A 144179-nucleotide genomic window follows, 5' to 3' on the forward strand; every position below is an offset into this window, starting at 1 on the left:
CAACAAGACACTCAACATTAAATTAGGTTAAAAAAATGTTTTAGCCTTTGTGTCTGAGTGGATGCTTCATTTGACTGTGGGAGTCCGTGTGTGTGTGTGTGTGTGTGTGTGTGTGTGTGTGTGAGTCTGTCCCCGCCCACATTTGCAGCTCCCAATCAGTGTGGTTTTCATTAATCACCACTCCCTCACTGAGAGCCACAGCCCTGCCCCCACAGCGTGTGGGGGCGGGGCTGATGCCTGCATGCCACTGCTGCTCCTCAGCATTCATCGAAGCGAGGGAGTGTCAACAAAAAGCCAGACTGCAGAGTCTAAAATAGTACCCGGTTAAACTGGGCCCTAAAATATAGGGTGGGGTATCTGTGTGTGGTTTATGTCATGTGTGTGTGTGTTTTGGGGGCAGTTTCGCATGCTTATTGCTTGATTTTCGTCCCTTACTTGCCCCCCAACACACACACACACACACACACACACACACACACACACACACACACCTAAATGGAGGTTCAATTTCTTTCCAATTTCCCATGCCAGCTCTCTTTAGTGGATCTGAGCGTGTTTGTGAGACTGTGCCTAAGGACAATGTGGAGCAGTACAAAGAGTCCACATGGGAAGAGCCCTTGCCGCCTCTCCTTACTGTTTCCTGAATGCTAACACAGCCTCATTAGGCTTTGGATAGTAAACCAAACGCCCCCTGTTGCCCCGTGGGGGGAGAGCGGGCTTTCAGATGCTGCGTCAGTCTGGAGTCAGTCTGTCAGTCTGGAGTCAGCCTGGAGTCAGTCCGTCAGTCTGGAGTCAGTTTGTCAGTCTGGAGTCAGTCTGTCAGTCTGGAGTCAGTCTGTCAGTCTGGAGTCAGTTTGTCAGTCTGGAGTCAGTCTGTCAGCCTGGAGTCAGTCTGTCAGTCTGGAGTCAGCCTGGAGTCAGTCTGTCAGTCTGGAGTCAGCCTGGAGTCAGTCTGTCAGTCTGGAGTCAGTCTGTCAGTCTGGAGTCAGTTTGTCAGGCTGGAGTCAGTCTGTCAGTCTGGAGTCAGTCTGTCAGTCTGGAGTCAGTCTGTCAGTCTGGAGTCAGTCTGTCAGTCTGGAGTCAGTTTGTCAGTCTGGAGTCAGTCTGTCAGTCTGGAGTCAGCCTGGAGTCAGTCTGTCAGTCTGGAGTCAGCCTGGAGTCAGTCTGTCAGTCTGGAGTCAGTTTGTCAGTCTGGAGTCAGCCTGGAGTCAGTCTGTCAGTCTGGAGTCAGTCTGTCAGTCTGGAGTCAGCCTGGAGTCAGTCTGGAGTCAGCCTGGAGTCAGTCTGGAGTCAGTCTGTCAGTCTGGAGTCAGTCTGTCACTCTGGAGTCAGTCTGTCACTCTGGAGTCAGCCTGGAGTCAGTCCGTCAGTCTGGAGTCAGTCTGTCAGTTTGGAGTCAGTCTGGAGTCAGTCTGTCAGTCTGGAGTCAGTTTGTCAGTCTGGAGTCAGTTTGTCAGTCTGGAGTCAGTCTGGAGTCAGTCTGTCAGTCTGGAGTCAATTTGTCAGTCTGGAGTCAGTCTGGAGTCAGTTTGTCAGTCTGGAGTCAGTCTGTCACTCTGGAGTCAGTCTGTCAGTCTGGAGTCAGTCTGTCAGTCTGGAGTCAGTCTGTCAGTCTGGAGTCAGTCTGTCAGTCTGGAGTCAGTCTGTCAGTCTGGAGTCAGTCTGTCAGTCTGGAGTCAGTCTGGAGTCAGTTGGTCAGTCTCTAGTCAGTCTGGAGTTAGTCTGTCAGTCGCAACGCACTCGGACCGCCGTAAGTATATATACAGTATATATATATATTTATCGGTAGCGCTGTCGCCTCACAGTTAGAAGGTCCTGAGTTCGATTCTCGCCTGGGACACTGTGAACGCTGTGGTTGTGTTCCCCCCATATCTTCAGTGCCTACTGCCCAGGTGGGGTATCTCGTCGTAAGGGCCTTTCTCTCTGTGTGGAGTTTGCATGTTCTCCCCGTGCTCCCCCAGGGGGTTCCTCCGTATATAACCCCCCCACTAAAAACATGCAGAAGATCAGATCGTCATCGTCATCCGACCAGTGACGACAACATCCGAAGTTGGTCCCCGGGCGCTGGAAAGAAAAAGCGACCACTGCTCCTGGCCTGCCCCTCAGAGGAAAGGACATGCCTGGATGGGTTAAATGCAGAGGACACTTTTCATTCGGGAAATATCACAATTTTGAAAAATTACTTTCAGAGGCTCAGTTGTATCATATGAAACTAGAAGATCTAAGGGAGGCATCGATTGGTACCAGCCATGTCATGCTAGCTTGTCAGGAAGGTAGCTAAAATAACACTCCAAAGTTAGGCGAGGGGGAAAAAAACATTTTCAAATTGGTCCTATTTTTCACAGCCTAATGTTGGCAGGCGTGTGTGTGTCCATTTCAAACCAGTAGCCTTATGTTGTTATTTAGCCTTTCTGATGCTCTTGCATGGTTACATCAGCAAATGTTATTTTATGGGGTCGGCGGGGAGATTTTGGTGTACGCAGTGGAAGTGGTCCCTGGGAAATTTGGTTTGGTACATTGTGGTACTTAGTCGGAAAGGTTTGGGAACCCCTGTACTAGGCCAATTCCCTCTGTTGTCCCAGTCATTGCTCCACCCCCTCTGCAGATCTGGTGAGAGCTGTAGACTAGCACATGCGATCCTCCGACATGTGTGCAGTCGCCACTCGCCAGCTGCTTCTTTTCACCTGACAGCGAGGAGTTTCACTAGCAGGACGTAGCACGTGGGAGTATCACGCTATTCCCCACAGTTCCCATCGAACAGGTGCCTCGAACAACCAGAGGAGGAACTAGTCAGGTAGTCACTCACTAGTGCAACGACCAGGACACACATACCCCTAATCCGGCTTCCCAACCGCCCCCAACCAAGCCGGAGGCAACACGGGGGCTCGAACTTGTGACCCTCGTGTTGGTAGGCGGGGAATCTACCGCTACACTACCTGCACCTCCTACTGTATGGCTTGATATGAATACACAGCCATTCTCTAAGGCAGTGATACTCAACCCGAGGCTCTTGAGCCTATGGGTAGTCCCCCCCCCCCCCCGATTTTTTTATCCCATTTTTATCCCCCATTAGTGCCAATTAAATTTATTTATCCTGGTTGCTACTCCACCCTCTGCCAATCTGGGGAGAGCCGAAACTGGCTCCATGCTTCCTCCGAGACATGGGCAGTTAGCCAGCCGCTTCTTTTCACCTTACAGGGGAAGCTTCACCAGTAGGACATAGCACGTGGGAGGTTCACGCTATTCCAACCAGTTCCCCTCCCACTTAACAGGCGCCCTTAACGACCAGAGGAGGAACCACATTAGCAACCAGGATATTGCATGTTTTTGGTGAAGGGGGTTCCTATATGAAGGAAACCCCCGGGAGGCACGGGGAGAACATGCAAACTCCACACAGAAAGGCCCTTTTGACGACCCCACCCGGGCAGTGGGCACTCGAGGACATGCGGACGGGCACGCATTCCTTCAGCGTTCACATCGTCCCAGGTGGGAATCGAACCCAGGACCTTCGAGCTGTGAGGCGACAGCGCTTAGTTGTGGCTCTTTTTAAGTCCTACTTAAAATAAATAAATACAAATCTAATAATATAATGGGAGGAAAGAGAAATTTTTCTGATTGTGGCTCTTGCAAATATTTTGTTGTTGTTGTCAATGTGGCTTGTGAATAGGGTGAGGTTGCGTACCACTGCTCTAAGGCATTCACTGGGTTGGAGAAGCCAACATACTGAAAAACACTCATCATATTACATACATTTTGGAAGTGAGTGTTCGCACATCATCAGGGGCAAAATCCATACGATACTTGACTGTGCGGTCTGGCCACGGTCCCTACTCATATTGTCTCACCATTAGACACTGGCACAGAACAAAGTACAATTGGTGGATTCCACACCCACTCTTTCAATCCCCACACACGTACACACACACGCAGACACACACACACACGCAGACACACAGCCAAAAGGTAAACAGTGAACCACTTGAAGAAAACTTGTTGTGGTTAACATGTCGGACTCCCAAGCCGAAGGTCGGCGGTTCGTATCCCACCCCTGGACAAGCCCTTAACATGGGTTGCTGCAAGTACCACCTAGACAACGCCGTTACATTGATGCCATGAACCCGGATGCCCAGTGGGTGTGGAGTGAGTTTAAGGGGGTGAGTGTAACCGAGGTGAATCAGATTCCTCGTGAGTCCAGAGTGGTAGCGAGTGGATTGGTTAAACTCAGTCCTCAGTATAAAGGCATGTTAATCAGCTCCGCCAAGGGAGCTAGCTCTCTTGGTGTTACGGTTAACATGTCGGACTCCCAAGCCGAAGGTTGCTGCAAGTACTACCTACACAACGCCGTTACAGAGGCGTGAACCGTTCGAGGCGAAAGCCGAGGACGGTTACTTCCGCGAAGTCCATAATTTTCTGATAATGGACACCTTGAAGTGCATTAACCCGCTTATACCATGGTCACTTGCCAAAGAAAGAAAACAAGACCATTCATTTTCATGCATTTTGCAATCAAAATGTAGTTTTCATAACCTTGAATATGAGTTGAGAACCGGCGAGACAAAATAGTCCCCTCGGTTGCTCAAGATTAGGCTATCATTGGATAAAATGGCCGCTTAGTGCCTGCACCTGGCACAATTCTAGAGTCAAGCTAACTAATAATTTGGCCAATTGTATGTAACAACATACAAAATAAAACGGCAATGTCTAAGAATGCAACACCATGTAACTGGCTCGTTTAAACTCGCATTCCAGGGAATTACGTTAACGTCTGCGGGTCTTATAGACGTAAAAGGCGCGAGGCTGGAGGAGACTGAAAACCATCTGAAGCTTTCAGTATGTTGGAGTCCAGGTATGTTTTGTACAAGGACGTCTCTCAGTGTGTTGCTGCCCATTTCATTGTTTTCTTTTTGTTGATCTCGTCTTTTTCCTCTTTGACTTGATTTGTATCAGTGATAGAGGCAGCGCGCGCTCTCCCAGAGCGCCTGGCTGCTGCTTGCTGCAAGTTGGAAACAGAGGGTTTGACAGTTGACAGCTGAGAGCCCGGCTTCTGTCAGCTGACCAGAACGAAAATCTGATTTCTAAAATAGCCGTTATTTTAATAAACTGAGCACTCGGGGGTAATCTAAATAGTTACTTTGACCGTCTACATTTTTTTCTAAACTTATAAAAGTGCCATATTAAGCGTTAACGGTGGTATAGAGGTCAAACGGCTCTGTCGTGATCCTGGCGCATTGATATGAACGGTGAACAGACCATTTAGCTAGGTGTACATTATCACTGTACATTATCACAAATTAATGGACACCTTGCAGCCAATCAGAATCGAGTATTCACCCAGACCATGGTATAAATGATATTAACTAGTGATTGTCCAAATAAAGGCTAATGTGATTTAACTTTTCCCTATCACACACACGCGCACGCACACGCACACACACACACACACACACACACACACACACACACACACACACACACACACACACACACACACACACACACACGAATGCCGAGGTTGCTCCTGGTTGGCCGGGCCTGGCAGCCGCCAACCTCAGTGTGGCTTCCTGCATCTGAAACCGTACAAAAATAAACCAAGAAGGGAAAGAAAATGGCCCCAGGTCTATTTTTAGATCATCTTCCTTAACTGTGGGTTCCATGGACGTTTGTTAAAACACGGCCTCGTTCTTCCCTCGAGGCGCACAGAGCCAAGGGTGCTGCTGACACCGGCCAACACTGGCTCCGACCGGGACAATACGAGAGGAACAGCGGGGCAGCGGAAGACAAGACTATCACAAAAAAGAGATAGCAAGAGAAGGAAGATGGGGGGGAGGGGGGTGGAGAGAGAGGGGGGGGGGGGGGTGGAGAGAGGGGGGGGGGGGGAGTATAAAAGAAAGGACGATAAACTGGAGGAACGGTGGAATGAGGAGAAGCTACACCAAAAGAGAGGTGAGAAGAAAAGGAGACTGTAAACCGGAGAGGAGATACATGTAGACACGAAACGGAGATGCCACAGTGAATAAAAAGTCCCAGCCACTGTCTGCTATTCTGAGTGTGTGTGTGTGTGTGTGTGTGTGTGTGTGTGTGTGCGTGCATGCGTGCGTGCGTGCGTGCGCCTAGCCCAACAGTCTTCTCTCGCAGTCTTCTATCAGAGGGCTGTGACACACTCCAGTGCTCTGCATCCACTTGCCACTGAGGGGAGATAGATCAGAATCTAATGTGCTCCTGGGTGGGGCCTGACAGGGGGAACACACAGCCACACTGGGGACGTCTGATTGCTGTCAGCCTCCATATGTCCGCACCAGTGGCGGCGTGTGGGCGGGGCAGACAGGGCAATCACCCAGGGCGCTAAATTTGCCCACACCTGTCCTTTGATTTGATCGTAACACGGGTGACACACAGCATAAATACATTGATCGCAATCTACAAATAAAGAGAGAACAGAAATGAAGCTGCCATGCTTGTGGAACATTATATTCCTGTTTTACTGAGACTGACAGCAACACGTCTACTCCCAGTCTACCTCCGGATGAGTCACTTTGAGTATCTTTTAAGTCTGTTTCAGTAAAGTAATGATAAATATTGCATTACGTGAGTTGATTTAACTCATTCTCCACCATTGACGTGATAGTGTACGTCAACCCGTCTTTTCACCGGCATGCGATAGATGGCGCTCTTGGCCACGAAGTGAAGTGGTGCCATATCTCGTTATTCCTCCGCTAGCCAGAGTTATTGCCCAACATAACCAGCGAGTGTTTTCAGCATCGATCTCCCTTCATGGAGGGACCGCTTAAAACACGTCACTCAACGCTGGAGGATATCTTTCACTAGAAGCAGGGTAAACACACACCAATCACTTCTCTCAGTTGGATTAGTAATCCGCTTTGTGAACCCTCACATAGTGTCCATTTCAGCCATCAAATATGCCCCCAGACCTCCATACATGGGAATGAGTTAAGTGACATTAGTCACAACGGGGGAGGATTTACTAAATTGTTTTGAATGTAGCGCAATGGGTTAGTAGTCCACTTAACCAATCAATGGGTTAGTCCACTTAACCAATCAATGGGTTAGTCCACTTAATCAATCAATGGGTTAGTCCACTTAACCAACCAAGGGCGATGTGTGTGTCAAGATACAAGATGTTTGTCACACGGATGTACAAGTACACACGGTGAAATGCTTGAGCTGTGTTATGTTCCGTTACAAGTCATCATCATCGTCGTCATCATCATCGTCATCAACATCGTCATCATTGTCATTCACATTATCCTCGACATTATCATAAGTGTTTCCTGTCATTCTTAAACTGGTACGTTAACATCAGAACATTGTCATCGTTATTGTCATCTGTTTCCTGTGCTTTTCGGGTCTGTACTGTATATTGTGGATGCCCATAAATAATATGTATATGTTATGTTAATTAGTAGTTACAAGTCTTTGTCTATATATTGCGGTTGCCCATAAATAAATCTGTACATGTTATCTTAGCAGCTGGTCATAATGGTGGGGTAGATCTGTTTATTGTTTAGGAGTCTGGTGGCTTGGGGGATGAAGCTATTTCGTCTGCTTGTCCGGGTTTTGGGGGTTCTATATCTCCTACCTAGGTACCTCCTAGGTGAAGGTAAGATGACTTTGCAGTTTATTTTCATGGCCTTTTTGCTGGGCTGTGCTTTTTACATATTTACTGATGTTTTTCTTGGTTGGAAATTGCGTTGGGTTTTGCAATTGGCTGTATGAGTGTGTATGTGTATGAGTATGAGTGTGATGTGGTTAAGGGGACATGCAGGTTGCACTGCATAATAGATAGGGACACAGTTTTTGGCATCTGGCAATGTAATTGTCACAGCATATGGCAATTTGACAAGAAAACATGTCACAAACAAAACAATGAAGTAAAGTGCAAAATTTGATAGATGATCCTATTTTTCTAGTTTTGCATAACTGTGTGTGTGTGTGTGTGTGTGTGTGTGTGTGTGTGTGTGTGGCCCCAGAGATTGCACGTGCACGCGCTGGGTTACGCGGTATAGCTGTGCACCACTGAAGCAGACACCACTGTAGCGTCGACACCGAGCTGTGTACAGAGAAAGCCATTCGCTTCTTTGCCTGATTCAGAAAGAACGTTACACAGGGGAGACTCTCAGCTGAGAAAACAACCAGGTGGAAGGATTGGTCCTTGTAGCCAATTAGGATGATCAATTAGCGAGATGAGGGTACGTGGAGATGAACGAGCGCTGGCAAGAAGAGGCTGTTTGCGCTTGGGCAGGCTGGTGACGTTCACGAAAGAGGGAGGGAGAGACAGAGAGAGAGAGAGAGAGAGAGGAAGAGAGAGAGAGAGAGAGAGGGGTGCGGGAGAAGGAGGGGACAGCACAGAAAGGGGAGCAGTTATTGAAGCGATCCAACACTGGCGAGGACGACCCTTTGACAAGCTGCATGCGTTGCCATGGTTACTGGCTGCCTGCGTGTTGTCGCTTTCTTTCTCGCATTCCCCCCTTTTTTCCCTTTTTTTTTACGAGGTATTGGTGTTCAAGAGGCAAAGTAAGGAGACCAAAGAGAAGGAAGGGGAGAGAGGGGGGAGGAGAGCACAGATGGATGGCAGGAGGACAGACCGATGAAAAGGAATGAGGTGGTAATCAAATGATGGAAGCAGCAGGGCTGAGATGTGGGAGGGTGCCTAGAAGATTATGGATGGAAGGTGGGAGTGATGAAGGACAGAGAGCACAACTGAACTGGGCCGGTGGAGGAGCAAGTGGGAGGAAATGGAGAAGAAACAGGGGATTGTGCCGAAAACGAGGAAGAGGAGCCGAAATGCTGACTGTGGGGGAATGATCTCGGCGTTAACCCCCAGGACCTCCATTACCGTCAGCTAGTCCGACTGACCGCAGTCCAGTCCAGGGCCGACTTAACTTTCCATTTATCTAGATGCTGAGATGGCAGAGTGAGAGGACTTCTACATGGTCTTGTACCAGTGTAGGAATTTAGCCCGGGGAAAGGGCAAAAATGCCCCCAAGAAATCTCAGAATGCCCCTAAAACCATAATCCAGTGGCAAAAATTGCCCCCAAGATATTGATAATTCTGTTTTCACTGAATTCATTTAATTTCCATTTCCATCTCTAACACACACTCAGCACCTGTAAGCTGGTTGCTAGAAGACGACGAAAAAGAACAAACTCAAACAGCGCTGTTGTTAACTTGTTAACACTAATTACTCTTTTTTAAAGTGCCCGAACATTTTGTAAATGCCCCCAGTTTTTAGACAGTGGGGGCAAAATTTGCCCCCAAAATATTTTTTTCAATTTCCTACACTGTGTTGTAGGAGGACCATGTCAACACTACTTTAGTGTCCGTAAGCATGACTCTGGAACGTGAACAGGGCTGCATTAGCCCCCGTTCACACAGCACGCCGAAGCAACGCTCAACCTACGCTGTACCCACAAGTTTAATTTCGGCGTCCTTGTTAACAGGCGAAGCCACGCTCACGCCACGCCGAAGTGATCACTCAGGCCTGACGCCGAATTTCCAAGCGTGACGCTGAAGCCGTGAGGCATGAAGTCAATGGGAGTTGTTGTGGGCGGGTTCAAGGCGCGAGAGTAGGCGCTGAGAGGAAAAGAGAAGGCGTCTTGTGTGAACAGTAAGGCGTACGTTCAGCTTGTGCCTGCTTCAAGTTTCAGTTCTGCTTACGTTCTGCGTCCTGTGTGAACGAGGGCTTACAGGGCAGAATATTATTTGCATGGCATTGTGGAGATGACCCTTTGAATGAACTCACGACCCGCTGCTGTTCACCAACAACTGGGCCAATGACTCTCATGACCACCTTGCAAGTTCTCGTTTCGGACGGACATTAAGAAGCAGACGGCCCTCCCATCAGTGCAGGACGTGGAGCTCATTGAAGACGAGGCATCCTCCCATCAGTGCAGGACGTGGAGCTCATTGAAGACGAGGCATCCTCCCATCAGTGCAGGACGTGGAGCTCATTGAAGACGAGGCATCCTCCCATCAGTGCAGGACGTGGAGCTCATTGAAGACGAGGCATCCTCCCATCAGTGCAGGACGTGGAGCTCATTGAAGACGAGGCATCCTCCCATCAGTGCAGGACGTGGAGCTCATTGAAGACGAGGCATCCTCCCATCAGTGCAGGACGTGGAGCTCATTGAAGACGAGGCATCCTTCCATCAGTGCAGGACGTGGAGCTCATTGAAGACGAGGCATCCTCCCATCAGTGCAGGACGTGGAGCTCATTGAAGACGAGGCATCCGAGGAAAGTCTCCTCTCTTGATGTAAATAATCATCTTAGTGAATTTCCTGGCGTTTAAGCAGAGTGCAAACAGCCAGAGGCATTTCTCTAAGTGCAGCTTAATGTCAATCGCCAGCAGAGAACGATGAAAGGCAAAGGTGCATAGAGGAGCCTTATCCTCTTTGCTTGACATAACTATGTCAGAATAGCATTCAGATTCCCCAGTCCTTATGGAGAGATATACATAAGCTAGATATGAAATGAATTACATGTGGGGGGATATTCACACACTAATGATAGCAGGCCTCAGCAATGGAGTGCTGCCCACCAACGAGTTTCCTTATCAGTGACACTGCTACAGAAAGACAATCAGACAAACTGTGTGTGTGTGTGTGTGTGTGTGTGTGTGTGTGTGTGTGTGTGTGTGTGTGTGTGTGTGTGTGTGTGTGTGTGTGTGTGTGTGTGTGTGTGGGTGTATGTGTGTGGGTGTGTGTGTGTGTGTGTGTGTGTGGGTGTGTGTTCTCATCATGAGTGTCTGTGTGTGCTGCATAGGCCTGAAATAGCCTGAGCTCAGCATTGCTACCTCCTGCAGACAAAGACTAATAAACTCACTCATGTAGCCACTGTTGCTTTCTTTCCATCTCCCCCTGCAGCATGTTCATGTGGTTCACCCCCTCTACCGCCCCCTACAGAGCTGCGGCACGCCCAGTCCTTTTTTGTGCAATAAAATTAAAATAAAATTAAAATACTGAGATTGGAAAACTCCCCAAAACGTGAGACAAATTAAAATGTGCCTTTCACATCTATGTTTACAAGATGACATAAAGGGATACTCCACTTTTTCGGGAGTTCAGCTCATTTGCCACATCGCCCCCACATAACCAAGATGGTTATGTGGGGCACTGTCCGCGCAGTTTACAGTGAGCTACAGTCGTGAATGAGTTAGTATCGCCATAGAATGGGGGGTAATGGTACAGCTGTTAAAAATCTGCCAAAACACACATCTCACTGCGCCAAAAAAAATACATGTTGTGCTTCGGGTACTCACCACACGATGAAATAGTAAACAAAAATGCACATAACCGGTCTTTTTGGAAGGAAAAGAGGGTAGCCGGCACTACTTTCCAAACATGGCCGACGACGTCTTTTCCTTCCAAAAAGACTGATTATGTGCATTTTGGATGAATATTTCATCGTGTGGTGAGCACCCGAAAAAGTGGAGTATCCCTTTAAGGAAAAATGTGATCTCCCGAAGGAGTCAAAGCACACTGCTGATATAGCCTAAATGTTAAAGAAGTGGAAGGTCGCAGCCTTCAACCAGACCAGCTGTGAAAGTGCAATGCTCCCCTCCCAAAATAACTACCATTGTCCTTGAGCAAGGCACCGGGCAGCCTCCAGTGTGTGTCAAAACAATATGAATCTGAAGCAGGACAGAGCCGCGAAAGGAAGTGTGTGGACTGCAAAAGTCTTTCCAAGATAAATTTGAGATAAACATGTTTAGGCAGCCATGTGGCTTTCACTGTTTTTTTTGTTTTTCGCTGCTCCACCCTCTGCCGATCTGGGGAGAGCCCAGACTAGCACCATGCTTCCTCCAACACATGCGCAGTTGCCTATTCAGTTCCCTTCCGCCCCCGAACAGGCGCCCCGGCCTCCCGACCAGAGGAGTGCAGCGACCAGCACACATCCCCTCATTCCGGCTTCCCACCTGCAGACACCAGCCAATCGTGCCTGTATGGACGCCCGAACTAAGCCGGAGGTAACACAGGGGGCACGAACCTGCGACTCTTGTGTCGGTAGGCAGGGAATCTACCGCTGCACTACCCGGACGCCCATGTGGCTTGAGTGATGTGGCCTCCTAGACTTCAGTTAATGAGGACTGCAGCAGTCTGCTCCTTTATGTTCTTGCAAACCGTGGTCTACTGGAACATACTGACACACACACAGAGCAAAGCCAGCAATCAATAAGACAAGCAGCCATTTACACGGAGGAAATATTGGCTCCATCTCTGCCGAGTCCAGCCCAAGGTCTATCTTGCTACATATTGAAAATGGTTATCGATGTGGATGAGAGTGGGCCTCTTTTGGAACGCAATAAAACGGTATCTGAGAGGGAACGTATGCATTGTTGAGGTATCACAACCCCAAAGCAACAATATGCAGTCATCACCTGGTGAGTGTTTGTACAGTTAATGTTAACTCACCAAGCTTGGCTGTGCCCCCGGAGGTTTAGATCGGCTGTGCCCCCGGAGGTTTAGATCGGCTGTGCCCCCCGGAGGTTTAGATCGGCTGTGCCCCCGGAGGTTTAGCTCGGCTGTGCCCCCCGGAGGTTTAGATCGGCTGTGCCCCCGGAGGTTTAGCTCGGCTGTGCCCCCCGGAGGTTTAGCTCGGCTGTGCCCCCCGGAGGTTTCACAGAGCGCCGCTGTCTGTGACCCGCGCACAGCAGTGCACCTTCTTCTCACCACATTGAAATTCACTCAACCCACACAGGCTTGCTCCACCTCATAGAGAAAACGCACACGCACACACATACATTCATAAAAATGCATCTGTGCCTGTCTGCTCTCTCTCCCTCACACGCATGCGCACACACACACACACACGCCCACGCACGCACGCACGCACGCACGCACGCACACACACACACACACACACACACACACACACACACACACACACACACACACACACACACACACACACACACACACACATCCCCTAGGCTCTTCAGTCTGTTGATCAATGTGTTGCTGATGGGCCACTCGTGACCCCTACACCCTGCAGAAGATCATCGATCCCGTTCTCCTGGACAGAATGATTGCCCAATCTATCTGCCAATCAGCCCAAACCCCTATGGGCCAGTTCATCATCAAAATCAGGGGATAGCCAGGAATTAAATACCAGACATGAAATAGGACTGCAAATAGAGTATATATTAGGGGTGGGGGGAAAAATCGATTCACCTAAGTATCGCGATTTTTAATGTCACGATATTTTGGATCGATCTTTTATTCCAGAATCGATAATCGCCAAAAAAAAAAAAAAAAAAAAAAAAAAAAAAAAAAAATTTGGTGCTTGCAGTCAGGCCACTCACTGAACAGCAGGCCAGGCGCCGCCTACTGGTTTACTAGTAGTTTTATTACTTTATTAGTTAGTCTGAAGTAATAATTACACTTCAGGGTTAAAGTGGGTGCATCTCATTGTAAAATTGGACTTCAAACGGCCCAAATCTGGCTTCAAACGGCCCAAATTGGGCTTCAAACGGCCCAAATTTCACACGCGTCGGCCCATACCGGCCTGGCCTGCTTGGTATCTAATGCCCGGCCTGAATTATGATCCCAGTCTGCCCCTGTTTTTAACTATATCGCCCAGCCATACTCATGATATATAATATACAGTCTCTAGTGTATGATTCAACTTTTCCCATGTTCTAATCTAGTGTAAAAAAGCAAACAAACTGAAAAAATAAAAGAAAAAAATAAACAAAAATCGCAATAAATCGTAATATCGAATCGCAATAATCGTAGAATCGCAATACTTAAGAATCGCAATATAAATCGAATCGGCACCAAAGAATCGTGATAGTATCGAATCGGGAGATAAGTGAATCGCCACAGCCCTAGTATATATATATATATACACACTCCTGCACAATCACATCTGTCTTCAGGGAGCTCAAGTGGAATATCTATATATATATTTTTAGTAGACTTTGCCTTCAAATCTAGTTTAATTTTGGAGACCAAAGCTAAATTCAGATTCTGTTGTACTATATATATACATATCTCTCTGGCTAGTGGATTCTGAGACCAGATGTGAAAAGGCACCCCCCCCCCCCCCCCCCACACACACACACACACACACACACTGGCCCACAAGTTTGGCCATGCAACTTAGTGTTTGTTCCAGGCAATAATATTCAATTTCAGACCCCCCAAAAAGAAGGAAAGGTTCAGCGCCGTATAGAAGCTTTTTTTTTCTAGTGGAAAGCCATGCCCATCTGCTAGAGACCCTCAGAAATTAAGCACTAGAATCAGTGGTGTTGTCTATGTGATACGCAGGTATACGCAGTATACACACTGCGAAATGACTCCGATTTGCGTATGCGCACTGGGAAATGCGCTATGATACGTATCGTTTTCAATTTCCATTCATAAAATTCACCCTGTGCGCTCTGTGTGTTACCCTACGTTCACACACAGCACCCAAGCCTTGCCTTTACCCACGCTTTTAAATAGGCGTCCTTTTTAGTCAATGAGCAGAAAGAAAAACGCGACAATATCCGTGGGAAATGGCAAAGTCAACTGAATTTCAAAATAAAATGGTGTTACAGCGTTGAGCAGAGAGAGAGAGAGAGATTGACGGGTGGCTATCACGTGGGGCTTTCTCCCCGTCGGCAAACAAATCTTCAGGAGAGAGAATAGCGACCGAAGAAGCAAGATGAAGCTGATAGCTGAAGCTATTCTGTAAATTTGGGGAGGAACAACAACAACAAAAAATGGGTCGAATCTCCACCCACTTCTGGCCGAAACCACGCCCCCCCCCCGACCGGGGTGTGTGTGTGTGTGTCAGAGTCAGTATACACTCTGAAAAAAGGTAGAGTACACCACTGACTAGAATCTTGATATGTCTAATTCCTGTGACCGAAAGACTGCAAGACTGAGAATATGCCGTGATACCCAGTCATCACCATCGTCTTGAGACGTCTTAAGATGTCTTGGAAAAAAATGTGTGTTAAGACATCTCAAGACATGGTGGGTATGTAAGAGTAAAAACAACTCAAATTACAAAGGAGAAAAAAAGAAGATTCAGAGGCACAGATACACCCCCGCCCTCTCCCACCGCATTTGCACGCACGCACGCACACACACACACACACACACACACACACACACACACACACACACACACAAGCCATTCCTGCCAAAGATCATGCAACATGTGACAGCGCTTAATTGGTTAACCATTATCTCAAATAATTTCTACTATACCACAATCAAGATAATAATACATCAATTTATCACTTTCATTCACCCATCCACACACTCCTGCCTCTCTCCATCCATCCAGGTAAGCCATGGCAGGATGACCCCAGCCCCCCTCCTCCTCCTCCTCCTCCATCATCATGATCTGACCTCACACTCTTGGGGGCCCCCATGATGCTTGTTGGCACCATGTCACCAACCATCTCATGTTGCCCGTGCAAACAGACCCCAGCTATCAATCCTTAGTAACATCGGCTCTCACCCCAGCCTCCTGTCTGCCCCTGGATATATAGACGGAGAGGTGACCAGGAGACTGTAACCATGGAAACCTCTGCCGCGGCTTGCTCGCTCGCTTACCTGCTCTTGTATGAGCTGAAACAGGGAGCTTCTATCCATATACTGGCCAGGGAGTTGAGAGGAGCCGCCGAGGACAAGGGCATAGGGAGGAGCAAGAGAGGGGTGGCGGTGTGGGTAGGGAGGGATTCGGCTGAAGAGGAGGTAGGAGCTGGTGCCGAAAAGGTAGCGTCAGGCCCCTTCGTAGCTGCTGCTTGCGGTGATGGAGAGAGAGAGAGAGAGAGAGAGAGAGAAAAGCCCGGTGAGCCTGATTCCCGGTGGTCCCTGGTTTTCCTTGCTGCTGCTGGTGGTGGCGGCGTCCCCCTGGAGTAATCGGTGCGATGCAGAGTGTGTGCAGGCGGCCCGTGGCTCTGCTGTGTGCCAGTGCAGCGTGGCGCGGCGGGTAAACCCAGCTTCAGCAGACGGCAAGCAGCTCTCATTCACTCTCCTCCTCCTCCTCCTCGCTCTCCTCTATCCCACTGCACTGACTGCTACCTCGCTCTCTCTCTTCGCCTCTACACACACACACACACACACACACACACACACACACACACACACACACACACACACACACACACACACACACACACACACACACACACACACACACACACACACACACACACACACACACACACACACACACACACACACACACACACACACACACACACACACAGCGCCGCCTGCATACCAATGAGGCAAGGGAGGGAGGTGGCCTTTCTCCGCCAATTGGAGCCGGGGAGGGAGTGGCCAGTGGCTGCAGCTCCTCTCCTCACTGCAAGGGAAGCATCTCAAGGAGGGAGCAGGGGATGGGCTCCACTGCGGCTGTGCACTCACTCACTAGTACTGGCACAGACCCCCGACCCCCCCCCCCCCCCCCTCCCCTCTGCACACGTCTGCTCTGTTACCCACAGGCACACATATATTGTAAACACTAAGCATGCTTCTAATATGTAGGCCTACGATGAAAGATGAAATGAGTCATGTAACTTTTCTGCTAATTATCAAGGGTTAGAATAGAGTACAAAGTAGATGAATGAGCCAACAGTAATTAATATCTCAAACGGACAATGTATTAATGCTGCAAATTAAATCAATATTACTGAAGCTCACAGGAAAAACTACAGACTGATCATAAAGCCTTCATATGTCCGTGCTCATTATATGCAGTGCAAGCACACCAGCACATTGTGTGCACTAGTGCAAAATCAGGCACATTCCCAGCCCCACCACACAAGCACACCAGCACATTGTATGCACTAGTGCACAATCAGGTACATTCCCAGCCCCACCACACAAGCACAGCACATTGTGTGTACTAGTGCACAATCAGGCACATTCCCAGCCCCACCACACAAGCACAGCACATTGTATGCACTAGTGCACAATCAGGCACATTCCCAGCCCAACCACACAAGCACACAGATACAACTGAATGAGACTGTTTGGATGGCTCACTGAGCACTCCAAAGCACTCAAATATACGGCACTGCAAAAAGCAGATTGAGAATTCTCCTGTGCACAACAGTTCATTCATTATAAGTAATGCCAGAATAAAGGCCCTTTTATGTTCAATGTGATGAAGAGACCGCCAGGCAGAGACCCAAACGCACGGGTCAGAACACATACGATCGCTGAATAGGAACTTGTTACTGTGCGTGTGGGCGCCAGGTATAGAAGCTGTCCTTTATTATACTGAGATCCCCCTTCAAGGTGGTACATTTTCTTTCTGCGCAAAATCCACAGTGACCCCCCTCCTCTTAAGGACAACGGTGATAGGGTGGGGTGGGGATTTAACTCAATTAAAAAAAAGTGAAATGGCCTTTAATGCTGTGGGGCTGAAGGGAGACAGAGCAGATCCAGCTGTGTGTGACCTGGTGATGTTTTGAGCTGAGAGCTCATGGTTGAAGCAGGGACACTCCCTGGCTGGAATAATACAGGGGACAGCCAGGGACACTCCCTGGCTGTCCCCTGTATTATTCCAGCTCTAGTCTCGCTTGCCAGATGATCTCCCCGCACCGGCTCTGAGCTCCAACAGCCCACCTCAACCTCTGGCTTTGTCCCAGTCTTAGTTTAAACACCACAATTACATCTTCGGCTGCTCGGAATCCTCTCTGGACTTCCCTACAGCTGTGCAGCAGTCTCTGTCAGAGGGGACAATTGTTGTCAAGAAACTCATTCTGCAGAAATGGAAGTCCCCAACTCCACCCTCTTTTCAGTTGTGGTTGGCGGACATGATCTCTGTTATACGAATGGAGAGACTCAGGTCCTTGAGGACCAACTCACCTGGGAGATTTCAAACTATTTGGGACCCGTTTCTGGCCTACCTTGACGAGGTTAGGGGTGATGGGTGATTCGCCCGGCCGGTCTCTCTCCCTTGTGTGGGATCCCACTCATATGTATATTTACAAGCACAACTTATATATATTTACAAGCTGTATGTAACTGGTGGCCCTAGTGTATGTATGTTTTTCCTTTCTTTTCCTGTATCTGAGTTTGTTAATTTTTTTTAGTTTTTCTGTGTTCTAAAAAATGTAAATAGCTAAAAAAAAAAAAAAAACATGTTTGGATTTCCCTTTTCTTATGCAGGCTTGTAAATCCTCATCATTGTCACTGTTAAAAATATCCTGGCCTACTCATTACAAACTTGTGCCTCCCTGGCACCATTCAACACTGCTGGCTATAGGCTAATTGAAGGCTAATTGGTCGATTTAAGTACTAATGATTTGGACTAATAAACCATCTTGAACATGACCTGTCACCTAATGCCCATTTGACACACACACACACACACACACACACACACTCTTGCCAAACAAGCCATCAATAATGACCTTCAAAGTCTATGTAAAGACATAAATTCCTTCTCCATGGTGGAAAGACTGAAGTCACTGCATAGTATTCTTCTTCCAATTGATAATCAATATTAGCAATTCATTTGTTTCCACGGCCCTTTGCTTGTGAGCACGACTGGGTCTAAGCTAAGGGGTTCTTTGCTTGTGAGCACGACTGGGTCTAAGCTAATGGGTTCTTTCCAAGGTCACTGCTGGAGGATTTTCAATAAGTGAGAGGCAGATTGAAAGCACAGGTTTTCAGTCAAACTGAGATCACAGAGTCGACTGTTGCCGTAGTAACCTCCAAAAACTCCTGTCAAGCAATGATAGAGAAGGACCATGAACAAAACAAAACAAAAACCCAAAGCAATAAAAAAAAAGTGGAGACTGCTGAAGATCAAACACCCCTGCCTGCACTGCGGCTGTACTCCCTTACAAAAAGCTAACATCGCTTTGTGACCATATGTTAGTCAGAGAAACGAACAGAAGGGCAAAGTTATGAAAACTGCGCTGGGCCTTATGGATGACAGTTTGTGGTTGATCTAAAAGGCTTGGTTCTGTTTCTTATGGAGGAAAAAGGAAAGCCACACACATTAATAAGCGTGTAATGCATAGTCTCTCAAGCCAGTCTATCTCCTCCACAATCTTCGAATGCTCCAGAGACAATAATCTGTACTTCGGCCCGTTAAAATTTAGCCAAAGAAAAAAAGCCGCCTCAGACCAGAGGAAGTTTGATGATATCCCATCAATCAAGACACATGTAAACAAAACCGAGGCAGGGGATTGGAGAAATATGCGGATGTGCCCGCCTTCAGCGGATGTACCCGCCATACAGTATATCCGTTGGGAACTATTGGACTCTGATTGGACTAATGAGCGGATGTCCCGCCTAAAGGCTCATTAGTCCAATCAGAGCTCATTATTTTCACCGGAGTCTCCCTTTCCGTTTTGACCATGTTTCCCCTACAGGAAGTACAGATGGGGAGGTGGGAGCCAACGCGTCGGTTTTAAGAGACTTTGTAATGCAGATTGAATCACACATCGTTAGGTTAAAATGTGAGAGCAGCTTTGATGGAGCAGAAAGGCCAGTAGAAGCAGGTCAACATCACTCCCAAATATGTCAATAGTATGGGAGCTAGATTGACAGCCTCGCCGCCCTCCACAACAACTCCAATATCACTGTTTCCATTAGATGGCGGACAAGTGACATTATACAGACAGCCGATAGAGCGAGGTGAAATACTGTCCTTACTGCTTGTTGTGTCCCTGGCTGAATGGACTTTCTCTCTCTCTCTCTGGTCTATTCAGCCCCACGGCACGTTCAACACCATACGCCGAAGCAACGCTCAACCTACGCTGAACCCACAAGTTTCATGAGACAGGGATGACACAATCCAGGCACAGGGTGAGACAGGGGAGAGACAATCGAGCCCCGGTGTGTGAGACAGGGGAGAGACAATCCAGGCCCGGAGTGAGACAGGGGAGAGACAATCCAGGCCCAGTGTGAGACAGGGGAGAGACAATCCAGGCCCGGTGTGAGACGGGTGAGACAATCCAGCCCCGGTGTGAGACAGGGGAGAGACAACCCAGCCCCGGTGTGTGAGACAGGGGAGAGACAACCCAGGCCCGGTGTGAGACAGGGGAGAGACAACCCAGGCCCGGTGTGAGACAGGGGAGAGACAATCCAGGCCCGGTGTGAGACAGGGGAGAGACAATCCAGGCCCGGTGTGAGACAGGGGAGAGACAATCCAGGCCCGGTGTGAGACAGGGGAGAGACAATCCAGGCCCGGTGTGAGACAGGGGAGAGACAATCCAGGCCCGGTGTGAGACAGGGGAGAGACAATCCAGGCCCGGTGTGAGACAGGGGAGAGACAATCCAGGCCCGGTGTGAGACAGGGGAGAGACAATCCAGGCCCGGTGTGAGACAGGGGAGAGACAATCCAGGCCCGGTGTGAGACAGGGGAGAGACAATCGAGCCCCGGTGTGAGACAGGGGAGAGACAATCGAGCCCTGGTGTGAGACAGGGGAGAGACAATCGAGCCCCGGTGTGAGACAGGGGAGAGACAATCCAGGCCCGGTGTGAGACAGGGGAGAGACAATCCAGGCCCGGTGTGAGACAGGGGAGAGACAATCCAGGCCCGGTGTCAAGTCAAGTCAAGTCAAGTCAAGTTTATTTATATAGCCCTAATTCACAAGCATGTCTCAGAGGGCTTTACAGAAAGTATGTCTAGCTGATTCTAGCTAACACACAGTAACAAGAATATACAGAATAAAGATAATATTTGAACAATTGATAATATAGAAAATATAGAAATGAAGAGAGAGCAGAGGAGAGAGCAGGAGAAGGGGGAAGAGCAGGGGGAATGTGAGAGAGTGATGGGGTGGGGAGGGAATGGGAGATGTTGGAGGGTATAGGAGGTGGGGAAGGAGCAAGAGGAGAGAGCAGGAGAGGGGAAGGGGGAGGGGTGTGGGGGAGAAGAGAGCAGGGGGAGGGAGGAGGTGGGGAGAGAATATGTGTGAGACAGTGGAGAGACAATCGAGCCCTGGTGTGAGACAGGGGAGAGACAATCCAGCCCCGGTGTGAGACAGGGGAGAGACAATCGAGCCCCGGTGTGAGACAGGGGAGAGACAATCGAGCCCCGGTGTGAGACAGGGGAGAGACAATCCAGCCCCGGTGTGAGACAGGGGAGAGACAATCGAGCCCCGGTGTGAGACAGGGGAGAGACAATCGAGCCCCGGTGTGAGACAGGGGAGAGACAATCCAGCCCCGGTGTGAGACAGGGGAGAGACAATCCAGCCCCGGTGTGAGACAGGGGAGAGACAATCGAGCCCCAGTGTGAGACAGGGGAGAGACAATCCAGCCCCGGTGTGAGACAGGGGAGAGACAATCCAGCCCCGGTGTGAGACAGGGGAGAGAATAACGAGGCCTTTCAGGGAGAGAGGAATGTGCATTAATTAGAGCGCCAGTCTGCACTGGCTTAATGACCTGCAGGTCCATAAGGCAGGTGCTTATTTATCGGCGTCTGTGTGTGAATAGTTATGTTTCTGTCGGTGGGACGGATGTTTACGGCCATTTCAGACACCTTGAAGCGCGTCTTATTTCAGTGTGTCTTCATTATACACTGCCTTTAGCATGAGAGGGAGGTGTACGGCCATTTATGTTCGCACAGCAGGTTCCTATTAATGTGTGGGTGTGGGTGTGTGTGTGTGTGTGTGTGTGTGTGTGTGTGTGTGTGTGCGCGCGCGGGCGCGCGTGTGTGCATGTGTGTGCGTGCGTGTGTGCATGTGTGCGAGTGTAGAGCTTTGTTTATGTGTAGAGTAAGTTCCTCTAACTTTATAGTCTTAAGCCCAGTTCAGATCAATGAGTCGCAACGCAACGAGTTGAAACTTGCAACTGCTTGCAATGCTCCAACTCTGGCTACTAATACTAAAGCCCAGTTCACACCAATGACACTGTTCTAGAACAAAGCTGCAGCGGTCTGAACAGGCCCGTCTCATCTCGACTCCAGCCTATTTTAAAGGTAGCCAGAGTGAGTAGTCTCTCAAGCCAGACTGTCTTCTACATCCTGCGAATGCACCATAAACAGTATGTAGTTCACGCCCACAGAACATGGACAAAGGAAGCTGGGGGGCAGGGGGAGCTTCAGACCAGAGGAAGTTTGAACCGATGCAGGTGATTGGAGGCGGGATATCCACTCGTATTTCTCCAATCACCTGCTGGCAGGACATCCAGGACGTAACTACACATGACATGACCCAGAGGCGTAACTACACATATGCAGGTAATGCAGTTGCATTGGGATGACCCAGAGGCGTAACTACACATATGCAGGTAATGCAGTTGCATTGGGATGACCCAGAGGTGTAATATGCAGGTAATGCAGTTGCATTGGGATGACCTAGAGGCGTAACTACACATATGCAGGTAATGCAGTTGCATTGGGATGACCCAGAGGCCTAACTACACGCATGCAGGTAATGCAGTTGCATTGGGATGACCCAGAGGTGTAATATGCAGGTAATGCAGTTGCATTGGGATGACCCAGAGGTGTAACTACACATATGCAGGTAATGCAGTTGCAATGGGATGACCCAGAGGCCTAACTACACACATGCAGGTAATGCAGTTGCATTGGGATTACCTAGAGGCGTAACTACACATATGCAGGTAATGCAGTTGCATTGGGATGACCCAGAGGTGTAATATGCAGGTAATGCAGTTGCATTGGGATGACCTAGAGGCGTAACTACACATATGCAGGTAATGCAGTTGCATTGGGATGACCCAGAGGCCTAACTACACACATGCAGGTAATGCAGTTGCATTGGGATGACCCAGAGGCGTAACTACACACATGCAGGTAATGCAGTTGCATTGATATGACCCAGAGGTGTAACTACACATATGCAGGTAATGCAGTTGCATTGGGATGACCCAGAGGTGTAACTACACATATGCAGGTAATGCAGTTGCATTGGGATGACCCAGAGGTGTAACTACACATATGCAGGTAATGCAGTTGCACTGGGATGACCCAGAGGTGTAACTACACATATGCAGGTAATGCAGTTGCATTGGGATGACCCAGAGGTGTAACTACACATATGCAGGTAATGCAGTTGCACTGGGATGACCCAGAGGTGTAACTACACATATGCAGGTAATGCAGTTGCATTGGGGTGACCCAGAGGTGTAACTGCACATATGCAGGTAATGCAGTTGCATTGGGATGACCCAGAGGCGTAACTACACATATGCAGGTAATGCAGTTGCATTGGGATGACCCAGAGGCGTAACTACACATATGCAGGTAATGCAGTTTCATACTACTTAAGTAAAGAATGTGTGTATTTTTCCCATCTCTGGTTTTAGTTACTTAGATTCTGTGTATGAAATGTGCTATATAAATACATTACGGTTGATTGATTTCAAAGACGTATGTCAGGTGGACTGGGGACTCTATATTGTATTAATGTGACTGTCTGTGTTAAACCTGAGAGGGACCATGGACCCGCCAAGTGCGTCTCCCTGCCTGATGTTCAATGCATGTTGGGATAGGCTCCTGCAACCCTGAAAAAGACAACAGGAGGTGGGTAGAGAAAATGAATGAATGAGGGAGACACAGGGAGTCTGGTGAACAGGCCAATGCTAAAAAAAAGCACCTGACTGCCACATTGTGAATTGAAGGCGTGATATGATATGGCTGCTGAAGATTATAGGCTATGTAATACAACTAACACTCAATTTGCTGGATCATTGGCCATTGGATTAAGAGAGGAGCAATGGATAGAGGCACTCAGCATCTGTATGCACCAGCCATGGTCTATATACACTTCAGCTTTCTGCCTCCTTTAAAGGTCTAGCTTTCTAAATGGTATCCTAACGTAGATAGATCCTTTGTATGGCCACTGTGGGTTATTTGAGCCAATGTTCTGTCTATGCCCAAAATTATCAAATTTTTGTAACTTTCCTGGACTCTTTAAAACTCTGAAAGTCTGATATGCTGGACTCTATATTTAAAACTCTGTCTGATATGCTGGACTCTATATTTAAAACTCTGTCTGATATCCTGGACCCTATATTTAAAGCTCTATCTGGTATCCTGGACTCTATATTTAAAACTCTGTCGGATATCCTGGGACACGTGGTAGAAACTGACCCAGTGTTGGCTGTATTTGGGGTACCGGGAGAGGTGATCTTAGAATAGAGGACTCACTTCCACTGTGGCAAGGTTTATAAGCAAGCAGATTAATTCTATTGAACTGGGAATATGCACAGCCTCCCAGTTACACTGAAAAAAAGACAGATTCACTTTACAAGGTTCCATTGAGAAATTCGATAAGATTTGATTACTAAGGCTAGGCAATAAACATCCTCTTAACGCTTTACCACAAATATGGTAACTAGGTTATACCTAAAGATGTCAATAATCACCATGTAATAATTTGTTGGATGATAACATGACATCATTACTCTATTCTTCAGTGCCATCTCATGACCTGCTGATTATCTTCAGTCCCTTCGCTCCTCCACCAGTGCAGGTCGCCTCGCCCCTCCTTCGCTACGGGGGCTCAAAAGTCACTCATCCCGATCTCGACTCTTCTCGTCCCTGGCACCTCAATGGTGGAACGAGCTTCCACCTTCGGTCAGGACAGCTGAATCACTGCCGATCTTTCGGAAAAGACTAAAGACACACCTTTTCAGGTTACATCTGGGCCCTTCTTGATCTTTCTCTCTCTTTCTTAAAAAAAAACTACTAACCTAAACTTGTACCACTGTTCCTTCAGAAGTTGTAGTTGTCATAGACTGTGCTCCATAGTTGATTGCTCTACTGCTGACAAAAATGTGTTATTGTAAGTCGCTTTGGATAAAAGCGTCTGCCAAATGACGTAATGTAATGTAATGTGCTGTGTCTCAGAGAGATGACCTGCTGTTTAGTGTTGTGTCTCAGAGAGATGACCTGCTGTTTAGTGTTGTGTCTCAGAGAGATGACCTGCTGTTTCTGCTGTTTAGTGTTGTGTCTCAGAGAGATGACCTGCTGTTTCTGCTGTTTAGTGCTGTCTCAGAGAGATGACCTGCTGTTTAGTGCTGTGTCTCAGAGAGATGACCTGCTGTTTCTGCTGTTTAGTGTTGTGTCTCAGAGAGATGACCTGCTGTTTCTGCTGTTTAGTGCTGTCTCAGAGAGATGACCTGCTGTTTCTGCTGTTTAGTGCTGTGTCTCAGAGAGATGACCTGCTGTTTAGTGCTGTGTCTCAGAGAGATGACCTGCTGTTTCTGCTGTTTAGTGTTGTGTCTCAGAGAGATGACCTGCTGTTTCTGCTGTTTAGTGTTGTGTCTCAGAGAGATGACCTGCTGTTTCTGCTGTTTAGTGCTGTGTCTCAGAGAGATGACCTGCTGTTTAGTGCTGTGTCTCAGAGAGATGACCTGCTGTTTCTGCTGTTTAGTGTTGTGTCTCAGAGAGATGACCTGCTGTTTCTGCTGTTTAGTGCTGTCTCAGAGAGATGACCTGCTGTTTAGTGTTGTGTCTCAGAGAGATGACCTGCTGTTTAGCGCTGTGTCTCAGAGAGATGACCTGCTGTTTCTGCTGTTTAGTGTTGTGTCTCAGAGAGATGACCTGCTGTTTCTGCTGTTTAGTGTTGTGTCTCAGAGAGATGACCTGCTGTTTCTGCTGTTTAGTGCTGTGTCTCAGAGAGATGACCTGCTGTTTAGTGCTGTGTCTCAGAGAGATGACCTGCTGTTTCTGCTGTTTAGTGTTGTGTCTCAGAGAGATGACCTGCTGTTTCTGCTGTTTAGTGCTGTCTCAGAGAGATGACCTGCTGTTTAGTGTTGTGTCTCAGAGAGATGACCTGCTGTTTAGCGCTGTGTCTCAGAGAGATGACCTGCTGTTTAGTGTTGTGTCTCAGAGAGATGACCTGCTGTTTAGTGTTGTGTCTCAGAGAGATGACCTGCTGTTTAGTGCTGTGTCTCAGAGAGATGACCTGCTGTTTAGTGTTGTGTCTCAGAGAGATGACCTGCTGTTTAGTGTTGTGTCTCAGAGAGATGACCTGCTGTTTAGCGCTGTGTCTCAGAGAGATGACCTGCTGTTTAGTGCTGTCTCAGAGAGATGACCTGCTGTTTAGTGCTGTGTCTCAGAGAGATGACCTGCTGTTTAGTGCTGTGTCTCAGAGAGATGACCTGCTGTTTAGTGCTGTGTCTCAGAGAGATGACCTGCTGTTTAGTGCTGTGTCTCAGAGAGATGACCTGCTGTTTAGTGCTGTGTCTCAGAGAGATGACCTGCTGTTTCTGCTGTTTAGTGTTGTGTCTCAGAGAGATTACCTGCTGTTTAGTGCTGTGTCTCAGAGAGATGACCTGCTGTTTAGTGCTGTCTCAGAGAGATGACCTGCTGTTTAGTGCCATGTCTCAGAGAGATTACCTGCTGTTTAGTGCTGTCTCAGAGAGATGACCTGCTGAATGGCAGGCTGCGGTGATTGTGCAGTGGAGGGAATCACCCGTATGATGAAGACAGCAGAAAAAGGAATCAGGTCAGTGACACAGTTTAGACCAAACCGCTCCAGTTAGGAGATCTCATGGGGACATAAAAAGGAAGGCGGGGGGGGGGGGGGGGGGGGGGGGGGGGGGAGTGAGCAGGGCAAGAGAGGAGAGAGAGAGAGAGGGGGGGGGGGAGTGAGCAGGGCAAGAGAGGAGAGAGAGGGGGGGGGTGAGCAGGGCAAGAGAGGAGAGAGAGGGGGGGGGGAGTGAGCAGGGCTAGAGAGGGGGGAGAGAGAAAGGGGGGAGTGAGCAGGGCAAGAGAGGAGAGAGAGAGAGGGGAGTGAGCAGGGAAAGAGAGAAAGGGGGGGGTGAGCAGGGCAAGATGGGGGAGCGAGAGAGAGGGGGGGGAAGTGAGCAGGGCAAGAGAGGAGAGAGAGGGGGAGTGAGCAGGGCGAGAGAGGGGGGGGGGAGTGAGCAGGGCAAGAGGGGGGAGAGAGAGGGGGGAGTGAGCAGGGCAAGAGAGGGGAGAGAGAGGGGGGAGTGAGCAGGGCAAGAGGGGAGAGAGAGAGGGGGGGAGTGAGCAGGGCAAGAGAGGAGAGAGAGAGGGGGGGAGAGAGAGGGGGGAGTGAGCAGGGCAAGAGAGGGGGGGAGAGAGAGGGGGGGAGAGGGAGAGAGAGAGGGGGGAGTGAGCAGGGCAAGAGAGAGAGGGGGGAGTGAGCAGGGCAAGAGAGGAGAGAGAGGGGGGAGTGAGCAGGGCAAGACAGGGGGGGGGGGGGAGAGGCATGATTTCGAATCGCACATAGGTTGCGCAAAAACAGGTGCCAGGAGACCTCTAGCCTACTGTCTCAACCAGGAGACCTCTAGCCTACTGTCTCAACCAGGAGACCTCTAGCCTACTGTCTCAACCAGCACTCGTCCTGACCTACATCTAATCCAGAGGCAAACCACAGGGCAGCTAAAGAGTGTAAACCAGAAACAATGGTCCACTTGAGTTCACCTGAAATAATCACAACTCGTAGTAGCTCCTGTACTCTGATCAGGTTTAGACTAAAATAACATTATTTGGTGTCTTCATTGCCTGCATTTACTGTTCAGTTTCCACTTTTAAAACAATATAATCTAACCAAGCACAATGAATGTATGTTCTCAGTTTCTATAGAGGGCCTGATTTCTTACAATGTGGATTATCTGTGGATGGTAGATACTGTAGATAATAAGATTAGTTACTCATCTCTAGCTGCTGCTGCCATCTATTGGTAAAAAACAGCTCTCACCAAGAGACAAGAAGGGACCCCCAGCAAGTGACCTCTCAGCGTACTGCCGAGTGCCACTGCAGCAGAAACTAGTATGAAATCAAAGCTGTACCAAATAAACATTAATATCTCAAACGTTATACATCACATCACTTATATTTTTGACATTGTTCAAAGTTGTGTTAACTGTCGCAGTTTTAAAATGCATGAATTTAATAAAAGTGCAGCCTGCTAGAGAGTTCCTGGCTCCATAGGTTCCCATTATAAAGGTTAAAAACAAATATATATATATAAAACTTAAACTGATTCGTCAAACTGTACAAAAGATAAATTAAATCTGGATCAAGGTGATAGTCCTAAAAGTCCCTAAAGTTTGAATGGAGCAGTTCGAGTTCAAAGAGGGCATGGTTTCACCATGAACTGCTGTTCAAACGGCAGTTGCACCCAGAAGTAGCTATAGCAAATGTGTTTGCTTACAAACATGCTGATTCGTCCTATAGTCTTTGAGATTCAACAATTATTGTGCATTAAAGTCTAGTGACAGCACAGGAATGAAGGAAACTATTACCAGTCATCCAGGTGACAGAATACAACTGAACAAACGTGGAGGCTGCAAACGTAAAGTTGCTCCCAAGGTTGATGAATTGATTGACATGGATACATGTGATGGTTTGAGCTTTGTGCTAAATGAACCACACAAAACAAACAAACTCACAGAGTAGAGTATGGAGCTCAAACACAACATGTAGGCTATCCACCTTATTTTTGAATGCCCCGCTGTAAAATAATTATGGGTACAAGGTCCGGTTTAACGTGACTTGATTGTTGCAGCTTGCCATTTCCTTTGTTATACTCTTTGGCTGTAGCCTACCCAAATTATAAACCGGAAATATAATTATAAACATTACATTATAAACTTTATAAATATAGTCACATTATAAACAACTAACCAATGCCGGGGGTCCGTATGGAAACAGTGTTACTCGAAATGGTTAAAAGTTATATCAATTTGGTCATTCAGTGGCGTTTTACTGCCATGTAACATAGCTAGCTAGCCGCTAACATTAGCCACAGTAGGCTATTACACATGATGCATTGCGCTCTTAAAGGAATATTTATCGACAAGATTTTTGCCAAGCTGGACCTGATTAGTGATTTGCTCCATTCGCCTGCAGCTTTGAAACATTACAGACGGGTGTCAAGCTGTCAGCAACAAGGCTGGGAGGATCACACCGGAAGAGGCACCCATAGGCACCATGGCAGCTAGAAATAAGGTGGATAGGTGTTAATAAGTTCAAAAAACTTGTGGAAGCAATTTATCATAAACATATTTCTCCATGGGCATCTAGGTAGTGCAGAGGTAGATTCCCTGCCTACCAACATGAGGGTCGCGGGTTTGAGCCCCCCCGTGTTACCTCCGGCTTGGACAGGCGGGAAGCCGGATTAAGGGTATGTGTCCTGGTCACTGCAGTGGCACCTCCTCTGTTCGGTCGGAGGGCCTGTTCGGGGGGGAGGGGAAGTGGGGGGAATAACGTGATCCCACATGCTACATCCAGCCGGTGAAACTCCTCACTGTGAGCTGAAAATAAGCGGCTGGGGACTGCACATGTATCGGAGGAAGCGCTGGTCTACACCTCTCCCCAGATCGGCAGAGGGGTGTAGCAACGACTGGGACAGCAGGGGGAATCTAACCCTGTCCAAAGTGTTGACTTGACTCAAAATGTCACCTTGTGGCCCGAGAGGCAGACAGCACAGCATTGTGTAAAGACACAAACCTACAAGAGCCTCAATTAGAGTCATGTCTGCTGGCTTGAGTGACAGCTCACAGGTGCTCCGAGACTGCATCCAATGAGAAGACTGTCGTGCGTCAGGTGGCTTGACAGCTGACATTGTGGAAATAGTTACCTGCTCTAAATACTGGGGTGAGGGGAGGGGTACAGTGGGGGGTGAGGGAGAGGGGCAGGAAGGGGGGCAAGATATTCACAAAGAGAGTCTTGGTGTGGGGCAAAACTGATGGGCTTCTGTTGGCTGGGGCCCCAGACAGCCATACTCTGTTCATTGTGTGTGTGTGTTGTGTGCGTGTGTGTGTGTGTGTGTGTGTGTGCGTGTGTTGTGTGCGTGCACGTGTGTTGTGCAGCAGTCGGCAGAGCACTTGTCCGCTGGCACCTGCTCACACGTCCAAGTGTTGCCACAAGTTAACTGTCACATCTGAACTGACACATTAGCTCGACAGCATGCACTCCCACCATGGCTGGCCTGAGGACAAATATATTAAAATGCTTATGTCCTGTCCTCACGTTCTATCACCTCAACACAGTATGGGTCCAATCACCGAGACAGAGACAGTGTGACTGTAACAGTCGCAATAAGCAACTCAACTAAACGGTGATCAGCTCAACGCCAAAATTTGCATTTGACAATAGTACATTGGGTTATACTAGATCTCAGTGTTGTAGTCAAGTCGCTATATCGGTGGCGCAGTCGGTCCTGAGTTCGATTCTCGCCTGGGACGCTGTGGGCGCTGGGGTTGTGTTCCCCCCAATATCTTCAGTGCCTACTGCCCAGGTGGGTTATCTCGTCGAAAAGGGCCTTTCTGTGTGGAGTTTGCATGTTCTCCCCGTGCTCCCCAGGGGGTTCCTCCGTACATAACCCCCCCACTAAAAACAAGCAGAAGATCGTCATCGTCATCGTCATCCGACCAGTGACGACAACATCTGAAGTTGGTCCCCGGGCGCTGGAAAGAAAAAGCGACCACTGCTCCTGGCCTGCCCCCCGGAGGAAAGGACAAGCCTGGATGGGTTAAATGCAGAGGACAAATTTCACCGGCCACCGTCAGCATGAGTGTGTGTTTGTGGCCGCATGCATGTGTTGGGTGTGTTCGTGTGACAATAAAAGACGGGCTTGTCCATCTACTAACTGTTTAACTGTCTACTAACTGTTTATATCTCAAGCCGGAGGCGAGTCTCGAGTCCCCAGTGTCAGAGACTGAGTCACCACAGAAGTAGCCTTTATGTTGCATTACTGCCTCCTTCTGGATTTACTAGGCATCTTGCGTGCTACGTGCGCTCGATTCCTAGTCGCACGTCCTGCAGCTCACATTCGCAGCTCGGCCGCTGCGTGGCCTTGCCCGCAGCTTGGCTGCTGTGTGGCCTTGCCTGCCCTATTGGCGGGTGCACAATGTCTCTCCCTCTCCTCTCTCTCCCTCCCCCTCAGTCTCTCTCGTGAGCCTCAAACTGATGACATCATCACTGATGACATCACTGATGACATCCGTGATGTCACTGATGACATCATCACGGATGTCATCTGTGTGCGTGTCTGTCTCTTGTGTGTACAGTATGTGTGTGTGAGTGTGCGCACGCACGGGTGTGTGCTCGGCACAGGTGAATGACGTGCAGCGCACAGGCCTCCTTGAGGCATCCTCCCTGCCCATGGTACGGCATGGTAGGATTGCCTTTTTCCACGGGAGGTTCTGGTGAGATGAAGGAGGTGCCCGGCCTGGAATCACCCCACAGGGCCTTAGACCTCCATGCACCGAAGGTCTCTCAATACTGCGGTGTAGCACTAAACTCTATTGCAGCGGATTGGGCGTGATCAACCCTTCCGCGGGCAACGTTGCAGACAGAGTAGGAAGGCTGATCCGTGAGCGGCTGCTTCTGGGACGCGGGTCGGAGTCGTAATCGGCCTCGGCTGGGTCTACTGGGCGAGGGTGTATGATGTTGAGAGACCCGAAAAACCCCACGACCCCACTTAACATCACTGATGACGCGTCCCAGCGCATGCAGTAGTATGTATATTTGAACCCCATCCACTAACATGGGGAGGCGGGCCTTGTGACCTATACTGGCACCTGCCGCCAGAGCGGCGATCTAACATGCAACGGCTTCACTAAAGGGGACCCGGCCTACACCCCTGGTCGAGAAGCAATGAACCCTTCTGCTTTAGTAGGTGGCTTTGAAATGTTTCTGTGACACTTGTTGACACGTGCGTATCGCTGATTTAGACAGCTTGAAAGCGAGAGTCGCAGGCAAGTCACGGATAAGGGACTCGTGTAGGGTAGACACGATCACATGACGATGACGTCATACCCGGAAGAGTCCGAAAGGGGCTAGTTGGCTGATGGAGTCGTCTATCAGGGGAGGTACTCCTGCCCCTCTCCCTCTGCCTGAAAACGCCCATAATCAACAAAACGCCAGCCTCTTCGTGACTGATAGTACATAGAGGTCACGTGGAGGCTGGGTTTACCCAGGCTACCACCGAAGTGTTGACTCCCCATTACCCTGAGTCCGAGTCCGGAGACCGGAGTTACTGAACATGAACGTGAATCCACATTCAGGTGGAACAAACACGCCTGCCCTTGCAAACAATTGATGAAAGTAATGGTATTAATATAGTCAATATGTTGCGCAAATTATTAGGGCATTTTACAAAAGGAAAAAAGAAGCCTTCATCAATTAACAAGTCTGAGTCCTCGTCTCCAACTTCCCAGTCCGAATGCATGAATGCTCGAGTCCAAGTCCGAGTCATCAGTGCTCAAGTCCAAGTGAAGTCATGAGTCACTCGGACTCGAGTACTACAACACTGCTGGATATATCCACTGAGTAATGTTGATACAGTAGTATCTATGAGCATAGTGATCTTGCACTTCCAGGACTATAGTTTGTAGATTCATTCTTACTATAAATTGCTGTGTGTAACTATTTGAGTCCTTCGACAATGTTGGTTTATTAATATCTTATTTATTTATGTCTGCTGTATATATATATATTTTTTTTTTTGTCCAATTTTTATTATCTATTCATTTACTTTTTTATTTAAGAAGAATAATGGTACTTGAGATGTTTGTAAAATGGCAACCGAGAGAAGGGACTAATTTCCTCTGCATTGTTGAACAAGGGTGAAATATTTCAAGATATCAACTGAATTTTTTTACATAGGCTATCTTATTTATTTGAAATACTGGGATCTTTTGTATTTTGTAACTGAAACTTTTTTAATAATTTTCTAAAGATTTTTTTTTGTTTTGCCTTTGTTCATGTGATTTTCCTTTTTATTTCCACAAACTATTTTGAGACACCTGCAATGAACTGGGAATAATGTGCTGTAGTTAGCTTACCCCAGATACTGGCAGGGCTACAGACAAAATGAAAGCTTGATTTCCATGTGTCGGCAGCAGCAGCAAGATAGGCTACATTATTACACCAATAATAACAAAAATAAATACAACACTATTACCAAGATTACTCCACTAAAACATTCCACACTCTTGGGGAAATAAATAAATAAATAAATAAATAAATAAATAAATAAATAAATAAATAAAAAATAAATAAATAAATAAATAATCAAACAAACATCACAAATATCAATACGAATAATAGTTACACCACTAAAAAATACGTAGGCTATTCTTCGTAAATTGATATTTATAAATGCTATCATGACACCATCAACACCAAGGCACACATAACGCATAATAAAGAAAACAACAAACAAACAATGAGGATCTGCTCATTGTTTGAGGATCACAGCAGGCTAAAGCTGCCATTGTGGGTCAAAATGTTACACTAGTAGTAGGCTGCTATGTTGTAACGATAGGTTGTAACTGTGTAGTAGTAGCCTAACCCCCGGTGGTTTATTGTGGAGGACATCCCTCTGTCGGCGGAGGAAGGGATAGGAGCATACAGTCTATGGTCGGAAGGGAGTGGTCTAATCTACACGCCTCCCGCGTAGTGTTTTGGGTGCTGTTTTTCAGCACCGTTTCCTGGACACGCAACTATAGCCAAAACACGCACGAACGAACGCACGCGCACGCACGCACCTCACTTCGGAATGCTCGGTAGTCAAACGGGACAAAAAAATCATTCTAAAAAATAAAAATGCTATTAAAATAAAAATAAAATCCTAACAGGTCGACGACTGTTTACACATATGCCCGTATAGTCGTCAAACAAGAGGCATGTGAGTGTGTTGTCCATTAGTGCCATACGCGGTGCGCACTCATTCACCCTTTCATTTACGCCCCCCACCCTCCCTCGGTCACTCACTCATTCACCCCTCCTCCTTTACGCACTCACTCCCCCCTCTTGTATTCACCTCCTCATCCTTCCATCCACTCCTCCCTCCCTCACCCTTTCATTCCCTCCGCCCCTTTCACTCATTCACACTCCCCCTCCCTGTTTTACTCACTCACTCACTCATTCACTCCCTCCATTTGACTCAATGTGCTATTTAAAAAAACACATTTTGTTTTGGTTAACTCACTCACTCATCTCCCTCCCTTTTATTCACTCATTCACTCCCTCCCTTGCTCACTCACCCACCAAATAAGTCACCCTCTCACTCACTCGCACGCACACACGCACGCACGCACACACACACACACACACACACACACACACACACACACACACACACACACACACACACACACACACACACAACTCACGAGAGGACAGAGAGGTACCGATAATTAATATGATTTCCCTCACAACATTGCAATTTACAGATTATACACAGGCTACATGACGACATCCAACAAAACGGACAGGTGAAATAGGCCTATAAGGATAGGTAATTATAGCCTATTTGATGAGCAAAGGTACTTCATGACTTCAAAACGCTCAGCACACTGTAGCAGGACCATACACATATACCAGCCTATCTCCCACAAACAGCCTGCCTGACGTTACACCATGGGAATAAAACTGATGGGGACAGGACAGACACCAACTGACCTGAAAAACAGATAGGCTATTTACAGTAGATAACCTAACTAACCAATATCACAAAAGTCGGAAAAAGCCCAGGAGTAGGCTAATCTAAACAGTGATGTGACTTTCATAAAGAAATCAAGATGGCGTTGCTACTGGTGGGGATATATCATATAGCCTATAATAAAAATATAACAATAACAAAGAAAAGATAAATGTAAAGTGTGTTATCTGGGAGATTTGTGTTGCTCTAGAATAAACACCGGACCCCCTCTTGAAAATATAAATATGCATATCAAACTGTCATGGACTCTGGTCTGATGCACCAGCTCCTGAACAAAAGAATGCCACAATGCGTGCTATATTGAAGGAGAGCTTACTTTGGTCCACACTACAGTCACACTTCCAGCTGGGCTCACACCTGGTAAAAGAGCAGCCATCACCCCTCATACATTTGATTAACTATTATCAGAAATCATGATCTTGGATCTGCTGGCAACTTTCCTGACAATGGAGTTCAGTGGCGACTGCCATAGTGACAGCTATAACCATTTCTGTCCAAAAAACACCAAACACAAGAACCCCATCCGCCTCAATACAACCTACACAAATCTATATTATCAACGCAAGCTTCATCCATAACTTAGATACCGTGAAATGTAATTTATAAGAGGTTTAACAGTAAATAATCTCGACCACGTCACTCAAAGTCAATGGCCGGACTGTGTTAGTTGGACAACTGTATCGCTGTATTAAAAGCAAAAACTAAATTCTGCACAGCTCGAACCACGTGCATCCGTTCGAGTATAGATTCAATTTCGATATGCATTTGCAATTTCAGCGATTGGTTCCGTATGTTTGGGTCAATTTATCACGAATTGTACAAAATTGTTCACAGCGCGCATTACTTCTAGCGGGTTTTCCTGGAATAAAAGTTGCTCTCTGGCAGAGCCGACGAGGGATAAGTGTGTCACCGTGAAGCCCAATGTGTCTACTATCAGCCCGGGGTGTTTTGTGGATCAGTACGGCACCGTGGCTTTTATATTTGTCAGAAGTTGGAGGATGAAGAAACACAAACAGGACGGCGCCAGTTCCATGGAGTCTGCTAGATCAGCTGCTGGCAGTTGCTGTTCTCAATCACGTCCGCAGATAGGCTTCATAGGCTCACATGAGCGCCTGTGGAATAAGACTCATCCATATGATCCAGCCTCCTGTGTCAGTACGTGTAGCAAATTACTAACATATTATTTTCTCTATTTTTTTTCCAAGTTTGGCACTGTTTGCAGACTTTCTCGGGAAAAGCCTGTTATTTCTGGACGTGCTTGCGTTGTGACGCTCGGCTGTACCAAGGCAGCCGCGGACAATCTGCACCTATAACAGTTTATTGCTGAACTAACTCGAGAGAAAGTCACTATGGCAGAGACGGCGGCAGCACCAGCCAAAGCCAAAAGGGCAGCCAAGCCCAGGAAATCCGCTGGGCACCCCAAATACTCGGAGATGATCGAGGCGGCCATCAAGAATGACTCCAGCCGGCAGGGAGCGTCCCGTCAGTCCATTCAGAAGTACATCAAGCAGCAGTACAAGGTGGGCGACAACTCGGACGTGCAGATCAAGCTTGCGCTCAAGCGGATGGTGGCCGGGGGGGTCCTGCGCCACACCAAAGGCATCGGCGCGTCCGGCTCCTTCAAACTGGCCAAAGCCGAGGAGTCCAAAAAGTTACCCAAGGCGAAGGCGTCACCTGCCAAAAAGAAGGCAGTAGCGAAAGCCCCGAAACCCAAGAAGGTGGCCAAACCAAAGAAGGTGGCCAAGTCGCCGGCCAAAGCCAAGAAGGCAAAACCTCCAGTGAAGAAAGTGAAAAAGGTCGCGAAAAAGCCGGCGGTAGCAGCGAAGCCCAAAAAGGCAGCACCGAAGAAAGCCAAGGCAGCCAAGCCCAAGACAAAGTCTCCAAAGAAGGCAGCGAAGCCCAAGGCCAAGACAGCGAAAAGGGCAGCGAAAAAGAAGTAAAGGACAATATCAGAGAGACTTGATTACAGAAATTCACTGTAAATACTTTGAGGAAATGTTTTCGTATATGTATTATTTTTGTATGGTCTCATGCGAACTTAAACTATAATGTTTTTACCAGTTGTTCCCCTTCATTGCACTATAGCCTAATGATGCTGTAGAGAATTAAGTTGCGTAATTGTGAGCATTTTTATTTGACATTAATAATACTGTTACCGTTATTCCTGTCTGATCCTTGGATAGCCTGGGCTAAAAAAAAATCATATGTGACTCGAAATTGGAGCATTGATAGTGCACGAGGTCATACTGAAACAAGTGTTTCAATAGTGACCATTGTTGAGCCTTCACAATGTAGGCTATAGACCTGTATAGGCAGTGGACGTCAGCAAGATTTTCCAGAGGCTCCATGCTGTCAATTTGAGCTGCATCTTTGTAGAATTTCTCGTGTTCCAACGATTCATATCAATCCCGCCGTGTTGAATCACTTTTAACAACTGTTTATACTGCAATTCAATAAACCTGTCATCTTCTACTACAAAGTGTGTTTGTTTGGCAACTTTTACGCGCACTTTACGCGTGCGTAAACATGAAGTGTTCAAACCATCTCAGCGAAATGGGAGGTCGTCAGGAGTAATTAATGATTGAGTAAAGTTGAATAGAAAATAATATAAAATTGTTTCCTTTTTATAACACATTTTGTCCACTGCATTATAAAGCGAGTAAAAACTATTTGCGCCTGGATCATAAATGTCGCCGAGAGCCCATATATGGAACACAAAATGTAATTTCCGTACATGGCTGTTAGTGCGATCCCGCTGATATTGTGGGCGCCAGGTGCCATATGCAAAGTAGTGAGCGATTAGAGAGACACCGGGTTATAAAATAACTAGCTAGAAGCATCACTTCATGAATGATAATTGCTTAAACAACTAATTTTAGGGGAATTCAAGGGCTTTATAGACGTGCACATAATTACAAGTTCTGTCTATTCTTTGGGAGTAAAATATGTGCAAGAGCCCTCAGATTCTGCGAAATGGCACCTTTGAAAGCCCTCTTCGCTTGAGCAGGGGTTTTCAAAGTCTGGCTCCCCCCCCCACAGACAAAGCTTGGAAAAAGGAGCCCCGCCTCCCCTCATTCAAATCCTGGATGCCTATGGGATCATGCTTATCTTATTTGATCCCATACACACTCAACAGTCTGATATTGCTGTTATACATAAACAGGTCTGTCTGAAGGCAGTTATTAGTTTCTGACTCTGGGAAAGTGGGAAGAACTGTCAAATTCCCCAAAACGACTGTATCTCTGAACTATCTCTTTAATCAAATCATCACACACATTTAGGTTATATTCTATGATCTTCTTTTAATAAGTAATTTTCACTTCCATTCACTGAGCCTCCCCTGAATCTGCTTGGAGCTCCCCTGAGGAGGCCCGCCTCCCACTTTGAAAACCCCTGGGTAGAGTCTAAGCCTTCCAGGTGGTCTCTAAGCCACACATGATGGGCAAAATGCGGCCACAGGCACCATCTCAATCCGGCCCCCAAGGTCCTCAAAGAAAAACAAAACGACCCCCAAAAACTCAATAAAAGGCAGAATTTTGTTAATACATCTCATCTGCTACAGCCATTGGATTTGTATCACTATTATATCAGGAGATTAACAAAGAAATTACCAATCACAACGGGAGAGAGGGTTAAAAATAGGGAGACTCCCGTGAAAATCAGGAGTGTTGGCAGGTATAATCTCCAATGTGTGGCCCTTCGCTTACTTGATGTAAGTCAGTATGGCCCTCAGGGGAAAAAATGTTGCCCACCCCTGGTCTAAACCAAGTTAGTCTCACGTGACAGCAAGCATCTGCCCTGCTGAGGTGCCCTGGCCTTGACCAAGAGCCCCTGGCTGGCTTTTCTGTGGCCGAGCCTGACCTCTGACATTGTGGAGAGGGGGCAAAAATAAAGTCTCTTCAGGGATCAATTAGAGGATCACAAATTAATTCCCTTGTGTTGTGGGGAGGGGGGCGGGGCAGCAACAGCTTGAATACTGGCACAGAGCTCTTGGTGCGGACATGACTCTCTATAACGAAATTAAGTTGGGCGTGTTGCTTTAAACGCACAATAACCTCAACGCAACAATTGATTCATTTTTCCTGACATTATACTGATTTTAAACACAATTCAAACAAAATGCTGAAAGCTACTTTGCTCAGTGCCTCCAGCCCTACACAGTATTGGACAGTGAGTTCAGTTGTAAGATACACCCAACGCTCACTGTCCTGCCTCCTTTCTCTTACCTGAGGTGCAACACTTCCATCTTGTGGCAGCTTTCAGGAACAGCCTTTCCCTCCTGGTTCCACTTGGCTGAGACTGCAGCGAGACAGAATGCAGTCTAACTGATGAGAGCAAAGATTATATGCGGTTACCTTCTCTACAATCATATAACATCCTTAAACAATACCATCATTAAATTAGCATTGTAACTAGCTTCTTGTTGATCAAGGTAGAGCATGCACTCTTAAAATGTGTAATACCAACAATTAATGTCACAGTCGGTTCTTCTTTTACACCTGTGCAAAAGGATAGTAAGTGGTGTTGCGTCAACAGACTAGTGCAACATTCGCTAAACAAATTATTGCAATTTGCCATCATAGCACAATCTCCACTTCAATTACACTGTAGAATGCATTACCATTGAAAGCAAGTGCCGTTTTGTATTCAGTGAATTTCATAATATACCGCAGTTGCAACATTTACACTCCAATCACACAGGCTTGAGAACACAATTCATCAAAGTGAACGTCACTTCCTGCTTCAGCACTGTACCTGAGATTTAATTCCGCAATTTATTTTCCCATAGACATTTCGTAAAATGCCTATATAAATAGTTTTACTTGGACAAACCAAACGGTTCAGCTATATTTAGAATTGGGAGAGACCATAGATCATTTCACTCGGACCAAAAATTAAAAAAACATTTTCTTTAAACCCGCATTCTTTTTAATTATGTACAGTATAAGCATTTTACAAAATGTCTGTGGGACAATAAATGGCGGATGAACATCTCTGGTACAGTGCTGAAGCAGGAAGTGACGTTCCAATTTGGCTCTCTATAACATTCTTTAAACAGTAATGTCTTATTTGTAACAAGCATTCTGAATGTACCACAAGCTATAAGGAATCTAATGGAACGCGAGTGGTCACTGGTCAGGCCGCTAAATTGCAACAGGTGGAGATAAATGTGGAACACTACTGACAGAACAGAATACAGTCATAACATGTCACTCATCTTAAATCTGATTGATGAAGCAAGAGGGAGGTGGATAAATTCACCCGAGTCCTGCAACATATCAACACAAACCACAGGATCCGCGACATCCTAACACATACAATCTTCTGGCCCAAAATTCACTGGTCTGGTCTGTGTTTTATTTAAGTAAGCATCTAGTTCAGTTCACTTTCAGTCAGCAATAGCCACAGTTTATAAGTCACAGAAGTTGATCCTGTGAAACAGCAGGTCCCCAGCTGAAATAACCAAAGACAGACATGACTGTCCCATGTTGGAAGTAAAGGAATACAAGCGCAGGTGAATGAGATCAAAGGGTCTGCACACAGGCAGGTGTATGAACATAAAAATAGCACAGACCAACAACCATTTTTGGATTTCATTGAAATGAATATATTGATCAATTCCAAATCAATGTCAGAAGGTAAATTCTGGTAAAGCAGAGATCAAATTGGAGCAGATATTTCTTCAGCATTATTGTCATTTTTAAGGTTTGCCCGCCCAGGACAAGGGTTACTGTTGTTTGGATATGAGAAAATATTATTTCTAGTTTTTCTTCTTGCAGATGCAGTATAAAAATCGATGCACCTTTCATCTTTCAAATACAAAAGAGCATTGTTTTCGTCATGCAAGGAAATACATTTCTCCCTGAAAAGCCACCAACACGGCAGATCATCGGGAGACAAACTGCTAAAAACTATATAATCAATCAGATTCTAGCTTCTGAAAATAGATGTAATAATATGCCCTAAGAGGCAAACAACAGACTACAGCTATTCTTTGCTGCAAGATGCTTTGAGTATTTGGCAATTCAGATCTGAACACCTAATGTCATCTGTGGTGGCTTGGTCGAAGGGAAGACAGTCTTGTTTCGCGGAGGAGTTCAGCAAGTTGTTCGGCAGCGACCACTCAAGATGTCTGCTGGGTGGACTTTGCTGTGGGAGTGTGCCCCCAGCTGGTGCTCTCTGAGGCTCGGGCCTGAACAACAATGATGCCCCATCTTTAGTCACTTCCCCAACCAATATGGAATATGGACTGTTAAAAATACTTCATGCTGCCCTTTAGCGGCTGACGAGTCTATGGTTGGGTATGATCCTCCATTTGCAATTTGGCATTTTCCCCCATTTTGCTTAGGAAAGACTGCATATAGAGAAAGAAAGAAAAATCTCCAATCTTATTATGAATACATGATAGATAAATGAGGGGAAAGCAATGGACTTGACACAGTGTCTTCCTGCATTTTAAGTATCCGTTCGGACTTTCAACAGCAGCAGCTCTTCAATCAGCGCACCGAGCACAGAGAGGCTAACACCTGCTTAGCCCGGTTAGACGGTGTTAGCAAGGCAGAGCAAGCTGGGCGGCGCAGAAAGGGGAATATAAGATCACAAGCTTCCAAATTGCCTTCTGATTTGGACCATCAAGTGAGTCAGAGGGTCGGGAGGGATAAGATGAGGAAGTTGAGAAGGATGTGAGATTCTGGAGGGCAGACCGGGAGTAAATGAGGTGACATGATGGAGGCCTTCTAGTGCAGACTGCGGTGGGGCCTGGAGCCGGTCCTGGAGGTTTGGTCTTGAAGGCTGCAGGGGTGGTTCCCCTGGTGGGTCATTTCTGTCTGGCAAAGGCTCTGTAGAGGGCGAAGCCCAGGACTGCGACCACAGCTGAGCCCAAGGCCACTCGCAGCCAGAATGACGTGTTGCTCATGTCTGAGCCATTCAGGTGTCTGGGGAGAGAAGAGAAATCATTAAGGGACGGGCACAAAACAGCAAACAGTCACTACTTTTAGCGCAATCAATGTTTTGTTTCTCCACCCCACCACTTTCAGATTATGGTTTTTCCCCCCAGGTTTTCAAGGATGCCTGAATTGAGCAAAAAGAAAAGAAAATAAGTAGTTGTCAAAGTAGAACTCACGGGTACATTGCTGCCCAGGCGAGCTTGGTGTAGGTGTTCTTGCTGCTTGAGTCGAGGGAGAGACTGGAGAAGGGCAGCGGAGGAGGGAGCCGGTGTTTGTAACAGAACTCGGCCGGGGTCATGCCGTGGAGCTGCTTCACCTCGGGGAGGTCCGCCTTGGAAGCCACCAACACACATGGGATGTTGCTCTCCATGTAGTGTTGCTAAGAAAGGACCCACGATAAAGAATAGAGAAACTCAGCTGAGAGAGAAAGGGAAGAACATCTAGGTTGCGGTTATTGACATGGGATGAGGTCTGCCACTGTGCAAAGTCCAGTGAGGATATCTTTGAAGGGAAGTAAGTGGCTGTGTCATTTAAAGTTAAAGCCCATTTACTTCTGTCTAGGTCTAGTTTACATTTCCTCAAAGCATTTTACGCATGCGCGCGCACACACACAGCATGGTTGTAGCAGGGCAGACTTGTGAAAAAAAAAAAAAATCTGTTGCACAACCCTTGTTTCCTCGGGGTGCACATCTTTTTAATAGACATTTCTCTGTGTCAAACCGAAGTTGAAATGAACTGCTGTCCACTCCCGACTAACTAAAACACCCCCTAAATGAGAAGGCATGAATTTGACAACAAAGTCAACAACCAAAGACAACATTTGTAAAGGGTTATTTCATGGCTCAGACTCTTCTTTCTAGAAGTTGTAGAATGGAATTTAACAATACGTTCTTCTCCCGAACATAACCGGCATCTCTACTGAGCCAAAATGAGAGTAAATGAAGCCAATGTAACTGAAACTTTTATACATCAGTGACTGACAGGAAGCATTGTGTGTAACGTAATGCAGCGCTGATATGGAAATACTCAAGTCTGGCCAAATTAAATGACTATAAAACACAAAGGTTGTCAAAAGCAAATTGAGGCTTTGTGTTTAGCGTGATGGATTATCTCGCTCAGGCAATTCTCAAGTCTGTGGAAGTTGCTTTTTTCATGCTGTGCAAAAACAAATGGCTTCTTCTGAAGACATGCAGCCCTGCCTGATATCTCCAGCTATGCTAACTAAGTGTGTGCACAGTGGCACACAGCACCAGTTACCCACCTTGTATATACTGGCACAGTAGTCAAAGGAGTGTGGGTCACTAGTGTCGTACATGAGACAGGCGACATCACAGGAGGCATCTGATGCCTTCAGGACCTCCGTCTCCACGTCTACCTCATAGAGCTGCAGAGGGAAGAGACGAGCGTGGCGGTGAGGGTTTGGTTGAAACTATGATCCGGGGTCAAAGCAAAGGTCAGGAGTCGAGGTCAGAGTGGGAGCTACTTACGATAAGATGCTTCTCCTGGTTGCTGACTTGGACAGTGTTGATGGTATAGGGGGAGAAGGCACTGCTGGAATTTCCTTTACTCTGGAGAAAACAGAGAAAAATTAGTCACACATCACCGTCATAAAGGTCCTTACACATCGGGAGCGTTTTTTTCGTGCGATTAATTCGCACGTCAATAATATACTATAACAGTTAATGCAACCGTGCATACCAACGGCGAAGTTTCGCTGTGATTGACAGGTGGGTCAAAACTCGCATCGCAATTTCGTGCCGTATATTCGCATTGCTCTTGATGTGTAAGGACCTTTAGTGTTGAGAGTGCAGATCGTTTTTTTTAAGCTCAAGTGAATAGATGTCACTTGGAGCCAAAAAGCCTGATTCTATTTATTTTATTTTATTTATTTTTTTGGATCCCCATTAGTCACTACCAAGGTAGCGACTACTCTTCCTGGGGTCCACATTCTATCTGTAACAGTTTAATACTGCAATGCTTGACATGTTCAGTCCCAGGCTAGCAGATGGTGTCGTACCACAACGCTGCGTCCCACAAAGGCCTGGAGAAAGGCTGTTTTGCCCGTCCCCCGTGGTCCGATCACCTTGCAGAGGAAGACTGACCGCTGGGTCTGGCCCTTCTCCAGGTCCACCTCTTTCTCCCGTGTCACTGCAAACACAAACAAGCGCATACGGACACAACATCAACACAATGCATAAACAGACAGTAACAGAGAGAAAATAACAAAGAAATTTAGCAAAACAAATTCAACCAAGTACTGATTAATAACACTGTAATAAGCACTGTAACCCAATTACATGCTAAAGCCAGCTGGTGGCCAATAGCCAGTCCCCAGGGCTTTTGGCCTCTCACACATTTACAGCAGGGTCAACTAAAGGGTCTCACCTCCGAGGCAAGACAGATTTTATAATAGGGTCAACTAAAGGGTCTCACCTCCGAGGCAAGACAGATTTTGTGTGATTAGTGCCAGTGGGACTTATTACATCACACTTTCTAATCCTGCCCTAGTTGACAGAGATACCGTCCTCAGGCTCACACAGCAAAGATACACAGCGCACGGCAACTAAACATACAAGACATACCTCCTATCAAGCTCTCAGACGGACAATAACTGACAAACATTCACTATGCTAATGTTGACGTTGTTATGGTAAAAAGTTATGGTAACCCCCACAACGCCCGATTCAAAGTCTGCCACGCCCCCCACAACGCCCGATTCAAAGTCTGCCATGCCCCCCACAACACCCGATTCAAAGTCTGCCAGGCCCCCCACAACACCAGATTCAAAGTCTTCCACGCTCCCTACAACGCCCGATTCAAAGTCTGCCACGCCCCCCACAACGCCCGATTCAAAGTCTGCCACGCCCCCAACGCCCGATTCAAAGTTTGCCACGCCCCCCACAACGCCCGATTCAAAGTCTACCACGCCCCCCACAACGCTCGGCTCAAAGTCTGCCACGCCCCCCACAACACCTGATTCAAAGTCTGCCACGCCCCCCACAACGCCAGATTCAAAGTCTGCCATGCCCCCCACAACGCCCGATTCAGTCTGCCACGCCCCCCACAACGCCCGATTCAAAATCTGCCACGCCCCCCACAACGCCCGATTCAGTCTGCCACGCCTCCCACAACGCCCGATTCAAGGTCTACCACGCCCCCCACAACGCCCAATTCAAAATCTGCCACGCCCCCCACAACGCCCGACTCAAAGTCTGCCATGCCCCCCACAACACCCGACTCGAAGTCAGCCACGCCCCCCACAACGCCCGATTCAAAGTCTGCCATTCGCTCACGTGTCACTTCTACCTCAGATGACATACTGTACATGCTAATCTACAGGCCTATAATGGAGCAGATTAGACAGGTACTGTAATCCTCCTACACAAGAGAGTTTAACTGTGACACCGGGATTATTGATTCTAAGGAAGACGTATTATTAGACGTAATATATATATTCCTAGTAATTTCAGGCAGGTGTCAACTGTTACACTACTACTCTGTGAAGAGGTCACCCTTCATGAGTGCCAAAACTGCGTGCATACCAGCTTGCTAGCAAACATGGATAGATGGCTTCAACGCAAACTGTCAGAATTGTTCATCCATTTAATAATCAGTTGTATAAATTTGGCCCAAAAGGGGCATCAAATTTGCATTATATTACATTTTGTCTTGAACAAGTTAATTCTACTATCAATCTTGTGAATGGGATGGGAAAACATTTGTCTAAAGATTGCTTTGACTTTGAACAGATGCTCATACCTCAGTAAGCGCCTTTTGTCTTTTTAATACCAACTTTGGTCAAAATATAAGACGTGACGTGTGATTTCATGTGAAATTCAAGGACTTTTAAGCACCTTGTTTAAAAAAGGGACTATTTTCAACGTATTCCAGGACTTGAATCTTTTTCCCTCAAAATCCAAGCACTTCAAGCACCTTGGCAGAAGCACACACACACACACACACACACACACACACACACACACACACACACACACACACACACACACCTGTGACTGCTGCGGTCTGAGAGTCCTGCTCAGTCAGGATAGGATAGCCTAGGTATCCGAGGTATTCCAGACAGCGGTGGATGTCAAGGTAAGCAGAAAGCCTGCATATGAAGGCATGGACAGAATATGACAGGTGAGCTTTCAGCAGTAAAGACTAAAACACTCAATGGTGCACAAAAAGTGTAAAACCATGGCATGCTTGCAATCACACAGAAACATTAACAATCGACTAAGATACTTGCGTCCATTGACAAAGGTAGCCTCGGTAGGAGATGTAGCCCTCGTCTGTGGTTGGGACAGCCGTGTAGACCTCTGCGCCCCATGGCATGTAGGGAAATGGGCAAAACAGATTCTTAAGCTCTGAGGGGGACAGAGCGGAGTCCTTATCCTGGGAGGGAACACAAGCAACTTCTTCAAAACAAGAACACCCTTCTCTACGGAATAAGTAGCGTCACATTAATTTACGTTAACGTTAATTTGCACCTTCTATTTGCATCGAATATATTTGTATATATTCAGTACAAACTGTCATATTTACTCACTGCTACTCACTTCGTCGTACTTCTCAAACAGCCGCTGGAGGAACTGGTGACCTAAATGGTTGAGCTCTGTGGTGCAGCCCACAGGAACCCGTAGTCTGAGAACATCAAAACAAGGCTTTTGAAGTCGGTGACTTTACGGTTTAAACATACAAGTTGAGACTTTTTATGGAAACCTGAACATTTTATGAATGCTTGTAAGCATGTCTCTAATTCGGCATACACACATACTCCAATAAGAAGCACACATTCCAAATATATTTAAATGTTTCGCCGGTGATTCCCACAGTGCTCTACCCGCAAAATACACAGTGGAGGGCGGTAGTACAGCAGCAGAGCGAACCACTTCCAGACATGAGATTTGACATTCACAAAGTCCTTCTTGGGAGATAATATGTATGCCGAATTGGAGAGTGGCATCTAACAATTCGTAAGGTTTGTAAATTCTGTTCTGGTGGTATTCAATTTAGGGCCACATTTAGTTGCCAGATGAATGGTGTTTGGTGTGGCTGCTACTAGCCTCCGCGATTTGTCGTAATAGACCACAATGCATTGTGCTGGCAAGCGACGCTCAGCCGCGCTTACGTCACGCGCCCCCAGCCCTATTATTCCCAATCCCACATTCTTGTTAATTCCCGTGGAAGGTTTCCACCTCCCAATATTCCCAAAATGTTGCAACCCTACTAATATGTGTGAGTGCAACAGACAGAGCAGTGTCACTAGACATACTGTGGATAAAGGTAGTCATCTGTCAGGTCGAGGGTGTCGTCATAACCAAACTTCCTGAGGATCGTCCATGTGGTTTCATGTCGCCCCCTCTGGATAAATAATGTATTAAGGAACAAGAAACCTGCGAAGAAAAAGAAAAGAGAAAAGAAAAAAGAAAGATAAAGCAGCCAACTATTAGTTAAAGTCGAAGTGAACCGGAACGGAATGCACCAGCGCGAGCGTCGGACACTGAAAACGAATTGAGAGGCGGACCATATACGTGTCGATGATTTGATTTGACAATTCTGAGGACTGGCTTTGGCATTGGCCAATCCTGGTGTGTTCCACCCCCAAATGGAGTGGGATTCAGCCTGTTGTCATGCTACGCGAGTGGGATCCGCAGAGTACCAGGGAGCCAGCTGCTTTGTGCGGAGCGAGTGGACAATCCGATCCATAGGTGCTGCCCGCCCGCCTGGAATCTCCGAGAGACGACCCCTGACAGCCAGGGAGGGTGTCAGGCTCGGAGGCGTGCGCCATTATCGTTATAAATGTAAATAATATTCCTGGAATGCGTGTTTTAACGAGCCAGTTACATTTCTTTGCTTTCTTAGACATTACCGTTTGATTTAGTTTGCATAATTGCTCAAGTTAGTAGTTAGTTTATGGGCTAGAACTCTGCCAGATGACAGGCACTAGGTGCCATTTTCTCCTTCATTTGGAAAAGAAAATTATCCTGAAATGAAGATTTGATTGACAGCTGCATGTCGTGAAATGATTGGTTGAAATGGGGTAGAAATTTGATAGTACTAGGTGACGTCAGCAAACTGTAAATTACTGTTATCAATGAAATCTTGAAAAACGAACTTTTGATGTGAAAAAGTGTGAAAAGCTAAAGAAATTAGATTGTTGTGATTTGTTTTGCATACATTATTAAATAGGTGCACTGCATACCCACGTATTTGAACTAAAAGAAAAGAAAAGTCATTCTTGGGTTCAGCTCGACTTTAAGTGTGGCCTTCCAAAAACAGTTTGAATTAGCATGTTCTTGTGCCTGGCTGAGCTTTACCATTGAGGGTCAGGCCGTTGTCCTGCACTCCATCGCTGGTGTTCTTCCACACTACTGTCTTTACGTCTTCTAAGGCTTGAGGTGCCAGAGGGTTCCCAAAACAACATTTCTACACAAAACAGAGAGATTCTGAATAGAAAACACTCACTCTTTGGTACAATGAACAGCTGAGCAGAGCACATCACATTAGGTAGGGGTTTTCCACTGGTACCTGAAAGCAGTTGAGTTCAGCATCACTGAGGATACGGTCGTTGTCCTGGTCGGAGATGCAGAAGATCCGGCTGAGGGCTCGGACACACGGGGACTTCAGCTGGAGAAGACAAAGAAGGAGCGCTCACGACTCCACCAAGAGCGGGCCGGAACAAACTGAAAGATGAGCTGCCCACAAATGGCCTCATATCTCTAAAAATGTCTGACCTGTTTGTCCTCAGGGTCATACAGAGGGGCGGTGGGGTGAAGAACCGCCTTTTGGGCGTAGTAAAACAACTCCGAAATGTTCTTCAGGTTCTTCGCAGAACACTTGAAAAGGGGAAACGGCAAAAAGAGTTACTTCAGTTTTACAATGATCTTTGCAAACTAATCGGCACGCACAGCGTGGCGCGTGCTGGTAATTATCAGTGTGTAAAAGCAGGCAACCATGTTTGTGTGTCAGAGGGAAGGGTGGAAAGTGTCTGCGAGATAAGCTTCACCTCGACACACGTCTCGATCTCAGAGAACTGGTTCATGATGGGTAGGATGGTTTCCATTGAGCTCCCAGAGCGCAGATCTGACTTGTTTCCCACTAGGATGATGGGAACCCTGATACAACAAATGGGGACAATAGAAAATGACTGAATGAATGAACACATAAGCATGGCACGCAGACGCACACACACATTTAGGTGTTGAAGTCAACACACCTTCATTCACTCCAATCATGCATACCACTTCACTTCGCCTGAGCACCAAGAAACCACTAACCCTTATCCAGGGCGACTCAGTGCAGACTTACAACCTTGCACACAGTGAATATCAACTAGTGCAATAGGTCAACGGCACAGCGCCGAGACAACAGCACAGGCCAGGCAGCACACACCCCACCCACCATAAGATTTTGTGGAATCAACAGCTGATACATACTTGTTCCCCTTCTCGGCTTCTCCATTTACTAAAGGTATCCATTTAGTTTTGATCTGAAAGACAAGGGGCAACTTATGACCAGAGTGTACTTTGTTTAGAGTCTTATCTTGATCGTGTATTGACTAAATGTGGTGTGCTTAGGGTTAGGGTATGAAATTCCTACCTTGTCTATCGTGTCCTCGTTGGTGACATCGTACACTACGCACACCACATTGGCCTGTGTGGTGTGGAGAAAAGGCAGTTGGACTTCACACGAAGCACACAGAGATAACTGACTCCATTCAACCCATTTTAATTCAACACTAGTATGAATTACAGTTCTCTAAACCCTAAAGATACAACAATAGTTCCACTTAAAGATACCTGCAGAACGAAAATAAACTTACTATCACAGAAGGAATGTGAGGAAAGAGATTTATTTGTCCACAGGGAATCCCAAAATTAACTTACAACAAGCATTATTTTACCAGCCAAGTAGGTTTTTTAGATCAAATAAAAACAACTCCAAACCAAAGTGGCTGGTAAGGTAGACAAACTGAACATCTGCATCTAGTTTTAATTGTTCTCAACTTCTCAGCATGTTTCAATGCTCTCACATTGTTTTAAAGTGTAACGTTTATGTAGTAGTGCTGAGTGGTGGGCTATATTAGTGCGGGCTGGTAAGGCTATAGATACCTTGATGATCTCGTCTTTCAGGACTTCATCAGTCTGCTCGGTCTCTGTTGGGGTTATAGAGAAACATAATCAGTCCTGCAAGTCGTGCCATACACACACCAACATGCACTTTGTCTCATCCCAGACACATAGCTACAGCAAACTCACAAACTGTTACACACACATGCGCACACGCACACACACGCACACGCACACGCACACGCACACGCACACGCACACACACACACACACACACACACACACCAACATGCACTTTGTCTCATCCCAGACACATACTGTAGCTACAGCAAACTCACAAACTGTTACACACACATGCGCGCGTGCACGCACACACACACACACACACACCCACATGCACTGTCTGACACATAGCTACAGCAAACTCACAAACTGTTGTGCGCGCGCGCACACACACACACACGCACACACACACACACACACATCCAAGGACTGAATACTGATGGGAGTTGCTGTGTGTTCGCCTTCAGGAGACGTCACCTGAATAGTCCACTATGTGTGTGGGCACCTTCTCTGGGGTGACATCAGCGGGGATGGTGATCTCTTCAGCTCTGAGGGGAACCTGTGGGAGATCCAAAACCAAATGCTGTTTTGAGAAGAATCTTCAATGAACCATTAAAGGATGGCTTTCCCGCGGGGAATATGAATATATATTAAATCTCACGCCCCTAAGGTTTTCGAATCCGTTGAAATTTTTGAAATTGGTTGTTTACAGCCAGAGCTATCAACCATCTCTCACATTATTTCCATGACGCTCTGACGCAAAACGCGTCGGGGCGACAAGTCCAGCCTTGCGGAAGTCGAGCACCTATGAACTACACTACTTGTGGGCCTGTGGGCCATGTGGGCCATGGTCCTGCCTCTAGAGGTCCTCCACGCCCCTTCAGAGGTCTTGAAGAGGTCTTGAACAAAAGGCAGCCATCTTTTTCGACCGCCTAGCCTACGGTAGCTAATATTAGCTTCCCATAGCTCCTTGCAAAGAGACCATATCTCGGGAACGGAAGCACAGACAGACACGGGACTGGCGGCATTGGAAAGCTCGTCAAATTTTACATCTAGTAGTAGGTGCGTTGAAGTAACGAAATCAACGCTGAGCAATGTACCCGTTTTTACACATTTTTACATGAAATAGTTACAACATCAGATGCGCGTAACTCCTTGGAAAATGCCTTAAAATGCATGATTTTTTTTTTTTATGAAGACATCTCCCAACGTATATACTTCGGTTTAAATTTGGTGCAATTTGGAGGCAATTTGATTTTTGATTTTTTCTTCTTCTCATAATGTTTTTATGTCGAAGCCTTCTTCTTCTTCTTCTTTGAGTTTTATTGGCAGTTGGCAAACATACAGTATATGTGCATTACCGCCACCTAATGGAGTTTTATATCAGCCAAATGCCTGAGGGGTGGGCGTGGAATCTAAGGCCACGCGAGCCCAGTGCATTGTGGGAACTGTAGGATTTCGGCTCCCCGCACACGCCCCCCCCCCCCCCCACACACACAGAGTGGATTTTGGTTGATATCTCTGGCTGTAAACAACCAATTTCAAAAATTTCAACGGATTCGAAAACCTTAGGGGCGTGAGATTTAATATATATTCATATTCCCCACGGGAAAGCCATCCTTTAATTAAGACTGGAGCTGCCAGGAACACAAGGTAACGCGTAAAATGTGGGTTACATTTTACTTTTACTCTTACCGGCAGTGCAGATGGAATGGAAGAAATTTGAGTTTAAAAGCAAAATGAATGTCAGTTTTGGTGGAAATCGCTGCAACAATAGTCAGGGCAGGCAGTGTTCTCTGAGAAGTGAACACAGTGATGCTGCAGTGCTGTGCAGACAGACACACTTACATGTTCTGGGAACTCCTCTCCAACCAAAGACATGATGAGTGACGTCTTCCCCACCTTGGCTGTTAGGGCAGACAATATGACAATATGAAGAGGATGAGACAGAGAAAGACTTAAGCAAAGGGCCACTCCAGCTGACAGGGAGAGACAGGCGCCCTCGCCTCAACACAAGCAGACTAAGGTGACCTTTTCTCCAGCTAAACTTCCCTAGGGTTTGGCTTTTGTAGCCTGGGAACCTTCAACCTAATGTCGCGTCACCACTCTCTCTCACATACCGCTTTCAGACAGACACAGTTCTGGTTCTGGCTCTGGCTCCGTTCTGGAGTCTCAGAACGTTGGTGCTTTCTGGCGAACCAGCCCGTGTTCACACCAGTTTAAGCGGAACCAAAGTGGAAGGACATTATTCGGTACTAGTCCTTCAGTTTTTTAAGTTTATTAATTATTTGGTCTGGCGTTCGAGTGAACCCAGCCTTGGCCATCTCTTCCGCAAGTTCAGCATACGACTTGCTCTTTCTTGTACTGCTTTCTATCTTTTCTTGAGATTCGGTAGATGCCCAAATCGCCACTAAACATTTGGTTTCCTCAGGAGACCACTGCAAATTATTTTTCTCCATGTTGTCACTGCCTTCTTCTCCTTCCTGCTCGTTTTCACAGCCTAGAATGAGACACGCCCACTGATGATGTCACGGTTCCCAAGGAAAAACAAACTATTTTTTGGTTCCGCTGAGAACCAACTTTTCAGGTTCCGAACCAATTATTTTTTCGGTCTGAACGTGCCGGCCAGTTCAAATCTGGGTTCTGGAATCGGAACCGGCACGGAGCCCTGCCGGTGTGAAAGCCCTATCTAAGGAGAAGGAGCCTGGTGCCCATTAGTGGCACTGCATGGTCTTCCTCTCTAAGACCCGCCCCCAGTGGTGTGTTTCAGGTGGTGTTTCCGCTTTGTGTACTGCAGTATTTTCGTTCCCCCATAGAAAGATGGTTTTACATGGTGTTAGTTCGTTTCATTTTTGTAGCTAGATAACTCGCATCACATGTATTTACGTTGTATGACGGCCTGTTTTCAGAGCAGAATGGTTTTTTGGAGCACAGGAAATGTGCGCATCCGCCAGATCTGCAACGGCCGTTTACGCTTTTTTACCAGACGACCATGGACTGTAGCTTTTGGCCCCAGAATAAGGGAATCTGACGAATCTGCTAGCTAGCTAGCCCCACTTGTTCCTTGTTGGCTCCTCGACAGCATCACATAACATTACTACTATCCGTGATATGAGGTACCAAGTGGTTCAAATGGTTTCTTACCCGTTTCTGATGTCTTCTTCTCGCAGATTTGAAGATCTTATATTCCTCTTGAATGTCAGAGCAGTTTGTCCGACAGTGTTACATGATATCTCGCGGTGAAACAACCGTTTAAAAGCAGTCTTTCGACAGCTTGTGCCAAATTTACAGCAGTGTGTTTAATGTTACTGTCATGGTGCACCGCTTGCACGCGGCGAGCAAAGAACATTGCAGTCACATGGAGACGACGGCGCAGTGAACAATTCCAGTGCGCCTGGCAAGCAAAACATGTCATGGAATACTCAAACTCCTAAGGTTTCCTGTCAGCACTGGGGCGCCTCTCCGCTCCTAAATTCGGCACAGGCTGTCGAAAGACTGCCTTTAAACGGTTGTTTCACCGCCGAATATCATGTAACACTGCCACACAAAATACTCTGACATCCAAGAGGAATAGAAGATCTTCAAATTGGCGATAAGACGTTAGAAACGAGTAAGAAACCGTTTGAACCACTTGGTATCTCATATCACAGATAGTAATGTTATGTGGCGCTATTGCAATTTGGCGATGCGAACGAGGAACAAATGGGGCTACCAGCTAGCTCATGATTTTGATTGATTGATTGATTGATTGACATCTTTATTGATAATGAAAACATATATACAATACATACATACACATCATTATCAAAAGGATATAAACGCAATAAAGCTAGAAGCTTATTTCCATTGCGGTCCTTAAAGGTGTCCGTGTGGAACATGAAATGGTGAATGAATGTATGGGTGCGTGTGAGTGTGTAAGAAAGAATATAAGTGCATGTTTAAAGTGCACGTGTCAGAGACTGTGGGGGATGCGTGGGTGCGCCCACCACGCTGGGGGAAGGAGAAACATAGGGGAGAGTAAAAATAATAGTACACAATGATGAAACAGTACAACTGGCGCAATGAAACCGTCAGTAAACCCAGGATCTACTGCTCCTGATCCAGCTCTTTACAGAATATTTAAAATAAGAAAGAGAGACACTAGTCTTAATGTTTCATTTGCTGTGGCAACAATGCAATGCAGTGCAATGTGAATGGGTCTGGCGATGTCAGGTTAGTGCGATTCATTCCATTGCAGGGGAACATTTTGCCTGTGTTGACTTTGCCTGACCTCAAAACTACATGCACTGGTTGATTAGGCTTTATTTGATTATGCCCACACACACGCCCTGATATGGAGTCATGTGGTGGTGCTGACATGGCACGAAGCAAACACAATTTTCATCACTGTTTTGTTATTTCAGTTGTATTACGAATAAATGTAATTACAGTACTACATTACTTAGGCTAACGTTATATTAAAGAGCTAATTAGCTAAGTCAAGTGAGTTAGTGAGAACTAACCTAGCAGGTCTGTGCCATCCTCTCTCAAGATGAGCTAACGTAATTGAAGATGTTTCATTCATGTTAGCATGAATGGTTAGCATAATTGAGCTCATAATGCAGGTGCACAACCACAGAGCAAACTGAAGACAATCTGAGGCTGACAGTCTGACATTTATGTCAACACACTGCAGCTGCTAACTAAATACACCGCTGATCTAAATATTATTGTACTTGAAAAATACTTAGAGATTTGACGTTGTAATTATTCTAAAGATAAAAAAGAGACATCCGTTAGAAACCTGTCAGTGATCATGCGTATTTATAGTCAACTGTCAATCTGATGAGGGAACATTTACAAACTAGTGACTCGTTAATAGTAGCTACATCGGCTAGCTACAGGAAGCGATATTTTTCCCAGGATGGCGAAGGCATGACCCGCCCATCTCTGCCTCTGATTGGCTGAGAAAGAGACGCAGGATAACTAAGCGAATGTGATTGGATGAACAACATTTGACGTTAGGCCAATCGGAGGCAGAGAAGGGAGTTTCATGCCTTCGCCTTCCTGGGGAAAAATATCGCCCACACTAACTAATGCTAGCACGTTAGCTTGTAGTTAGCTGCGCCTCTTTGGCATGCGAGTAGGAAAGACTTACGTTCCCCCAGTAACAGTATCCTGACGTCTCGTTTCATATTTCTTCTCTTTTTGCGTAACAGGTAGACACGCTGTGGTCTTCAAACACGATTTAACGTTCATTTGAAAGTCAAATTTCTAACACCAAGTGTGAGCCCCTCCACAACGCTAGCATCCAAGGTGAAACCATATCGTTCCGGTTCACATCACAGACTGGGAAAACTCGCCCTCTGTTGGACAAAACAGCACATTCAATAAAACATTCATTAGGGAAAGTTTGGGCCCCCAGGGGTCAAAGTAGTTTGTGCAAATTATAATTTTTTATTTTAGAGAAAAAAAAAGTAAACTCCAAACAGTAATAGGCAATAATAAGCTACTTTTGATTAAAAAAAAAAAAAAGATTTACAAATCGAGTTTAATGCATTGTTTCTTCTTGCTTTTTATCTATGAATAAAAATACATTTAAATTCTGATATCCTGGATTATAAATGTTATTATAGGCCAGGCTTGAAATGCATTATGCAACACTTTTATTTAATTTTAAATCGTAGGGGGTCCCATGCAGCTGTTTCTAGGGGTCCTACTTGGCCTGAAAAAGGTTGCTATAACATAATTCCAAGACTGTGTGTGTATGTGTCTATTTTGTCCTGGGCATAACTCGAGAACTGTAGGTCAAATCGACTTCAAACTTTGTGGGTGTATTACTGGGATCCTGACTGCTGCTGGCAAGGCTCCCAGTCGATGCTGATGTAGCATGTTTCCAGCTTTGCAGCACCCAGTCAAACGGAGATCAGTTTCAGGGGAGGCTCAGTGAATGGAATTGGGGGGGGCTGGATTTTTACATAAATTATCAAACGGAGATCACATAGATTAACCTAAATATGTGTGATTTGTTTAAAGATAGTTCAGAGATACAGTAGTTTTGTGGAATCTATATTATCCCACTTCCCCAGTCAGAAACTAATAAATGCCTTGAGAAGGAACTTTTTTTAATGTATCGGGTGTAGTCTGAAGTATGTCAAATAGCAATATCAGGCTATCTTGCCACAATTGTTGAGTGTCTATGGGATCAAATAACAATCATGATACCATAGGCATCCAGCAATTGCGCAAGGGGGGCACCTTTTTCCAAGCTTTGTCTGGGGGAGGCCTACAGTCTCAGACTTTGAAAACCTCTGCAGTAAAGCAATCCAAATTCCAATACATTTCTCTCCAAATTCCTCCCCCCATCTGCGTGCGTGCGGCGTGTTATCAGTGAACCAGACACACATCCAGTATACAGAATGTGGCTCTACAGGTGGGGCAGGGGACTGTGCTGGCCAGCCAGGTCTCAGGTCTTTGCTGGTCCTGCCAGCTGGCGAACCATCGACCCAGACAGGAGACACCACATGGGTCTGCAGAAACACTGCTGGCATGAGGCATCATCACAGTCTGATCAGCTTGGTCCCTGCGGGTGCCTGCATACAGCCCCATACAAGTCTCCAAGTCCTGTCCTCTAGGGGGAGTATAGGACTGATTGAGTTCCACCTGAGCTTTGAATGTTTCCAGGAAGAGATCACTGATGGTTTGGTGGATCACAACGTTGGCAGCATTTCTTATGGGAGCGTGGAGTTTGTCCCTCAGCCTGATATCAAAGGGTCTAACAGAAGGGGTGATGCGGTCCACTCTGAGTCAGTATCTGTGTGGCTGAGGCTCGACTCTTGTCACTGTCACGACTGTGCCTCTGTAATGCCACATACACATGATAGGTGGTTACCTTCAACAGCCAAGTGTCAGTAATAATAAGCCTAGCTTCAGGAGGCCAAGTGTCAGTAATAATAAGCCTAGCTTCAGGAGGCCCGCTAGCAAATGTATCTATCCGTCTAAACTCAGTGTTGATGCTCATTGCCACAGTGCCCCAGGCGGATTGGGCGTGCAAGGAATGGTTCTGCAGGGCCCGGCTGATTGGATGGTTAGACCAGTGGAGGCGGGACCAGTAGATGATGAGCAACCAGCTAGCCAAATGGAGGCAAAAGGAGAGGAGGAGAAAGGCTTGCCAGCTGCCACTCACCTGCTGGATATAGCCCAGTTTGTTTTCTGGAGCAGTGATACACATCCCCATGTAGTAAGCCAGAGGCAGTGCAGAGTGGAGCAGCATGGTAATGCTGGTCCTCTTGACGTGGTACTGGATGAAGGCGATATCCTCACTGCCCAGCCAGGACGAAAACAGATTCTGGATTGTTAATCGAATGGAACTCGCTCGGCGTAAACATGAGGCAGAGAGTGAACACTATGTAAGCCAACATGAACGTGACTTCTGGGCTCTCCATTGTACTAGTATGAAACAAGACAGACTAATAACAGCGTGGCCTCCCTGTGCAGTCTTTAGTTGGTCACGTCTTCACTCACTGATGACATCCCTCACTCGAGTATGACTGTATGACATCAGTGATATGTGACCTCATCACTGTCTGACATCTCACTGATTTATGACATCATCCGTGAACTGTATGACACCAACAGTGAATTATGACCTCATCAGTGATTTATGACGTCATCCGTGAACTAGGACATGACATCACAATCCCCCAGAAATACGGAAGCCCGCAGCAGTGCCAAACAATCGTTAATATCTCAAAAACTATACAGCACATCGCTTATATTTTTACGTGAGAGCAGAAGTATCTCAAGAGTGTGATGTATAATATATGCATGTTGTGTTAAAGTTGTGTGAACTGTCGCGGTCTTTTAAAATGTAAACAACATAGCCGGGGCTAGAGTGAGACACTCAAGGCTGGCTCCATAGGGTCGCATTGTCATTTCCCCCCAGTGATGCGGTTTGTTTACCAAAAAGCTGCTGGCTGATCCCTCGTATAGTTGTGACCTGGCCACCAGGCCGAGCCGTCTAGACCTATATGACATCATCTGTGTTGTTGCTGTTTTTCTGAATGAACCAGATCAGAAACAGAACCGATCAGAAAACTTTTTTTTTAAATTAAAACTGATCTCAATTCAGAAAAACAGGGTGATTTTTTTTCTCTCAAGTGAATGCAATAAGCTTCTGTAGGTTTTTCTCATTGTCTATTAGAAGAAATGTTTAACTAATTTTGAGGCAGCTTGATGTTGGAGCAGCCTGCTCTACCTGGATTGTCCCAGAGCCATTCTCCCACCCAATGTTATGAAGATTGGGGATACTCAGAGAACAGATCCACCCTTTGCCATAAACTGCTTTGACAGTCCAAACCTCCAAATTCAGACAGAGCCACTGAATCAGATGCTGAAGCAGGTGGGCGCCAGGCTGCTACTCACCTTGGCAAAAGTGGAAATTGCTTGGTACACAGTGTGTGTGGACTTAACCCATTGATACCTGATGCATTCACTCACCAAAACTTGCACAATGGTGGTTAACTTGCAGCAAGAAAACCTAAAATAAATTCAAAACCATTAGAAATTATTTTTTAACAGAAAACAAAATACCGTAGTCAGTTTAATAAAAATAAAAAATAAAGTGTATTTGAAAGCTTTTGAAACTGCTCACAAGAAACAAAATAACACTTGCGGCATAAACTGTGTAGCAAATGTTACAGGAAGCTTCTTCATAAATTAAATATCCCCACCCCCCAAAAAAAAGTGGGGGGAAAAAAGAGTCTGTGAACCCATGAAATGAGATAAATGTATTAATCAATGCTCTATTAATAGAAAATCAGGCACGTGAGCATGGGGACGAACTGTAGTGCATTTTCAACTTTGTTCAGTCCATATCGAGCATTTTTCAAACACAAACCAACTGTGCTTTTTGGTTTGGAAGATTGTCTAGAGACCCTGCACCTCCCACAGCAAAATCTCGTTGTGAGCCACGGTGAAGAGGAGCTTGCCAGACGGAGAGAAGTGACACGTCTGCAGGGAGTCGCTGTGGTGCAGGAAGTCCTGGAACCGCCCGCTGCTGGACTGGATCAGCTTCAGCACTCGCTCTGAAGAAGAGAACGGGCGCACATCAAACACTCGGATGAGAACCAATCTCATTTGGACTGTCTCTAGAGAAGCTAACTACAAACATGTTCCAAGCTCATTAAAACCTCATTCAAGTTACTCATTTATTGGCTAGCATATACTTTAGATAACTGTTAGCATATACTGTTAGCATATACTTTAGATAACTGTTAGATGTAATGGTAAACAAGGAATAGCAGAATGCACCTTTTGATCCCACAGCTATGAGATGCATGTTGGAGAGGCTGAAGCACGTGGCCCAGTGGGGAAGCGCAATCGTCTTTATTACCTGTAGGGGGCAGAGTGCATACCATTACACAATGCATGTGGACGTGTGCTGTCGCAACAGCAGCTGCTCTGTGTAGGTGTGAATCTTCAAGATTCAAGACTCACTTTAATAGCCACAGTAAGTAATCAGATTACAGGAAAATGAATTTAATACTTTGATACCTTGGAAACAATTTTTCAGAACAATTTATAAAACAACAACTGATTCCTATTCCAGAATATTTCAATTGAAGATATTTTAGAAAATTACTGCTGCTACAAAACAACAAAATATGGGCCCTTTAAGTTGTTTTGTAGCAGCAGTAATTTTCTAAAATATCTTCAATTGAAATATTCTGGAATAGAAATCAGTTGTTGTTTTATAAATTATAAATTATAAACAACAAATTAAGAAATGCATAATATGGCCCCTTTAACAGATTTGGCATTGAGCATATGTGGCAAGCCTGTGGACCACGAATGGAGATAAACAAATCCAGGATCTGCCCCCTTGATCTGGTTTGAATGAACAGACAATGAACAGACAATTTTGAACAGACAATGAACAGACAATTTAAATCGAGCTAAACGATACCACGAAGGTGGTTATCAGCTGGGTCTGTCAATTTAGGATTTCCCTATCCAGCTCTGAGCTCGTGCACATGAAAATGCACATGCACGTGAGCTCGTGCCCACAAAAGGTGTGCTTTGTAACAACTAGCCAATCACAATGCAATATGGACAGCTCCAGATTTTACAGCGCTAGGTACACCTATTTCCTCATTCATTAAAAGTGCACATCAAAAGTGTAATTAGCAGAGCTTTACTGTATGTCAGAATTAAAAATCTGCCTTGCATATTAGCCTGTTACTGAGGACATTAGTCATTTCTTTGAACAGCGGTTTCTGCCTCTACGTATGAGCTTACAGCAGCTTCAATTCACCCTCTCATAAAGTCAATAAAACCTGCATGTCTTTTTACGATTAGAAGTAATGTGCAATCTATTTCAGTCTAAATTTCCAAAATCCATAGGCCTATTTAGACCATAGATTTAGGCTCAATGAATAATAATTATCTCTATCACTCATGATGTGTTTGGTGGCACTGATGGAATAATTCCTATAATACACACAAAAAAAAGAATAAAAAAAAGAAAAGCTGCTGAACTGAATTGGTACGGGCATAGTTCACTTTTCATTGATAAAAAATAATGTATTTTGTGGTCACATATTGGCAGCAGAGTGGCATATTTCATACAGGACTAATGCTGGAGAATATATGAAGATTTCAATGACATCATACAAGCTAAAAGCAACACAGTTACAGCTACAAAATGCAGGAGTAGCCTAGATATGAATTACATCGTGTATGCAACATTTTTACATCGGTGATTTAGTGATATTTCTTCACGCACCGTTGCGCTGCAATTGGCAGGGTCAAACACAGCTACTTGGGAGCAAATAAAAATGAATAAGTATAAAAACATAATGATATTCCGAAGTGGTAAGTAGGCTTAATTTAATTATGTATAAGGGCAAGGCTTCAGTCCTCAATTAATTCAACAGGAGCCAATAATGTTTTTCATTTGAATGCAATCTATTTTTCATATGGGGACCCTATATGAATGGTGACACGCTGTTTCCAGAGAGCTGATTGGTCAGAAGGTGGGTCTTTCATGGATTTTGATCTTATTCTCTGAACTTAACCTGCCCAGGAGCAGGTTAGCCGTGCAGCATAAGTTGCGATGGTGATCTATCTCAGTAAGAAGTGAACTCGTAGCGTCGTAGCACGGCAAACCCAGGGTTAAACCTGAAGTTACCTCGCTAAGCCACTAATCTTGCTTCGTGGGACAGGCCCCGGGTCTGCTGAATAGCCACAGTGTTCGCCTGTCTATTTTGTTGACAAATAACCATATTTTGGGCTCAAAGTCCTAAAAATAAGCTGTTGGTAAATGAATGGTCTGATGAGTGACGTATGATAGACAGTAAATACAATATTTACAGTAGATACTAGCCGTTCGCTAGCTGTTAGCCGTTTAGCTATGTTTGCTAACCGAGTGTTCACCAGGCTCAAAATGCAGCGATAATAACTTTTAACCAGTTCGAGTCATGCTCTTTCCATGAAGCCCATATTGCTTTGATATGTAAAGAGTTTACTGAAGACAAGAGGGCGCTATTCTGCTTCTGTTACAACAGCGCCTGCACTCATTATGTTGCAGTGGAACAAACTATTGCGCTTAAGTTCTTTGGCACCAATGGTGACGTGCGTTGATACAGTGCGTGCCGCGCGCATGGACGTTTTCATGGAACATCAACGGTGAAACAGGTCGTGGAAAAACTGAGTGGAGGGGGGCTTTAATGGCTCACAAGCAAACAAAAAAAGCAGAGCTGCTAAGCTCTGAGCTACGGTACCTGTTTTTTAGCCAGGCTGTAGTAGGACAGCTCTTTCTCCACTCCATAGCCGGTGTAGACCACCAGGCCGGGGTCAGCGGGGCAGAAGGCCGCCAGGCTGGGAGGCGGCCCGTCATCCTCCTTATGCGGCAACACAAACAACCAGATGGTCAAACATTTAATCAAATCAATAATAACAAACTGGATTTCTATTGCACATTTCCAAAAATCCATCTATAGTCATTACCAAGCACTACCAATTAAAACACAGATGGTACCCCAAAATAGGCGGGAGCAGGAAATGTCAGCCAGTCTAGGAGGTCACACTTATCCTTCAACCAATCAGCAGCCCACACGCTGACACGCCTGTCTGCACTGGCAGCCAACCACATCTCGTTTCCTTCCAGTCCAAATTCCTTATACTAGGGAGAAGAATATAAAATAGCATCAGAAGATGAGAAAAAAAACAACAACAAAAAAACGTGAAATGTCACGAGAAACAATGGAAGAATTTGAGAAAGCTGCCTGTGTAAGTTCATTTTTCATCTTCAAACATCCAGGTGATAGTTTAAACAAGTCAGTGTGCAAGTAAATGTCAGCATTTGTTTATTTTTCTATTTGGGGCTTGCAGAAGACAGCAGCACATGCACTGGTATTTCAATTCCCCATTAAAAGTACATTGCGTGGAAAGTGGAAATGCATTTAAAGAGTACATTTACCAAAACATATGTATCCATTATGGAAGAAAGGCATTACCTGAAGTTCATTATTCAGTATCTCTAAAAATATAGCAGATATAAAGCAAAACATTTCGATCTATCTATCGATCTATCTATCTATCTATCTATCTATCTATCTATCTATCTATCTATCTATCTATCTATCTACTGTATCTATCTATCTATATATATGTATATATATACGGTATATATATATATGTATGTATAATATATATATATATATATATATATATAGACTCAAACTGCATGAGAGGAAAAAAAAGAAAAAGACGTTGCAGTCCTGCCCACACTGTCTGATTGACAGGTCGTCTCTGGGAGGTGCGGTGCAGGAACACAACAGCAATGATGGCTTAGCACAAAAGATCATTCTGACCTGCTTGCTCACACACTGGATGCTGGTGATCGGTGCCCCCTTGTGGTCCCGGATGACGCGGACAGTCGCTCCGTTCACCGGGCTGCTGACTGCCACCAGGCCGTTCTGCCCCCCTGAGAGGATCAACCGACCTGCAGGGGGCCACAGCTAGATGAACCTTATCCACTCACCCATCACCATTGACTTCAGCTATACTGTACTCAAGTCAATGCTGACTTGTTTTCTCTCCAGTTGTGCGGGCAACCTCCCTGTGTTATATGGACAAACTTCACCCGTGTTTTAAACTGGCATGAGGGTGAGCAGATAATGACAGAATTTTCATTTTTGGGTGAAATGTTCCTTTAATGACGCCCGAAAGAGGCAGTTGGAAGCTGGGTCGTCCGGTAGAAGGGCGATCCTCCCTCCTATGCAACCCTGCTGCCCCGCCCCTTTGATCATTTAACCATTATTATATGAACTTTCTGAGGGGAAAAAAATCTGCCCTAAAACACTTAAGGAAAAAAAGCACTAGCGATGTAGCTTGCATTACTGGGACGATTTAGTTGTTTGGACGTGTATTTTTTGGGGAGTTTGAGCAGAACATTAAATGTTTTTCAGAGATCTGAAACATCAACAGTAAACACCAGGTTTTGGTGTTGGTCCCTCAGAATCAAAGAGTGTTGGATTCTAATCTAGACCCAAAAATATTCCCCCCATGTTCAACAGTCATACAGGGAGAAATCCATCATAGAAGAGGTAAAGACCAACTTCTCCACTGACAGCAGCCTCAATATACCAGAATGCAATGCAGCCACAAGACATGTTCCATCTTGGGTAAGGGGCTCCGCTGCGATCATAAACACGCCCCAATGTTCACAAATCTGCTGGTTAGATGGCTATATTTAAATGCCCATACCCTTTGATTGAAACCAACAAGTTAATGCCCATTCTTTGGGGGTTGTCAAAAGGCATTCTGGGTAACGTAGGAAATCACTAACTGAAGTAGAAGAGGCATATTGAGGGAAAGTGGGGACACCAAAAAAGTTAACTTAGCACTTAATCACAAAATAACTCCTGGAATGCACAGAACTAGAGCTGCAACGATTAATCGATTAGTCAATCGACAGAAAATTAATCGACAACTATTTTGATAATCAAATCGTTTTGAGTATTAAAAAAAATAATCCCCTGATTAAATGTGCAGATTTTCTGTTATTTGTTTTACTCCTCTGACAGTAAACTGAATATCTTTGGGTTGTGGACAAAACAAGACATTTGAGGGCATCATCTTGGGCTTTGGGAAACACTGATCGTCATTTTTTTTTAACCATTTTCTGACATTTTACAGACCAAACAACTTATCGATTCATCGAGAAAACAGATGAATTGAAAATGAAAATAATCATTAGCAGCCCTACACTGAACACCACAAAGTGATGACAAGTTCAAGTTAGTACAATTACTGTAAAGCGATAGAGAGTTCTCTGGGCAGTTTGAGTGACAGTGCAGTCCTCTCTCACCATTAGCAGAGTACTGGATGGTGGTGACAGCCACAGTGTGGGGGTGCAGCTTCATCTCCATCTCTGAGGAGGCAAGGCAGAAGATCCTCAGCGTCCCGTCGCTGTAGCCTGCTGCCACACAGGCACTGGCCCCTGAGGAGCCGACGACAGGACTCCAGCACACACAGCCACAGCCCTGACCAACAGAGCACAGAAAGAGGATGTATTAAGTCCTGGTGCGCAGCTTCCCTTCCCCCTTTTTCCAGATTTGTATCACATTTTCTCCCCACTTGCACTTGGCTAATGTCCCCTGCTCTCCCGGTTGTTGCTCCACCCCTTCTGTGGATCTGGGGAGAGTAGACTAGCTAACACATAGTTCCTCCGATACATGTGCAGTCGGCAGCAGCCGCTTCTTTTCACCCGACAGCGAGGAGTTTCACCGGCAGGACATAGCAAGTACGTGGGAGGATCACACTATTCCCCCCAGGTTCCGCTCCCCTCCTGAACAGGCGCCCAGACCGACCAGAGGCACTAGTGCAGCGACCAGGACTCATACCCCACTGGCTTCCCACCCGCAGACACGGCCAATTGTGTGTGTAGGAACGTCCAAAAAAACTTGATAAACAAGACGTTAGAGGGGCTTGTCTATAACCGAGAAGTGACCAATTCGATCATCCTTGTTGTTAGAGAAAATATAAGTTCCATGGGCGTTTCCTAATGAATAAGCTAATAGTTGCCTAATAATTGCATACGCATAATTATGCTATGAGTTACCATGACATGACATCTCACACATATAGATTCACCCGTGGCATTGAGGACTTCTCTCTTTTGCTGAAGCCTTGGACAGTGCTTCGAGTTCCATAACAACTGATAACAGTTTCCCTGTCAGACTCAAGCGGATGCACACACATTTCCAAAGTTCATCTCCCCTCCTCTCTGCCTTTCCTCCTCTCTCTGAGTATAAAGCATATGTCAAACTGTCAGTCATCGCTGAATATTGGGACTCTGTATGACATATCAGATGTATACATTGAGATTCAGTCTCTTCTATAACACAGTGTATAGGAGAATGTATGGTTTTTAATATACTTCTATAAGACATCTTTCTGGCTCTTGGTTTCATTTATTTGGTTTATATAAGCTGTTATATATATATATATTATTGCGGATGAGGAGTGGTTAAATTCCCTTCTCTAACACTTGTAGACACAAGAACTAGCTGTCATTCTGGATGACTTTCTGAATGTGAATGTAAATGTAAAAATGAAAGTTCCCCTTGTTCAAATTGGACTAAAGACATTTCAAATACTTCCCTAAAATGACAGATCTGGTGTGTCATCATCTTCACCGGACTGTATTCCCTCACCTGGTTGAGCACCTGGAACTGCACCACCAGCTCGTTGCTGGGGGCCGACCACACCCTCACACTGCCGTCCTCCGCGCAGGTGGCGAAGTGGCTCTCGTCTGGGCTGAACACCACGTCACTCACCTGGACAGCACAGAGGAACAGACAAGGACCACAGGTGAAGCCATGTGTCTCAGAGCAGAACAACATCATGACTGTTTGTGGATCATACCCAGCTTTAGCCCCTGCTAAGGTCCAAAAAGCAATGCAATTTCAAGAGGACATGAAACATGTGATCATATGACTCGAGCTTATTTGCGTTTTACCTCAGACAAAACAGTCAGGACGCTGCTTTTTCAAGTCTGAAATTTAGCTAGATTTGCTTGAAAGATGTATAACATTTCAGCTTTTCACCAACCAGGGCGCTGCTAGATGTAGATGATGTCACTAGGTTGACCATACAGAATCAGAATCAGAATCACTTTTATTGCCACAGTATGCAAGTTACCGTAAATTCCGGACTATAAGCCGCGGCTTTTTCCCCGTTTTTTGGCCCCTGCGGCTTATATAACGGTGCGGCTTATCTATGGATTTTTTCAGCAAAAAAAAAAAAAAAAAACGGAATTCTCTCTTCTTTAGCACTCTTTCTAACTATAAATCCACTTCTGTTTTAATTTCCTCTCTTGCCCTCTTTTCACCACACCGCGGACACTGTGTGCACTGTAAAAAAAAACACAGGTGGTGTTGTGTTATGTTGTTTTGTTGAAATGTTAATAAATGGGAGCTTCCTCAAACAGCCATCTCTTTCCCGACAATCCCCTCTGTGCACGAACCCTTACATATGGTAATTAAACATTAAAACACAATTAAAAAAAAAAAAAAAAAAAAACATTAAAACACCCGCGGCTTATAGTCCGGTGCGGCTTATATATGTAACAAACAGGCAATTTTGCTGCTGCGGCTTATACTCCGGTGCGCCTTATAGTCCGGAATTTACGGTACATACGAGGAATTTGTCTTAGTGTCTGTATGCAGTGTAGCGGTCACATCAATATACAGAGATAAGAAGTAGGAAGATAACTAAAGACAATCGCAAAGTTGCAAGTGCAATCAAATCGAATCAAATCGAGTCAATATATACAATATGTACATGAGTGGTGAAGTGTTCTGTGGATGATAAATATGAATTTACGTTGGATTTACATGAGATTTACAGACTGAGTTAAATAGACGTTAAATAGGCAGTGGATCTACATGAATTTACAGTTAGAGTTAAATAAGAGTTTACATTGAATGTACATGAAATTTACAGGCTAAGTTAAATAGGCATTAATGTGCAGGGAATTTACATGAATTTACAGTCCCAGTTAGACAGGCATTAATTACTGTACAGTACAGTAGTAAGGATTTTGAACGTTTTGATGAAACAAAACAATCAGAATCCAAGTTAGAAACACAACAGCATATGCTGTGAGCCTGTTAGAATTCAAAATCCTGACTACTACCAACACTTAACTAGCCTGTACTCCACTACTGTACCAGCTTTTTTCCTTCTTCCATGTCCAAATCAAGTCACTCCTGCCTTCTGTCTGAATGTCTCTTGTAGATAGACTCCCTCTGCCATCAGACCTCTAACTGGCTCTGAGAAGAGGGACCACATCACTCCTATGCTGGCCTCTCTTCAACAGCGCACACTGTGCTTCAGAACCGATTGTTTTTTTAAAGCTCTAAATGGGTCGGCGCCAAATTATATTATTGATCTTGTACGTTCCCATTAGGCCTCTAGAAAGCTTCAGTGATTGGTTAAGGGGCTCTTGGATGTTCTGTGGTTGAGGATGGAGCTTAAGGGCGATTGAGGTCTGCCCCCTCAATCGCCTTCAAAACTCATCTCAAAACCCATTTCTATTCTTTAGCCTTTGACTCAAGTGTGTGTCTGTGTCGATTTGTGCAGGGATTTTTGTACAGCACTTTGGCGATGATGGCTGTTTTAAAGCCCCTGGAAACCCAATTCCACAATAACCTTCTAATTAACTCCAGTAATTTAGGGGCTCATGTACATAATAGTAAGCATCAAAAACGATTAAAAATTAGTTTCAACCCAAAGTCGAAATATTGTCAATGTCATTTAAGTTTTTGTAAGCTTTCAAATTTGGCTGGGTGGTTAATAACACATTTTTCTGTGGAGTGACAAACTCAAAAGACATATTTATGTTTGGTTTCCAGGGCCTTTAATTAAAGGAGCTTTCAAATGAAACTTGACCATGTGATAAAGTGCACATTAGTACCTTGGTCTTATGTCCGATGACGAGGCGGATGCTGCTGTTGTCCAGCCAGTTGATGTACCACAGTGTGCCGGCTGTGGTGCCCACGATGCCCATATCCATTGGGACATCAAATGCTGCGCTGACCGTCGTTCCGTCCAGCATGATCTCCTGCTCCAGCAGCACCACCTGGGCCCCACTGATGGACACACAGGAGACCAAAGAGAATAGACTAGTAGTCATTACATGGAGACTCAGGATAAGGATAATACCGACTGTAATTTAATCTAGATGATACAAACAGGTCAACATTCCTGATGAGGATGAGAGGATGCCATATTCAACACACCAAAACATATGCGGTTATTCCTCTTGTAGATTGCTGGTATTTTTTTCTCTGACGTGTAGTGAGGTATTTTTTGCACATCACTACACATGTCTGCCAAACCACCAATCAGGCGCAGCAGGGAAAAGCACCACAGAGTGTGCAGTCATGGATGCAATTGTAGATGATTGCCAATCATCTACAATTGTGTTTTGACATGCCCCTTATCGTTAGAGTGGCCATTGACATCCTCCACCTTCAGCATTGGTCTTTAAATATAACTGCTATGAACACTGACACATCAGATGAGATACCTGAAGAAAAGAAGCTATTGCACATATGACACAGGGAAAAGATGTTTACAGAGTATGAGCTGCAGACCTGTCCTCCGTGTTGGAGACCTCTCCCCCAGGCTTCACGCCCTGCACAGCGTCAATCCCCCACAGCCGCAACCAGCGGGTGTTGCCGCCTGTCAACAAACGGTTCCCTCGACACAGCAACACTCCTGCAGCAACAAAAACCACATCTGTCAACAAACCGTTCCCTTGACACAGCAGCACTCCTGCAGCGAGAAAAACCACGCAAGTCAACAAACGGTTCCCTCGACACAGCAACACTCCTGCAGCAACAAAAACCACATCTGTCAACAAACCGTTCCCTTGACACAGCAGCACTCCTGCGGCAAGAAAAACCACGCATGTCAGCAAACGGTTCCCTCGACACAGCAGCACTCCTGCAGCAACAAAAACCACATCTGTCAACAAACCGTTCCCTTGACACAGCAGCACTCCTGCAGCGAGAAAAACCACGCAAGTCAACAAACGGTTCCCTCGACACAGCAGCACTCCTGCAGCAAAAGAAAAACCACGCATGTCAACAAACGGTTCCCTCGACACAGTAGCACTCCTGCAGCAAAAGAAAAACCATGCATGTCAACAAACGGTTCCCTCGACACAGCAGCACTCCTGCAGCAAGAAAAATCATGCATGTCAACAAACGGTTCCCTCGACACAGCAGCACTCCTGCAGCAAAAGAAAAACCACGCATGTCAACAAACGGTTCCCTTGACACAGCAGCACTCCTGCAGCAAAATAAAAACCACGCATGTCAACAAACGGTTCCCTCGACACAGCAGCACTCCTGCAGCAAGAAAAACCACGCATGTCAACAAACGGTTCCCTCGACACAGCACCACTCTTGCAGCAACAAAAACCACATCTGTCAACAAACCGTTCCCTTGACACAGCAGCACTCCTGCAGCAAGAAAAACCACGTCAATCCATTTTCGATTTACAGAAATCCGAGACCAAAATGAACCAAACATACACTCAAAAAGGAAAGGATCTTTTATGCCGTTTTACCAACTGAACTAAAAGCTTTGTGGACCAATAACAAAATAATTCAAAATAAAATATATATTACACAGCTTTGTTGAATACTCAATTCTGATTGGTTAATAATGGCATTCTACGGTCTGTTGTTTCTGTACAACAGACCACTGCTAGGTATAACAGACTGCTGCTATGCATGCCGTTCTGAAAGACTGGAGGAACACATCCAGTCATATTTATTTATTTAGAAGGGAAAATGCATATGAATGAACAGTACAGATGTACATGTAAATATGCCAGATTATAGCCCGAAGGCTAGTTTCCATCTGGAGTCCCTTACTTCAATCTGCAGACAGATGTCCGCTCAATTTAACTGTTCATTTAGCTCATTCGTGACACCGGGCGGCAAAAAAACAACAGCATTCTTTACTAAGTAGCCGTGTAATAAGCGGGATTCGCAGAGAGGTCTTGAATCACCCTGAAGGGGTTCATTTCACGATAATGACCGGCTCGCTCGACATGATCCCTTACTTAATTGACCAAACAGAAAAATGACCAGAATATAGACTCGTTTGTACCAATCTCTCCCTCGTCGGCTTCCCAGGTCATGAAGCAGCGCTGTGTGTTGACGTCCCAGGCACAAACATGCCCCCGATTGGTGGCAGTGAACAGAATGGAGTTGGTGTGGTAGCATAGAGCCGTCAGCTCAACATCGCCAAGCTCCTCTGGTGTATTCACCCTCTGGACCTAAGATGGCGACAGATTGGTTCATGATAATTGTTCAGGCAATCCTACCAACCAAACTTGCCTTGAGGCTCCAGGTAATGATGTTTGCAGTTAGACACGCTCAGAATTGCCATCCAAACAAAGAACTAAGAGATCTGACGTAATTGATAAAAATAAACAATATTTATTTTGTATGCAAAGTAGATTCTGAACAACAATAGCTTGCTGTAGCTAGAAAAAAAAGATCTATAAGCCTTACAAATACGACAGTAAAATGCAGCCAAAAACTGTAAGGTACCTGAGCGTTGATTACCTGCCATGATATAGGGTACCGTAAATGTAAAGGGCAAACCAGGGGGGGAAAGGGCGTAGACCAGGTAAGGCTCCATATTCGATTTCCACAATAATAAGAGTAATAATAATGATAAGAAGAAACCAGTTTACTAAAAGCACAAAGATGTTAACAAACTAAATATCTAATGGGGCAATAAAGATACAATTTTCACCACCGTTTATGAAATGAGGAATTTGGCTCCTAAAATAATGTACCTATGCAAATACAATTAGTAGCAAAGATTGATAAAGTTCCATCGACTGACACCATTGCTACCCTCAAATATGTTTCCCTCAGTGACTGCTAAATGGGGCAATTGAGCCACAATAAATGGAGGCAAAAACATGGTGTAACCAGTGTTTTTTCAGTGCGCCATGCAACACTATTGAGTTCTACTTACATTGTTACCACTGACCTCGAATTCACTACGAAGTGAGTCCTCAAACGACTGATAAGTCCAGTGAGTCAGTGAGTTTGAAGTGGTTGTGTACCTTGAGGTCCACATCCAGGCCATGGGTGTGGATGAGGCAGAAGAAAGCTCCTTGGCTGCCCACACAGGCCAGCTGACTGGCCGCGGAGGGGCTGAAGGCTGCGTCGTGGACTGGCCCGGACACACTCACGCTGGACAGCAGCTGGAAGGTCCTGCTGCTCCACAGCGCCACCTCGGGGTCAGAATAGTCTCCTACAAGATGTTGGGAGGCGTCAGCGGTCAGTGTGAGGCATTCAATGGGGAACAGTATTCTAAAGACATTTGCTGTACTTTAGAGGAGTCCAGTGAATTCTCATGACTGTGTAATGTGCGGAGGTACGTATAAGAAAAGTGGTTGTGAGAATAAACATAACGTAGGCCAATTGTTAGATCCTCATGAACAATTATTCCAGCTTTACTTTACTAACCAACAGAGAGGAAGAAGAGGTCGTCCCTGGAGAAGGCGATGCTCTGCACCGCCCCCCTGTGGTAGGATATGGTATTACGGCAGGTTCCATTCTGGACATCCCATATGCAAATGAGGCTCCTGGTGCCAGTAGTGCCGCCTGCTGCCGATGCCACGGTCTGGGGGGGAGATAACACCATGTCATCAATCTCTATGGTAGTAGCAGTTAAGATTTTAGCGGTTAGGATTTTTGAAGTCAGTTACATCTACCGGTAATCCAAAGTGAGACAGCAAAAACAAGTACCGTAATTACCGTAAATTCCGCACTATAAGCCGCACCGGAGTATAAGCCGCAGCAGCAAAATTGCCTATTTGTTACATATATAAGCCGCACCGGACTATAAGCCGCAGGTGTTTTAATGTTTTTTTTTTTTTTTTAATTGTGTTTTAATGTTTAATTACCATATGTAAGGGTTCATGCACAGAGGGGATTGTCGGGAAAGAGATGGCTGTTTGAGGAAGCTCCCATTTATTAACATTTCAACAAAACAACATAACACAACACCACCTGTGTTTTTTTTTACAGTGCACACAGTGTCCGCGGTGTGGTGAAAAGAGGGCAAGAGAGGAAATTAAAACAGAAGTGGATTTATAGTTAGAAAGAGTGCTAAAAAAGAGAGATTTTTTTTTTTTTTTTTTTTTTTCTTCAAAAAAATCCATAGATAAGCCGCACCGTTATATAAGCCGCAGGGCCAAAAAACGGGGAAAAAGCCGCGGCTTATAGTCCGAAATTTACGGTAAGCACTAATCTCCTAACTTTCGTGCTTATTTCACTTAAAAGTAAAATAAAACCATTTTTGCTAGAAAACATCAGCAGTGCTTTGTGTTGATTCGACAAATTATAGGCATTTTTCTTTTTACCACAGTAGACTGTCTCTCGATGAAAGCCTCCCAACCCAAAGTGGTTTGAAAAATCACCAGAGGGACCCAAGCTCTTAAAAGATTGTACTAAGGTAGTGTATCTTATCCCTTCATTACACTCACTAAACTCTTGGATCTGGAGCTGAGAGAGGTACCTGTGAATCGTTTGTGACTGCCAGAGTAGAGATCTCCTCAGTGTGGCCCAGCAAGTGCCTCTGATGTCCTGTGTGAAGATACTCCACCACCACCACACAGCCACAGGAATACGCATAGAATCCTGCAACAGAATTGAACGTCTGGATAAGCCAAAAGAAACAGATGCTGCCTCTTTTGAGGAACAGCTGAGATCAGAGATTTCACCGTTTCACCGCTGTCTGGAAGGTTATTATAGTTTCAGGTTTGAGTGTTTGACATTTTTAGTTTAGTTTGACTTTTTAGTCATATAATTGTAGTTAGTTTTGTTTCTGATGATGATAACCTTGGTCTGGGCTCCACACCATGTTGCTCCGCCCATTGCCATTGTAGCCAATCACTGCTTTCAGCCTCATGCCCTCCTCTCCTGGCTGGGAAGCCACAGCAGCCTGGATCGCAGAGAAATATTAAGAGTGATCTTTCTAAAAACACACAACAAAAATAATGTATTAACTATAAAATATATCAATCTATATCGTGCTCTTTACCTGATCAAGAGTGGAGGTCTTGAAACGTGGATTAAAGTGCTTGTAACAGTCTGGGCGTATTGGCTTGTTCCCTTTCAACTCAACTAAATGTGCCATGAAAATGAAATGAAACAGAAATATTGTGCAGATGAATCACAAAATCTTCACAAATAGAGATATTATCCATTCTATTAGTGCTGAATGGGGTATTTACCATCATCCACTTGACTGGTGTTTAGTGGGGAGGAGTTGGCCAGCTCTGTGACCTTCAGGAAGGAGATAGCAGTTCTGGAGTCAGGGGAAGAACCAGAACCAGCAGCTGGCAGCGGGATGGGCGGGGACAACTGGGCATCATCACAAAGAGAGAGGGAGCCCAAAGCTGCAGGAGGGAGACAGGACAGAGCAAAATAGAGAGGCAAAGTGAACGTCACTTCCTCCTGCTTCAGCACTGTACCAGAGATTTTCATCCGCCATTTATTTTCCCATAGACATTTCGTAAAATGCGTATAAAAATAGTTTTACTTGGTAAAACGAAACGGTTCAGCTATATTTGGAATCGGGAGAGACCATAGAACATTTCACTTGGACCAAAACAAAAAACATCATAATCAAAAAAATATTTTCTTTAAATCTGCATTTTCTTTTTACATTTTGGTCAGAGTGAAAGGTTATGCGGTCTCTCCTGTTTATATCTGAACAGTTTGGTTTGAACAAGTAAAACTTTTTATAAGCATTTTACGAAATGTCTATGGGAAAATAAATGGCGGATGAAAATCTCTGGTACAGTGCTGAAGCAGGAAGTGACGTTCACTTTGGCTCTCTATATAACTGAGCAAGAAAACAACTTCATCAGTAAGCCCCTGTGTCCAATGGAGACTTCTAATTTCAGCAAGTCGCACTAAACACATTCCTGCTGGAAATGCTGCTCATGGCTCTTATTGTTGCTAAGCAACTACTGAAAACATGTTTGTGGCTTGGCCTTGTTATGAGTTGAAATATTTCCTTTTTGCCGACAGAGGAAAAGAAAGAGAGAGAGACACATGATCGCCTACACACTCCCCAACCGCCAGGAGTTAATTGTGTCAAGCAGTTATTCCATTTCCTTGCATTTTCATATAGATAGCAATGGACGAGGTGTGCTGGTGGATTCAATAAAAGTGGAATAGATATCCTCACCGTCTTGGTCAACCCGGTCTATTGCGCTGATGTCCAGCTGTGGCGGTGGTGAGGAAGGCAGGGGCGCCGTCTTTCGAGGCATCCCATTGGACAGCAGCACTCCACTCACTTCAGCCTCTGGGTGAGCTGTCAGTCACACATGAAAACAAAAGAAGCAGCAAATCATTTATTAGTAATCATTGTATCAGGTAACATTTTTGTCATTCAGACATTACTGCATGAAATCATGTAAGTGAGGTTACCTGATACAGACATTACTGCATGAAATCAATAAAGTGAAGTTACCTGATACAGACATTACTGCATGAAATCAATAAAGTGAAGTTACCTGATTCAGACATTACTGCATGAAATCAATAAAGTGAAGTTACCTGATACAGACATTACTGCATGAAATCAATAAAGTGAAGTTACCTGATACAGACATTACTGCATGAAATCACGTAAGTGAAGTTACCTGATTCAGACATTACTGCATGAAATCAATAAAGTGAAGTTACCTGATTCAGACATTACTGCATGAAATCACGTAAGTGAAGTTACTTGATTCAGACATTACTGCATGAAATCATTAACGTGAAGTTACCTGATTCAGACATTACTGCATGAAATCATTAAAGTGAAGTTACTGTACCTGATACGGACATTACTGCATGAAATCATGTAAGTGAAGTTACGTGATTCAGACATTACTGCATGAAATCATGTAAGTGAAGTTACCTGATTCAGACATTACTGCATGAAATCATGTAAGTGAAGTTACCTGATTCAGACATTACTGCATGAAATCAATGTAAGTGAAGTTACCTGATTCAGACATTACTGCATGAAATCAATCTAAGTGAAGTTACCTGATTCAGACATTACTGCATGAAATCATGTAAGTGAAGTTACCTGATTCAGACATTACTGCATGAAATCAATGTAAGTGAAGTTACCTGATTCAGACATTACTGCATGAAATCATGTAAGTGAAGTTACCTGATTCAGACATTACTGCATGAAATCAATAAAGTGAAGTTACCTGATTCAGATATTATTGCATGAAATCAATAAAGTTACCTGATTTAGGAGGCGAGGCGTAGCTCACTTTGGGTGGTGAGCTGTGAGTGAAGACAAACCAGAGCACACATTAAGCACTGAAAACGAACATGTGTTGCAAGGCGTAACACACAAATCACATCACAAGAATCAAACACACAATCTGGATCAGTACCGGCTGTCACTGTGAGAGTCTGCAGGCTGTGCCAGGAAGTCCCAAAGGAATATGGCGTCTCCCACTGAGACCATGCCCAACTGGTCAGGGGTGAAGCTCACCTGGTGGATGGGCTCGCTGTGGCCTATGAACATCTGGTACAGACAGAGCATATTAAAATTCTACTGACACCGTCCCAGAAAAAAAACATTGCAGCCAGAACACGAATTCCAATACTAAAACTGCCCAAGACGACACACTTTCTGTGAGAAAATTCTTTTCACATCACATTATGTGATGTGAAAAGAAAAGCAACATGACTCATACTGTATGTTGCTTTACATTAAAGAGTGTGAAATTGCTGACTTCACAAGATGTACATTTTTCTATGTATGTTACAATAAACAAGTTCTGTCTCAGAATATCTTGCATTGGGGTCGATCACAGTATTGCCCAGATGCTCACGTGAGCATACTTTGCAAATACACAAGCTAGTGGTATTGACTTTATGGAATACAACCAGTGGAGAATTTGTAATCAATGGTCAAACTAGGGATGTTCATCAATTATCGATAATCGATAATTGATCGTTGAGGAATGAATTCGATCACGTGGATTTTTTCCCGATTATCGTTTTTCTTTTCTTTTTGCGGACTAGGTTTGGGTGGAATTCGTTCCTCCTCGCCCCACTCCATAGAGAGCCCCAGGAACGAGTCCGGAAATCATCGATGCTAACAGCCCTGGTTCTTCACAGTTTTCGCCTATGGGAGTTTTGAATGGGTTTTTGGCGCGATGCTTCTAATAATCTCTCTGGGCAACGCTGGCTTAATCAAACGCGAACCAGTGTTTAGTAATATCATCTTCACACACGAGGACCACTTTTATGAGTTTTGAAGCTTTTATGTGCCGTTAAAAGGGTGGCTAGCTAGCAAACGGCTAAATGAGACTACACTTTTGAGTCGATGGAGATATATACGTCAATAACGTCACCACTCAAAGGACGAACACGGAAATATCTTTCCCTCACCTGGTTCAGCCCCGTTCAGCCCGGGGTAATCAGCGCACACATCAACAACAGTCCAGGTTGAGTGCTGACATGACGTGGAAGCCTATGCGACAGTGTGTAGTTCTGGAATATCTTAGCTCTAGCTTTTTACTTCTAGGGCTCGCATTTACGCTACAAAACTCATGAAAGTGGTCCTCATGTGTGAAGATTATCCCGCTGAACCTTGGTTCGCGTTTGATTAAACTTGCGTTGCCCACAGACATTATTTGAAGCATCGCGCCAAAAACCCATTCAAAAATCCCATAGACAGAAACAGTGAAGAACCAGGAAGTTCGGGACTTCCGCATTCAGCCTACAAAAATACGTCATCCCTGGGGCTCTCTATTGCACAGCCGACTAAGGGTGAGGTGGAGCTTCATATAGTCTCTAGTTTTCTGGCTGGGCGGGGGCCTTTGTGCCAACAAAACTGTTTTAAACATGGGGAATTCACACAGGCATGCGCCGGGGACACAAACAAACGCACCCAGCGGTCTGCAGACCTCAGTGAGGCTGTTATAACTATGACACTTCGTCCACTTCTCTCCTAATTTTCAACAAAGTGTGACTAACGGTACACGTGTTTAAGTGAATTCAAGTCGTTTTATTTGTTTATAACGTTATGAACTATGAAGTAGCCTAGTAGCAGCAGTCAGCATGGACTCAGCTAGCCTTTAGCTGCTAACGCCCACCTGAATCAATTCACACACATCTCGTGGGAGTCGTGGCTAATGATATCCAAGCGTCGGACTGAGAGCAGCTGGATGGAACTCGACCATCAGGACAGATGAGGTTTTTGTCACGAGTTTATAAGCCTGGAAGCCGCGGCCCCGGTGAGCTGAGTCCTACTTTCAAAATGTGAGTACAGTAGCCTAGCTAGCTAGTTAGTGTAAGGCTGTGTGACTATGTACTGTGGTTGTCAACGTTACCGCGGGTTTGACTCTGCTGTCAGCTAAGCTGGAAGACGCCGATTGCCTTACATCATGTAACCTGACATGTTTGTTTACCTGGCCACAGCGCTAGTGTCTGATATTCTTACTACACAGCGGCATCTCCATTATAGCTGGCCGAACGCGCAACGTTATTACCAGACCAGAGTAAAAAAAATATATATATATATTATTATTATTATTACGCTATCGATAATCGATAATTGATCGTTAATTTTCCCGAATTTCAATTATGGAAATTGTTCAAAATGAACATCCCTAGTTCAAACAAGTGTAATTCCAAAAGATACAAATGAATTGTTTGTCTACCTGCGAGTTGACATCCAGCTGCATGTTGTAATCCCACACTTTGACAGCATTGTGTCCAGCTGTCAGCAGGAATCGACTGTCCTCACTCACTGCCAGAGATGAACACTGGTGTTTGTGCACCTTGCATACCTGTTGGGGAGATATGCCTTCAGCAACAAGCACTGCCAACGTAACCTGACGCTGCCAAATGGAGGTGGTGTTGTGAAAACAATATCGCCCCCATCTGGCAGCGTCAGGTTACTGCCAATGTGGAACTCACAAAAAAAGCTGTTTATAGACAAAATAACAATAATATAATAATAACAAAATGCCCACCCGATTTCTCCACATCGGGTGGAGAAAGACAGCAGTTACAACTATGTCTGTAGCATTATTACCTTTTAGAGTGAACTAAACATTCTTCTTTCACTTATTTACAAGTAATCCACTTTCCCAATGCTGACTTCTGCACTGTTCCCTCTTGAATCGGTGACAAACCACAGACATCCACCAAACAGGACTGCTTTTTCACAGAGAGGCACTCAAGAGTTTTCAGTAGTAGTAGTAATATTGGGTGGTGGTACCTCTCGGAGCAGACGGCCTGTCTTGGTGCTAACCCAGAGGATCTTGTTAGCGGACGTGGCGACCAGCAGGTGTCCAGCGGAGGCCGCAGAGAAGCAGACCTTCAAGGCAGAGTCCAGACTGGTGCTCTCCACGTCCAGGATACTCACATCCACACGGAGTAACTAGAGAGGGACAAGGCAACGGGGACACAATGACAAAAGAACAACAACATGGTAAAGCTCAGGCGACTGGAAAATCATTTCAGTGAAGGGCGATAGCTGTCACCACCACCTCCTCATCTTGTAACTACAACTAATACACACCAGAGGGCGCCATGCTGAAAGGTGACAGTGGGTATACCTCTTCCAGAGACCGTGCGTCAGTGATGGTGACAATGTACTCCGAGGGCCCGACAAAAGCCAGACAGCGGCCGTCACTGCTCACTGTGAGAGCATCTGGAGCGCGCTCAGTGCCGCGGGCCACCACATTACCTAGCCAATCAGGGGACAGAGAGAATCAAACAAACAGCAGGGCAGCTCAACGGGCGCTGATATACCAACTTACAGTATGGCTGCAATTCGAATTGTTCAGCAATACCAACGCTGCGGTAATACTGTCGTGGTGGAAAGCCTAGTTGGCTAAAGTCCACTCACTTAAAGTCGAGCTGAACCCAAAAATGACTTTTATTTTCTTTTAGTTCAAATACCTGGGTACTATGCAGTGCACCTATTTAATAATGTATGCAAACAAAATCACAATCTAATTTCTTTAGTTTTTCACACTTTTTCACATCAAAAGTTCATTTTTCAAGATTTCATTGATAACAGTAATGTACAGTTTGCTGACGTCACCTAGTACTATCAAATTTCTACCCCATTTCAACCAATCATATCACGACATGCAGCTGTCAATCAAATCTTCATTTCTGGATAATTTTCTCTTCCAAATGAAGTAGAAAATGGCGCCTAGTGCCTGTCATCTGGCAGAATTCCTATCCCATAAACTAACTACTAACTTGGCCAATTGTTAGAAACATGAACAAAAAACAAAAACTATAATCTCTAAGAATGCAAAGAAATGTAACTGGCTCATTAAAACGCGCATTCCAGGGATATCGTATTTATAGCAGCGATGATGGCGCGCGCATCCGAGAGCTTGGTTGTCAGGGGTCGCACTTCGGAGATTCCAGGCCGACGTGCTGCACTCTCCGCTCGGCAACACGAAGGCAGCTGGCTGCCTGCGGCTCACTGAGCTCCAATCCTCCCGTCAAAAGGCTCTTCCTGAGGGGAGCGCCACAACACACTGAATCCCACTCGATTTGGAGGCGGAACACGCCAGGATTGGCCAAAGCCCAATCCAGTCCCCAGAATTGTCAAATGTATGTTTTTCAGTCTGAAACGGACTCATATGCACGTGATGAACGGGTTCAGTTCGACTTTAACATGGGCTAGCCGTAGCCAGTTAGCAAGTGAAAGTGGGTTTGTGCGTCTGTGTGTGTGTGTGTGAGTGTGTGTGCGTGTGCGTACATACACAGTACTCTGATCACATGGTGATCGTCCTCAGAGGAGTTGTAGAGTGTGAGAGAGCCCAGGGAACCAGCGCTGTACATTAACTCCCCATCTGGAGAGAAAGCAAGGCCCACCACTTCTCCTCTGTGCTGCCTTTAGATAGAGATAAATACACAGACACACAGGGGGAAAAACAGTCATTACTACCATCTGGAGCTGGAAAACTGACAGTTCTGGGTTCAAAAAACAAACACCTCCGCATCGACTAAAGTCGAAAGGACTTTTTTGTCATAAGGTGAAGCCACTCTAAAAGCCTGGGTCCAGACCTTCAAATCCGCCCACTGGTCTCCACAGAGTTGCGTTTTGGCTGCTCTTGAAATGGAATGTAACAAGTTGACAATTCAGTCTGATTAACCCCAAAATGTTTTTATTTGTTCACTTTGAATATGCAAATTAAAATCGCATGCCCTAATGTCTACTCTTCTCCTATAAACATACAGGTTATGTAGCCAGTTCTCCAAAATCGAATTGCATGAATCGAAATTGGGTCATTATGTATTATTCAGGAAAATGGAACATTTTTTTTTATGTTAAATTAAGTCATCAAAGCAAATTCAATAAGGTATACATCAGACCCAGATGCCAGCCCCCTCTCCGTGCCATACACCTTCCAGGTGTTACTGGACGTACTTGTGTTCAGCCAGCAGCTTGGCACTGGAGATGTCGAAGACCCTGACGATGCCGGAGCTGAAGCCGCAGGAGAAGACCTGCTGGCTGGGGTGGAAGGCCACAGAACAGGGGCTGTCCTCTGACATGAAGTCATACAACTGTGCACAGAGACAGACAACAGGTCTAGGTCAGTTTAGTCTCAACGGCAGACCCATGAGAGTTCTTACGCTGATACACTACGTTACTGCATGCTGCAGAGCTCTCTCTGGGTCTGGGACACTTTCCCTCAGAGGGCTGGTTATGGGAGGGAACCGTTCACTTGGCCAGTCATATGCCAGTGATGGCTTCAGGCCTCTCCAATCAGTAACGACTTTGCGATCAGACAATACGGGAGGCGCAGCCCATTTTTCGAACCACTCTCTCATCGGTGCTATGACCTGTCACTCATTCAATTTCAACACGCCTTCAAAACCAGCAGTGGCTGTTAACTGGCACAGACTCACTTATGTAGTATGCGGAGCACAGCGATTCAATGTAATATTTGAGTCTGGGGAGAGACTAAGGTCAGTTATACTGTGTATAATGTCCTCCGACATGAAGACATACAACTGTGCACAGAGACAGACAACAGGTCTCAGGTCAGTTATACTGTATACCTGACAATTGTGAGAAAATAAAATAGAGATAATGGCAGTTTCTTCAATTTGAAGATAGATACTTGAGATGGTCAAATCAGTGCATATGCCTGTAGCACTGAGGAGAATAGTTTACTCCAGTGGTGTAGTCTACCTTTTTTCAGAGGGTATACTGTGACCAAGACACGTGACATGTGTGTTAGAGTAGCGACAGATGCTAAAGCCTGTGGGCTGTAGTATCTGTCTCTAGAGCATCTCTTGAGGTCTCTGAGAGTGAGGTTTGCTCACTGCACAGCACTACATATAGAGAAGTGAAGTGTGGCGATTTCAGTGGTAAAGAGACAACACACACAAAGTAAAATAACGAAAAAATAACATCTTGCTGCATTGAAAACTATCCCAAAAGTTAAAATGATAGGATTGAGACATAATAAGAGGACAATAACAGTTATTGGTTAACCTGATGCAAGGAATCCATATTCCAGATGCGAACGGTGCCATCGCAGGAAGCTGTGGTGAGATGCCGCCGAATGCCGTCCACGCTGAAGCCGAGTACGCTGTCTGTGTGCGAGCGCATCAGCGTGCTGTAGGCCCGGCTGCTCACGTCCAGGTAACCCAGGTTACCAGAGGAGGTGGCTGCCAGAACCTGCAGGCTGTCTGCCGACACCGACACCAGGCTCACTGGGCCCTCGTGTTCTGGAAAACATTCACATTGCATCTTGAGTAATCCATACAGTAGATGGAGGTCTATAAAACCCGGAGCAATATGTTACGGATTTGCAGTTTCTATGGTGGCATAATCCTTTAACGTGCACATAGTGAGCTTGGAATTATAAGGTTCTATTCTGAATGTTACTTCATGCTAAATTGTGTGGCGTCTTTTTTTCTTCTTACAGAACCATTTGGTGGTTAAATATTTAAAGATGGACATGACATCACATCTTTTTTGCAATCTTAGAGGAATTGCTAGAATAGATAGTCAAATTGTGATGTGATCATAGTGATGTGATTCTCTTTTCTTTTTAAAAAAAGGCATTGTAAAAAGTGATCTCCTGAAAACCTAGAAAGATACCATTCATGCACCAAGTCTTGATCTGATCCCTGCTTGTAGTGAGGAAGTGACAGACAGCGTTAGCTCTGTTGTCCCTACCAGCCTCCAGGAAGACGGCAGAGAAATCCAGGGGCCAGAGGCGCAGGAAGCCGTCCTCAGAGCCCGTGGCACAGAATGATGGTGACACACTGATGCTGTTGATGGCAATGCCTGGACCTGAGACACACACAAACACACATACAGAACTCTTCATATGCCTGGACCTGAGACACACACACATCCAGAACTCTTCATATGCCTGGACCTGAGACAAACACACACACACACACACACACACACACACACACACACACACACACACACACACACACACACAGAACTCTTCATATGCCTGGACCTCAGACACACACACACACACATCCAGAACTCTTCATATGCCTGGACCTGAGACACACACACATCCAGAACTCTTCATATGCCTGGACCTGAGACACACACACACACACACATCCAGAACTCTTCATATGCCTGGACCTGAGACACACACACATCCAGAACTCTTCATATGCCTGGACCTGAGACAAACACACACACACACACACACACAGAACTCTTCATATGCCTGGACCTCAGACACACACACACACATCCAGAACTCTTCATATGCCTGGACCTGAGACACACACACATCCAGAACTCTTCATATGCCTGGACCTGAGACACACACACACACACACACACACACACACACACACACACACACACACACACACACACACAGAACTCTTCATATGCCTGGACCTCAGACACACACACACACACACACACACATCCAGAACTCTTCATATGCCTGGACCTGAGACACACACAAACACACACACACATCCAGAATTCTTCATATGCCTGGACCTGAGACACACACACAAACACACACACACACATCCAGAACTCTCCATAGCATCTTTACAACCACATTTCTAGCTTGCTACTTTTCTTGGGTTTAGGTCCAGTCTACTCCATCTCTCCACTAGACCACTAACCAAGACCTTCTTTAGCTCAACCCATTTCAGACGCACCTGTGTTAAAAGTCCACTTCTCCCTGCGGTGTGTGTGTTGTTGCTGTGCAGGCAGCAGCCTCCTGACATTTTTGATAGCCACTCTGCTGTAGTCAATCTCCAGGATATGGCCACTACGACTGCTGGCAAAGCTATGGGGGCAGAGGAATAGACTCACGTTTCTTCCAACAAAGTCAAGCCTGAGGGCTTCAGGATGGGCCAGGATGCACCCTGCAATCGGGTGGATTTGTTGACTCACAGAGTGCGATCGTCAAGCTGCTGCTCGGCAGAGGTGTCCTCTTCGAAGGCCACATCGGTGAAGTCCAGAGAGTGATACTCGCCCAGGTCGACCGGACAGGAGCGCAGGCCTCCGTGCCTCACTCGCCACAGACGGACATTGTCGCGACCGCACGACACCATCCTGAAGTTAGATAGATACGATAAGATACGACAAACACGCACAAACACACAAGTTGTAATAATATACTGGAAATATCGCGCGCTCGCCCCGTCGCCCGTAGCGTGCGTGCCCTCGCCCGTAGCGTGCGTGCCCTCGCCCGTAGCTCGCACGTGTGTTCGCCCGCTCAACTGGCAGTTGGGCGAGTGTGCGCCACGCCGCCAGCATCCTCATTATAGTAGTGAGAGGAATACCATCATAGTGTATATATTCTCGTTATAATTGGAGCAATGATGTGATATTATCAATATAAGATCAGATGGGGTCAATAGAGCCTTTTCACAGCAACCGTTTTGAGGTGGTAAAGCAGGAAGTACAGCAGGTGTAACCAATACCATTAATGATGGTTCCATTCCATTTAGGTTTAGGTGTTCCAGTGCCAGGGCCCTCATTAACGTTGGTGGTTATACCTGCTTTACTGCCTCAAAACGGTTGCTCTGAAAAGGGCCTATAATCCCTGCTGGGAAGCTGACGATAACGATAGTGCCTGTCATGCTAATACAGACCTGCTACTGGCTTGAAGGGAGTTCTTCCTATATTGACCGTTGACAGATTTTTGCAGTTTAAAGACCTTCAAATATACAGCATATATGCAGTGTGAGCAAAATGTGCATTGTTGGCTCTGCACATTATTAAATACATAGAGCAGATGTACAAGAACCATCAACATTTGCCAATTATATTAGATACATTCATACATCAGATCAACGGATGGAAGAATATATGAAGACATGTGTCCAGACGTGCATGTACGTAAACATGCAATATTAGCTATTCAGGTTATCATATCTACACAAAAATCATATGTACACAAAACATACAGATAAAGAGCAAGGGGATGGTACTGTACCTTGTATCATCAAAGAAGGCAACCTTCAGGGTGTGGATGTCCACATCTGTGTGTGCTTTGGCTAAGACGGTCACCTCTCCTCCTTTACTGACATTCAAAGTGCTCCACACCACCACCATCTGTGAAATGTAGAGTTGGGACGAGCAGAGAGACAGAGTCTGCTCACTGAGTCACACGCTACAAATGACAGAGATGAACCTGCAGAACGCAATCAGCAGCTAAAACAACTATACCATAAGTAGCAAAATGTTGAATAAGTAGATCAGCCAAAGAGATGACAGATTGTATTGTTAACAGCATCTTTCATTTGGTTCCATCAATACCATAAATAAATCAATAAAATAAATCAATACCCACGGCTCTCTGATTTCTCGACACATTTTCAATGTGGTTAGAGTCGACTGCTTTAATCCACACACAATGTTAGGAAAATAATAACTCAAATTTCCACTATGAAAATGTGTATTTGCAGTCCTTACCGTTTTACTGTGCCTGTCTTTGCCCACACCACAGAGAACACCGCCGCTGTGTGAGAAGCTGTGAGAGGCAGAGAAGAAAGACCAAAAAAAAGACCAAATCACTGAAGAGGTGCAAGCCAGCAAGGTCAAAACAAAATGAACTGTGTGTGTTTGGTGTGTGTGTGTGTGTGTGTGTGTGTGTGTGTGTGTGTGTGTGTGTGTGTGTGTGTGTGTGTGTGTGTGTGTGCATGTATGTACGTGCGTGCGTGTGCACGTGTGTGTGTGTAGTTGATCACCTCAGAGAAGACAATGAATGAGCGTGAGTCCTGAACATGGCCAGGCAGGTTCCTTTATGGTAGTTCCACACTCGAACTACACTGTGGTTGCCAGTTTGTGCCGAGGCTAGCACAGTGGTGTTGCCATTGAATGCTAGTGCAGACACCTACATGTACAGTGAAAACACACATGATAGTCAATTTGCTGAAATACCAGACATACCTATTTGGGCTGTATTTTAAATAACAAACTTTCCAACTGAAAGATGGCACTAAAAGTGATTACTAAGGTTAATCAAAAAAATCCAATTTCTATTTAGGATTTCTTCTTTTATTAATAAAAACGCTAGCTCGAGCCCTCATCCAGTGCCACTTTGACTACGCTTGCACTTCTTGGTACAGTAACATAACCAAACCAACGAAGACAAAGCTCCAGACCTCCCAAAATAAACTTGTGCGACTCCTGCACAACCTTCACCCTAGGACTCATTTAAGGCCGTTTCTCACTGGTGCGGTGCGGAATGCGTTGCGAAATGCGATGCGATATTTTGTGCGGATTTTCCACATTGCAAACTATACACACAGGTGCGGGTGCGAATTATTCGCATTCCCACGTTAATTTTCCGTCTGCGGAAAAACAGTGAGCAGAGACCACGATGGAGTCAAGCAGTAGTAGTAGCAGTGATGATGACCTGCTCCTCATTTTGCTGAGAAAACAAACGAGAAAGAGGAAAAGAAGGTTCTGGGTTCACCCAATTTTAGAGAGGCGCACAGAACATGGCGAGTTTCATCAGCTGGTCCAGGAGCTGCGCCGGTATCACAGTCGCTTCAGGCAGTATTTCAGAATGGGAGTTGAGCAATTTGAGGCTCTGTTGGGGATGATAGCCCCTCACATAATGAGGAAACACACAGACTACCGCAAACCTATCGACTCTTGCAGTGTGTTTGAGGTGAGCATTTTCATGTAATTTATTTTGTTTACCGTATTTTGCTTTAAAAAAAAATCACGATATACGAGGGATCAGTGTTTGTAAACAAACGACGAAACTGGGGGGGACGTTCACGCTAGGAAGGCAGATAGCCTGTAACGTTACAGTAGGCTATGAACACAAATTTAATCATCACCATGCCAAACAGCAGCGCAGCTCCATACTACAATGTGACGTCAGTTGTAAATAAAGGATTTCATTGGTCAAACGTATCTTGCCGCATCCGAAAATCCGCCGAAGTCAAAGTCCGTGCGGAAAAATAAACCCCCGCACGAATGTTCCGCCTCGGTGTGCAAGGTTCAATTGCAACTCATTAAAACATTTTGTTGCAAATCTCCGTGCCGAATATTCGCGCGAAAATCCGGACCGGTGTGAAACGGCCACACGCCTGGAAAGTGGCCACCCCCGCCTTACAGAACAGGTCACTAGCACTGTTCCACCTGGGCTTTTTCAGCAAGATGCGCATGCAATCATTATAGGCAACCTGAAGTTTATGCATGCTTGCCTTCTTAAACTTTGCCCACAAGGGGGCAGTATAGATAGGGGTACAGTAAGCCCTAAAGAGTGTGATCTTTACATCATCAGAACAGGAGTGGAATTTGACCAACATGTTAGCCTGAATGTATAACACACGCCGCTGTCTATACATATCATCATCACCACCCATATGGTCAGTGATGAAGTGGCCCAGATATTTGGTTTTGTCACAGACACATAGAGCATGCTCAGACAAAAAAAAGACAGGAAAAGCAAGATCCCGGTCCTCTTTCCCGGTCCTCTTTCTTATGAGTTGTTTTTAATTGTTTTTGCCGTTTTAAGTTATTTTAATATTTGTTGGTTTTATGAGTTTTTAGGTGAGGTATATTTGCACTTTATTTAGGATGTCCTGTCTTTGTGCCCAGGTCTAGGTGAGGTATATTTGCACTTTATTTAGGATGTCCTGTCTTTGTGCCCGACCATGCATGTTTTCTCGTGCCGTTTTATGTTTTATCTAAATGGCCACAATGGAAACAAGCCTATGGCTTTATTGTGTTTTTATCCATTTGACCAGCACTTTAGACATTGTTGTACTATGATGCTTCTTTACTTGTTGTTGTCAATAAAGTATTGACAAAAAACTAGGTTACTGCCAATAATCAAGATGGGCAGCTTCATTTGAAGGCAAGGAATTCTTCTGTGCATCGCCACAATATCTTGTTTAGGAGGCGGCCAGAATCTGAGAAGAAAATTAAAAATAAGCACCTGGGTGCAATTTTATGATAAATTGTGCCATCCTACAAATTTGAAGGCATTTTGCTGTGGGGTAAGCACAACACAACACACCACCTTTACTGTATACCTTGTCAGTGTGTCCGATGAAGAATCTCTGCTGGCTGGAGGATATCTTCATAGAGATGATGATAGCGTGACAAGGATACACCACTGCGTCACCAGATTTGGTCCACAAGGCCTAAAGTGAAGAAGATTCAACTGTTAGACTTCGATCAGTCTCCCTGCTATTTTGTTAGGTTACAGCTGTAACTGCATCTCCAGTCGAACATACACATTTGGTGGTGGCTCCTCCAAAGCCGATGATTCGGTTGAGCCTGAGAATGGGGTCTGGAAGCAGCTTCTGTGAAGGCAAAAAAGTAAATGCAAAAATGCTGTGACATAAGCACTTGTACAAATTATGTTTCGAAAACTGTTCTATCTACCTCTGTTCTGATATCCTCTTCAATATTTTATTTTCATTTTTCTATAGAACACAAACAAAACAAAACAAAACAAAACAAAACAGACATGTTCTGATGTCCTCTTACCTGCTGTTTGGTTTCCTTGGTTGACGACAGATGGATAGGGTGTGAAACTGCAGTGCGCACAATCTAGAAACATTAAAAAGAACAACAGTCTGCACAAAGCCTCCACAAGATTGTACATTGTAAAAAATCTGCATTGACTCAAGGAGATACTTGAGCAGCGAGTACAACATTGACACTGAAGAGCAATACTGAACATGGTATGCAAAAAAAGAGTGTAAAGTAGTGTAGAATGGATTGCCGTTATGCTATTAAAGCATAATTTGTAAGCTAACGTGAAAGCCCTCGCCGTGCCTCATCATAGGTAGCACCACCCAGCGAGGTTTAATTTCATTTATTAATTTGTTTATTTAATTGGGACAGTGCACACTGCACATCAATCAACATATCAGCAATACACCTCAATGTAAATGTGGCAGAATTAGCACAGTTGCTAAATTAGAAAATTACATCTGTTTTCGCGCAGCTCCCCCAAAAATGTGATGGAGCGTGGGGTCGACGTGACATGAACAGCTATTTGGCCGGCTTTGGAACGCTGGCTGGCCGGCTCAGAGCTTTACCGTTCCCAGCTGGGAAGCGGATGCCCATAAATGTTAATTATCTTCGCAAATAAGCATGCAAAATTACAAAAATATATATATATATTATCTTTGTTTAATGTAGATGTAAAGGACTGTGGAATTGGCTCGTTACAGCATTTCAGAAAAAAACTACGCTATTTGCAGCCAGGGGCTCTCCCTCCCCGCTCGCTGCTCTGGGAGACAGAGAGCCCACCCCGGGCTGATAGTGGTGTTCGAGGGACCCCCTCAGCTGAGCTGTTGTTGGAGTATGACTGTCTAGCTCCCGTCGACAACGTCCCAACTCAGCACTCATGTTGCAAGTAAATATTGAGCTTAAGTGTGGTTGAGACCGAGTGTGTCTTACAGTATCTGGCATTGAAATGCAAGTAGTGTCAAATCCAGTCAGGAGGACCATACGTCACCTCGTCATCCTCACTTCCCTCCTGGTAGCTGCTGAGGTCATCCTCCGGGTGCACGTACACGTGCACGCCTCCCTCATCAGCACCGCAAGGCGGCCTGGCTGTCAGTGGGTGTGAAGCGGAGCCTCCTGACTGCCATGGGTGTTGGTCATCATCACTGTGGCAAGGCCACTCCTCTTTGGAGGCGTTTCCATTCTGGACAGTGGAGACTACACCCAGCGCGGGTATGGTGGTCGTCAGCGGGGTTCGAGTCCTCGGCAGCTGAGGGCACAGAACGGCAGGTGGGGTGAAACTGACAGAAGCAGAGCAGCATGCAACAGAAAACTCTGTCATCACAGACAAAATCGTGCTGAATGAAATGGCAGAGGCTCCATAAAAGATGTGAAATGTACAAATTAGTTAGCAGTTCTAGGGTAAACATTAGACTTACTGATTTTAGTTCTAGGGTATACATTAGACTTACTGATTTTAGATCTAGGGTAAACATTAGACTTAGTGATTTTAGTTCTCTGGTAAAGATTAGACTAAAGCTGTGTTCACACCGAGATATTTATTTTTCTCTCTGTCGCTCGATTCAACCCTTTGGAATCACTCTGTCACTGTGTTTAAATCGCTCGTCAACAGGCACAAGAATTAACGGACATCTGGGGGCTATAACGTTACGCAACGTCATGATGTTTGTCCACTACGAGCCACCGTAGTTGTTTACAAGCTAAGCCTATCAGCGTGCTCCTAACGCAAGCTCTATACCGGTAGTACAGACTTCACTTCATGTCAGCTGTCAGCCTGTCAATCAGCTGTCAATGCGGTTTGTTGCCACACAATAAAGCAGCGGTTTGTTTCAAGCCAGTGTGATCCTTGACTCACTCTCACACGGCAGCTAATCAGCGTTGAACAGCAAGCGACTGATGCCAGCGAAATTTCTCCCGGGTGTATATACGCTCAATCGCTCGTTTGCATTGACTTTGTATGTAAACTCGATGCCAGCGAAAAACTTTAATAGGTCGGTGTGAACGCACCTTTACTGATTTTAGTTGGTTCTAGCGTAAACATTAGACTTACTGACTTGATTGTTCTGTATTGTTTACCTGATGTTATTATGTTATTGTTTACCTGATGTCATTATGTTATTGTTTACCTGATGTTATTATGTTATTGTTTACCTGATGTTATTATGTTATTGTATGTCATGTTTTTCTAAGACCAGGGACCATGATGGAAACAAGTGTTCACACTTTTCATGTCATCCCTTGGATGTTTGTTATGCCTTATCCAGAATAAAGTCATTCATTCATTCATTCATACTGATTTTAGTTCTAGGGTAACATTAGACTTACTGATTTTAGTTCTAGGGTAAACATGAGACTTACTGATTTTAGTTCTAGGGTAAACATTAGACTTAGTGATTTTAGTTCTAGGGTAACATTAGACTTACTGATTTTAGTTCTAGGGTAAACATTAGACTTACTGATTTTAGTTCTAGAGTAAACATTAGACTTACTGATTTTAGTTCTAGGGTAAACATTAGACTTACTGATTTTAGTTCTCGGGTAACATTAGACTTACTGATTTTGGGGTGGTGATCTGCTGGATGAGGGACACGCGGTCCTTCACTGGTTTGCTGATGTTGACACAGCGAGGCTCCTCTCTCATGGGGATTGTTTGGGTTGGGGGGACACACCCTGGGAAAGAAATAGGATACAATCAGGATTAACTCATTATTATATGAAGTGCTCAGCCTATTTCTGGGGTTTTGTTTAGATTAACTGTTAACTAAATGTCAACATCTATCTTACTTGTACAGGAAAGGATAGCACCCTTAGCAAATGATAGCACATGTCCCACAAGAATGTGCACAGTTTATAGTAGGACATGCTGAGGTTGGGTCAGTAGTGTGTTACTTCACGTACCAGACACAGGGTTAGGATAGTCTTTCTGAATGGAGTCAAATGGTAGCTTTCCTCCTTCTGAGGGAAACCTGTTGGAAAGAGACAATAATGATAACATAACAATAACAATAATAATAATAACAATAATAATTCTAATTGGTATCTGCCTCTTTTATAATGGATATCTGCCTGTATGACTGTTGAACATCGGTGAGTCTAGAAAGAAGCTTGATGTCACAAGTTGCCTATTAGGCCAACTTAGAACTGATTAACTTTCGACACCCACTGGCAAAAAGGGGGCGTGGCAACAGGCCAATCCTTTATTAAAAAGGGAGTGAGTGGGTTCATGCGATTTTGGTCTTTTTTTTTTGTCACGTTTTTGGTTACACTGGGACAATTGTGATGTCACTGATGATGTCATAGACATTGTGGCATCATCACTGATGATGTCATAGACATTGTGGCATCATCACTGATGATGTCATAGACATTGTGGCATCATCACTGATGATGTCATAGACATTTTGACATCATCGTCTATGACATCATCAGTGACATAATCATCTATGACATCATCAGTGATGTCACTCAAGCAATTGTGACATCACTGATGATGTCACAATGTCTATGATGTCAGTGATGATCACAATGTCTATGACATCATCAGTGATGTCACACGAGCCATTGTGATTTTTTTTTTATAAAGGGAGAGGAATTGTGATGTCACTGATGATGTCACAATATCTGGTCACTCGAGCAATTGTGATGTCATCAGTGAGTGATAGCATCAGTGGTGCGAAGTTGAGCAATTGTGCGCTGCACATGCCAATAGGGCAGGCGAGGCCAAAAATGCAAAGTACATCACAGTGTTTTCGGAAGGATTTTTCATTCAGCACCATGCTGATTCTGTTCCCAGGTAAGGTCACCACACCTGATATAATCATAGAGGTCATGCCAGGAGGTTCCCTTGGCTATGGGGAAGGACATGTCCCGGGGCATGGGACCTGTACCCTGAGAGGAGTCCAGGCCCCTCTGCTTGGCTTCACTGAAGGACACTCCTATTGAGAGAGAGAGAGAGAGAGAGAGAGAGAGAGAGGACAGGAGCAGGAGATGAAAATAACTTTCCAGAGGGAAAGAGGGGAAAAAATCAATTCAAAAAGAGCCAATCTTAGCCTAATAAGGAGCATGCACAAAGAGGATCGTATATTCAAAAATGTGAGGACAAGTGTGTGAACTGAGTGCCCTCATGGTACTGACATCCTGAATATGAACTGAGAGTGCCCTCATGGTACTGACATCCTGAATATGAACTGAGTGCCCTCATGGTACTGACATCCTGAATATGAACTGAGTGCCCTCATGGTACTGACATCCTGAATATGAACTGAGTGCCCTCATGGTACTGACATCCTGAATATGGGAACATACCATTTAATTTGACTAATTATAGACTAATTGCTCCTTGATGTGAATTTCATGAATGGAAATGAACATCCTGAATGTCTTTGTTATTTATAGTTATTGAGCGGTCTCAAATTACATGAAAAAATTAATATACGGTACTGTAAAAGGGGGGGTGAGGCCTTTTCTAACTACTGAGAATAAACATTCTGTGAAACATGATCATTTTAGTACATGAGATTCAATTGTTTGTTTTTTGATCATCTGTTAACATGTCAACATCTTTCTTATTGTGCATACAATTATCTCTTTGCCGTACTAATTAGAATTTGGCCAATTGTAGACTAATTGATCCATATGCTAAATTTCCCGAGTGGGAATGGACATCCTGAATGGCTCGTTGCATAATTATTTTCTATTGAAAGATATTGAGTGCTGTCAAATGACATAGGTGGAAAAAAATAAAAGGTTCGCCCTTTTCTAACTGAGATGATACCTTCTGTGAAACAAATCGTTTTTGTTCATGAAGTTGAAATGTTTTCCAAAGAAAAGCAGTCGATTGGTCCTTCACTTATTGAACGGTTTGAATAAACAGGAGGGGTATGATTGACAGGCGCTCCTTAGAGTTCCAATAATGGCACTATATATTATTATGCAATTTCATCATGACATTGAAAAGCCCCGTCTTGTGACACACACACACACACACACACACACACACTATGGCCTTGTTCACAGTTTGGTTGGAGCGAGTCTCACCAGGATCTAGCAGCAGGTCACTGGTGAACATGTTCTTCACCACCATGTTGGCACAGAGCTTGACGCTCTTCAGGTGACCGTAGCAGCGGTTGACGTAGACAGAGAGGATGTACTGCAGGTCTATCATCAGACAGGTCCAACGCACCATAGAGGGGGCTGGCCCCACCAGATCTGCTCCCACAAGCATAGTATCAGAACAGTACTAAGAAATGCATGATTACTTTGATATAAATTCTCATTGACTATCTTTACAACAATCCTATACTCATAAAATAACTTAGGCTCATGAATAACAAGGAGGTGTACTGTACGTTTTAGCATGTCTGGCTGACTTGGAGGTGTACTGTAACAGTGTTTCCCCTAGAAAAATTGTCAGGCCCGGAGGGATGTCGAAACATACCCCGACCGCAACGGTGGGGGCCGTCGCTGGCAGTGGCTACGCTAAACTTTTAGCTAACCAGTTTGCATCTATGTTCGCAATGGCATCCCAAGTATCATCATACTATTATGGGATGCGATGCGAATACTTGTATTATGGGATGTGCGTTTCCCAGGCAATGACACACGTTGACACGTTTTGGAACAGCGCTGCACACTGGCACAATGCTCCTAAAAGCAAAATGCTTATTGTTTTGTATGATTTGGCATCTTCTATTACTGTCAACACTAGTAGTAATAGTATGCCATAAAGGTTTACTGAAATTTTGGGGAGAAAAGTTTTTAAAAAATGGCGGGGGCGCCGTTGGCCTGGCTGGCCCGCCAGGCCTGTAGAATGGTAGGGGGAAACACTGTGTAAGTTTTACCATGTCTGGCTGACTTGGAGGTGTACTGTATGTTTTACCATGTCTGGCTGACTTGGAGGTGTACTGTATGTTTGACTATGTCTGGCTGACTTGGAGGTGAAATGTATGTTTTACCATGTCTGGTGACTTGGAGGTGTACTGTGTTTTACCATGTCTGGCTGACTTGGAGGTGTACTGGATGTTTTACCATGTCTGGTGACTTGGAGGTGTACTGTATGTTTTACCATGTCTGGCTGACTTGGAGGTGTACTGGATGTTTTACCATGTCTGGTGACTTGGAGGTGTACTGTATGTTTTACCATGTCTGGCTGACTTGGCTGTGCTTTCATAGACGGAATCCTTTGCAGCTCCACACAGGAAAGGAAACTGCAGCCACGTAGCCGTGGACTTGAACTCCTTGAACATGTTGGAAAAGGAGACACGGACCACTTGACCCTCCTGCACAGCACAACACAGAAAGAGAAGGTTAAAATGTAGCCTACAATCTAGAAAATGTCTTATTTAAAAAGAAAATAAGATATTTTTTCTAGCTATTATGGCATTCGTAATTATAATAAATTGAACCGTTAAAGTCATTCCCTGACTAAGCCTATTTTAACATCAGCATCGGTCCGATGTTGCAATGTTAATATTGGTTATATAATATATATATTATATATGATATAATATATCGGTATCAGCCAAAATTTTCACATTGAGAGGAAACAATAATGCGATAAATCTATGATTTATGGGATTTTCCAAATGTTTTAGAAATAAAGAAAAGCATACATTTTTCAAATTCACTGTTTACATGTGTTTTTCAGTATGTACAAAATTTGATCATCATAGAACTGTGTTTTAAATACAGATCACATCGACACCAATAAATATCGGTTAATGGCCATAGCAGCAATGTTAAGAGTACCACAGGGATGACGTAATGTATTTTTGTAGGCTTAACCAGAAATCGTCGCCACGTTGGTTCGTCGAGGAAAAAGTCTATGGGGTTTTAGAATGGGGATTTCACTTAAATGCATCAAATGAGTAGCCTGGTAAACCGCCCGTCACGTGAACTCACATTTCATTTGGTTCTCCGTGACGGTCTGGACCCGCACAGGCAGTTAAGATGATTGGTCGAGCCATGCCGGCTCGACGAATCAGCGGCGGCCGTAGGCGGGCTCTGGCTCGTCTGGGCAAGTAGTGGGTACATGGTCTTTGTAGTTCTTTTCACTCATCAGCATGGCTGCCGCCGCGGAAGTGACAGGCAGTCTGAATGAAATTGAATGTAACGTTCCCAATTCTATGTATTAAATTCTAAAAAACGACCCTCAACATTTGGGAAGGCTAAGCCACACAACTAGTTCGTTATAATCTAACTAAATGCTTCGAAGGTGACTTTACGACCGCGAGGACTCAATCAATGAATACCACGGAGATCATCCACAGGCACCTTCCGCGATCTGATTGGTTGAAGTTAACACCCACCAGCGGTGATAGACAGATGGGTCATCCAATCACCTGCCAAGTAGCTTGGACAAAGTGCCCGCCTCCGTCAGCGGGTCTGGTTACTTCAAACCCAGATCGACTGGTTTAGTGAAACCTATGTGGAGCTATACCGTCGATCTGGCAGCGTCAGGTTATCAAATGAGGACTGTGGTTAATAAAAGCTTATGGGAGTGCGAATTTGGGTTCAGCAGGATAATCTTCACAAACGTTAATCACTTTTATGCCTTTTGAAGCGTTTTCTGAAAATCGCATAAAAAAACACATTTACGTTCCAAAAGTCATAAAAGTTATTCACGTTTCTGAAGCTTATCCTGATTAACCCAAATTCGCACTCACATAAACTTTTGTTAACCACAGACCTTATTGTATGAGCGGGGGAGTCTGGTGCAGCGCACAGGTCGTAGACCTGGTGAGACGAGGGAGGAACCCGGCCGGGTGGCAACCCACAGAGCCCGGTCCCTCTACGTACCAGAGCCCTCCCCCTCCCCCGGTCCCAGCAGAGTAGTTCCGGAGCAGCGGATTGAGTGGCCCTGACCACGTGACCACCTTCGACCCTCCCTATAGGGCTGACCGTGGGTAGCTACTGGGACGTAAGTTGGGGCTTGGCCAGCCCCGGCTGGGTCACCTGGGCGAGGGTGTATGATGTTGCGAGACCCGAAACATCCTATGACCCCAGGGTACATCACTGAGGATACGTCCCAGTTATGCATCCATGCGATGTTTTTTTCTTTATTAGTTAGCCTGGCCTAGCCAGTGACTCATAGGAATAGACTATGTGACAACCAGGAAAGACTAGTGACTACTGGAGAGTCAGTTGACAGCCGGAACAGGGACGGCACCCGGGTAGCAGTATCGGTTAGCTCCCCAGCCTGCGTCTTCCGTGAGGAAGAAGCCCAACAACCCACGAGAGGCCTTTTAGGAGGGCCATTCAAGCCGCAAGTGGAGACTGCAGTGCCACCAAGTACTGGTACTGCATGGTGTCCACTAAGATACCATCACCTCGGAATGAGATGTTTGGAGCGGGGGAGTCTGGTGCAGCGCACAGGTCGTAGACCTGGTGAGACGAGGGAGGAACCCGGCCGGGTGGCAACCCACAGAGCCCGGTCCCTCTACGTACCAGAGCCCTCCCCCTCCCCCGGTCCCAGCAGAGTAGTTCCGGAGCAGCGGATTGAGTGGCCCTGACCACGTGACCACCTTCGACCCTCTCTATAGGGCTGACCGTGGGTAGCTACTAGGACGTAAGTTGGGGCTTGGCCAGCCCCGGCTAGGTCACCTGGGCGAGGGTGTATGATGTTGCGAGACCCGAAACATCCTATGACCCCAGGGTACATCACTGAGGATACGTCCCAGTTATGCATCCATGCGATGTTTTTTTCTTTATATGCATTTAAGTGAAATCCGCATGTTAAACCCCATAGACTTTTTCCCTGACAAACACAAGTGCTACTTCCGGACTCATTCCTGCGGGGCTCTATATCGGTTATTATCGGTATATCGGCCAAAATTGTCATATCGGTGACCAATTGCCGATATATTGTGCATCCCTACTAATGAAGTCATGACTAAGAGGATGAGATTAACTTCCTTAAAATAAAAACAATGACATTTCTTCCCAGTGACTGCTGCATAAAGTCAAGTTTTTGACATCAGTTGAGATTGCAGCACAGGAACTATCAAATAGTTTGGACCACAGAGGGAAGCATGCGGGAAAGTCCAATTTGAGCAGGATATCTCAGAGCAATGCTTAAATGCTAATCATCTTAAAGAGCTGTCATTTGAGCCCCATTACTAACCGCTGACACTGAAAGGCTTTAGCATTAGCAACCAGTTGCCCGTTTGAGAATCCCTTTTTAGAATGGAAATGGTTTGGCTGCCTTTCTAACCACTTCAGTTACAGCATGTTTTTCAGTGATATTTTCTGGATGTCTGTACCACACTCTTAACCACTGTGAGAGATTGGATTAATATCCTCTAAAATTTGAATGCCACAGCCAGGATCACTGACGCATTGCGAGAGTTAACCCATCTCACTTCATCATCATCATCACAACCTCAAGATTTCCATTCAGTTTTTGTATTTCAAACATGTTTGGCATGTCAGGGACTGGGCTCAATGGCAGAAGCAGTAACTCAATTAATGACCACTTAACCAACACTGCTGAGAAAAAAAGGGGGGGGGAATGATACCATGCGTTTTATTACACAAACACATGTGCCAGGGTTTATCAAATCAAGTCACATCAGTACCTCTGCAGCAACATCCAGGTGGACCACAAAGTATTTGCCTGGGGTGGGTCTGAAGAGGAGGTAGAAATATCGCCCTGTTAGTCCCAGGGAATGATTACTGCTTTTGGGTATAAGGATGTAGTTGTTGGCTGGAACAGGCCCCCTGACCCGGAACACTGAACACTTCAGTGTCTTGTCCTGTGGGATACACGGAGAGTGGAGATAACGAACGGATGCTCTTTGCCATGAATTTTCTTTGTTTTTTGATTGTTTAAATGCCACAATTTGCACGTTACCGTGTAAGTTGACACATCCCCCTCTTTTCTTGACTTTTTCCAATCTTCAACTCTCACATGTTTGAATATGTTGACATATGGATGCTGCCAAACTGCGAAGATACAGGGTCAGTAACGACGGATTTGCACTGTTGGTAAACAGCTAACGTTACGTTAGCTCTAAACTAGGTCTAACGTCTTTGCTGTATAATGATGCGTCATTAACCAAACAACTTTACGTTAAATGTTACCTCTGGAGGCCATTGCATTGATGACGAATGTTGCATACAGTAAATCCACCTGTTGATGTCTCACTCGTGCACTCACAACGCCAGCAGCTCGTGTTCTAATGTTACTACAAAAGAAAGCTAAGAGATAACGTTAGCTTACTCTGATCGCTATGGAAATGGGAAAGCTCCTTCTCCGTTTCTCAGTGATTAAAATAGTAAACATACTTTGTTTCACATCCTGTCAAATGCCAGGGTATTTCCTCTCGGATACCAAGTAAACAACCGCCTTGCACTGACTTCTGCTGCTGCTTGTATCCTCACAACTCCCGCTCTAGCCACCGCCGTTTCCCCCCCTCCCGACAATACGTCGCCGTCGCTCTTGACGTCAGTACGTACCTCTGGGTAATGAAGTTCATAGACCAGAACTGCAACGCGTCATCGCACTGCACCGCGCCCCTTTTTGGGGGAATGCTGAAATCCTCTTTGACTCAGGCTGAACGGACATGACGACAGTCCAGTCAACCTTAATTTATTCATATATCTCGACCGTTCAGGTTCGGGCAAGGTCGCAAAATAATTAGTAGACATGTTTATCAAACCAAAAAAACACTTGAACCCGAAATTAATGAATTGGTATTTTGTCTATGCTAGCTAAAAACACGGCAAAAATACCATCACAACAACGCTATTCATTCTTTCTATCCCCCAAAAAGGGGCGCGGCCTTGACGCTTTGGATGTGCAGTTCTGGTCTATAGAACAAATGATAGCCTACAGGGAATGGATGAAGATAAATTACCGTTTGAATGACACAAAACAATGTGATTTCCAATACCTTTGTGCTGACTTTAAAAAAAACTTGCCCATATTAGTGAAAATTATATAAAAAAAAACTAAATTGGTCTCATATGTAATTATGTCACATGTTTTGATTGCTAATGTTAAAGGAACACTCCGCCCATTTTCAACCAGCTTTGTATCATTAGAACATCAGTAGTATATCAGAAAACTGTAAACGGTTTTGAAGTCTGTCATTTAATTTTACAGTTATTGAGTGTTAAAATGTGGACCAGTGACATCACTGGTCCACACTAACTCAAATTAATAACTCATTAACTCAAATCAACTCTCAATAACTGTCAAACTAGATGAATGATGAATAGTTTGACAGTTATTGAGAGTTTATTTGAGTTAATGAGTTATTAATTTGAGTTAGTGTGGACCAGTGATGTCACTGGTCCACACTTTAACACTCAATAACTGTCAAATTAAATGACAGAGTTCAAAACCATTTACAGTTTTCTGATATACTACTGATGTTCTAATGATACAAAGCTGGTTGAAAATGGGCGGAGTGTTCCTTTAATGTAGGTGACCCTACTACATTGCACAAATGAGACACACCTCTTTTTATTGGATTTTGGTCCCTTGGAGAAAAAAAACATTTATGGAAAAATCATGATTTTTCTTCAATAGCTCAAAATACAAATACTACTCAAAATACATGTACATACCAGGTATTATTGCTACACTCTACACTGGACAAATAAGACACAAATCTTATTAGATTTTAGTGCCTCTCACATTTTATATTGATATTTATATATTTATTTTTTATTTTTTATTTTTCATTTTTTATGGAAAAAATACTTTTCTTCAATAGTTCCATGTCATGTGACCCAGTGACTCCACCTATTTTTTATTGGATTTTAGTGCCTCTTCTATTTCATGTGACCCAGGGACTTACCCAGGGAATACACCAGGTATTATTGCTACACTGGACAAATAATCTCTTTATTTGATTTTAGTGCCTCATATTTTATAGCTCCATGTCATGTGACCCAGAGTCTCCAAATACATAGATGATATTGCTACACTGGACAGAATGAGACACACCTCTTTTTATTTGATCTCCGTGCCTTATATTTTATATTAATATTTATATGAAAATATTAATATTTTTATGGAAAGATGTTTCATCAAAAGCTCCAATGTCATGTTACCCAGTGACTCCAAATAGCAGCTATTATTGATACCCCCGGGGAGGCACTTCTTCATTGTATTTTGGTGCCTCTTCTATTTTATATTAATATCTATATGGAAAAATGCATATTTCTATGGAAAAAGCATGGTTTTTATTAAATAGCTTCCATGTCATGTGACCCAGGTACTCCAAATACTTAGTAGCAGTAGTGCAGTGCAGGAATGAGTCGGGAAGTAGCGCTTTGAGAATGGGGATTTCTGTTAAATGCATGCACTTTTATGACTTTTGTAGCGTAATTGCATTTTTTTAACAGGATTTTCAGAAAACGTTTAAAGTCATAAAAGTGATTCTCGTTTGTGAAGAGACACAAAATTACCACTCCCATAAACTTGTTAACCACAGACCTTACTACATGCATTTAAGCGAAATTTCCATTCTAAAATCCCATATCCTTTTCCCCCTGAACGAACATGGTGGCTATTTCTGGTTAAGCCGACAAAAATACGTCATCCCTCCTCCCTACACTGGACAGATACTCTTTTTTTAGTGCCTATATCACCTGTGACATCAACACCTCTGATGTCACTCAAACAGTTCTGATGTCATCAGTGATGATGTCATCAGTGACATCACTGATGATGTCACAACATGACACTCAAAGCAGTGCAGGACTAGTTGGTTGCTTACAAAGGACAGGCCGGCTCCCTGGACCACAGCTCCTCAGAGGAGCCTACTCAGCCTACTCTAAGGAGAAGCTGGATGAGAGGATGTCCGTGCCGCTGCAGCGGCTCGATACGTTGCAGCCATGAGTCCTGCCTCATGAAATGGATCAGCATGAGAGGAGCTTGGAGCTGTGAACTCTGCAACTATAAATACCAAGTTATTAGCAGCGGTATCAAGAACCCCCTGCAGTGGCAGTCCATCTCTCTGACCCTGAGAGACAAGGGTGTGGTGCTCATTCTGCTCCTCAAACTCTTACTGATAGTCAACATCAACATCTACAACATCCCCCTACACCACGTCACCTACTGTTGGTTAGTAGTCTTGTTGTTCCTCTATGGGGGTCTGTCATTCTGTATCTTCCACCGGTGGCAGGTGGTCAACCAGAGATGGAAGGTCCTCAACTACGATAAGGCTCGTAACCTGCAGGTGCAGCAGAAGCCGAAGAAGAAGAAGAAGAAGAAGAAGAAGGGACATCCAGCCCTGCTGGAAGCAGAGGCGGTCCTTTCACCAGGCCGATCAGGCAGCCGCCTGGAGCCTCGTCCACTAGAGGGCCTCGCAGACCAGAGCATTTCGTTTTTAGTATCTCCCGAGTCCGTCCCTACCACCGGCCTCCCCCTCCCCCCGCCCCCACAAACACTTCCCCGTTTCTTCTGGACTGGTCAATCCAAACGAATATAAAAAATAAACCTGACTATCATCATTCATGTTGTATCACCCACATTTCACACTCTCACTCACAAAGTAATATGGACGATCTATTTCATTTGATTTCCACCACTTGGGATCGATCGAGTTAGCGTTGTCATTTGCGTGATGAGCAGTCGGTACTGTGACACTGTAACACCACCACTTGCATTATCACGTTCAGTGTGTTTACTTGTCAGTCAGTATCAGAGGCAGAGAGGCTTTATATCAGCAGCATCTAGCTAGCCGCAGTAGAAGTTGTAGAACACAATGAAGCGTTTTCAGAGTGGAGCACAGAAGAAAAAGAGGAAGTTGGAACAGGGGAAGTTTAATGAAAGTTTGACCAAGATGACAAAATTCTTAAAAAAAAAACGCTGACTTGACGGAGGACGAGGAGCAGCGAGCAGCTGCAACGTTAATTGAAGCAGCACCAGGTGAGCGTGAGTTAGCTAACAACAACGCTAGCACTAGCAGCCATGCTAGCTCTAGGCTGCCTCTGCCTGCGTCTGCTGGTGCTGTGGCGGCAGCTAATTATGGAGGGTGGATCGTGCCTAAATCAAATACAATACACACAACTAAATACAATACACACATTGAAATACAATACATATATTGGAAATACAATACATATATTGAAAATACAATACATGTGTAACAATAAATACAATAGCAAAATGCTTAAATACAATACACATATTGAAAATACAATACACATCTCGAAAATCCAACAACTGTATTGTATTTTCGAGATGTGTATTGTATTTTCAATATGTGTATTGCCTTTTCAATATGTGTATTGTATTTCAATGTGTGTATTGTATTGAATTTTGGCATGGGTGATTCATGCCATAATCAAATACAATACACACATTGAAATACAATACACATATCGAAATACAATACACATATCGAAAATACAATACAGTTGTTGGATTTTCGAGATGTGTATTGTATTTCCAATATGTGTATTGTATTTCCAATATGTGTATTGTATTTTCAATATATGTATTGTATTTTCAATATGTGTATTGTATTTTCAATATGTGTATTGCATTTTCAATATGTGTATTGCATTTTCAATATGTGTATTGCATTTTCAATATGTGTATTGCATTTTCAATGTCAGTCAGGAATGTTTCCCGTTTTTTTTAGTTGTGACGTAATCACTCCGTTCCTCCACTCAGCTATGGAGGCTCGAGTGCGTGATTTCTATTCGCACATAGGATAAGCAATAACCACGCCCTGTGGCGCCGGGATTGGCCAGGAGCATTGAAGCTTGGGACTAAAAGCACCTGGGGTTTTTCATCTTTTAAAATGGACCCACTCGAGATCGTCCGCGAAGGTATCCGTGGTCTCCTACTTCAAGTGGAGCAAAACACTGTTTCAGATGATTTTGTGTTGTACCGGGTAGAGTGGCTGTTGGGTCGAATGGGGCAAATCTCTGCTGCTACCGGAGAGGAATTTCCTCAAGCAACGGTGACTGCATTGGAGACCATTAGACAGCAAACTTTTACGCCAAACGCATCAGCACATGAAACAGCGATCACTGCAACTGGCCAACCAGGCCGTCCCAAAATGGACATCCCGGTGAGTGTGATTGAACGCTACCTCGAGTTGGGCATATCAGCAACAGCGGTTGCAGGTGCACTATATGTTTCGTTGAGGACTATCAGGAGAAGAATGGAGCAAAACGATATAAGGTCAGTCAGACTTCCCTAACTGGCTAGCTAGCATTAAAGGGCATGTCCTCTTACCAGGGTGCGTTCAGATTCAGCCAACAGGAGCAAACTATGTTCGTGGCACACACTCTCCATCCCGTTTGCTTCAGTTAGTTCCAAAGTTACTGACGTCTTACACTTAGCAACAGTAGCTCTGAACGCACCCCAGGTGTCATTTGATAACAATAACCTGACCCTGTAACTGAGGCTGTTACAATGGAGCAGAACCATAATGTAGGCCAGCGTTTCTCAACTGGTGGGTCGGGTCGCGGGGCCGTTTTGATTGGGTCGCGGACATTGGCCAAAAAAAAAAAAAAAAAAAAAATCATATTTCATTTGAGTTAAGATTATTGAAACTGGATTAGCCTGACCAGTTTTACTTGTTTAACAAGCTGAAGCATATGCTCTGCCTGTAATTCAAGAGAAGTCTGCCCTTTCATTTCATATTTAATTTTAGTTCAATTCAGATGATTGAAACTGGATTAGCATGGCCCCAGTTTAATTAAAAGTTATGACCAGTTTAACTAAAAAGCATATAGCCTGCCTGTGATTACTTTTTATTTCATATTAGTTAAATTCAGATTATTGAAACTGGATTAGCATGACCAGATTAACTTGTTTTATTATTATTATTATTATTATTATTATTATTATTATTATTATTATTAACTTGTTTAAAAACATATAGGCATGTAATTCAAGATAAGTCTGCCTTTTATTTCATATTTCATACAGTTCAAATAAGACTTTCTGAGCATGACCAGTTTGACTTGTTTAAATTTAAAAACATATAGGCCTGTAATTCAAGTCTGCCTTATTTCAATTGGTTTTTAGGCCTAGTTGCACTTTTTTGTTCATTTGAGGTTTATAACAGTGCATGAAGGCATTGTGTATTAAATTAATGCACTATTTTTTGTGCAATAAATTTGAGTGGTTTAAAAAAAAATCTGAAATTTGGGTCGCGACTTCATGACAAGGAAAATAGTGGGTCCTGAGGCTACACCAGTTGAGAACCAGTGATGTAGGCTACACCTGTGTCAGTCTGGCTCACTCACAGGATGTAAGATGACAGGAAAACACAAAGGGGCACATTTATGAATGTTTCACGATGAACGTATGAATGTAAGATAATACCCCCCCCCCCCCCCTCCCACAATTAGGGTATCTGATTTCTTCTCTGATGTGGAAGATGAGCACCTGGACACCATCATCGCTGATATCCAGCAAATGTTTCCAAACTGTGGATACAAGATGATGAGAGGACATCTTCAAGGGAGAGGCATCAGAGTTCAGAGTATGCAGTCGGATTCAGTTTAGCTATGGACATCCAGTATAGCCTACCTACTCATTTACCACCACTGATGTAAAAACAACATTCTGCAATTTGGTTATTTGGCCATTAGAGTAGCCTGAATAAAGTAACTATTCCACCACAACATCCATTTCATGCATGAATATTTGTGAACTGGGTGATGGGGTGGGTTACATTGTAATAACCCATTGCCTCTTGTGGTAAATTGCTTAAGTAATGATCGCTGTTATTTTATGTTATGATCATAGGTGTCCGAGTCCAACAATCAATGAGACGCATTGACCCAGAGGGCGTATTGGAGCGTACACTACAGCTGAACACAATAAGAAGAAGAGTCTACAGTGTCCCCGCGCCAAACTGCCTGTGGCACATTGATGGGAATCATAAGCTCATCAGGTATCCAAGTTGCACGCAAGAATGAAAAGCACTACATAAATATGCATTATTGCTATGAATCATTATAAGTTGAGAAAAAAACATTCATCAAAGATTTGTCTTAAGAAAATGTCCATGTTTTCTGAAGGTGGCGCATCATCATCCATGGAGGCATAGATGGTTTCAGCAGAATGGTTGTGTTTCTCAGAGCATCCAACAACAACCGTGCTGAGACGGTCTGTTCCCATTTTCTTGAGGCTGTCCATGCACACGGCTTGCCATCCAGGGTTCGCAGCGATAAAGGGGGCGAGAACAGGGACATAGCAAGCTACATGGTGGCCAACAGAGGTACCGACAGACACTCTCACATTGCCGGGAGAAGTGTTCATAACCAGAGGTATTTCTTTCACAAGTAGTCGTATTTCTGTTACAATATTCTACAACACCTTACACCAATTAGAATAGGCTACTTGCACCAGTTCCACCACTTCCTGAAGTTTTGGTGGGCAATGCATCTTTATTTCCTGTGCCATACTGTTGGATGAAGTGATTAGTCAGGTGTCAGTCGCTTTGTATAAAAGCATCTGGTTAATGACTGTAATGCAATGTCATGTAATATTACTAGCATGCCTCCTTGTGATTTACATCATATGTATATTTTACCCCCCAACAGAATAGAGAGACTCTGGAGGGATGTCTTCACCTGTGTGACAGAGCTCTTCCACTCTCTCTTTTGGCACTTGGAGTGTGAAGGACTCTTCCGTCCAGACGATGAGACACACCTCTTTGCTCTTCATTGGGTGTTCCTGCCCAGGATTCAGATGCATCTGGACTTCTTTGTCCAGGGGTGGAACCACCATGGAATCCGGACTGCCCGCAACCAGTCACCCATCCAGCTCTGGCACAGGTTCCGAAACAGCCCAGAATTTCCAGATCTACAACAGGTTTCTATACTTTTACAATCATATACCAAAATACAGTTGTTGTTGTTGTTGTCATTGGATTTTATTGGACACACTAGGTAACAAATGCAAGACCTTTCAACTTAAGTCTTGCTGAAATATGTTGACATTCCTATATTATTCTCATGAGATTGTAATGTGTGCATACACAGCAAAGCTGATATTATGACAAGCTGCAACAATAATGTGTCTAACAAGGGATAATTGAAAATGAACATGGTATGAACTAACTAACATGTCTCTCACGTGGGACATCTAACAAGAGCTCCTCCCACTAAAGGCTCTTATCTCTGGGGGACAGATGCTGGTGCGGATGCTCGAGATACACCATCAGATCTTTCTCCTCCCCTCTCCTCACCTCCTCCCCTGTCATATAGATACCTCTCAAAACCAATAACCCTATTCTTTCTGTTTAACCTGATATTCAGGTGGATGAGAACTACGGCATCGACTGGATTGGACCCAGTGACCCGGGACATGCTTCTGTTATTCAAGTGCATGAGATTCAACTGTCACGCCAACTTACTCAGGCAGAGCTAGAACAGCTTCCTCATCCTGACAACACAGAGAATGATTATGGGGTGCGCTTGTATTTGCGCACAGTGGATGTCTTGACTAGATTGTTATAACATTGCTGAATCGATTCATAACAGTTAAGAGACAAACAATTCCCCAACAATCCATTTTGAAAAACAAGTTATAATAAAAAAAAACTCTTGCGTATACTGTTCAAGTGTGCACATTCTTTTGTTAAAAAAAAAAAAAAAAGAGGCAACAGGCATACAGCTATAAGATTCCGAACCCTGTGTCACAGGTGTTCACAGCAGCTGTAAGATCATCAGAAAAATCCTTGAAGGATGTGTAGTGGCCAGGGACTTTCAGGAGTTCGGTGCAGGTGGCTGAAGTCGGCATCTTGACCCAGGAGCAAATTTTGATGTTGAGGGCTTCAGGCAGGACACACCACCCTACCCAGAACCTGACCAGTTTGGTGAGTTGTTCAGATGTCGCTGCAGGGAAAAAGACACATCAGAATCAGAATCAGAATCAGAAAGACTTTAATGATCCCCGGGGGGAAATTGGGACAAGTTACAGTAGCTCGCTCACAGAACACACATAGCATAAAATAAACAGTAGTAAATGCGATATTAAGCAAAATAAGCAGAAGAACACAACATAGCATAGAATAACAGTAGTAAATGCGATAGAAGCAAAAAATAAGTAGAATGTCTAAGTAAGCAAAATACGTAGAGTAAGTATACATTCCGTGCCAATTATCATTATTGCACCCTGGACTTATATTAAGTTGGCTTGCCCTATACGTTACACGTGGCTCAGCCAGGCACAGTTAACCTATCGGCTGGCTCAGTCTCAGGGAGACTGAGCGTCTCCGAGGTGCTCTTTAAGAGAGGCATTAAATAGACCAATGGCCACAGGCAGGAATGATTTCCTGTGCCTGAATGTACTCCTGTGTTTGACTAGCACGCCGTGGAGTGGGTGCGAGTCATTGCTCATGATGGAGCGTGTCTTAGGAAAGAACTGTTTGCACCCCTATAGAATCCCAGTGGCCAACACTAGATGGCACTGTGAAACCGGCTCTAAAACTTACCTACAATAAACTTGAGGCCAAGGGGGCACATGGATATCTACCTATTTTTGTAAGTCGCTTTGGACGAAAGCATCAGCTAAATAACTGTATTGTATTTAAGCAATAGAGCACGAGATGTCGCGTGTGAGATGATTTAGATCATGCCTAGGGGTTGTTAGCCCCGACGTGCAGCGGAGCGTTAGACCACTAGGCATGATCTAAATCGTCTCACACACAGACATCTCATGCTCTATTGCTTTTCTACAATGGCCAACGCTATTGGAATGAAATAAACACACATAATGTGGGCTAATTCGCTCTCAAACTATCGAAAATGCGGTCACAGAAGTCCTGTGTGCAAAAATCTGTGGTGTAGGATTTAGAGAGACAATGGCCACGTGACGGGTTTCAGCCAATCAGAATCAAGAAGCACCACTTGCCATTGTAGAATGTTTTGTATTGTATGTAGCTTCCAATGTGTATGCAATTGTATGTTTTTAATGTTTGTGAGGGCATCTCTATTTTTTATGTATGCACAACAGTCAAGAATAAATAGCAGTACACATTAATTACCATTCTGAATGTACTCGCGGATGTAACCAGCCATGCGACATTGGCTTTCAATGTCTTCCCCATCGCTGTCATCACTGTCTGGGCCACCAGATGGCCAGACAATTCGCTCTAGAAGCATCTAAGAAAATAAGAGGAAGTTAATCAAAATAAAACTCATGTTTACTTCCAAAACATGGGTAACATGGGACATGTACAGTGCGTGTACTCTTGGACATATACATGTAAGTAGTGACAAGGCCAGGCTATTGACTGGCGTGAGACATCACATGCTCATTGTGAATTGCCAGTATGCACTGTATTGCAAGTTAATACCTCTGGGACCACATTTATGCTTGTTGCTCTTGGGAAAAGGACCTCCACCGTATCTGGTCTCTCCTTCAGAAGCTGAAGAACTCCACTCTCCTTCAGCCCCTTCCTCAAGTGTTTAATCTGCTCTCTTCTCCGGCCAAGGACCTATGACAATAGTCATTAGAAGAATCAATTTCAATGGCCAATAGGCCTACCTTGGTCAAGGCAGGTGTCCCCTCCGATTAACAACAGAAATCCTCAAAACCAAGGGCAATAGAGTCAACACTATTGCTGAAACCTACTGCGTGTATGAGAATCTTCTCAGCCAGCCATTTGCGGTTTTCTGAAGTTAGTTGGGGCAGGTCCCAGTTCAGGCACAGGTCATGGAGTGTTTGTCGCTCCTCATCAGTGAGGCTTCTTTGACTATCAAGCTGTAAATTTCAAAACAAACAAAGCGGCATAAATCATGTTAGAAGGTTACATGTTACAAAATCAGTTAATCTTTTATTTCAATTACCAGCAGGCATTTATCCCAAACTAAATTAATTTGGCCACCATTACAGTATTGTAGTCAAATGATGAGCAAGAATATGCGGATGGGGGAGCTTTTAATAAACATGTAACTCACAGTCTCGACCATTTCTCGCAGGTCCATATCGGGGCAGTCCAGACAGGACAGGAGACTATCATCAAAAAGAGCCAGACTCAATCCAGTCAGCCTGGGACCCCCATGAATGAAGGAGTGCCCCATCATTTTGCCCGCAACCACGAAAAGCCCACTATCCAGAAAAACTTTTGAAGTGGATGGGACCAAATGATCCTCTTGCCCTTCAAACAATAGGGTCTTCCCTGATCCATCTAGAAAGTGGAGTGAAATAAGAAAAAGTTTTATTATCCACACAATATATACAAATATTTTCATGACTAAGGCCCCAACTACACGAGTATGGATATAATTCTAAACGCACATATTCCTGTTCAATTGGGCCTCCCAACCACACTAACATGAGTTTTACCCACATAAACGGATAAATCTTAACCCAGATAAAAAAGTGAAGAAATTGGAAAATATCCGATTGAGTGGATTGGTGTGGTTATGGTTATACGGCTGTTACATGGTGATGGAGTGAATCCGATGACGTGAAAGCGCTGTTCGCACGTGTGCATTAACAAAACAGTCGGTTTGAACTAAGATTACAAGGACTGGGTTTTGTAACGCAGTGAAGGTCAATTATTTTGCGATAATGACCAAGTACCCATACGTTATCCCGCTTTTACATGGCTAACTTACCAACAACAAAGGTTTTCTAAGCAACAAACTTCAAGAGCCAAGAAAAAACGTTTAGGAATCTATTTCCAAGCAACAGAGAAATGTGTTTGGAACGCTCACTAGTAGTGCTGGCCTGAAACAAACCTTCAGTGTTTAGAATGTTCGTCTCACATTGAAAATGAATGGGTTGCCCTTGACAGCGGTCCGATATTGATATTGTTTTCAGCGGTCAGGTTATCGAGAAATAACGGACCTGTAGAACGCGCAATTGACCAATCACAATCAAGTATTTCAGAGTGCCATGTAATAAAAATAAATATCTATATACGTGTAGTCCAGGCCTAAGAATACAATGTGATTTTTATTTATTATGTAAGTGAAAGAGGTACCAAGGCCGATGTTAAATCCAAATTGGAGTTTGGAGATCGTGAGGTCAAAGAAGAATCTCGAGACTCCAATCCCAACAGCGACATCACCTACAAATTGACACACTTATTGTAACTGAAACAAGACATATCGCAAACTAGTAAATTAGATATTTACTAAACTATAAACAAATATAGCTATAAATTACCCATCAGGTGAACCGACAGGTGACTTGCCCACTTCACATTTTGCTGCTTGTAAAAGCCCAAAATAGTTCTCTCTTGGTCTGCAGGACTGTCCTGCAGGTCCAGTCTGACCCTGACGTCCGGGCTGTCTTCAGCACTTTGGACTAGGTGCCTTGTGTACAACAGTGCTGCCCGCTGAATATTCGGCTCCGTTTTCCATTCTGTGAAGAAAAGAAAATGACATTCAAAACCACACAGCTATTCAAAGGTAAAAAGTCATGCTTTGCAACAGTAATGTTAAAGGCTATGGCAAGTCAAAATGAAACAGGAAAATGCATATAATATCCAAGTTTATCCAAGTGTTTTTTTAAGCATCCTCAACCATCTTTGTAAGGGATAATGTATTGGGTACGCGGTCATTATCGTAAAATTTGTAACGCAGCGATAATGACCAAGTACCCATACGTTATCCCTCTTATAACATGGTTAACTTACCAACAACAAAAGTTTTCTAAGCAACAAACTTCAACAGCCAAGTAAAAACGTTTAAGAATCTATTCCCAAGCAACAGAGAAATGCGTTTGGAACACTCACACAAAACTATCTCCTGAAACAAACTTCAGTGTATAGAATATCACATAGTTAGAGAGATTTAGTGGATTTGACTTGCCAGGGCCTTTAAAGCAATCATAGTCTAAAGCAAGACACAACCAATAAAAATAGAGTAACAATAGGAATTCAATTCATCTAGTATTACCAAATGTATTACTGATTAATATAGCAAAGAATGCACCAACTGCACCAGGCTGACCAAATGAAGTGCTTGTGGCATCCCCTGAGGCGGAGGGGTGCATGGTGGCACTGGCATCCCCTGAGATGGAGGGGCGCATGGTGTCATTCCCTGAGGTGGAGCGGCGCATGGTGGCATCCCCTGAGGCAGAGGGGCGCATGGTGGCATCCCCTGAGGCGGAGGGGCGCATGGTGGCATCCCCTGAGGCGGACGGGCGCATGGTGGCATCCCCTGAGGCGGAGGGGCGCATGGTGTCATTCCCTGAGGCGGAGGGGCGCATGTTGTCATTCCCTGAGGCGGAGGGGCGCAGGGTCGGGTCTCCAGAGGTAGAGGTATGCATGGTCAGGTCCCCTGTAGTGGAGTTGTGTCTGGCGGGATCCCCTGTAGTAGAGGTGCGCATGGTGGGGTCCCCAGTGGCAGAAGCACCGGGAGGTACTGGCTTTTCCCTAAAAAATGTTTATACATTTGGTTACAAAATAAATTGTGGTAGAAATGTAACGGGTTACAAAATTATTGCATAATTAAGCAATAACACACAAGAAGCAGTGCTATATCATGAATATTGGCACGGCTGTGATGCCCCCGCAGGCACGAAAGCGAAGCTCGAGAGCCGTAGGCAACACAGCCGTGCCAATATTCATGATATAGCACTGGCTTCGAGTGTGTTATTGCTTTTATACAACAGGTTACACCGTCCGGAAAAAATACAATTCTAGTGTCTTTTATATTGATTTTAGTGAACTTTGTGTAGAGAAATAGTTCCCAAACATGCCTTGTTACTATGGAGTTAGATTGTTGTCGTGGGCCTAACTCTAACGAAACATTGGTGAAGGAAGGTGCCCACTTGAGAACCCCAATGACATGCTGCATACTGCTGTTGGCTAGTGTAGATAACTGGTGATTTGTCCATCTGAGGAATGACTCTGTAGATCTATGACGGTGTAGCCTGATGTCTCCTATGGTGTTGCATCTGATATCACTTGTTTGTTTTAATCTGGATTGGCTTCTAATGTGTTTTACCTTGGATTTTGGCACAAGGGATAGTAACATCTTGTCGTGTGTATTAATGAATGTTGCTATTGTAAAAGTTACATTCTAAAGCCATTGTTTCTACATTCTAAAGCCAGCTGCGCATTGATGTGATTTGACCATTCCAAACCGTACGGTTAGACTGAATATATGAACGGTTTAGAATGCTCTCGACCAATCACAATGCACGGTCGGAACTACCTGTTGTATAATATGAAATAACAAGAATGTCAAACTTACACACAACTGTCGACATGGTTTTGAATGGTGGAGTGTGCAAACGGCTGACCACAGTAGAGACACTCCACCTGGGGTCCAACTGTAATGTTTTCCTTAGGCATCTGGAATTAGACAAACACAACACAGATCAAATCAGATACATGCAACAATAACAGACAATACAGTGAATTGTTGTATCCATACATTTCAATTTGTCCCAATACTACTGCAGGTACTACTGTACATGTCTGAAATAATATGTATCTCACTCATTTAAATAATAAACAGTATGTGATAATAATAAGTGTCCGGCTCTCATGTCAAGCACAAATGCATGGGAATCATTATTATTTTTATAAATCGCTTTGGACAAAAGCGTCAGCTAAGTAAATATGTTATATGTAGTAATAATAATAATAATAATCAGAAAGGAAAAATTCCATAACAGGAATATGTGTTAAGAAAGCTGTGCTTCGCTTCACTTACAGGATCCAGATCTAGATCTCGTTGCAGCGGTCTTATATAAATAGTGGAGACTCCTATTGCCGCCTCTGCTCCATAAAGGAAGAGTGGTGTGTATCCCGTAGTAGGACATGGGATGGCATCCAATTGTTTTGATCTTGTTTGGCCTAGTGTCCTGAGGAGCTGAATTCCTCCACCGCCTTCAAGCTTCGGATAGTTCACCTTTAAGTGTGCAATGAACTCCTGGGCACTGCAAGATTTGTCTGAAAAGTATGAAAGTTACGTTTAGGATGAGTCCAAAAAACAAGTTATGAAATAGCCCCCTTAAGACAAGCTACTAGTTTTTGGCAATGCTTTATTTGAATGGGGTGTACATACAGTAAGAATGAATTACATGACACTGTCATGAACCTGTCCATAACGATAATATGGCACACGATGCAGCTTTATGAATGTGTTTGACTGTCATTAAGTGTCATTATTCAACTTAATTTCTAAATGCTTGATTCTGATTGGCTGGGAGGGGGTCACGAGTGTTGTATTAATCCAGCGTATTGCCCGCACGAAATAGGCAGAGCTGTCTATTCAGGGCCGGTTCTAGAACAAGATGACTAGGGATGCATCCTAGATAGGAAGGGGTGCAGATGCCCGGCCGAAATTTGACATGTTATTTTACTAAAAATAATACATTTTACCATCATTTCAAGTAGAATGATACCACCCAAGCAAGAATATTTCAAGTGTTTCAAGTGCTTTACTGAAATATTTGGACCATATAATGATAATACAATTATCTCAACCTTAAAAGGTTACATATAGGTGCCAAAAAGCCATAAATTCCCATCAAAGAACAAAGAAAAACAACAATTATAATTCAAATTTAAACAGTAAGTGTGCAGCATTTTTTTTTATTTTTTTTTACTTTTCAACTGAGCATGCAGACAATTAAAATAAGGGTGCAATGCTGCTTTTGCACACCCCCCCCCCCCCCCCCATAGAACTGGGCCTGTCTATTGTACATTGTCCCTGCTTTAAAAATAAAAGTCATTCATTCATTCATGTCACGGTTATATGACAGGTTCATGACAGTGTCATGTTAGTCTTATGTACACCCCTTCAAATAGTGTCATTCAGTTTCATGAATGACTATCAATTACCTGGGAACGTTATCCTTTTGTGGCCCAGACCAGCTACCAATAACACCTCCTTCTCGTAGATCGAAGGGACACTGTTGTCCTTCCTACCGCCCAGGCAGCAGAAGTTGTGTGTGTAGGGCAGCAGTTTGGTTTTCTTTGCTGGGACAGCAGGGCTCCTGAATGGCGTTGATCGACGGTGGCTGTAAGGCTGAAACAGCCTGGACACCTCACCTACATCAATATTGAATCAAATAAACATTATGGTGATTAAAATACAATCTCTGTTGTGTCATTTCGGCAAGAATTACTTGTTTTTTATTCAGCAGCAGTAGAGGACATTAATAAAGTGCACGGTCGGTAACCAAGCTCAAATCTGTATTTTGGGTTTCTCTTATAAGGTGACCAGATTTCTGAAATGAAAATCGGGGACATTTCCAGTTCAGCAATCAATATATCATTAAAATATCCAATGCTATAATCTATGAAATACAAAAAATGGACAATCCCAAATCTAGCCTGTTTGGAGCGTTATTTAGCCCCCTTACTGACAAGCTAGAATGACGTGGTTGTGGCCAGGGGATGACTTGGGTCCTCTAGTTTCATATGATATCAGTATATTCACTCTAGCTTTAACAATGAGCCCGCTACAGCCTCTGAAAAACAGTCATGTCAGCCACGGATGAGGAGTAGAAAATCGGGGACATTTTCGGGGACAGCTCCAGCCGGGGACAGGTCACCAAAAACGGGGACTGTCCCTGAAAATCGGGGACATCTGGTCACCTTATCATAGCCTAGCTAGCTAATGTTGTTAGCTAGCTAGCACTATCCTTTCATTCCAACAGCTAGCGTTTACTGTGGATTCACAAAGGGACCGTCACGAGCAGCGAGAGCAGCCGACCGGCTGCCATTCATTCTCAATGCATGCTGGCGTCTTGGCAGCAGCGAGCAGCGCGATGCTAGCTAGCGATCTGAGCTAGCTAACTAGATATTTTCCAGTGGTTTTGACGTTAACCTTACCTTGCACAGCACCACGAACTCTTGATTCCATGGAAGTTGATCCATGTGAGGGTAACGTTACAGACATTGGGGGCACAGGATGAGCTGATGGAGGAGGGGTACTGGGGGGAGGAATTCGATCCATGGCATTAGCTGCCTCCCGCAGCAGATCGGCCACCGTCTTCGTCGACATTTTGCCAGCAAGGTAGCCAAGGTAGCCAACTTAAGCTTAATTTATACTCTTTAGAAAATGTCTCTCGATACATGGTCGCAGAAAGAAGTGTCTGGGTGGCGCACTCGAGCCAGCTGAGTGGAGCGGGAACGGAGTGATTACGTCACAACTAAAAAAACGGGAAACATTCCTGACTGACATTGAAAATGCAATACACATATTGAAAATGCAATACACATATTGAAAATGCAATACACATATTGAAAATGCAATACACACATTGAAAATGCAATACACATATTGAAAATGCAATACACACATTGAAAATGCAATACACATATTGAAAATGCAATACACATATTGAAAATGCAATACACATATTGAAAATGCAATACACATATTGAAAATGCAATACACATATTGAAAATACAATACACATATTGAAAATACAATACATATATTGAAAATACAATACACATATTGGAAATACAATACACATCTCGAAAATCCAACAACTGTATTGTATTTTCGATATGTGTATTGTATTTCGATATGTGTATTGTATTTCAATGTGTGTATTGTATTTGATTATGGCACGAATCACCCATCCTAAAATTCAATACAATACACACATTGAAATACAATACACATATTGAAAAGGCAATACACATATTGAAAATACAATACACATCTCGAAAATACAATACAGTTGTTGGATTTTCGAGATGTGTATTGTATTTTCAATATGTGTATTGTATTTAAGCATTTTGCTATTGTATTTATTGTTACACATGTATTGTATTTTCAATATATGTATTGTATTTCCAATATGTGTATTGTATTTCAATGTGTGTATTGTATTTAGTTGTGTGTATTGTATTTGATTTAGGCACGATCCACCCTCCATAGCTAATGTCACAACGCGCGGGGAGAACGCCTGCCACGCCTCGGAGGATAAAAGTGACAGTGACAGAGCCGAGTCACCCACGGTGACCACCACCGATAATACCGATGATGATGATGATGATGACAGAGGCAGAGAGGACGCGCAGCAGGCGGCTGATGTTACTACGTTAACGTGGGAGTCGGTGTCGGACTTGGACGAGGAGGAGGATGAAAGTGTCAGAGCCTCAGCCACGGATGATGATGACAGTGGTGTCAGTGACACAGAGCAGCAGCAACCCAGTGAGCCCACCACAAATCAGACACTGCTCTCCCTGTGATCTACTGACCTCCTGCCTGGCTGTGAAGCTGTAACCTGCTCAGATCTCCTACTGCCTGTGAAGCTGTGACCTGCTCTCCCTGTGATCTACTGACCTCCTGCCTGGCTGTGAAGCTGTAACCTGCTCAGATCTCCTACAGTAAGTAATAGTTTTGAATTTCAAATGTTTCTAGTTATTCAATGATATATTTTTCAGTGGAAGTCATCTCTCATTGTGTTAAACCTGCCCATGCCTTTTTCTCTCTCTCTTTCAACATAGAATTATGTCAGCATCCAGACCAGACCTCCATGACCATGTGCATGCTCACTCACCTGCTGCCTGGCTGTGACCTGCTCTCACATTATGATCTCCTACTGCCTGTGAAGCTGTGACCTGCTCTCCCTGTGATCTACTGACCTCCTGCCTGGCTGTGAAGCTGTAACCTGCTCAGATCTCCTACTGCCTGTGAGGATGTGACCTGCTCTCCCTGTGATCTACTGACCTGCTGCCTGGCTGTGATTAACAGCTAAACTCCAGCACACACACACACACACACACACACAGTAAGTTAAGGATACAGTTGTACACTAATCTTTTCATCTTATAGACAACACAAGGGTTTACATTGCAAATGTTTCTAGTTATTCAATGAGATATTTTTCAGTGGAAGTCATCTCTCTCCTCCTTAAGTTATTTACTTGTCCCCTTCTCTTCTTCTCTCTTCCAATGTCTCTCTCCAGGTTGTTCCAACATCCCAACATCATACATGATGACCTGACTGCCTGTGGCTGTGATGTGGTGATCATCTGAGTGTGTGGTGTCACTGGTGTGATCTGAGCATGTTTTATTAATTAAAGGCTATATACTTATATTACTATTGCCACATTGTCTTCTTCTAACTGACTGGTTATTCTGGTGACTATTCTGGTCAAGTCTGGTCAATGAAGCATAATCATTATGCATTATGAAGCATGATTATGCCCATTGAATCTGAGGGGGGATGTAACTTCAAACAGCCTCTAAATATGGCAAAAATACGTCCAAAAAAGGTAAAAAAATTTTCCGGCGGCGCCCCTTCGGGGCGCCACCGGAAGGGACCCCGCCGGCGGCGCCCCTTCGGGGCGCCACCGGTAGGGGCCTCCTTCGTGGCTTGGCCTGGAGCCTCCAGATGCCCAGGACCCCCTCTGGCTGGAAGCTGCATGACCCCATGATCAGCCCCTCCACCACCACCACCGCCGTCATCTCGTCGCTGGCTGTCACCGCCAGGGCCGATTTTACCAACGGGCTTACCGGGGCTGAAGCCCCGGGGCCCGGGACATCAAGGTGTGCACTGTAATTTTTGTGTGCACTGTAATAATAACAGCAATAATAAATACTAAATAATAATAATAAAAGTGCTTGTTGTGACATCTCAGTGGCAATGTTTTCTTTCCAATCAGGCTGTTTATGAAAGAACATGATGGCTAAACCTACAGTTTGTGTTTGTAAGTTAGAATGCTGACAGGAGAGCAGGTGGTGACATGAAAGTTAGTGAGAAAAGGAGAAGATACTGAATAATGACATCACAACAGTATAATCCTAATGTTGATTTAAAATGAGATATTCCTTTAAATACGGCTAAAAAAGGTTAAAAAAAAACACTCAAATTTTTTTCATTGGGCGCCGCCGACACTCCCTTCCGCTTGAGGGGGGGGCCCTGCAGAGATGAATAGCCCCAGGGCCCATGAAGTGTAAAATCGGCCCTGGTCACCGCTGCCAGCCCTGCGACTGCGAGGCGTTGTCACCCACAACGATGATGGCAACATTGGCGTCGGAGCCCTGCAACAACACTGGAAACTCACTGCCGCCGCGATGACGGAGCCGAACAACACCAGGAACTCGCTGTCGCCGCAGTGATGGATCAGAAAAACATCGGGAACTCGCTGTCGCTGGTGACGGGGCAGAAACCTAGATAGGCTACTGCCGGACATACAGTACAGCCTGCCCCACCTGCTGGGTCACTGCCAGGTGAATGTTATGTGTTTATATATATATATATATATATATATATATATATATATATATATACCGGTATATATATTAGGGCTGTCAAACGATTAATTTTCTTAATCGCGATTAATCTTGCGATTCACTATAGTTAATCGCGATTAATCACATCTTTCTATCGCATGTTTAAAATGCCATTATTTTGCATTTCAAAGCATTTTTAATTAGATATTAATCATTCTTAACAGTGTGTCGTGATTGGGAATCAAATGAATGCAAATAAATGTACTTTGTGATCTTGAATTTTAGATTTATTTTCAATTCAATAGAAGTGCAATGTAGACAGGAGGTAACAATGTCTGTCTACAAAATGTATCTTGAATAGAAAATAAATGCACAATTGTAAACAGTGCAGTATACGCTCCAGAACCGATATTTCCGGCGGCGGCCCTGTGGAGCAGTCGAAACCCAAAATGAAACAGCCGAAGAAGGCTGTGTCTGTCTGAGCTAAAAACTTTGGCACTTCCATGTGGATAATGGCTCGGTATTGGAAACTGTGTATTGATAACATGGTGACGTCACGGTGATTTGGTCTATTGATAACGTGTGTTTGTACTCATTTTACTTAGGCCTAAATGAGAACTACAACTAGAACATTTATTTTGATCACATTAATCCAATCCTACTCCCACTGCCACTGCCCAGTCAGCCTGGCTCCCAATTCAAGCCAGATCTGACTTTAAGGTGCTCCTGTATAGCATTTTAATTCTTACATGGGCTTGCACCATCATATCTTTCTGACATCATCCCTTATATTCCCCCTCGTGCCCTCCGTTCTCAAGATGCAGATTCTAGATGTTCCTAGAATCAAGAAAAAATCCATTAGCCTTCTCCTGAGCTCCCTATCTCTGGAACAAGCTGCTGAGTCAGGGAAGCTACTTCAGTTGAATTTTTTTTAATCTAGACTCAAAACCTATTTGTTTTCACAGTCATGACATGAGTTAATTAATGAGGTAATACCTTTGCACTGCTGGCTTGGGCTCAACACAGACCTTCCTACCTTCCTGTCTGTCTGTCTGTCTGCTGTTTGTTTGTCGATTGTTTGTCTGTCTGTCTGTCTGTCTGTCTGTCTTAGCTTTCTGTCCTTCTCACTCTCACTACCCTTGATTAAATTTTTTCCTATTAACTTTTGTTACAAAAATGTGACAATCAAGGCCGTTGATTGTCACAGTCAAGAGCGTAGGTTTAATTTGGAAAGTGGTGGGGACATTTGGCAGGGGGTCCGCAGACCCCCTAGTGGGGCCCCAGGGGCAACCCCCCCCCCCCCCCCCCCCTCCCGGAAGAAATGGTGTGTGTGTGTGTGTGTGTGTGTGTGTGTGTTTGCGTGCGTGTGTGCTCTCGTATTACTGTGTTAGCAGGATCCAGTAGATGGCAGCAGGGAGACTATTGAAAGACTATTCAACTGAATCTGGCTGCTACATCATTCTCTGTCAAATGTTTTCATGGCCTTAATCCTGCCACTATTATTGGTTACTGCTTTTATGTTAAATGTTCCACCTATTGTCATTGATTGGATCACCTGGAGGAGATTTGTTTGTTTGTGGCTGCAGTGAACCAGACAAGTCTGAAAATGTGGGTTTGAAGTTTAATTATCAACAAAACTCTTGGCTTGTTTCACATGACAACACTGTATAGGTCATGGAGTCACAGCCACTCCAATCTAGGAACCCATTGGCCACTCAAACGTCTCACACTCTAAAATGCAATTATTTATTATTCCTTATCTATTATTTGTGATGGGGGTGCCAGAGGGAGGATACCAGTTGTCAACTGGGCACATAGAGATCTTCTGGATGTATCCAGTTGTAATGGAACGTAAAGGTTCTGGACTATACGTATTTTTAATTTGGATATATGTTCTGAGTTTTGGTTTGCGCCACTTGTGAGTTGTGATTAGTCAATTTTTCTTGATTGTCAAGAAATAACCTATGTTTAATATAGTGATCACTAGAACGTAAAGTGTTTCTGAAAATAAATTGCTGGTCAGCTTCCCTGAAAACCACATGAATATCATTACACCTTGGATAGTTATGTGCTTTATCCCCGTTAAACACTTGTTTTGCTACTCTACTCTCTGGCATATTAGATAGACGGTTCCACAAACATTTCATCTTTTTGTTTGATCAAACAATTGGCTCCCAACACACGTCCCCTTGAAAAGCCAACACAGGTGCAAATGTATGCATGCCAAAAAGGAGCAGATTGCATGGTTTTGGATAGCATTCACCTTGGAAAATTCCTTCCTTCCCCAAACTCCAGCTGCATAAAACAAAACTGGTGACACACATGCATCATAAAGCTTTGAAAATGTGGCATAACCAAGGTTTTGACAAGTTTTCACATGACTTATTACTGAACCCAGGGCTCTAGCAGCAGTGTCGGCCAACACACATGCCCTCTTCAAACATAAAAATGTTCATCAAAAGTAAATCCAAGATATTTATATGAACTGCTATATGCTAATGACATAGCTCCAACATGAACATCAAAAGTGCTTCTCCTTGTTCCGGATTTCCAGAAATGCACAATTTGAGTTTTTTTTCTTCTTCTCTCTATTAATATAATAATTAATAGTCTACATTTTAAGATGAGTAAAACAATCATAGAACTCAAACTGGGAAGCTGGGTTTCCTCTGAGTCTGCATAATGAACCATTCATCAATCACTCTTGTCCATTACACTGTGACAAGAGGGTGACATCACAGGGTAAAGAGACCAGCCAATAAGAGAAGGCCTGTTCAGGACCCTATAGGTGTCAGGCTTCACCACCAAACATCTGGGTTTAGGTGTAGTTAGACAGGTGCTTTTCTTTTGGTGTTGTTTTGTTCTGCTATTTTACATTCAAGTCTTTGACGAGTGTCTTTTGCTTTTTCCCAGAAAAGGGGGCGGGGACATGTTGCCGGGTCTGATGTATAGTCCACTATTTGTGCAGTAGGGAACGGTTTCAAACAGGGCCATTGTTTCCATTTGGACTAAAATCACAGGATACGTCCCAGTTGCATCCATGCGATGTTTTTTTCTTTATTAGTTAGCCTGGCTTAGCCAGTGACTCATAGGAATAGACTACGTGACAACCAGGAAAGACTAGTGACTACTGGAGAGTCAGTTGACAGCCGGAACAGGGACGGCACCCGGGTCGCAGTATGGGTTAGCTCCCCAGCCTGCGTCTTCCGTGAGGAAGAAGCCCAACAATCCACGAGAGGCCTTTAAGGAGGGGTGGGAGAGGTTAGGTTTTGGGTTAGGGTCTGGGGGAGGTTAGGAAGGGTTCTATGTTCCCCGGTCCCACAAAAACGGGGAACATAGGACCCGGGGAACATAGGTACGCTCCCCAACAAAGCACAAAAACATCTACATACATACATAACACTCTAATCCCCCCTCCACCACAGATCAGTTAACAGAGCTCCCACACATTTTCATGGATACAATTTCTAAACTTTTCATTGACTTTTAATAGTTCATAGATTATAATTAATAGAATTTCCATGTAATGTTATGTGAGGCGGTGACTCTAAATAAATACCAGAAATAAATGCTGATTTTCTTCACACTATAATACTTTCTTGAAATACTGTATTGGGGGTCTTCTGGAGCTGTAGGCCAAAATTATGAAAAATGAAACAAATAAAGGCTAGAAATATTTCACTTTGTGTGTAATGAATCTATAATCTATGAAAGTTTCACTTTTTGAAAGGAATTATGGAAGAAAACTTTCCATGATATTCAAATTTTTGGGAAAGGATCTGTGTGTATATATATATATATATATATATATATACATACTTATAGTGATCAACTGCTTATATTGATCAAAAACCTTGGTCCTGAATTATTCCATGCTGTTATGAATAATTTGCTTATAGTGATCAATACTCCGCTTACAGTGATCATTTTGGGCCTTGTCCCACCTGAGAACAATGGATTTTTTTTTTAAATTACAGTCATTTTATTTATTTATTTATTTACTTACAAACTGCCAGAAATGAGCTTTTGGATAAAAAAAAAATCTACAGAGGTTCTCAAAGTGGGGTCCAGGTACCCCCAGGGGTCCTTGAGGGGCTTCCAGGGGGTACCCAGCAAAAAAAGTAATTCATTTTCAGAAGAATTCCAAAGATAAGTAACACAATGACAGAATGCATGAGTATTTTGGTCATGGGTTTCATACACTTTATATTATAAAACATTGTGACGACCACACATGGGAGGGTAGTCACAAAAGCTAAAAATCATATCAGTTGGGACAAAATATTATCAAATGAGGCTTCGTTGTCTAATTTGTGTCAGTTTAAAGTTTGAGAACCACTGCACTAGACATCAAGTCAAGTGGCTAGGCCATGGATGCACTATCAAGCACATAAGCTATAGACCACTTTGCTTGGTCATTCAAAACCATTCAAAGTCCAACATCCATCCGGTTGTATTTTAATTTGCTCTGGTTTACGACTCAGGCGTGAACTATTCAACAAGGTGAATTTATAAGCTATTGATTTTGATTTCTGGTATTCAAAGAACATTCCAACACAGGTGATTAGAAATGTTTGTCCACTATGTTTTTTAATTCAAAGACTAACCCAAAAATTTGAGAGAACATAAATAAAAAGTAAATGCTGAACGGACAAAACAATTACTACAGAAATTAAATAGGCTACAATAAACTTCTCAAATACAATGTATAATTTTTGGGCATTTGTGTTTTTCATCCATAGGCCTATAGAGCTTTGGAAAATCTTGCTAAGTTCATTTTCGAATGCTGTGAAGGTATTTTTGCCTTTGTGTAGCCTAATAAAAACAGAAATCCATTAAATAGTCTCTTTCAAACAAAAGAGAACAGAACTTAGCCCATCGTTTCAAATTAGAGCTATAGTTTCATAATGCTTATGAATGCAGTTTAATGGATGGAGTATCTTGGCCTATCTGCCCACGGCCAGACGCCCCTCCAGCGCTGATGTGGTACTTAGAGAGGGAAAATTCTTGGCGGCTTGCCGACGGCCTGCCGCTGCTAGCCCTCCAGCGGCATTCCGCCAGAGTGAAGGTAGCGGCGTTCCTCCAGTGGGCCGCCGGATGGCCGCTGAAGGAATGCCACCGCCGCTCGGCCGCTCAAAATGCGACCACGGGCCACCAGCGGCAGCGGCAGATTGCTAGCTGGGTAGTATGGACAAATCGACACAGCTGCTCTTTATATTGGTTTTTTAGTATTTTAGTGTCACTGCATCATGGAAGCTATTGAACTAAAAGAGGAATTTTCCATAAAAATACTAATATAAAATACAAGAATTTCAAAGAAATAAAATACATATTAGAGCTGCATTATGTCAAATGCTACAGAGAAAACATTTGCCGTTATGTTAAATTCCATGGAAGGTTATCCACAGGAAGATTACTGCAACAATTCCATTACACACATGTTATGACTTTTCCTAAACGTTCAAGGACTTTACCCATCTGTGTGGATTATCATGTGTTTCTTCAAGTCTCCTTTCTGACCAAAACCTTTACCAGAGACTGAGCAATTAAATTGTTTATCTCCTGTGTGGATTATCATGTGTCTCTTCAAGTGTTGTTTCTGACCAAAACCTTTACCACAGACTGAGCAATTAAATTGTTTATCTCCTGTGTGGATTATCATGTGTCTCTTCAAGCAGTCTTTACGACCAAAACCTTTACCACAGACTGAGCAATTAAATTGTTTATCTGCTGTGTGGACTAGCATGTGTAACTTCAAGGTTCCTTTATAAGCAAAACCTTTACCACAGACTGAGCAATTAAATTGTTTATCTCCTGTGTGGACTATCATGTGTCTCCCCAAGGTTCCTTTATAACCAAAACCTTTACCACAGACTGAGCAATTAAATTGTTTATCTCCTGTGTGGATTATCATGTGTGTCTTCAAGTTTCCTTCATGACCAAAACCTTTACCACAAAGAGAGCAATTCAATTGTTTATCTGCTGTGTGGACTAGCATGTGTAACTTCAAGGTTATTTTATGACCAAAACCTTTACCACAGACTGAGCAATTAAATTGTTTATCTCCTGTGTGGATTATCATGTGTGTCTTCAAGTTTCCTTCTTGACCAAAACCTTTACCACAGACTGAGCAAATAAATTGTTTATCTCCTGTGTGGACTATCATGTGTGTCTTCAAGGTTCCTTTACGACCAAAACCTTTACCACAAAGAGAGCAATTAAATTGTTTATCTGCTGTGTGGACTAGCATGTGTAACTTCAAGGTTCTTTTATGACCAAAACCTTTACCACAGACTGAGCAATTAAATTGTTTATCTCCTGTGTGGATTATCATGTGTGTCTTCAAGTTTCCTTCATGACCAAAACCTTTACCACAGACTGAGCAAATCAATTGTTTATCTCCTGTGTGGACTATCATGTGTCTTTTCAAGGTTCCTTTATGACCAAAACCTTTACCACAGAGAGAGCAATTAAATTGTTTATCTCCTGTGTGGACTATCATGTGTGTCTTCAAGGTTCCTTTACGACCAAAACCTTTACCACAGAGAGAGCAATTAAATTGTTTATCTGCTGTGTGGACTAGCATGTGTGTCCCCAACTGTTTCTTACGACCAAAACCTTTACCACAGACTGAGCAAATAAATTGTTTATCTCCTGTGTGGACTATCATGTGTCTCTTCAAGTGTGCTTCATTACCAAATCTTTTACCGCAAACTGAGCAGCTGAAGTGTTTCTTCCTTGGAACTTCACTCTTTTTCTGTGAGTCTAAACCTGACTGAGGTTCACTAGTTTCCATGCATTCATCATCATTGTCTTCAGTCTCAGAAGAGTCTGAAGTGTTGTCATCACTAGCTGGTTCTGATACTCCACAGTCCTCTCCATCAACTTCTGTTTTCATCTGTTCAGTTGAGCTGCTGGCTAGAGGCTCTGCCTCTCTCTTCTCCTCAGTTTGGCTTTGATGAAGCTGGAAGGACTGAGGTTTCTCTTCCTCATATTCACTCTTAACAGGGACAACAGAAAATGGGAACTTGGTGATATCATCAGCCTCCTCCGGCCGTTGAAGCTGCTCTCCCCCCTGGCTGATCCAGAGTTCCTCCTGTTCCTCTTTAATGTGTGGAGGCTCTGGGTCCTCCTGTTCCTCTTTAATGTTTGGGGGCTCTGGGTCCTCCTGTTCCTCTTTAATGTTTGGGGGCTCTGGGTCCTCCTGTTCCTCTTTAATGTTTGGGGGCTCTGGGTCCTCCTGTTCCTCTTTAATGTTTGGGGGCTCTGGGTCCTCCTGTTCCTCTTTAATGTTTGGGGGCTCTGGGTCCTCCTGTTCCTCTTTAATGTTTGGGGGCTCTGGGTCCTCCTGTTCCTCTTTAATGTTTGGGGGCTCTGGGTCCTCCTGTTCCTCTTTAATGTGTGGAGGCTCTAGGTCCTCCTGTTCCTCTTTAATATAATGTGGGGGCTCTGGGTCCTCCTGGTGCAGACTGGGGCTCCACTCCTGCTGCTCAGCGGGAACCTCTTCTTTAACCAACAGCTGCTGGAGGTCTGGAGGCAAGGCTTCTCTGTGTAACGGCCACTGCACCCGACACAGCTTCACCACAGCTCTCAGCTTCTGGACTTTAGACATTTTAATGTTCACACAGTGACAGACTGGAACTTTTCCTCCTGAACTGTGACCAACTTTACCTTTCTAAGCTCCAATAAATAGCTTCACAGCTAACGTTAGCTTCACAGCTAAACCATTCATCTGAGTCAATTAAGTCTTCTTCTTCCTCTCAGTTAACGGAGCCCCGCCCCGCTTCCACTTTATATACTCGCGATAATATCACCCGCACATACGAGTCTTCTGTTTGTAAATTACACTTCTGTTCTGACAGTATAACGTGGAAATAATACGCTAGGCTACTGCTAACGTTCCTCTCGTGCATGGGAGCTTCCTTCAAGGGGGTGCCTGAACAATCAGTTCAGGTTTGGCCGTGGGATGACGCGCAAGGGAAGGCGTCGGAGCACAATGGCGGAAATGCCGTCTGAGAGTGATTTGGAGGGAGAATCAAACAATGAAGATTCGAGGTGTCTGGAAAACAAGAGAAAGAGTGTATCGAGTGTATCGAGCGGGTCTGCTCAGAATATTAAGAAAGTGAAAAAAGACGGGTCGGGGCCTTGGGTGGTTGGAATGAAAGCGTGTTCAGGGATTGATGGAGTGTTTAGTAATCCACATGAGGTGGGAAAGTTTCTGAAAGGAAAGTTTGGAGCAGTGAAGTCTGTCAAGATAACGAGAGGTGGGATAGTTATTATTGATTGTGTGTCGAAGGATCAGTTGGTGGAAATTCTAGATTTATGTATGTTCAAATCTAGTAATGTGTTTACTTTCCGACTTGGAACGACGGGTCCAGTGAAGAAAGGAGTGATCAGTGGAGTGCCAGTAGGGGAGAGTGGGGTGAGTTGTGCCAGTGGGGAAGTTGTGCCACCCCTTGTATCTAGAAAACCATAGAAGAAATTGGTCATGTGACCACACATTTTTGAAGAGACATCCATTTTACTCACTCTGCAAAGAAGGGAGGCAGATGGCACAAGAGCTAAGCACATTTAAGTTAAAAAAACTGTTTTTTGCCTCTCAAAGTAATTTTTTTATGATCAAGGTTTATTGATTGTTGTGTCTGAACAATTATAGATAGGGTTGCCAACAGTCCCGTATTAGCCGGGACATCCCGTATTTGGGTCAAAAGAGACGCCACTTGTCCCGTTTTTAAGGGAAGAGGCATATATATTGCGACCTGTCTGTCTGTCCCCCCCCCACCCCGTTGGTCCGACCGTCCCGTATTGCTGGGATGGAATGTTGGCAGCCCTAATTATAGACAAGCTTGAAAACATTTCACGCATGTGTTAGTGTTTTAGTAAGCTACAATATGAGGCTATATTCTTAGCATGATGTTAGCTCCAAACCAGCTATGATACAAGTTTGTTAAAATGGTGGGGATGGGGTGATTTGTGCCAAAAGGCCTGGGTTAAGTTGTGCCAGTGCAGTTGCAGTTGATTTAGTGAAATTTTATTTCATTTTGTTCTTAAATGTTTAAATAGACCTTGTTGAAGAATATTGCAGTATTGGCAAGTGTAGCCTGGCTCTGTGATATTTGATTTTGTTCATTTTGAACATCATTTTTATTTCTGAAAATGTTAAATATGTAGGTCAACTGCTGCTACCGTTTAGCCTTGTTTAACCCTGTTATAGTACACTGGACTTTAGTGTTATCTTTATTTTGTCTTGCTTTGATATAGCATTACAGTATATGAGATGAAAATGTTCTGTTTTACTTCAGTAATCAATGGCACAATTTACCCCAACGTATTCTCTCCAAAGGCACAACTTACCCCGCACCGGGGGCAAGTTGTGCCAAGAGACCACTTTTTTAAGAATAGCCATATTTTTTTAACAGTTTATTTAAGATCCAAAGGGAGTGTTCCCAGTGGTGCACAACATCCTGAAATATATTTACATATTGTAGTTGGAGGCATTACTGTCATGCCCTCACTTTAAAGACACCTCAAGTAAAAAGTGGCACAACTCACCCCACTCTCCCCTACGTGTTGACTGTGATTTATTTGAAGAAGTGGAAGGTGTATTTAAGGCGAAGAGAATGAATCGGTTTAGAGATGGTGTAAGCGAGGAGAGTACCTCAGTGTGTTTGAGTTTTGAAGGTGAAATCCCGGATCGAGTATTTTTGGATTGTGTCAGCTATAGGGTGAGGGAGTATGAGAGGGCTCCTCTCAGGTGCTATTCGTGTCAGGAGTATGGTCATGTTGCTGCAGTGTGCAGAGGACAAAGGAGATGTGGAAGGTGTGGTGGAAAGGAGTGCAGGAGGCAGACATGTAAAGATGAGGCAAAATGTCTGCACTGTGAGGGGAGTCACAACACAGGATCAGCGCAGTGTCCACGTAGAGTTAAGGAGATTGAAGTGAGCAGGATCAGAGAGAAGAAAGGAGTGTCGTATGCTGAGGCTGTTAAGTGCAGGGAGATTGAGAGAAAGGAAAAAGTGGTAGAGCAAAATGAATCGGAGCAGAAGAGTGGAAATGGTGGAATTGAACGAAATATTTGTGTGGACAAGAAAGGATTTTTGACATTCATGGCCATGGTAATTAATTGTGCGGAACAGGTCAAGGGAAAAAAGGAAAAGATTAAGATGATGATGGATACAGCTAGAAGGTTCTTGAATGTTGTTGACATTTCTGGAGAGGAGATCGAGAAGGCGCTGAGGGATGAGTTCCCGCCGACTGAGTCGTAGAATGGACATATATATCGTGAATGGGAGTACTATGGATGGATATATGATGAACAATGTAAATAGATTCCAATATGAAGAAGACATCAAACTTCATCCAGTTGGTGGCGGTAATGCACCTTTAAGTTGGCTGCCAACCGCCATAAAACACTAAAGAAGAAGAAGAAGAAGAAGCTTCCTTCAAGCGTAGATCTTTTGCTTCAACCCACGTCACCAAGACAATACCCAGAATGCCTTGCGGCATCGAAGAAAGCCGAGCAGTCGGGGGGCGCAGAAGACTGAGAAATTGAATACAACAAAACAATCACAGAGAACAGTTAGCACGTGTCAAATCAAACCACATGCACACATACCATGATTCTTCCGTTTGTGTTGTTTGTATATCGCGTGCATCTCCATTCAATCCAATGGACCAGTTTTTTTTACTCTCAAGAGTTCCAGGAAGTAAGGTCCTGGATTAAGCAGCACTGTCGAGTTGCAGAAAAATAGACAGTTTGTGTTGTACTCTGAAAGGGTTTCCCCCCCTTGAATCAAATTGTACATTATCAGCTTTATTTTAGCATGCAAAAGTAGCGCGAGACCCATTCCTGGCTGTTAATTGGCTAATGAGTCTCGCATTTTGGCCCTCCACTGACGCCACTCTAGAGGACACGCGTGAAGCCATTGGAGCCGACCTCCCAGTGGTTAGAGGACCCGCGCATCAGAGACTCTGAAGGAAGAATGACTGATGAGTCTCGCGCTAGCTAGCTGGCCGCTAGCTGCTCCGGTATGCGTAGCGTTTAGGTGATAGCTCAAACTCGATGTACTTCGGTGATATTTTAATTCCGTTTTACACAAGGTGCAAACTACTGTTGACTTGTCCACAGTAGTTAGTTTTTTTTTTAAAGTAAAACGAGCTGTAGGCTATTTCTCATGGTATTTCTCTTCTATGCCTGCACAGACAGGAAACAGCTGCCAACGGCTGGACTACAAGTACCGCCACCAACTGGTATGGAGTGTGGATCAGAATCTATTACTCTATTTAGTATTTATAAAAAAGAAAATTAAAGAAAGAAACAAATAGCCTACATATAGATACATATATACACACCTACAATAATATCCTCATATCCTCTCAATCAAATGTGTTGTTCTAAGATACTGAAATATGAGTCGATAACAGTTATCCCCTGAGCTCTTTTGCAAAATATCCACCAATTCAAAGTTTACTTTTGCCTCCCTGAGGTCCTGTACCAGCTGCCTTCTTTCTGACTCATATTTCTGACAGTGTATCATTACATGTTCAATTGTTTCTCCTTGCCCGCATTCACATCTACCTGTATTATGCTTTCCTATAATGACTAATGAACTGTTTAATCCAGTGTGTCCAAACTTGAGTCTTGATATAATTGTCTCCTCTCTCCTGTTCCTTCCTGCGCTTCTCATCTCCCCCACTTTCATTGGAATCTTATAAAACCACCGTCCCTTCCTCTCTTCCTCCCATTGCTTTTGCCACCTGCCCCTCAACCTCTGCTTGACAATGGCCTTGACTTCTGTCTTGCTGATGGTCACTGCCAAGTCAATGTTTTGATTTTTTGTAGCCTCCTTTGCAATCATGTCTACAATCTCGTTCCCTCTGACCCCAACATGCGCCGGAATCCATACCAAAATAACTGTCAGTCCCATCATCCCAATTCTATATAATGACTGCTGTACCTCAATCAAAATGTCTGGTCTACTGAATGACTGCTCTGTAAACTAGCTAAGGATGAGCTTGAATCTGAACATATAATCGCTCTTAACGGTCTTGTTTCCTCCACCCACTGTACTGCCAACAATATTGCTAACATTTCTGCTGCGTAAACTGATACGCCCTCACTGACCCTTTTCCCTATTCTAACCCTCAATTCTGGAACAAAAACTCCTATCCCTACCTTATTACCTAAACTCTTTGACGCATCTGTATATATCTGAATGTACCCATAATAATTATCTATATGTCTGTATTGTGTGTGCATCACAAATATATTCCCTGTCCTTATTCTTCTTTTCCAAGATTGCAAAATCTACTGTAGCATTCTGTGCAGTGAATATGCCACTGTCTCTGACTTGTCTTATCACTATACTGCCTTATTGCTTGCTGTGTCTCTTGTTGTTTTTGCACTCATATGCCCTGTCACATTTGTACTATGTTGTAAACGGAGTCCTCAGCACAAGAATTTCACACGTGATACTTGTACCATGGAGTGACAATAAAAATCTTGAATCTTGAATCTTGGAAGTATCCAGGGTGCTATTGCTGGCAATGGTACTGTTGGACGCATGTTTAATTGATCTACTTCCAGTTCTATTGCCCTCTGTTCCACTGTCCACCCAAAGATTTTTCCCTCTTTCCTCTCCTTTTCCCAACAGGGTTTTAACGTTTCTTGTGTTGGATGTCCTTGATTGTGACCTTGTAAATTTACCCAGTAACTTACTGCCAACTGTACAGACCCTCTTCTAGACTAAAAAGAAAACAGTTAAAACATGTCAGAGAGTCATGCAACTGATGCTTTGACACAAATGGAATTATTTATTATAAAATGTTGAATAATTAATGTAGAGTAATAATAATTTTTTACAGTGGAGTAATTTCAGAGCCATAGTATGTCTGCCGATAGCATTGCACTTTAAATAAATTACATAATTTCATACAAATACAATACGGTTCTTTCTGTGCTATGATCCTCTCAGTACAAGATCAGCTGTGTTTGCCTGAGTCAGATGTCCACCACGCAGCCTGGAGAGTTGGCCCTGATGGCGTCCGATATGACCTTCGCCCCAGACTCTCCAATGCCATTTCCCTGCAAACTACAGAGCAGGTTACATGAACAAAATCACACATCTACACACTGACACTAGCCTACATCCTGCTCATTAACACACACAAACACACACGCACATACACACACACGCGCGCGCATGTACGCACACACACACACACACAGTCATCATCATGAACTTTGATACAATAAAGTGTTAGTTAGGTATGAGAAGATCCCGACGAGGGACAGAGAACTCACTTCATGTAAGTCAGTTGATGGTTGCCTTTCAAGGCCGTTGCAATGAATATGGCTCCATCCATACCTAGAGAATTCTCCTGCAGACTGTGCACGCACGCACGCGCACGCACACACACACACACACACACACACACACACACACACACACACACACACACACACACACACACACACAAATCGGACATTAGGATTCAACAGACCTTTAATTCTCGAAAACTGTAAATTGTGTTTTCCAGGGTTGAGTAGAGTAGAATGACACGCAGGATTTTTTTAAATTTCAGAATGTCACATAATTCTTTTAATTATAGTCGGTCATTGAGTGCATTGCCTGTTTACTCACTCACTGTGTTCTCACTGTGTTGGACTTTCACTCACTGAGTGCGGTTACACTAACTCTCTACCGGTCCTACTTAGCCTGGTTACACTAACTCTCTACCGGTCCTACTTAGCCTGGTTACACTAACTCTTTACCGGTCCTACTTAGCCTGGTTACACTAACTCTCTACCGGTCCTACTTACCCTGGTTACAACCATCCACTGAGTGAGGTTACACTAACTCTCTACCGGTCCTACTTAGCCTGGTTACACTAACTCTCTACCGGTCCTACTTAGCCTGGTTACACTAACTCTCTACCGGTCCTACTTAGCCTGGTGGTTACAACCATCCGGATCCATCAACTCGCATTCTGGTTCGTTCTGCGATCCTGTCTGGCCTCCAGCAGGGGGCGGCCGTTCTCAGAAAGTGTACGGGGGCAATCAGGGACCTGCCTCATAGTTGACGTCGTAACCAGCCAATCAGGAACCGCCGCTGGCAAAGCAGTAATGGCTGCCTGCATGGCTCGGGCAGTAACGTTGAGTTTACACAGCCATAAGTGCAGTTATTGCAGAAATAGACTCAATAACAATTAAACAAGAACAGGAGGAAGAGACGTTTTCGCTGTTCTTGCGAGTGGATTTGGATTTGACTGGATCTGATGCTGATTGGCTGAAGGACTGGATACTTCCACTGAAATGAGCGTGCACAGCTTGGTGTCCAGATGGAATCGTAGAACGAAACATAATGTGACTTCATGGACCTTGATGTTTTTTTTGGTTTTGGTTTTTCAGATTCCCCCCCCAGAGATCCCTCCTGCCCCCCAGATCCCTCCTCCCCCCCATTTCCCCCCAATTGTACTTGGCCAATTCCCCCCCTGCTGGACCGGTCGCTGCTCCACCCTCTGCCCAGCTGGGGAGAGCCGTAGACTAGCACCATGCTTCCTCCGACACATGCAGAGTTGCCAGCCGCTTCTTTTCACCTGACAGCAGGGAGCTTCACCGGCAGGACGTAGGTCCCTTCCGCCCCAAACAGGCGCCCCAACCAACCAGAGGAGGCGCTATTGCCCTCTCTGCCCTCGTGCCAGCACACTGACCTCCCTCGTGCCAGCACGCTGACCTCCCTCGCTGCTCCACAGCCGGAGTCTACATTCTCCATCTACCCTTCCCTTGCCCTCATCCAGGTCGGTCAGAAATCACTAGATGTACAGTTCTACATCCGTCACAATGTCTATGACAGAAGTCCCGGAATGTCTGAGCATGCTCAGTTGCGCCAATTTTGACCCTGGCGCAAACCCATGTTCTGAGCATGCTCAGTTGCAGCAGTTTTGACTTTTGGACTGGGAACAGACATGGTGACTACCAGTGGCGGACTGCATAATCGGGCACGTCGGGCAAATGCCCGGTGGCCTGGCCTGGCCTGGCCTGCCAAAAAAAAAAAAAAAAAAATTTTTTTTTTTTTTTTTTTGCAGGCCAGGCCACCCACTGAACAGCAGGCCAGGCGCCGCCTACTGGTTTACTAGTGGTTTTATTACTTTATTCAGGTTTAAAGTGGGTGCATCTCATTGTAAAATTGGACTTGGCCCAAATTGGGCTTCAAACGGCCCAAATTGGGCTTCAAACGGCCCAAATCGGGCTTCAAACAGCCCAAATCTGGCTTTAAACGACCCAAATCTGGCTTCAAACGGCCCAAATTGAGCTTCAAACGGCCCAAATTTTCCGCCGCCGCCCTTCGGACGCCGGCACGCATGTCGGCCCGTATCGGCCTGGCCTGCTTGGTATCTAATGCCCGGCCTGAATTATGATCCCAGTCCACCCCTGGTGACTCCGACTGTAGGACACAGATCATAGTAAGATAGCTGTGGGACTCACTTCAAAGATTTGAGGCTTCTGTTGTTTTTCAAGGCATTGGCCAAAGCCTTGGCTCCCTCCATCCCGACAGTGTTTCCACGTAGGCTGAAAAACACAGTGGAAAAAGTGTGCTAACAAGGACACACACACACACACACACACACACACACACACACACACACACACACACACACCTAGGGCGAAAAATGTACCCGCTAAAGGGTGGTGAACTTTTTGTGGACCAACCGACCAACCAAGTTCTACATTCTACATTCATTCAAATGAATGAATGAATGAATGAATGAATACAAACAAATTAAATCAAATAATAATCCACACATCTACAAGACAAATGAGAGTGGACCTTGATACACAGCCTGATGGTTTTCACTGTAGCCATCTAATTAGGGGCTATTTTGCAAAGATTATCCGCCTACTGTATATTAGGCTAGAAAACCACCAGCTCTTTGTGAGCTGAGGACCGGCAGGATTGAGGACCACTGGTTTAAGGTAGGGCAGGGTGGAGTTAACCAGGTTTTGGTTGTTTTATGTGGACCAGTGTCAAATGAGAAAGGGATGGTCTGGCAGAAAAGATCTTGAACAAAGGGATGGTCTGGCAGAAGAGATCTTGAACAAAAGGATGGTCTGGCAGAAGAGATTTTGAACAAAGGGATGGTCTGGCAGAAGAGATCTTGAACAAAGGGATGGTCTGGCAGAAGAGAGATCTTGAACAAAGGGATGGTCTGGCAGAAGAGATCTTGAACAAAGGGATGGTCTGGCAGAAGAGATCTTGAACAAAGGGATGGTCTGGCAGAAGAGATCTTGAACAAAGGGATGGTCTGGCAGAAGAGAGATCTTGAACAAAGGGATGGTCTGGCAGAAGAGATCTTGAACAAAGGGATGGTCTGGCAGAATAGATCTTGAACAAAGGGATGGTCTGGCAGAAGAGATCTTGAACAAAGGGATGGTCTGGCAGAAGAGATCTTGAACAAAGGGATGGTCTGGCAGAAGAGAGATCTTGAACAAAGGGATGGTCTGGCAGAAGAGATCTTGAACAAAAGGATGGTCTGGCAGAAGAGATTTTGAACAAAGGGATGGTCTGGCAGAAGAGATCTTGAACAAAGGGATGGTCTGGCAGAAGAGAGATCTTGAACAAAGGGATGGTCTGGCAGAAGAGATCTTGAACAAAGGGATGGTCTGGCAGAAGAGATCTTGAACAAAGGGATGGTCTGGCAGAAGAGATCTTGAACAAAGGGATGGTCTGGCAGAAGAGATCTTGAACAAAGGGATGGTCTGGCAGAAGAGATCTTGAACAAAGGGATGGTCTGGCAGAAGAGAGATCTTGAACAAAGGGATGGTCTGGCAGAAGAGATCTTGAACAAAGGGATGGTCTGGCAGAAGAGATCTTGAACAAAGGGACGGTCTGGCAGAAGAGATCTTGAACTCACTCTAGTGTCTGGAGGGTTTGGTTGACCATTAGTGCATCTGCCATTGCAACGGCTCCGCTGCTGCCCGCTGAGACTCCCTGCAGACTGGAGAGAGAGAGAGCACACAAACCATAGAACACATATGAAAACATGACATGAATTCATATCGACGCATTTTTGGTCAATCTAGTCATTTGCGTATACAAATTAGATACTAACCATAAAGTACGTAGCGATGCATTGGTTTTCAGGGCTTCAGCGAGAACAATGACACCTTCGTTCCCGATCGTATTCTCCTGTAGACTGCAGTGAGGAGTGGAGACACACACACACACACACACACACACACACACACACACACACACACACACACACACACACACACACACACACACACACGCACACACACAATGACCACACTAAACAACAAAATGTCTGCCTGATTGCAATTTCACAAAGGTGAGAGAGCAGGGGAGGTGTGGTGGGGTCAAAGGTGAGAGAGCAGGGGAGGTGTGGTGGGGTCAAAGGTGAGAGAGCAGGGGAGGTGTGGTGGGGTCAAAGGTGAGAGAGCAGGGGAGGTGTGGTGGGGTCAAAGGTGAGAGAGCAGGGGAGTTGTGGTGGGGGTCAAAGGTGAGAGAAAGGCAGAGAAGTTAAGGGGGAAATGCATGGTGTCATGAAACAATGGGAGACGTTACTCACTCCAACAGCTGCATTGTGGAATTGGAGAGTAACGCGTGGGCCAAAGCTTTGGTGGCAGAAGACTTGATAAAATTCCACTGGAGACTGGTGGAAAAACAGAAGAGATGTACATCAAGTTAGAGAGCAAATCTCTATTTATATGCTGTATGCTGATTTAAAAAAAACTTGTCACAAGCATGAGCGGTAAATGCAGGGAAACACTGGCAGTGAAAGTGTCATGTCCTGTAATGGTGTAGTCTATTTACTGGAGGATGAATCTAATCATCTCCATAAGGGTAGGTGTTATATAGATATGGATATGTCGTCCTTCATTGCAAAAAAAACAATTATGTTGACAAGTCATGGTATTGAGTCTTCATCTTAAAACCTACTTTTCTTCAAATGTGGGGAAAAAAGAGAATGCGGTGAGATCAATTCACTTCTCTTATGAAAAGCAGCTTGTTTTCAGACATCTGCCTTATTTCAAGATAGTGACTGCATTTCAACCCCACCATGTAGAATCAGAATAAGACATCAATATTTTACGTATTTTACGCCTTCACAATAAAAGTCCAACACACACTTCACATAAGTCACTGATGATGTCAAACAGTTCTAGACGGCAGTTCTGATGATGTATGTATATTATGTATGTATGTAATGTATTTACTTTTATTGTGAAGGGATGTGTGAAATGTGTGTTGGGCTTTTATTGTGAAGGGCTGTGTGTGAAGTGTGTGTTGGAATTTTATTGCGAATGGCGTTTTATTGAAAGGCTTTTATTGTGAAGGGCTGTGTGTATCACTCGAGCAAATGGTGATGTCATCAGTGATGTCACTCGAGCAATTCCGATGTCATCAGTGATGTCACTTGAGCAATTGTGATGCTATCAGTGATGTCACTCGAACAATTGTGATGTCATCAGTGATGTCACTCGAACAATTGTGATGTCATCACTCTAGCAATTGTGATGTCATCAGTGATGTCATAAATCCTTCCTGGCTGAGGCTAGATAAGTGGTGGGAGTTGCAAGTTTGACATGGACATCAGCTTGAAGAGGTGCTGAGGTTTTCATACTCAACCTACATCGCAACATTAAACCAACATGCCCGCCAGACCAAGCAAGAAAGCAGTCAGACAGAAGAAAGCACCCAGCAGAGGCATGTGGCGCTTCTACACAGAGGACTTGCAAGCGCCCAAAGTTGGGCCGGTAGCAGTGATGGTGATAAGTGTGCTCTTCATGGCCTCTGTCTTCATGCTGCACGTCATCTCCAGGAAGCTTCAGCCGCTTTTTTAACTCCATGTTGTGACCTCTAACCCAGTGTTTCCCAAAGACTGGGTCGGGAACCAGAGGTGGCTCGCAGGGGATTATATTGGGGTCGCCAAATAAATTTGCTGAATTTCTTCCAGTCTTTTATTTAAAATGTGTATAGTGTTTTACCAAGAGGAAATAAAAACAATGAAAACAGCCTGTTAACTCCATAAATGCATTTATTTGGTCTCATTTGTGTACGTGTATGTTTTCAATAACATGCATAAAACAAAATTATGATTTACCCTACAGTATACAGTATATCTTCAAAATGGCTGGTTTCCCAGAAAAAAGTTTGGACTCCCCTTTAACAGGTACCATAGAAAGCCCCACGGTTAAGCCTATAGCAGCAGCATAATTAGGGGCTGGTGAGCTATAGCCTAGGTAAACCCAGCCCCCACGTGACCTGCTCTCTCAGTTCCCAGTCACTAGCATAGTGACTGAGAGCAGGTCTGAGAGCAGGTCACATGGGGGATGGGTTTACCCAGGCTAGGTGAGCTAGCCCTAACAATAAGCTTGATCAAAGAATCAAAGAGGAAAGTCTTAAGCCTACTCTTAAATGAGAGGGTGTCTGCCTCCCGGATCGACCTGGGAAGATCGAAGAGCCTGGTAGCTGAAGGTTCTGCTTCTACGTTCTACTTTTTGAAATTCTAGGAACGACAAGTAGCCCTGCATTCTGGGAGCGCAGTGCTCTAGTCATCAGTTTTGATCAGTGGATGGTCCAATCTCAATGTCCACTCACAGAGTTTGAGTGAGTTCCCACTACTTAGTAAAGTACATGTAAACGTGTAAGTGTAAATCAGATTATTGCCATTACCTGATTATTATTGGATTACTGTGTGCATGTAAACACACTTCACCTTTTTGAAACAAGTGAAACTACATTGGAAACACGTGAAATTATCTCACTTGAGAAAATTAAAGAAATATGATTTTACATAATAAAAGGGAGAAATGTTTTTGTTCTCTGTTTAAATTTTTGTCTCACTGATGATGTCATAGGTGGCATTGTGACATCACTGAAGAGCAAAATCATATTATGACATCACTGATGATGTCATAGGCATTGACGTAAACTTTAAGGGGCACACACAGCCGAGCTGCGGGGCCGAGTTGCGTATGCGAGCTGCAGGGCCAGCTCAGCGAGCTGCAGGGCAGGTGAGGCCGCGCAGTGGGCGAGCCTAGGAATCGAGCGCACGTAGATGCCTAGTTCTATACAAAATTGCTTTTCAGGATTGGCTTTCTGGCAGTGTGATGATGACCTTAACATGATGCAGTAATTTCTTGATGGGAGCGGTGCCTTCCAGGAAAACAAGACCAACTAACCAATCAGGTCTTCTCAATAACAAGATTAAATATTAATTTGAGATTCAAAACTGTAAGAGTGTTTTCCACTGCTATTAAAAAAAAGAATGGACAGAGATGATCACTGATTGAAAGACTGACTTACCGTAGAGAGGTGAGACCTTGATTAACCTTGATTGCAGCAGCTATAGCTTGAACCCCTTCATCATGCAGCAGGTTGGCGGTGAGACTGGAAGACACACACACACACACACACACACACACACACACACACACACACAGAACGTTTACCAAACACACAGTGTGTTGTGTATCAGATAAGATAAATGTATTTCAATGTGTGTTGATGCTTTTATCATTCTTGAGAAGAGCAACATACAATGGCTTGAATTTAGCAGGGAAGTTAGCCAAGAGTTTTACGTGTTCAAACCAAACGGTACAGATGTATTTAGAAACGGGAGAGATCACATTACATTTCACTCAGACCAAAACATTAAAAAAAAATATGCGGGTTTAAAGAAAATATTTGTTCGATGTTTTTTTTAGTTTTGGTCCAAGTGAGATGTTCTATGGTCTCTCCCGATTCTAAATATAGCTGAACCGTTTGGTTTGACCAAGTAAAAAAAAAATTATAAGGATTTTACGAAATGTCTATGGGAAAATAAATTGCGGAAGAAAATCTCTGGTACAGTGCTGAAGCAGGAAGTGACGTTCACTCTGCCTCCTTATTAACGAGGTAACTCACTCCAGATCCTGGAGAGAGCTGTTTTCATGGAGGGCACGGGCCATGTCCTTTGCCCCCTCCACCCCAATTGAGTTCTCTCTTAGACTGATCGGAGGACAAAGACAGCATGTGGAGAAAAAGAGAACAGCAATTACCTTTCCAACAGCTTCAAGGAGACTTCCAGCTAAGGTGCATGCTGAGAGGCCCAAATATCACTTTATATTATATTTTCATAAATATTTGCGTTGGCTAATAGGAGATCATCCTGAAATTAGAGGAACGTTCTAAAGCTGAAAGGAGCATTTAGGTGTCATACTCACTTCAAGGAGACAATGCCGCGGTTCTGCCTCAGTGCTTTGGTCAACGCCGTCATTCCCCTGTTGCTGATTGAATTATTCTGAAGTCTGCTTACAAAAACATTTAGAAAGTTTAAGCAATTAAATACATGTTTCAGCTGGCTGTTGTGCTCATGTGGAACTACAAAGAAGAAGAAGCTACAATGCACTTCTATTGACAAGATAGTGACTGCAGAGAGAGGAGAGTGTGGTCAAGATACTACTGACTGCAGAGAGAGGAGAGTGTGGTCAAGATAGTGACTGCAGAGAGAGGAGAGTGTGGTCAAGATACTGACTGCAGAGAGAGGAGAGTGTGGTCAAGATACTGACTGCAGAGAGAGGAGAGTGTGGTCAGGATAGTGACTGCAGAGGAGAGTGGTCAATATAGTGACTGCAGAGAGAGGAGAGTGTGGTCAAGATACTACTGACTGCAGAGAGAGGAGAGTGTGGTCAAGATACTGACTGCAGAGAGAGGAGAGTGGTCAAGATAGTGACTGCAGAGAGAAGAGAGTGTGGTCAAGATACTGACTGCAGAGAGAGGAGAGTGTGGTCAAGATACTGACTGCAGAGAGAGGAGAGTGTGGTCAAGATACTGACTGCAGAGAGAGGAGAGTGTGGTCAAGATACTGACTGCAGAGAGAGGAGAGTGTGGTCAAGATACTGACTGCAGAGAGAGGAGAGTGTGGTCAAGATAGTGACTGCAGAGAGGAGAGTGTGGTCAAGATACTGACTGCAGAGAGAGGAGAGTGTGGTCAAGATACTGACTGCAGAGAGAGGAGAGTGGTCAGGATAGTGACTGCAGAGAGAGGAGAGTGTGGTCAAGATAGTGACTGCAGAGAGAGGAGAGTGTGGTCAAGATACTATTGACTGCAGAGAGAGGAGAGTGTGGTCAAGATACTGACTGCAGAGAGAGGAGAGTGGTCAAGATAGTGACTGCAGAGAGAAGAGAGTGTGGTCAAGATACTGACTGCAGAGAGAGGAGAGTGTGGTCAGGATAGTGACTGCAGAGGAGAATGGTCAATATAGTGACTGCAGAGAGAGGAGAGTGTGGTCAAGATACTGACTGCAGAGAGAGGAGAGTGGTCAAGATAGTGACTGCAGAGAGAGGAGAGTGGTCAAGATAGTGACTGCAGAGAGAGGAGAGTGTGGTCAATATACTGACTGCAGAGAGAGGAGAGTGTGGTCAAGATACTGACTGCAGAGAGAGGAGAGTGTGGTCAAGATACTGACTGCAGAGAGGAGAGTGTGGTCAAGATAGTGACTGCAGAGAGAGGAGAGTGTGGTCAAGATACTGACTGCAGAGAGAGGAGAGTGTGGTCAAGATACTGACTGCAGAGAGAGGAGAGTGTGGTCAAGATACTGACTGCAGAGAGAGGAGTGTGTGGTCAAGATACTGACTGCAGAGAGAGGAGAGTGTGGTCAAGATACTGACTGCAGAGAGAGGAGAGTGTGGTCAAGATAGTGACTGCAGAGAGAGGAGAGTGTGGTCAAGATACTGACTGCAGAGAGAGGAGAGTGTGGTCAAGATAGTGACTGCAGAGAGAGGAGTGTGTGGTCAAGATACTGACTGCAGAGAGAGGAGAGTGTGGTTGACAGTCAGAGCCTCGGCCAAAGCGACTGTTCCTTTGTCCCCGAGCTGATTACTACAAAGGCTGCAGACGAGAAAAGAAGACAATATAAGCTCATTAGTTTGGTAAAACGGCACATGGTTGTCAATTACAGATTTTTTACCAAGACCAAGGACATTTATTGAGATGTTTTTAAGATGGAGCCTTTGGAGTACACAGATTGCACCAAGAAATTGCAAGAATTTGATAGGTTCCTTAAACCAGTGGTCTTCAATAGGGGGGTCCGGGGCCCCCAGGGGGTCCGCAGAGGTACTGCAGCGGGTCCGCCAATTTTTGCCAAAGTAGTTTGTGAAATGTTTGAAATTTTATTTTAGACTACAAATAATTATATTGAGTAAACTCCAAGCATTCATAGGCAATAATAAGATACTTTTTGCAAAAATATTTACAAAGTGACTCTGATGTAGCAATATACGAAATCCTCGATTTTTGCCAGGCAGCTAGCTGCCGGGCCGGCCTGCATCTGGCTATGTCTGGAGGAAGGAAGCTGACTAACAACCCTCAGCAAGTATTTGAAATGCTCAATCGGATACGTGCTCAGGTTTGTTTTTCAAGGCAAGGCGAGTTTTGAGTTTATTTGTAATAGCACATTTCATACACAAAAGTTTGCATTATTTTACGAGCTCGGCTATGTGTGTGTGTGTGTTTTCCATTAACAACACTGTCAATATCAATAGGGTGAATTGATATATTGTTTATTTACATCAGTTCTGTGAGAGTCCGGTTTGTCTTCAGTGCCTCAGCAATCCTTTTGGCCCCATCCGCTCCAATGGAATTCTTCTGTACGCTGAATCATCAAATGCACACAAGGAAAGAACACAATAGAGAGCCAAAGTGAACGTCACTTCCTGCGTCAGCACTGTACCAGAGATTTTCATCCGCCATTTATTTCCCCATAGACATTTCGCAAAATGGTTATAAAAATAGTTTTACTTGTTCAAACCCAATGGTTCAGATGTATTTAGAAACAGGAGAGATCACAGGACATTTCACTCTGACCAAAACGTTAAAAAAAACCCTGCAGATTTAAAGAAAATATTTTTTCTATGTTGCTGTTGCTGTTGCTATGCTTTTGGAGAAACTGCGCCCTCTGGGTGCAATAGTATCGGTATTGATATCACCGTTCAAATCAACAAAACACAGCGGCAGAAAGCTCTATGTACATGTTGTGACATCGGGTACTCACCACGTGATGAAATAATAATCCATAGTTACGTGAAATGTCATTTTTGTAGCAAATCCACACCAAGTTACTTCCTTGTTTTCATGAACACAACGCTTCCGCTGTACAGCGCATGCGCGCATCTTGCCTCCGGGACGCAGGCACCAAACTGCTTAGTCCCAGGAGAGGCCTTTGGAGGGCAGTGTGTGACCAATAGAGGTGACATTCTCCCTGTTACAAGTCAATGTACAGGACCATCTTCAATGACTAAAAAGCTGTTATATTAAGGTGAGAAAGTTACTGATTGGGGCTTTAAGTTTTGGTCCGAGTGAAATGTTCTATGGTCTCTCCCGATTTTAAATATATCTGAACTGTTTGGTTTGACCAAAGTAAAACTATTTTTATACACATTTTACGAAATGTCTATGGGAAAATAAATGGTGGATGAAAACCTCTGGTACAGTGCTGAAGCAGGAAGTGACGTTCACGTTTGCCTCTCTATGATTCCTCCCTCTAACCCTGAATACACATGTACCCATCAGTCTGCACATACAACAAACACAAGCCCAAGGCACACACAGTTTGTGGTTGGTCGACTAGACTACTCACTTCAGAGAGGCAAGCTTGCGGTTTGATTGCAGCACCTCAGCCAGCGCTCGAGCACCTTCTTCCTCAATGGAGTTATTCTGGAAGCTGTGGCGTGGTGAGAGAACATGATCATACACAACGCTAAGTTGCTACTACTCTGGCATTTGCAGGGCAATTGAATGTATAGAGCCTGTAATGTTGCTCCTGCGATAGCCCGATCCACTCACTTGATTGAAACCACGGTTTGGTTCATTTTGAGGGCTTCTGCCAGGAACCTAGCTCCTTTAGGGCCAATGCTGTTGTTACGGAGACTAAAACACAAATATCTGGTTACATGATGCACAGTTGCATTGCTTAAATCTACACAAGACATCATTTTTTAGGTAAAAGTATGAAGATCTTTGCAGCCTGAATCACAGAGGAGTGGGGCTGAAAAGCGTCAAGAGAAAGCTGGACTCATATTAGATTAGACTCATATTTTCCTCAATTAAACTACACCTCTCGCTGCCTAGTGTATAAGCAGTTTACTTGAATACCAATTCAAATCACTAACATGAGTGTTACTATCCAATGTAGTTTCAAGTAATTGGTTCTGAAACATATCATGTAACATTTATATCTTTCCTGACTATGAATACCAGCAAACTAACTTTAACTTCAGCACTGAATACTATTATTCTGCTGTCACTGCAAATAAAAAACATTTCGATACAATGTTGTTGCAATTCAGTTCATTCAGATGTAATCAATCACAGATCAAATAGTAACAAACAGTTCTCACTCGAGGGTGGTCAAAGTCCGGTTGACCAAGAGGGCACGACTGAGGGCTTTGGCACCTTTGTTGCTGATGGCATTCTCTGCTAAACTGAAGGGTGAAGAAAAGTGGCTACATTCACACATGGTATCAAATGTTCATCCTCATCACATTCCCCTCATCATCATTCTCATCAGCACCACTCCATGACGCTGCATGGTAATCAATGAGTGTCTCTTTGCCCCTTGTAATCAACAAAGAACTGATGATGTCCGAGTCTGCAACTCTTAATTCAAAATAAATCATTTGTAATTAATTGAATTTTAACCATTTAAGTTAAATTCAAAAGAGTTGTTAGCAATTATGGAGCGATCAAGTAAGTTATTTTTGATACAACAGCCCAGTAGTGTTGTGTTGTAAAATCTCCATCATATGATGCTTAACCCTGAATAGCCTACTGTGTGTTTTCATGGTAACAGAGTTGAAAAGCGTGTGTACTGTAATCTCACCTTATTCTCTGGATATGGCAGTCTTTGGCACTCAGTAAGCTTCCCAGCAATTCCATGACATCATCTTTGAAGTGATTGTTCTCCAGCCTGCAAAATAGTAGACGTACTCGTCATTGAAATATATATATTTTTTGACATAAATGTGCCATCTTTATCCTGTCAGTTTGCGTTTTATTTGAAGACAATGCTTTGCTCAGTAGTTAGTTGAAGAGCTGACCTTAGGTAGCTGCAGTACAGGAGCTGTGGGAGCAAGCATTTGACTGTAGCGTAGTTCAGACAAGCTGTTAGGTTGGTTTCCTCACTGCACTCTGGAGACACATGAAGCAGATAGCCTAGCACAACACAGTGGGCACGTGTCAACTTCCCATCTAGGGTACCGAGGCGCAAGTCGTCCTCGACACTCCGCAACAGTTCTGTATGTTGCAGCTCCTGTAAACAGTAGGCGAGGTTGACGGCTCGTGCGGACACCACGGTGCCCCCGCCGCCCAAGAGTCCTTGTAGAAATCCCGCCGCCCACATCTTCTGGCTACCATCGTCTTTACCAAGGGCCAACAGCCCAGCGAGAGGTTTCACTTCCGCTGGACACAACAAGCCTGTCAGGAAGCGCACAAACACGTCCAAATGACCGTCTTCGGCTTGTTGCGAGTGCTGCAAGGCACTTCTGAAG

General features: G+C 44.5%; 5 protein-coding genes and 1 pseudogene across 7 annotated transcripts in view; 1 reads left to right on the forward strand and 5 right to left on the reverse strand.

Annotated features, from left to right (window-relative positions):
* rhbdl1 (rhomboid, veinlet-like 1) overlaps nt 1-15607 on the reverse strand; it is a gene marked incomplete at both ends in the record, with an annotated part of 75210 nt that extends 59603 nt beyond the window's left edge. Inside the window, one exon of the mRNA XM_083636267.1 lies at nt 15569-15607. Within this exon, the coding sequence (XP_083492393.1) occupies nt 15569-15607 (39 nt within the window). The remainder of the gene's footprint in view (nt 1-15568) is intronic.
* A 19914-nt stretch (nt 15608-35521) lies between these two features.
* h1-0 (H1.0 linker histone) lies at nt 35522-36847 on the forward strand. The gene has a single exon (XM_083636284.1). It carries the CDS (start codon nt 35733-35735, stop codon nt 36321-36323), a length of 591 nt encoding a protein of 196 aa, XP_083492410.1. The 5' UTR covers nt 35522-35732; the 3' UTR covers nt 36324-36847.
* Nucleotides 36848-39288: 2441 nt separating this feature from the next.
* On the reverse strand, nt 39289-54744 carry rhot2 (ras homolog family member T2). The gene is made up of 19 exons (XM_083636253.1): nt 54603-54744; nt 51314-51372; nt 49943-50024; nt 49445-49488; nt 48933-48986; nt 48770-48822; nt 48340-48448; nt 48068-48169; nt 47862-47960; nt 47651-47759; nt 46606-46726; nt 45890-45974; nt 45580-45725; nt 45338-45438; nt 43348-43478; nt 42818-42898; nt 42592-42714; nt 41507-41709; nt 39289-41318 (listed from the first exon to the last, which is right to left on the reverse strand). Exons 1-19 carry the CDS (start codon nt 54637-54639, stop codon nt 41201-41203), a joined length of 1857 nt encoding a protein of 618 aa, XP_083492379.1. The 5' UTR covers nt 54640-54744; the 3' UTR covers nt 39289-41200.
* A 1087-nt stretch (nt 54745-55831) lies between these two features.
* LOC310776106 (E3 ubiquitin-protein ligase TM129 pseudogene) lies at nt 55832-56889 on the reverse strand (annotated as a pseudogene). Its single transcript has one exon. The product of its transcript is annotated as an E3 ubiquitin-protein ligase TM129 pseudogene (transcript).
* Nucleotides 56890-58060: 1171 nt separating this feature from the next.
* wdr90 (WD repeat domain 90) lies at nt 58061-97619 on the reverse strand (the record flags this gene model as incomplete). Its single annotated transcript, XM_083635874.1, has 43 exons — nt 58061-58530; nt 58757-58838; nt 61228-61347; nt 61485-61628; nt 62320-62450; nt 63819-63993; nt 65167-65289; nt 67431-67605; nt 68113-68236; nt 69641-69809; nt 70614-70804; nt 71020-71176; nt 72074-72195; nt 72397-72499; nt 72599-72681; nt 72792-72956; nt 73754-73879; nt 74816-74856; nt 74970-75103; nt 77250-77378; nt 77813-77974; nt 78153-78283; nt 79323-79453; nt 79991-80127; nt 81065-81300; nt 81755-81871; nt 82732-82862; nt 82970-83131; nt 84018-84136; nt 84497-84554; nt 84772-84917; nt 87079-87189; nt 87283-87351; nt 87539-87601; nt 88518-88775; nt 90081-90196; nt 90425-90492; nt 91335-91461; nt 92564-92734; nt 93666-93804; nt 97102-97278; nt 97377-97468; nt 97607-97619. The coding sequence occupies 43 exons, from the start codon at nt 97617-97619 to the stop codon at nt 58373-58375; spliced, it is 5586 nt and encodes a 1861-aa protein (XP_083492000.1). The 3' UTR covers nt 58061-58372.
* A 32817-nt stretch (nt 97620-130436) lies between these two features.
* Nucleotides 130437-144179, reverse strand: part of nlrc3 (NLR family, CARD domain containing 3) — a 19626-nt gene continuing 5883 nt past the window's right edge. For both annotated transcript variants that reach the window (XM_083636233.1, XM_083636234.1), the window contains exons 4-19: nt 143730-144179; nt 143513-143599; nt 143031-143114; nt 142477-142560; nt 142271-142354; nt 141203-141286; nt 140440-140523; nt 138857-138940; nt 138558-138641; nt 137958-138041; nt 135217-135300; nt 134737-134820; nt 134539-134622; nt 133112-133195; nt 130928-131011; nt 130437-130715 (exon numbers count right to left, since the gene is read on the reverse strand). The exon at nt 143730-144179 is cut by the window's right edge and continues 1297 nt beyond it. In XM_083636233.1, the coding sequence (XP_083492359.1) occupies nt 130625-130715; nt 130928-131011; nt 133112-133195; nt 134539-134622; nt 134737-134820; nt 135217-135300; nt 137958-138041; nt 138558-138641; nt 138857-138940; nt 140440-140523; nt 141203-141286; nt 142271-142354; nt 142477-142560; nt 143031-143114; nt 143513-143599; nt 143730-144179 (1720 nt within the window). In that variant the 3' untranslated portion in view covers nt 130437-130624. The remainder of the gene's footprint in view (nt 130716-130927; nt 131012-133111; nt 133196-134538; nt 134623-134736; nt 134821-135216; nt 135301-137957; nt 138042-138557; nt 138642-138856; nt 138941-140439; nt 140524-141202; nt 141287-142270; nt 142355-142476; nt 142561-143030; nt 143115-143512; nt 143600-143729) is intronic.

The sequence above is a fragment of the Poromitra crassiceps genome (genome assembly GCF_964638095.1).
Source record: "Poromitra crassiceps genome assembly, chromosome: 4".
In the NCBI taxonomy this organism is placed as follows: Eukaryota; Metazoa; Chordata; class Actinopteri; order Beryciformes; family Melamphaidae; genus Poromitra; species Poromitra crassiceps.

Excerpts from the sequence above, each read along its gene's own strand:
- h1-0 (XM_083636284.1), top strand. The coding sequence starts at position 35,733 with ATGGCAGAGACGGCGGCAGCACCAGCCAAAGCCAAAAGGGCAGCCAAG.
- rhot2 (XM_083636253.1), bottom strand. The coding sequence starts at position 54,639 with ATGAAACGAGACGTCAGGATACTGTTACTGGGGGAAC. Across the intron at positions 51,373-54,602 it reads GATACTGTTACTGGGGGAAC|CCAAGGTGGGGAAGACGTCA; the intron begins GTAAGTCTTTCC and ends CTGCCCTAACAG. Across the intron at positions 46,727-47,650 it reads CAACGGCCTGACCCTCAATG|GTTTCTTGTTCCTTAATACA; the intron begins GTAAAGCTCAGC and ends TTTTCTTCGCAG.